At 36.6% G+C, this 144,179-nt stretch overlaps 4 protein-coding genes across 6 annotated transcripts; 2 read left to right on the forward strand and 2 right to left on the reverse strand.

Moving 5' to 3' along the window:
- Positions 1–1,367: 1,367 nt before the first annotated feature.
- Positions 1,368–12,766, reverse strand: CNN3_1 (Calponin-3). 2 transcript variants are annotated; one of them, XM_051210092.1, is made up of 7 exons: positions 12,363–12,766; positions 12,244–12,328; positions 12,072–12,187; positions 8,962–9,092; positions 6,365–6,467; positions 4,524–4,661; positions 1,368–2,561 (listed from the first exon to the last, which is right to left on the reverse strand). In XM_051210092.1, the coding sequence occupies exons 3-7, from the start codon at positions 12,120–12,122 to the stop codon at positions 2,295–2,297; spliced, it is 690 nt and encodes a 229-aa protein (XP_051075586.1). In that variant the 5' UTR covers positions 12,123–12,187; positions 12,244–12,328; positions 12,363–12,766; the 3' UTR covers positions 1,368–2,294. The 2 variants fall into 2 exon arrangements, with proteins under 2 accessions (XP_051075586.1, XP_051075585.1); XM_051210091.1 differs by lacking the exons at positions 4,524–4,661; positions 12,363–12,766 and having other exon boundaries at positions 12,072–12,328.
- A 7,583-nt stretch (positions 12,767–20,349) lies between these two features.
- MS3_00010255 (uncharacterized protein) lies at positions 20,350–42,471 on the forward strand. Its single transcript, XM_051218613.1, has 10 exons — positions 20,350–20,406; positions 20,484–20,814; positions 28,810–29,118; positions 29,722–29,872; positions 31,410–31,462; positions 32,309–32,384; positions 33,888–34,335; positions 37,376–37,469; positions 40,572–40,843; positions 41,918–42,471. Exons 2-10 carry the CDS (start codon positions 20,569–20,571, stop codon positions 42,177–42,179), a joined length of 1,911 nt encoding a protein of 636 aa, XP_051075587.1. The 5' UTR covers positions 20,350–20,406; positions 20,484–20,568; the 3' UTR covers positions 42,180–42,471.
- A 943-nt stretch (positions 42,472–43,414) lies between these two features.
- On the reverse strand, positions 43,415–64,471 carry MS3_00002493 (uncharacterized protein; the record flags this gene model as incomplete). 2 transcript variants are annotated; one of them, XM_035730115.2, is made up of 15 exons in its annotated part: positions 64,284–64,471; positions 64,103–64,240; positions 63,944–64,068; positions 63,835–63,907; positions 63,677–63,802; positions 62,756–62,883; positions 60,371–60,766; positions 58,596–58,807; positions 57,049–57,174; positions 53,678–53,791; positions 52,730–52,824; positions 49,914–50,061; positions 48,539–48,697; positions 46,945–47,091; positions 44,920–45,159 (listed from the first exon to the last, which is right to left on the reverse strand). In XM_035730115.2, the coding sequence occupies exons 1-15, from the start codon at positions 64,421–64,423 to the stop codon at positions 44,920–44,922; spliced, it is 2,367 nt and encodes a 788-aa protein (XP_035588083.1). In that variant the 5' UTR covers positions 64,424–64,471. The 2 variants fall into 2 exon arrangements, with proteins under 2 accessions (XP_051075588.1, XP_035588083.1); XM_051210093.1 differs by having other exon boundaries at positions 43,415–47,091; positions 48,539–50,061; positions 64,103–64,471.
- Positions 64,472–64,641: 170 nt separating this feature from the next.
- Positions 64,642–65,839, forward strand: MS3_00002494 (uncharacterized protein; the record flags this gene model as incomplete). Its single annotated transcript, XM_012945490.3, has 2 exons — positions 64,642–65,567; positions 65,780–65,839. The coding sequence occupies one exon, from the start codon at positions 64,642–64,644 to the stop codon at positions 65,341–65,343; it is 702 nt and encodes a 233-aa protein (XP_012800944.1). The 3' UTR covers positions 65,344–65,567; positions 65,780–65,839.
- Between the last annotated feature and the right edge of the window lie 78,340 nt (positions 65,840–144,179).

Here is a 144,179-nt window from a genome sequence, read left to right on the forward strand (position 1 = left end):
GGTGGTTGGGAATGATATTTACGTTCAAAATATTTCAATCATAGACATTTAATCATTCAGTTTAAATCAGATTTATTGTAATTTAGATCATGAATTTGATAAATTTCACAAGTTAGAACTGACCCAAAATTGAACTAGATAAAAATAATCCTTCATTCACTAATTAATCAGTCTTGATGATTGAAAATTTTAATAAATATACAAAATTTTGAATACAATATACAATAATAATAATAATAACAATAATAATGATAACCATTGCACACATTTTAACAGATATGACGAGCAAAGTTAGAAAAATACATCTGTATCTGTACATCATCATGTTACAACCAATGTTAGGTCTTCTTGGTTTTCAGCACTGAACAAATTCCACCAGTCTAAATATGAATTCAATTCTATTATCAATACTTCGAAACTGTATCATCATTTATTTAGTGTTTAGTCTTTGGAAATAAATTGGGAGAAAGCATAATATCGGGTTAAGTTATTTAAATGTTAGGTGGTCACTTAGCCATAACCAGTATCATATTGTCAGGTTTTTAGTTTTTCTATCGAATTCCAAGTTCAACGTTTATTGCTTATCGAAACTAACCACCCAAAGCCAAATGAATTTCATGTCAATGTTAATTTACTGAGAATAGTTGCCATATTGCCATGCAACTTGTTGAAATCAGTTAACATTAAGAGATAGAGGATTTGAGAATGGTTACTACTAAATAACTTATTAGTGTACTAGTCTCAGTCCAAAATTAGGTTAGTTGTCGTTCATAAATCCTAGTAATATTATCTTTGACTGAGACATTTCGTGATACTTTTTCGAACTACATATGGGCATCTGTTGCAGTAGCAACTATCATGAAACCCAAGTTTTCATCACCATGTTGATTGTCTTTAGCTACTTTAAATCAAATCAAAGTAGCACTGGCAACAAGATATAAGCTGATAGCTTGTAGATTATATAACAGCCAACCTACTGCCAAACCTATGAGATATTAATGTCAAATTGGATTTTTTTGTTAAAATTAGTGAGGTCTTTTTAATTGTTGAAATCACGAGTCGATTGAAGCTGAACCACCATGAAAACCTGGAAGCTCTGGACGGCCGTTTCGTCTTATTGTGGGACTTCTCAGCAGTGCGCAGCCACCATCCCGCCCCGTAAGATCCGAACCCAGGACCTATCAGTCTTGTGCGCGAGCGCCTAACCACTAGATCACTGAGCCGGTCAGCATCCAGCGGTGTAATTGTCTAACTTCAACCAATCCACGAAGTCGTGCCATCGTCCACTATTGTCATCAGTGAGTTGATATCTCATAAATGAGGTTTGCTGAAATTCATTCTAACCAATCAATTTTAATGGAACACTATTTATTACAAACCTTTTATTATTATTATTATTAATAGTGATAGCAGAGAAGCAGTGATAAAACAGATCCATGACAATGTGAATAAATACATTATTAAAAAAGTCATTTTTTGGTCAATTTTATGGATCAAAACTGACCTCAAAAGTAAAAGTAAATCATGAAGAGTGTCATAGCAACAACTTTTTCGAGAGAAAGAGAGAGAGAGAGAGAAAACTTTAATGAAGCGTTACTTTTGAAATAAATAGTAAACAATAAACTTAAATAGTGAAAGGCGGAAAAATTATATTTCTTATTTAATATCGGAATAAAGATTTAATTATACATGAATAACATTTTGATAGTTAAAAAGCAAAAACACCAAAAGAACATTCTATAGTTGTCTCATTCTACAATAAATAGTGTGAAATATTGTTTAAACCTTTAAGATTGCATTAATTCTCTTTGAACATTTTACTTCCTCTTTACTATCATAGTTATCATATTAAGCGTAAATATGATCAATTTTGACGGTCATATGAAAAGGGCTTAATGATAAGCATATTGATAACAGTAATAGGGTAAGATAGGAATGATAATTCTGATGATGTAATTGTAAATAAGCAGAAAGCCTTATGAAATAAATGAAGATTAGACGCAATTGATGATTGTTTTAATGTGAATCAACAATATGACGTTGCGCTCCAAAGCTCATACCAGATTGTGAAGCCACTTGATCTTTACCCGCGCCCATTTGTAAGCTAATGACACCTTGACCTTCTTTTGACATATCACCAACTTTAATATCTGCAATATGTCTCTGACCACCATGACTCATTCCAGCTTGACTAGCACCTTTGTTTGAGCCCATCTGGAGACCGATAACACCTTGACCCTCTTTTGAAGCAGCATCCACTTTAATATCTGTGATATGTCGAGGTCCACCATGACTCATTCCAGCTTGAGTAGCCCCTTTGTTTGAGCCCATCTGGAGACCAATAACACCCTGGCCTTCTTTGAAGCAGCATCCACTTTAATATCTGTAATATGTCGAGGTCCGCCATGACTCATTCCGGCTTGGCTAGCACATTTATTAGTTCCAGCTTGCAAACCAATTATGCCTTCGGATGCTCTAAGTTGTTCTTCAGTGAACTCACGTTTATTTTCATAAGTTGGCTTGGGGCCACATACGGGTCCATTAAAATTGTTACGTTGACACTATTTGAGAAGAAGAAATATTTCCCTCAAGCATTATAGAATATTAAACAGTAATTATTAAAGATCTTATGAACACTGTAACATTCATTTGATATGAAACAGTTTGCATCTGAATACAAAATTACTGATTATGAAAAAAATTTAGTATCCACAATCAAGATTCGAGACAAAATTCCCACCTAATTCTATCTCTCTTACTATCGTTAATAATCAGTAGGAATATAAAACTATGTTAGAATGTATAAAGTATTTGGAGGTAAGAATTCCAAGCAGTTCTCCACAATGACATAGCCAGTAGACTTGTAACGGTTATTCGAACAAAACTGTTTGAAGTGCGACCTTTGATTCATCAAAATCAGACTTGTCTGAATCAAACACCTAATATTCTACGCGTCTAGGCATCCTAAACCATTTAATGCAAATACGGATAGTTACCGACTGAAGATATGGATCTCGGGCCGAAATGGCGTCAACTCCAAACTTTATTTCACATGGTACCTCAACTATCCTTTAAGCACCTTCTCCAGCTCCGCTGATGTAAGGATCCTCACCTGTTATAAATACCAAGTAAGTGTTTTATGACACGCATCTACAGACAGAAAATATCTTATAATAAGACCCATTCTTAAATATGGCTTTATTTTTCATCATGACTTTGTGGTAAATTAAAATATCACTGATTATCCTAAACATGTTTTGTGTTTTCATCGTTTATCTACTTATAGCTAATTAAGTAGTTTAAATATATTCAAAACATTTTGGAATCATATCTCAGTTGCTCGACGGTTGATGTAGATATCTAATGAAAACGATCTTCCAATGTTAGTTTATTTAAGTGCTTTAAAAATGTGGAAAAAATGTTTGCCTTCAATTAGCATCTGTTCAAGAACCGTTGAGTGATTGTAAAACTTAGCCATACAATTTACTATGCTCCTGAATGTTATCAACACATTCATAAAATATATCACAATTAGCGCACGGAAAATAAAATAAACATAACTCCTTTTTGTACACAATTAGGCTAACATTATGTATAACGACCAACGTTGAAGAGACGATGAAATGTGGTGGTTGGTGTGTACTGAGAATTAAAAGATGGTTTGGTTCAAGTCCTTATGCTACTAGTATCGCCTCAAATTAGATGTGAAACTAACATAATTTGATATGGCTTTATCTCTGAATAATATGGGTAGTTTCTATTTTCGGTATACAACTAAATTGAATGAGAGAATTTCTGTGGACCACAAATTGATGACTTTGGTTGAACATAACTTTAGTCAATGAGAACGCGCGTTTCGTCTTATTTGGGACTCGTCAACTGGATGTACATGCATCCCGGTGTTGATGTTCACTCAGGGACTCGAACCCAGTACTGTTCGCTTCAAATGTCATGGCTTTATCCACTTATCTACTGAATCCTGATAGCCACCCACTTGTGCAGTGGGATGAAGTTTAAATTCCCCTGGTGCTGTTTGCTTGTATCTTCCCATTGTTGCTTAGGATTGCAATCGATCTGCAATACTATCGATCGGCCGAATAAGATTTTTGATAAATAGTTTGACTCAATTTATACTTAATTTCATGGTAAATAAATGAGATACAACAAATAATTATAAAAATAAAATATGTATGTTAGCGGGATGTAGATTAGATTAAAGCACATTCCGTGCACGATTGTGTCGGTACACTGACTGGCTATTTCTTATCCAATCAGCGCTAGTGAATACTTGGAGAAGACTCTAGAATTTTCTCGTGTAAAAACTATAAATATACTAACGTTTTTTCTTATTCTGCTCCTTACTTCCATTTATTCTGGTTATTTGGAATGTAATTTCATTCCTGTTTAACCGTATTCTGATTTGGCGACTTATCAAGTGAATTCTTGTCCAAAAATAGTATGCAATAGGAATAACTGAGTCGTAATAAAAAAATTATAACAATGTAATTATTCACTAAACTAACCTCAGTTCCAAGTTGTAGTAATGTATTTAAAACTTGTGGCATATTGCGTAATTCATACAAATCAACGGTTTGAAATAAACTAGCTCGAGGTACTCCATAGGCTACTGCTGCATTAAGAAAAGTTTGAATATTTTCCATCTAAAATAATTGCACAGAAATAACAGTATACATAGTCTACAAAGAATATGAGTTAGGCAACAATTGCTCCTTTATTAACTTTGTTTCTTTCACCAATAACTCAGACAAGTACGAATCTGAGGGAAATAATAGTGGTGACGAAGTCAATCTACAAATCTCAATCTTTTTCATGTCTAATCTTAATTACAACCTAGTTTTCAGTATAATTTGACCTTCAAATATAGTATTCAGTCATAACAGAAATTCTGTTTTTCGTTTCACTAGTTTCATTAGATGACACAGTTACGAATTTAAATACATGATCTTATGCTACAGAAGTAAAATCAGTTCATCAGTTTAATGGAAGCGTTTTTGTTAAATCTCATTTGCCACTTAAGAAACATATACCCAAACAATCAAATTCAAAATTGTACACATAAACCAGAGATATGATGGCAGACAGACCCTTTCAAAGCTGCTCGCAGTTCTGTTTCAACGACCTTGAACGGCCTCACAAGAGGCCGTGATTCCGTATTTCAAGTACTGTGGGTGTTGTTGTGAGCAACAAATACGCCATACTACCAATAAACTGGAATAAAAGCTGTGTAACAAGCACAAACTTTATGCAAATTGAAATGTGACGGAAAACATATTGCTAATAGCTGATAAATAACGATCTCCTAAAATCCTGGACAATATGTAACATGTGCGAGAAAACCCATGGCTTAACGTCCTGACCGTGCCGATATGCTTTATGATGTAAATAAATTTCCCATTGAAATGAAGAATAGTTTTAGGATGAAAGAAGAGACCAACAAAATAAACTCTGGGCAACATTCATACGTTCTATTGTCCTATTCTGCTTATTCTAATGATTCAGTCATGCCAAAGTTGAAAATAAGTTAGCGAAAAATATTTCAAGCTCAATTCAATGGGAAGGTACCATGCAACAATGAACTGGGATCGGACAATGATAAAAATAAGCTCATAGATAGTTTTGAAGCCATCATCAATTCAGATCTAACCACCAAATGTCACCCGAAATTCCCAGAAAGTTTTTTAAATTCAAGTTCATTACTCTCAGTTTTATTCTTATAATATTCAGCTGAGTCTACAATATGTGGCTGCTCCCATTATTACAAATCAGTTCATAAGAGAAGTTTTCAATTTGAGGAGGAGGGAGGAAGTGATATTAAAAATTTATGCTTAATTAGCGATCGGATGATAACAGATAAATATCTGAAATATAACGCTGATAGTGGAGTTTTCTGAGCTGGATGGTTTGATCGTGAACCAAAACAAAACTTCATCAAAATCATCCATCTTAGCTACAAATCTTCTCCACCATCTCAAAATCATATGAACGTAATACGCTTCTCCTTGTTCAAAAATGGGAGAATTTCGCTAAAAGCCAGGCTTCTACTCGAGAACAACTGAATTTTCTCCACGAGTGTCTTCCTCAGCATGTTCTATCAACAAGTGCAAGATACAGACCTCCAATCAACTACCCATTGGAATGGAGAATATCTGAGCGAAGTGGGAGAAAAATGATACACCTAATGATAACGAATCCACATTATAAGATCCTCAAATAAACACGATCAAAACCATCCAGCTCAGAGAATAAAACTCTATCAAAAGTAAAAAAAGTTTCTTTTTATAGGCCACTAGACATTACGTAATTTTAATATTATTATTCGTTCTCAACCTACTATTCTACTTACCTGTTTAAAGGGAGCGGTCATTGTATTAGCTTTGAATGGTCTTTTCATTTTAGCTGCAGCCGATGGAAGAGATGAAGTACCATCAAACACGACATTAATCAACCTATTTATTGGATGACATAGGGATTCATTCAAGTGAAATTTTATTTAACAAATAAACAAAATAATATAATAAAAAGCAACCAATAACGTTAGAAGTAAATTTTTGCAACTGAATCATACTGTTATTACTCAGATCTCTTTAAAATAAGGGTAGTATTCTTATTGTTGTGTATGCTGAAAACTTTATTTACACTGAACTTTACATAGATCATAACATGCTTATCATCTTGATATGACGATTGTTTGTCCGGATGGCATTTCAAACACACTTTCTTGTAAGATGGTGGTTGCAAGTAGTCTACAGGGAAATGTGAACCTAGAAAATCACTACCTTCCATCTTAACATTGTGAACGCAATATTGAGTCACTTGGACTAGTAGGCTGATTGAAAGTTGGTTGATAAAATTCGACCAGCATTAAGAACGACTTGACACGCATGATATTGGTCAATAGCCAGTAATCAATTAATAGTAAACATACTTCTATATCAACTACATATCAAAATACCTCTAAAGTAACAACGGTGTTATTATGTGGTTGGGTTCGACTCGTGGGGGCGGGATCGCGGATGAGCACTGATGGGGAGTCCCATGCAAGTACGAGACGGTCACAAAGTTATTCCACGTTCGCAAGAGTGGTCTTACATTGATCGGCTCATGATCTCAATGAAATAGTGACAAGGAATAACGACTACAATCCCTGTGATCATCGGGAAATTATTACTAAAATGTACTATGAACGTAAACTTCTAATTCAATGGTGAAATGTATCGACAAGCAGAAGGTGTCGCGATGAGTTCACGCCTAAATACCATATTGGTTGAAATTTTCCTCACTAAACCAGAAAATGGTGAACTGGCACGGCAGACTGACAAGTTTTTATTTTACTGCCGATATATGGACGATACGTTCATTCTTTGTGAACTTGAGCGATTTAATGAAGTTCATCCGTCCATAAAATTCACATGTGAGGAAGAAGATAGAGGTAGAATAGCCTTTCTTGATGTTCTACTAGCAAGACGTAAAGATGGGCCATTAAGAAGAAACATAAAAAATCTACTTGGACCATCCAATACACAAGTTTTCTTAGTTTTGTTCCTCTACAATACAAAAGGAACCTGATTAAGACATATAACTATAGGATCAAGACCATATTCTTCCTAGATGCTGTTGAAGACGAAACAAACGCATTGTATACGACCCTGAAAGAAAATCGATATCCGGAGCTATTTAAAAATAAAAATTTAACCAATAAGGAATGCCTAACTACGAGCGAAAAGCCTCTGTATATGCGATTACAATTTTGAGGTAATGCAGCCAATGAAATGCTAAGACCAAAGTTACACAGAGCAATCCAAAGAACATTTATTGCAGAGAAACTACATTCGTTTTTTTCTACACCTCAGATGATCACACCGAGGTTGAAAGATAAATTACCTAAACTAGCCACTACTCCTGAGGAGCAAGTTATATTGGTAGGTGTTCTAAGAATTTGTTTTTTCAGGTTTGCGAGCACCTCTCAGTGTGTTTAGGCAAAGGTGTAGTTAAAACTGTTAACAACTACATTTTAGTTCATTTAGTACAAAAACGCCATACAACCAATACGAAGCAATCTTTCACAATAAAATATCGTGTTAACAGAAGTCTGCCTAAATTCGTCAGATGTAGAATCCTGAAGACTGCTGAAGCAATCGCTATACGTATCAAAAAGCCAAAGCTTTGTATAGAAAGCAAATATGTTCAACAGTTTCTTTTACTTCGAGTCTTATTAGTTAGTAATCAATTTTATCACATGGTAACGTAATTTGACCAATGTTCATTATTACGCTAGCTAACATTTTTTTGGAAAATTTATTCAGCATCCATCTCTATCTACTATATCTGACCTAATTCACATTATTCTGCATATTTCGTAAGTTCTCATTTTTAATTACATTATTCTCTCTCTCACCCCATTTTTACGATATTTGTTCTGATTATTTATCTCACAATTTCATTTCACTTATAAACTGATTCAAGTTAACACTTCATATTAGTCAGCCCCAACATGAACGATTTTTATATGACAAACAACAATCCTTGATTCATATGTAATGATTTTAAGTGACATACTCCACCTGGAGCCCTTCTGGGTCTCAAATTCGGATAAAGGAGGAGGGTTGGGCATAGAGTTAGTGACCTCATCCTGTAGAAAACTGACTCTCTAAAAAACTCTACTTTGCATTAAACCTGGCCAATTTTATAGATTATTCATTTTGATATGGAATTGTAGAAACTGATGAGAACAAAAACAGAATTGCTTAAATGAGCTGAATAGTATTGAGTACAGAGAAACAACTCTTAAAGAAACTAAAATATTCAGCCAACAGTTGATTCCAGTCTTCGGTGAGACTACCAAAGTTTGTAATAAAAATTCTGACAAAGATTCTAATTATTAACAGTACTTTTAACTGATATCTCCTGTTTTAATTTTCTCAAGAAAATGTTCATATTTACTTGATTAATATCTGTCCATTTTTCAAAGCAGCTGCAACATTTTCTCTGCCAAATGGTACATTTTCGTTTGTTAATTGATTTAACCAACTGATGGCTTCAGCTTCACTCTCCGCATCATATTTACTATTCAACTGGTATAGAAAACAAAATGAAATACATGAAAGACTTCAAGTCTTAAAAACAAGGACAATTTCAAGGCATAATTGATAAAGTATCCCAATGTTGAGGAAACTTGATTTATTACACAATTCATCTTACATTTATGGAATTTATTAAGTCATGAACCGATTGATGTTAGACCACCATTGAAAACCTGGAAGTACTGGACGGCCGCTTCGTCCTATTACAGGACTCATCAGCAGTTCGTATCCACGTGGCCAGTGGAGCTAATCCGTGTCGGATAGAGACAGGCATCTACCTCAATACAGTGGGAGATGATCGCGCAATTTCGTGGATTGGTTGAGGTTAAACATTAACACCGTTGGATGCCGGCTCAGTGATCTAGGGATTAAGCATCCACGCGCGAGATTGAAGGCCCTGGGTTCGAATCCCGCGAGGGGGATTGTGGATGTGCGCTGTTGAGGAGTCCCACAACAGGTCAAAACGGCCGTCCAGTTCTTCCAGATTTCCAATGATGGTCTAACATCCATCGGTTCATGATCTCAATCAAAAAGATATATAGAGTTATTGATACCAAAGAATAAAAAAGACACAATAGTTATTGATTGATATTAGCTCTCAAGGAAGTATAGATTGAATTACATCACAGTGTAAGCACATTAATCAATGCCTTATCAACTAGCATCTTACCTTAAGGTTAAAAGTTGGTGTAACATATCCTTTAATTAATATTAGGTATATTATAGCTTCTTAACAAAAAACTTACAGTTGTACTTTCATATTAGGTTACCCGATATTTTTTCACCTAATTTTTTATATAACTTACCTTGGAAAAGCGAATTATTACAATATTGTTCTCTCTGGGAATAGGCTATAGTGTCATCTATACTTGATTGTTTTCTGTCTTATTAAAACAGATTCATTTTGTTTGTGAAAAAAAGAAAAAAGATTTTGTACCGGTATTTGATACTTCAAGCTAGAAAAAATTATTCATAAATTGAATACTTCAAATATTCAATAGACAATAAATCAGGTGTTATCTTAGTAAACCTTTATTCAAACTTTTAGAGAGGTCATTCTATGGTGTGTGTTACTGATGTCTACAGATATAAGTAGTATGTATTATCAATCAAAAGTGAAATGCCTGGCGGAAGAAGGTTAAAATGATCGAAGAGAAGAGAACGAGAACAAAGAATAATTGATGTGGAAACAAAAGAACAATGAAGTCTGATACGATTAACTGATATTTGCAAAAGGAACAGTCACGTTTGAGACAATTGAGAGACATTTTGCAAATGAAGTATTTACTGTATGATTTTCAGATTTTATTAAGATCTTCTGTAATTACGTGTTGAGATACGTTTGAGTGACTCCAACTTGTGTTCTCATTCACCAAAATTCAACCTCTAAAACAATCTGAAATATATTTGGATAAACGTGGCTCACATTTAATTGTAGAAAATTCCCAATAATCATGAATAGTTTCTTCAAACATGACTGTTATATCAAGTCAGTATACTTGAACGATAATTTAAAACAGCTGTTAAGCAAAATTAGCTTTAGGATTACAATGTCCGAATACGTCCATCCATAAAAATGACCATTTTCTTCTAAAACTGGTAATTTTATGCTACCAATACTACTATTACTATTGTTAGGGAAACTAAAATTTTTTGTGGATATTATAGTAATTTTAATAGTTGAAATCATTAGTCAATCGAAACTAGAACACCATAGAAAACTTGGAAGCACTGGACGGCCGTTTCATCTTATTGTGGGGCTCCTCAGTAGTGTGCATCCACGATCCTTATTTCATGAATTAATACGTTTTATCCCATTCAAACGCTTGACATTTTCGAAGAAAAAACTCTCTTAAATAATAACTGAATGTATAGATCTATTAATTATTATTTAACCTTCATAAACCTGAGTACTTTGAATCATTCTTTTTTTATACAGATCGTGTTCATTAACTACCACACAGCTCACAGTTACACTTCTTATATTTTGTTAGTCTGTTAAGTGAACATTTAGGCGAAAATAGAGTGTTTTACTCACTCTACAAATTAGTTATATCTAGCAGGAATAGGTAGTCCATTTACTCTAACAGACAAGTAAATAACTTGATAAACTAAATATTCAAATATCTATGTAATAGTGAAATATAATGATCATCCTACAACTTAATATGTTTGGATCAAAGTCCTTATAATAAAAGTAGATCACAAACTATACCATCAATAACTGTTGAACAATAATGAAATGTTAACAGGTAACTTATAAGTATCATTGATTATACTCTATAACTAAATGTTTAAACTCTCCTGTACATGATGCCTTAGTTGTTTATCAAATAGGAGATTACATTAATAAATAGTTTAGTTTATTAAAAATTTCATTTTTAATTAGTGCCCTGGTACGGTCAAGAATGGGGAGAGTTCGATCTCTCTATCTCTCGAAATGCTCTCACATAACCACGTGCATATAACCACTGACAGGGAAGTCCTACTCACTACCTTTTCGTGGCAATACTGTTGTTTAAGAAATTAAGAGGACGAAAAGCGAATGTCGGACGCTTTAACCGGGTTGGTGGATATAGAGGATCCACGTAGGGAAGTTGAAAAACCCTGATTCCAAACTAATCGTGCACATGCACTCCAGTATCCTGATTAAACAAATGGGGTACGAACCAATTGTTGGTCACCGGCTACCATGAGACTGCATCCCCTGACATTGCTCCACTGCCTTGTTGATCAGACATTTAGGTCGAAGGCTTGGGGTGTGGCTTCATGAGAAAACGACCTGCTTCGGTCTGGACACCCGGTCAATATCCCAGCTTTCACACAAATTGAATGATTTATGTGGCGCATGTCTATCTGGTGCCTTCTTGTACCAATGTTTATGTGTTTAAATACATAAATAAATACGTTTAATGTTTCCTCTATTATCGCATGATATGATAATTGAGAATAATTTGGTACTTAACTTACCCGACGATTGATCTGTACATCCATACCCATATCGCTCATTCGAGTAGCCATTTTTTCCCCTTAGTTACCTTTTCTTGAGAGTTAATACAGAGTTTAGAAAGAAAATCAAATTCAATCTATTTGACGAAAGATTTTATAATGAAAATAGTTCACGATTTCAAATTATAGTCACCTTCAAAATTGTGTAAAGTTTTCTATCAATATTTGCTGTTGTAGCCTTGAAAGGTTTTGTTTTTGTTTCTAAATTATTTATGTGCCTACACATCAAAATAATCGTTCATCCATGTTTACTAGTATGTACTATCCTTTTTTGGCTTAATCGATTATAGATTCATTTTTTATGAAATTTAACCTTCCCTTCATTTATGACCGAAAACCAATCATTATGACAATAACAAAATGTGGGACATATCGAATAGAAATTAACACGCTTCATATAAGATGGGCTTCATTTATTTGCCCTTTTCCTATTCTTGTTACATCATATATATTTATATGTGCAAATTGTAAAGAAAATCATATGCACATCATAAACACACATTATGGATACAAATAGGATAGACATTATGACACAAGACATATATGTATTTTTTCACTAAACTGTTGATATCCAACACTTAGATTGTGGTTTACAGCTATGAACCTTAACGACACTATGAATAAACTAACATGGATAAACTGTTTGGATAAAAATAAATGACTGTTGTGAATAATGTTTTTGTATTAATCTATTTTTAAAAGTCTAGCCTTTAGTGTACATTTACACATTACAGTTATACTGTTGATTAGTATATACGACTTACGTAAAGCAAGGAGTAGTTGTAGCAGTAGATTATTGTTGTTGTTGTGATGATCGTTGAGGTTGTTTCTAAAACCTGTCATTATTTCGAGCTAGGCATTATCCTTTTGCTTAGGAATTCATTTCTAGGACTGATGTATGTTATTTTATCATTATTAAGCTGGCTTTTATACAATAACTTCAACTTTTCGACTTTAAACTTTGTTGAGTACCTATCGTGCTGTTAGTTAGAAATGTGCCATTTTGGATGTATATTTATTTTTATATTTGAATTCATGAGTCAATTAAAGGTAGACTACCATGGAAAACCTGGAAGCACTGGACGGCCGTTTTGTCCTAGCATGGGACTCCCCAGCAGTGCACATCCGCGATCCCACACGTGGATTCAAAACCAGGACCTTCGGTCTCGCGCGCGAGCATTTAACCTCTAGACCAGTGAGTCGGCATCCAACGGTGTTATTGTCTAACTTCATCCAGTCCACGAAATAGAGCCACCACCCATCATTGTCTTCAGTGAGTTATTATATATATAGGAACTAAAATTAACAAATCTATTGCAAACTATGTTTAAATTGTGGTTGTGACTATTTCATTGAACTTTGAAATGTGGATTATCTTGACGCTACAACATTCACTAATTTAACTGTCAACATAGTTTTATTCTTCTGTCTTAAAAATGGAATTGTAATCACCAGAATAATGCTTCACTCGAAATGATGTTAGTTATCGAAACTCACCCTTACTACCATTAATATCTACTACTAAATTAAGTAACTTTGGTACATAATTTAAATCTCCTTCATGTACCGTATACTGATAAGGCACATAACATTGTCGTGTGTTTGTATGTTATAGCACCCACGCATTTAGTTGCCCGCATATAAAATATAACATTTTTTCTTCAACGGTCGATTAATTGTGATTTTCTAATTCTATTAAACATGGTAACAGTGAGGTAGAATAAATAAAAGTGTTAAAACGTTATTTTTATCAGAGAAACTAATAATAGTTTTAATCTCGGTTTCAATGAAAACACTTTATATGAACATTGATTTCAAACGTGAGAAAGTTATAGGAGTTTCGAAGAGGAAAATTTCCTACTCTCTAAAAAGAGCGTTATTAGCGGCAAGTTTTCAAATTATTTTTTCCAACCAATCAATGTTCATCTAAAATCCTACGGATAAATGATTTCACTTGACCAATTTTGTATACTATAGAGACGGTGAAATGTCACTGAGCCCTAGCCAAATCATCCGACAGTTGGGTTACTGATTATTGAACATGTCATCGATCCCTATCAAAGTCAAAGACAAACAACGCACATCGGTTAATCGTATGCCATGGACTGGCCAATGTGGTGGTGGTCTTACTATCTACTCTATACTCATTCTTACTAATATATTTCCATAATAACGTCCTTTGTGTTGTACCATCCATAGTACCTCAATACGACGAAGGGATAATCCACGTTAGGTGCTGACTGTGAGATGTAATTTCTACGTTAGTTGTTGGTTATACCATTCCCGTCTAACTGGAGTAGGCCCCCAGTCATTTGACATAGATCATTTACGTTGGTAATTTACACATTATCATTATTGGTTATTAATCTCCCCAATACAGGATTCATTTGCTTTGCATTCATCCCACCTTAATATGTATTACTAATCATTTTTTACACAAAATATTCTTCCATTAAACATTCGATCGAGTTATAATGGCACCATTATTTCTCTCACCCTATCTGATCCATATTTATTCTAATCATGGGAACTTAACAATTTCACTTAACATATAAGCTGATTCAAATTAACATTCCATATAAGTCATATCAACATGAACAGCTTTATTCTATTTTGTTTGACAATCCTAAAGTTTACATACCATAACTTTAAACGATGTACTTTGCCCTTAATCTGACCATTTTTGGGGGGGATTATTATTATGGATATATTGGATTGTAGAACTTGAAGAGAATTGATCGAAAAGAATATTCTTCATTTATAGATTATTCTTTTAAGGATGATGGGGATCATTCACTTAAAGAATGTGACCTTGTGTCTAGTTTAATTTCCTTACTTCTACTTAATAAACTTTTGTTTATCATAATTAATATATGGTTAACATATTACATATTTGTTAATCTATCTTCTCTATATGATAGTGCAAAAAATAAAACTACCTATGAATAAATCAACTCGATGAAAAATCATCTGTAAAATAGCTTGTTTACCTAATGATGAAATACTGGACAAAAACTACTAGCCCCATACATTTGTTTCCAACTTAGAACATATTTTAAACGACTCTAGTAATACGTTTAAAAACCATGTACTCAGATTTTTTATACAAGTACCACCCTCTCAACGATAAAGATAACACGGATTTAAAGGGGACATACTTTTTTGAGGACGTAATAAAGTGAAGGCAACATGGCTTAATCTAGAAAGTATAAAAAAATTCATGTGCCAAGTGAGATATCAAAAGTAACATTTTTGGCAGTTTACCATCTGGTACATAACTTCGTTAACGAGGTCAGCTTTAACTGCTTAATACCTTCTCAACTACATGTTTCTGAAAGCTGTAAATCTCTTTCAAACGAAAATCCGGACAGATTTTTTGACCAGTTTATTTAGTTAAAGCATAATTTCATTAACCATCTATATATCACTCCTCTGATGAAATTTTAGGTATTTCTAATATGTAAACTTTGTTATTACTAAGAATATCTATCAAACGCACCTTGCTGTCAATATTTTATGGTTTCACTATTTTACTAACTCCACCTGGAGCTCTTCTACAGTTACTGCAGATTCCAAGCCCAGGTACGTAAGGAGCGTTGGGCATGCTGTGGGCAACCCCATTTCGCAGAAAATAATCTCGATAAAAGAACGCTAGCTTGGTTAAACAAAATGGTTATAGGCGACACAATATTCCCATGCAAACGCATAAACAAAGCTACATGGGTTTCATTGGATCACAACACACAGAACCAGATAGATCATATTTGCATTACTAAAATATTCACAAAGTCAGTGGGAGACGTGAGGACAAGAACAGGAGCTGGCATAGCTTCAGATCACCATCTACCTGGTGGTTATCAAGAAGAAAACTGAAGCTAAAGAAACGATGGACGACTGAAGAAACAACATTACAAAGGTTCAATACAGACTTCCTTCAAAATACTGACAAACATAAGTAATTCAAGGTCGTTCTCAGCAACATAGAAGACCTACGTAATCTGAGGGATCCGGATCTTCTCATTTCATCCAAGCTGTCTGTAGAGGTATATACGTTTCAAAACAAACACTTCTTTGAAGTGGACGCTGACCTAGTTAGACACATTAGAGACACGGTCACGCATCCGCACCAGATCACGAGTGGATACGCCTTGCTACTCATCCCTTTCAACTGTTAGACAGCCTAGAACAAGCGTTTCTCGACATATCGATAACTTTTTCAAATATATCCTCAAAATTCTCATTTGACTAGACTGGTATGCTTCAATTCTAATGGTGTTGTGTATAAATGCGTTCTCAAACCCTGAATATGTATGGAATTTTCAGTGGTAAACCCAACGTGATCTAATACACCAAACAGCAAACTGTGAGTCCGTTCATTTTCGTAGCGTTAATTATCAATTTTAATTTTTACTTTTATATATCGTGATGTCATTTTTGTGTTCTAGGCTTTTTTCGCCCATTTTTATATTTTATCCTCATGAGGACAAAACAGACACCCAAACCGTTAAAGATTAAGACTTCTAACAGCTAAGGTTGATTAGATTAGAGTCGAACTCAAACAAATAAGTATATAATCAGAGAAGGGTTTTAGTGGATATCATGGCAAGTTCAATGTTTGAGATCATGGATGAATTGAAGCTAGACCACCATGGAAAACGTGAAAGCACTAGAAGGCCGTTTCGTCCTATTTTGGGACTCCTCAGCAGTGCGCATCCACGATCCCGCTCCCACCAGAGAGATTCGAACGCCGGAGCTATCAGTCTCGTGCGCGAGCGCTTAATTCCTAAACCACTGAACTGGCATCCAACGGTTTTAATATCTAACTTCAACCAATCCAGGAACTTGAGCGACACATCCATCAATGTCTCCAGTGAGTTATTATCTCACAACAGACTCGGTTGAACTACACTGGCCACTGTTCCCACTGGAACTCCAGGAAATACCTCTTGGAGACCGTCATTAGTGAGCATATGATGATTTTAAGTATATGTCAAAACAATTGAGCTCGAGTATCAATTCACCTTCTTATTTCGTATAAACACTAGATTTTTCATTAACTTATATCGAATGTTGAAAAGCTTTGTGTGTTTTGACAGGTAGCCGCCCGCCCCATTCTGACATTCCCACGATCAAAATAAAGACCTATTCACTACTAGTCTGGTTTGTTCTACCAAATGAACGATGGTCACCTACAGGCATGAAAGACTCTTTTAGCTCCTTCCCTTCAGCTCATGCTATTCTGGTCCGGCAATGTCGAATTTCGGTTCTGTTACACAAAATCCGACTTTCTCGAGCATGGTGTTATAGACCCGCGGGCTCACTTCCTCACAGTAGTGAAGGTGTTAACAAGCGTTTTAACAGATAATCTCACTTTTGTTTTTATATTCATCATAACCACAAGCGCTTCATAAATCCTCGAAAAAGTCCTTCACCCGTTTCTTGACCACGACGGGCAGATAAATCTGATTGGTGTTAGTACCAAAACAAGTCTCCTAGAAATGTCGGAATACCGCGCTGTTTCCTAAACCCCTAAACGCCTGTCAAAACTAAACTTTCAGGAAGCTTGTCCACCGGCACGTGCTAACGGATATTGAGGCTGGAGAACATGGCCGTCCTTTATACGTTGGTGATATGATGATAAAGCCTCGTTACCCCGTCCACACGAGCGCAGGAGTAGGCGTTGTTTTCACGAATACTAGCGACCGACTTCACGAACCAGTATAACAACTAACAAGTACCAGATCGAAAACCAATCGCTACATACTATGAGCGATATATTTATCTGAACGTGGGTTATCGCGAACCCACTCACCGGATTTTCATTGGTACAGATATTTCTATGCTAACCATTGGTATAGACCCGCTACAAGTTACGAGTTTGTGGAATCTCATTATGTGGTTGTAGGCTATGTCTAGTCACGCTTAAGCATAAAATCGACCAGTAGATTCGACAGATACTCAGTAACTACCTCGATCTGTACCAAACGCAACCAAAATTACAGTTCAAAACCAGTGACGTTGCATACCACATCACGACTACAGCACCACGTGTATTCTCAAAAGTGCACCGACTAGCTCCTCAAAAGCTGAGGTTGGCTAAAATCGAATTCGACCACACGATCGACTTAGGAATCATTCGGCCATCAAACAGTCAATAGGCATCTCTCCTACACATGGTTCCCGAAACGGACAGCAATGATTGCTATCTAACTGATGACTATCGACGACTAAATGTGAAAACTATTTTTAAAGAAGCCAATGCTAGTCTTACAGTGTGTGTATTCGGGACCAGAATAAGATGGAAAATGTCCTTTTAGAAGAGGGTTGTGAGTGGCGCTTTAACTTTTCTAGAGCTAGTCAATGAGGCAGTGCATGGGGAAGCATCACAAACTCAGTAAGAAGAATTCTACAATCACTACTGTTTCAGAATTTATTGACGGATGAGACTTTGGATAGGTTTTTAATATCGGCTGAAGGGATACTGAACAATCAACTACTCTTAAAGCTAGTTAATGACTGTGATGATCTGAATGTAATTACGCCAAATAAGTTATTGTTAGTTCATAGAGGTGTATCATTCGAAGAAGCACAGATAAGTGAAACGGGCTTATACAATAGGAGATGGAAGGAAGCGCAACAACTACTCAACCTATTCTGGAATGGATGGTTACGAGAGTACCTACCAACCGTTTATGCGAGATCCAAGTGCTTAGACAAGAGGAGCAATCTACAGCCGGGAGATTTAGTGTTAGTAAACAATTCTGGCTCGCCGAGAGATCTGTGGCCGAAAGCTGTAGTTAGACAGGCCAATTATGGTTTAGATGGACGAGACAGAACAGTTCGGCTGAAGATAGCAACCGGAGAGATCAACCAGGATATACGAAAACTATACCTACTGGAAGAATCTGGATAAATGAACGTGACAATGGTAAAGCCTTAGCATGGTGTCCGCTTGTTGGGTAGAAGTTAGTTATGTACACAACTAGCCAGTCAAATCGTTTTTAAGCGCCCACCACATCAATCTGTTCCTATGTGTCTGTAGACTATCCCTCTTGTATATAGCCTGCCACCTGAAGGACATTTTTGTCCTCTTATATCAGTATGAAACATAATTTTTATTCGTTTCGATAAGAAACGCAATACTGGTCGGCAATTTTATGCGTCCCACTTAATGACTATAATTCCTTTATTTATTGTACCAATCAAATTGTTTTTACATTTAGAAAAAAAAATTTGAAGTCCAGTTGTCCTTGTTCAGACTATAGCTTTCACAGAGACTCTAGGAAGGCCAATATCGCGTTTACGGCTCTAGTAGTATATCGGCAGGAGAAATTACATCCTACAATCACTGCCACACTAACGGGGAGACTGTAGCGGTAAATAAATAGTTCCATAGGTCTTCTGCATTTCATCTTGACCTCAATAGTTTTACTGGACATGCCTAGGTGAAGACGCTGGGTCACGAATCCACACCAGACCACCAGTGGATACACCACGCTACGCATCCCTTGCAACCGCTAGCCGGTTTGACAAGACGCTACTCGATATATCGATAATCTTACAAGTATATCTTTGAACCTCCTCACTTCTGATATGACTGGGCTAGCCTACTTAAACTATGAAGGTGTTATGTGTAAAAACGTTGTTAACTTCTGGATACCTTCACGATCTTCAAGCTTTTCAGATTAGAGACAAATTTGTCGATTAGCCCTATCTGATACTGGAGCCCATATTTTCCTACTGACTTTGTGCAGTGATTCCCTACTTGTTTAGACTGTCTATAGGTGTTGTCGTAACTATTTCATTTATATTCCTCTCAACAGTACTTTTTGAGTCCTAGCTTTCGAAGAGTGCGACTCATGACAGAACGCGGCTTATAACTTTTAAAAACTGTTTGTGAGACTGACTGATCATATACAGTAGGAAATACCGGTGAGGATCAGGTTGAGGGTGAACTTCCCAGTCAACATATGTAGACTGTCTTGTAAAGCTAGCACATCCTTATGTTTGAAATTCCAACATCCGTAATTAGTGAGATGCTTCAGCTAAAGATAATATCACACTTAAACGAGTTCAACCTATGGGCAGTAAGTTAATGGTAGGTCTCTTTAAACTGTTTCATTGCATCAGGTTTCCATCCATACACGTATGACGATAGTACTGTTTAAAACAATGAGCTAGGCTCAAGGTCAAGGTCAACAGAACGATGGGAATTTGGTTTGTAAAGTCCGTCCCAAGGTGCTGGTTTGGTCGTATTTGTGGTCATCAGATAACTTCGAATTTCCCTTACTTCCTAGTTAGTTGTTACTTAAAAATTGTGCAATATGCTTACGTGCACTTAGTCTCTGGCTCACTGATCCTCTTCTTTTGTAGGTCCTCACTCACACGTTTCTTCCCTCCCCTTAAATAACACACCAACCTTGACGCCGACTTACCAACGGCTTCAGGCTACGGGAATATGGATGACTATGACCATAGTTGCGAGCGGAAATTACTGAGCAGTCATTCAACGTTTGGATTACCACCTGTGAAGTCAGACAGCTCTCTGGTCGATGATAACACTGGTGTGGAAAGAATTACCAAGGCATTTTCACCTCCAGAAAATAGACTCGCTCCACTTCTTGGCAAAAAGTTGTTCATGCATTATGAATCAGGCACAGCTCGTGACAAACACATTGAACAAGTGTTAAAGAAGCTTAAAGGAGCAAGTTTACCTTTTTTATGCTCAGTATTATTTTTTCCTGAGCGTTTTACGTGTGGTAGAACTTGCGTTAATAAGTTTTGGTTAAAAATAAGCAAGACACTTCATAGCGTCGGCACGTACTATTCAGCGAAATCTGGTAGGATAGTTTTTAGAATGTGACTGAAAACTGGTACAATCTATGCACCAAATGTAGTGTTTGTGGAGTGGTAGTCTTTATCCAATGCGTCCAGTCAATTGGGGGCCGAACAAACAATGTAACGGTCCGAAAACCTAGTTTAGTACAATATATTTTGAAGGATATAGGGGACAGAACGCCAAATCCATTTTACTATTTTCCAGTGTTCTTGTATGTGTTTAGCTTTCTCTGGGGTAATTCAGTCAGTACACAAAGTATTCTTGAAATTAGATTCGAGGAGTTAGTTGCACGGTAGGAAAATCTGTACTCTATGATGTGGTTTGTCCATGGCCTTTGAATTTTCCAACCGTGTCATATGTATTAGTTGGTCTAATTGAGGGAGTGACAGAGGTCCTGTACATCATCGGGATAGTACAATAAGGCTTAAGTTTCTAGTCCACTCGTAAAAGAAGCTAGGCACAGGCAAAAGTTCTTTGCACTTTCCAGGCTATGAGTTACATTTTAATTAAGAGTTTATGACTTGAACGCAGTTTGTTGTTTGGCTTTGCTTCTACACATGTTTTTCTTGATGTAGCATTTCGCGAGTTAAGATTATTGCAACATGATTGGCTATAGCCTCTCCATTGTCCTAGTCGTCTATCATTTGAGATGCAGTTACTTGGCTAACTTGCTCATTTTTTGGCTTTATAATCACTGGTGTGTTGAACAAGTGCCAGTAAGGTTGTGAATCCCAACGACTTCTGGTCAAATGGTTTTAATGATGACTACGTCTCTAAGCCTAGAAATTGGATTGAACTTGCGTACAGTAAGGCCTATGCAGCTATTTGACCGGAAGTACGGTTCGTTTTTCCGTTTTGACAGCTTTCACTTATATATAACCTTTTAATATTATCAGCCAGATTATAAATAGTAATGACAGATTCCAAAACTGAAGATTCGTTTTTAACAGTACTTTTCTACAGAAAACCGCTTGAGTGTAGACTTCTAGAATTTAAATTTTGTTTTACGAAATGATCTGTTTCTGTTTTGGTCTCTAGCTCTTCAGTCTTTTTTTGACTTCGACTTTATAAATGATAATTGACTTGTCTGAGAGACTTGACATAATTCTGCGTCTATTTAGTTTATAGTTACCTTTTTGGTGGCGTTTTAGCGGCAGGTGGTTGAGCTCCTTCTCTGCTTTTCATAATTACTTTCTGATAAGCTACTTAAAGCTGCCCATCGACTTTACTATGAATGAGATGTTTCATTGTATAGTTTTTATCTTCTGTGGGTTACACTGTAGTGTATATTGCAGTGAAGTCTTGAAAACGTGTTTAAAACATCTCGCTTATCGGTGCTCTACAGTTTAATATCAACAACATGATCACCAGCCAAAACAATTAGCTATTTTGTATTACTAAGTAATATGTTTACGTACGGAATCTTGACATGAAAACAATATGGTTACATATAGTAAACGATTGGCCCCCAAATGCCCTGGTATAACCGGGTGTAGAGAGAGTCAGCTCTCTATATCTCTCGAAATGCTCTCACATAACCACGTGCATATAACCACTGACAGGGAAGTCTTACTCACTACCTTTTCGTGGCAATACTGTTGTTTAAGAAATTAAGAGGACGAAAAGCGAATGTCGGACGCTTTAACCGGGTTGGTGGATATAGAGGATCCACGTAGGGAAGTTGAAAAACCCTGATTCCAAACTAATCGTGCACATGCACTCCAGTATCCTGATTAAACAAATGGGGTACGAACCAATTGTTGGTCACCGGCTACCATGAGACTGCATCCCCTGACATTGCTCCACTGCCTTGTTGATCAGACATTTAGGTCGAAGGCTTGGGGTGTGGCTTCATGAGAAAACGACCTGCTTCGGTCTGGACACCCGGTCAATATCCCAGCTTTCACACAAATTGAATGATTTATGTGGCGCATGTCTATCTGGTGCCTTCTTGTACCAATGTTTATGTGTTTAAATAAATAATAAAGGAACAGAAGTGCATATATCCAAATAAATAAACAATATTCAATCTACGTAGAATTTACTAAATTAACAGAATATTTCCAAGATTTTTTCAAAAAAATCATTCCTTTTTCAATACTACTTACAATCTACTTTCATGTGATTGAATAATGTTAAAAATGCAACAATTTTTGTATTATGTAAGAGATTCTAGTTCATAGTTAGTATTAAAATACTGAATGTTAAATTTCATGTAGCATGTGACAATATATGTATTGTATATTCATGACCTTAGAAATATCAGTCCTTGATATAATTAAGATTGAAAAAATATTCTTTTAGTTCATTTGATTGCAGTATTTAGTAGATAGAATAGTGATTTATGGATCCTATTCACTGTTATGCATTGATAATAACTCGCGTACCTTCTAAAAAATATAACCTTAATCTGTTATAGTCAACTCAACCTAGATTTCACCATAAATTGCAAACTAAAGGCTGTACAGCAGCTCACATATGGTGGAAAATCGGTTCTCGAGTCACTGCCTGGTCGAAAACTGTATGCTACCACCGAATACGAATACTGAGGCAGTTTTTCTGAAATCACATGCACCATTCAAACTAGCTGCCTTCAACGTTCGCACACATATGCAGGTCGGACAACAGATAGGGCTGGCTATGTCTTTGGGAAGTTTTAATATCGACGTTTGTTGTCTATGCGAGACCCGTATTCAAGACTGGTGAAGTACTACAAATTCGCTGTCCATCTGTTGCTTCAAAAAGCTTGTTTTACGTGCGTCTATCCGGGGACCCTGTGGCATCTTCGTCTGCTCTTGCTGGTGTTGGTGTCGCACTAAGCGCTAGGGCTGAGGTAGCGCTAATCGATTGAATCCCCATTAACAGTCGGGTATGTGCTGTTAGATTAGAGAGTTCCATCAAAGTGAGAAGAAATCGGTGTGAGAAACGATGTCTGTTCGTCATCTCCGCCTATTCCCCGACAGATTGGAGCCCGGACGCAGTCAAGGATGAATTCTACCACCAGTTAACTGTTGTTCTCCAGAAAGTGCGTCATTATAATACTAGCCGGAGACTTGAATGCTTAGGTCGGGGGTCTAGGCACAGAAGAGAATCGTTTTGGTGGCCGATGGAAACTTGTTGGTTGCAGGACAGATAACGAGGACCGTGTACTGCAACTGTGCACAGACCACAACCTGTTTCTGGCTAGCATTAACTTTCGGCACAGTCATCCGCGATGTGCCACCTGGCGTCCTCCCTCTGCATCTCAAGCCTGGCCTCAGATTGATCATATAGCGACCAGCTACCGCTAACATGGTTGTGTACAAGACTGCCGCTCCTTTTGGAGTACCTATCTGGACTCTGATCATGCCCTGGTCTGCGCTAATCTTACCTTACTTTTCAGTGGCCAACAAAGTGACTACCACCAACGGATTGATGTCAGCAAGTTGGTTGCAACTTCTGTTGCAAGTAAGTATCGAACGGAGCTAGCTACCATTCAACCGAAAAGTATAGATGAGCATTGGTTGCGATTGCATGACGCCATGAAAATGGCGAGTAAAATCGCTTGCAGTTTCATGAAACGTCTCGCACTGGGTTTCTTCAGACTCCTTACAACTCATCGAAGCCCGTCGGTCTACTCCGGGTAACCGTGAGTTTGACCACAAACGAAGGCTGTTGCGTAATGAAATCGGGCAAAGCTTGCGTAAGGACTGGGAAGCTTGGCGGTTGGAGCGTGCTAATGATCTGGGAGCAGCAGCTGCATCTGGTAACTACCGGAAGCTCTTCCAACTCATCCGAGCCACTGACAGCAAGAAGTCTGGTGTGAGCGAAACAATCTACGAGGGTGATGGGATGCCAATCACTAACATCCATTGACGTTTTGGACGATAGGCAGAATTCGTTGAAAGGCAGTTCAACTGGTCTGCTGCTTCGGCAACATCTATCAGACTGCCCTGCCCTCCATGGCCGATGAAGACTGATCCACCAAGTGAGGCGGAAGTCCGCAAGGAACTCCAACTCTTGAAGCGCTACAAATCACCGGGCTCATATGACTTACATCCGGCTATTCTGGCTAAGGAACTGACTATGTTGTTTACAAAGGCCTGGGAACTAGGAGTGTATCAGCATCATGGAACGAGTTGATAGTTGTTCCTATCTTTAAAAAGGGTTCACGTCGTTCCTGTAACAACTATCGAGGGATAATCTACTTCCGATTGCGTCCAGTCTATTGGCTTCCGTCATACATCCTAGGTTGTTCAAAACCCGAGAAAGATTGACTCGTGAGGAGCAGGCTGGTTTTCGTTCTGGTCGAGGATGTATTGATCATATCTTCACCCTCCGCCAAGTGTTAGAACACTGTCATACTTATCAAAGGCCAAAAATTGTAGTGTTTCTTGACATCAGGGCTGCCTTCGATTCGTTGGACAGGGCTGTTCTCTGGGATTGTCTATTGAAGAAGGATGTGCCTGAGAAGTTTATTAACATCTTAAAGGCCCTATATACAAACACCTCAGGTAGAGTGAGGGCATACAACCACCTTTCTCCATTGTTCCATCCGAGTAGTGGGGTTAGACAGGGTTGCCCAATCTCACCATTCCTCTTCAACCTTGCCATCGACGATATTCTGGAAACAGCTCTGATGAATGTAAGTAATGGTGGTGTGGACCTGTTGCCTGGAGAAAAACTTCTCGACCTTGAGTATGTGGACGATGTTGTCTTACTGTGTGATAATGCCCGAGGCATGCGATCCGCACTTAATCAGTTGGCAATCGGTGTCCGTAGATATGGTATGTGCTTTGCACCTTCGAAGTGCAAAGTACTTCTACAAGACTGGCAGGATTCTAATCCTGTACTCACCCTGGATGGTGAGCAGATAGAAGTAGTCGAGAAGTTGGTGTACCTAGGTAGCTGCATAAGTGCTGGTGGGGGCGTGAGTGATGAGATCAATTCACGTATATTGAAAGCCAGAGCGGCTTATACCAATCTGGGCTATCTTTGGCACCTTCGTGATGTCAGTCTGGCTGTAAAAGGTCGGATCTACAACGCGTCGGTGAGAGCAGTTTTGCTCTATGCTTGTGAAACGTGGCCTCTTCGAGTTGAGGACGTTAGACGACTCTGTGTTTGATCACCGTTGTCTCCTAAGGATTGCTGACATTCAGTGGCATCACCATGTCAGTAATGCAGAGGTTTGTCATCGTGTGTTCGTGTGCAGAGACGATAATGCAATTGGTGTCACTATCTTGAAACACCGACTTCGGTGGCTTTGACATATTCTGCGAATATCGTCCCAGAGAATTCATCTTCGTGCATTATTTGCAGGCGCTGGGACTGGTTGGAAAAAGCGGAGAGGTGGTCAGTGTATGACATGGTGTCGTGGTATGAAAGAAAGCTGCTGCAAATGGCTGGCTTGTGTTGGTCCTTCACGACTCCCTGATTGGGGTCTGAGAGATGGTGCAACACAGTGGCTAGAGACGTTATCAGATATGTCTCAGAATAGAAGCCAATGGCGATCCTGCTGTAACCTTCCTTTCTTTCTTCATAAAAAGTGGTTGTTTTTTCCTTAACTGAAAGATTTCTGATTGTAGCTTTCCGTTTCCCTCATTATTATTATTATTATTATTATTATTATTATTATTATTATTATTATTATTATTATTATTATTATTATTATTATTATTATTATTATGATTACACCACCTTACAATAATCTGTTCGTTATTGTTCCTTTTTTTACGCTCCTTACCTTTTTTTCTCTTCAAATTCTCATTCTTTTGTGTGGCGCATATATATTTGGTGCCCTCTTGTACCAATATTTATGTGTTCAACTAAATAAATAATAAATGCTGTACCAATTATAGATTGAATTATCAGAAACTTCCTTTCTGTTAACACCAGTAAATACACAATGCTAATGGTGAACAGTAATGATACATCCATATTGTATATTCTGGGTGATCCCACTATCATACTATAATAAAAATTGTTGGAGTCTCACTAGATAAAACTCTAGGGGTGTTTCTTTCTATTGGGATAATGTAGTCAGTACCCCATACTGTTAGAATTTATTTTCAGAACATTAATTAGCCTGATTCCTTAACTATTAAAAACGTTTTCAGTGTTTACCCAAGATCTCATTTGGTAAAGTCCCCTGCATTATGTCTAATTGTCATAATAAGGATGTTGCTCTCTTGAATGTTCTCAAAGAAAGGAAACCAACAAGTTATTTCGACTAAACAATAAACCATACTTAGCTTGCCTTAACTGCATTAAACTTACAACCTGCGTAGTACACAAGGGTTAGGGATATTTAATCAGAATGTGTTATATAATTCACTTATTTTTGTTCATTTAATCTTTTTTGATTATATTCTCCCTTCGTCTATCCCTATTTGTGGCGCACATTTATTTTGGTGCCCAGTTGTTGTAATATATGTGTGCTTAATAAATCCGCTACAGCGACTTTCTGAAGTTCTGGAACTGAGTTGTTGACGTCACTTACAGTATCATCAGTATCCGTTAACTGTCTTTTATTACTTATATCGTTCATTTTGTCCTCGGGAAGTTTTTAAACGGATTTCATCACTTTTATAGCTTCAATATCTCTAGTCGTTTTGCCCCATTCTCAGTAGAGTTAGCGTGAATGTGGTTTCTAGCACCATCTAATAAAAGTTGGCGTTCGTCCACAACTGCACCAGTTGTTGAAATTATCATAGTACATCCCTATATTGACAACGTGCCTGAGCTACGTATAGTAAAATCGGACTCACAAGAAAGGCTACTAAACCAAATGACTTGTGTGCCCCTTTGTACCGATACTTATATGTTCAAATAAATAAATAACTAGACTAAGAAAAGCAGAAATGTTATATGAAGAAAAAAAGCAAATAAACATTGACTAAAATGCTTTCAGTCAAAGTATATTTGATAGATCTTCACGTGAAATGTGTGATCTTATACTTGCGACCTGCCAGTTGGGGACCGAGTGTTTTTATCACTAGACCATTACTCAATCACTATCCCTAAATGTGTTGCAGAAGTCCAACACAAGGCCTACGTTTTTGTTCAGGAAATAAATAATTATTAGTGAAGTCGTTACTCATCACTTTAGTGTTAATGTTTCTGGATTCTCTGCCTTTATTGCCTCTAATTTTTCCGCTACTGCTGTTATTACTGTTCTAACTATTTTGTTTTACCTTCTGTCGATTCCACCTGTAGCCAGATTTAGTTTGGTGAAAAACATATAAGACTGTTCGAACTAAAAACATACCAATGTTTGATAAGAACCGCTTACCGAACTTAAGGATTTAAACCAATTATTCTTTTTTTATAAACTTTGATAGAACAATACGAAGATGGAGTTGATTTGAAAAGTGTGATTTATTTGCACCATACATTGCATTTTTCATATCTACTCTGTTTTTCATTGTTCCATCAAAAGTTAAGGATTCTGTGTTGAAATTCTTAAAATAGTCAGAGTCGCGACGGTTTGCTATAGAGTTCATAATTCATGGAACTCACGAACGTATGAATCGTCTATCTAGTGAATAACTGATACTTTTTGTTCTTCGTGTGGAATTTTCCTTAACATCTGTTTTCTTTAGTTCCTAGTTGATATTGTATTTAATATTTTTTCTTATTGATTTCTCACTATACTGATGCACAGTATAGCGACTTTGACAAGTATCCCAATACATAAGGTTCAATTTATTTTCATGTCCGGTTACCTTAAATGGTATCAGAATTCAGATAAGTGACCCTGTAATTTAAAGTCAAATATTTAAACCAATCATCATAAATTACTTTCTGCTGAAACAGTAACTCATTCCCCAACTATTATTTTCCTAATAACTATTCTATATCGTTTCCTTTTACAAAACTTAGGAGGTAGTTGAATTCTTTAGTCGGGATGTTGATTACGTCATAACTAATCGGATATCATCTCGATTGGCATCACCTACTATTGATGAATCACCGGTTAGATCGTCGAAACAATCCACTTCGCTTCACAATCAGCTCTCATCTACTTCGCAAACACCAAACAATCTCAAAGTTCCTGTGCTAATAGGAAGCAAACCTGTTAATAGCCCGGTAACACGTGGTAGAGCTATGTTACTTGCCGCACGCAAAATCGCTACTGAAGATTCTAATTCTACTTCATCAGGTATTACAGCCTCATCGATATTAAACCAAGTAAGTTGGTTTTTATTCAATTGATTTAAATTATCACCACAAATGCCTTTTTCTAGTATTGGTGATACTTTTAGACTTGTTTCAAAAAACATATTTTCAGGGTAGGAACCCATGTTAGTAGACAAAACCTAAATGAATAGATTCATGGCAAATGATATGTTGACTAAATCTGACTGACCAATACATGTTACCCCTGTTTGATACTTTGAATGTCTAACAGTTTTAAGACTGTTGGTTCTGAATATGGTGATACTAAGAGGATGTTGTAATGTGGTCTCCATTTCGCAATAATTTTGTCTTTATACTTGCGATGCAATAACATAGCGAAACTAATGTAGTCATGATAACCTCAAAACTTCGAGCTAATGTGTTTCGGCCCCAATCATATCACGGGAGTCTACGTTCAATCTGCCCTCGCTCTTTATCGTGTTTGAAAGCTTAACGAGGTGGGTTTCTGAGTATATGTCAATTCGGTAAATGCTAGAGAAATCCACTGGTCTTTTCCTTAGGTAATGAGAAGTTAACATTGCCTTTATAATGTCCTAATTTCACTTATATCTTTAATTATATTTCGTGATTTTCTTACTTTTATTTGAAATTTAGGCTCAAACATCCAATGATGTATCTGTTGCACCTATACAATCTCAGTCATCATCTATGTCTTGTGTATTGGGATCTAGCCAAAAGTTAAATTCAAATAATGACCTGTTATACAAAGCTCGTCAGCTAGGTATTAAAATTCTCTCTATTGACAGTAAGTTTTACTTACCCTTGTTTGATATTAAAGCAATTACGTGGATGTATGTCAAATTTAAAAAAAAAGATAACTAATGTGTGTTTAGTCAAAGACGGTACATTATATTTATTTGAACTTTTTATGTGGTTGAAAGTAATCGTCTAAGATGATTGGGTCATGTATTATACGTGCCCAACCACCGATTACCATGGAAGAAAGTTAGGGGTGGTCAAACCAAAACATGGCATCAGTCCTTGAAGTCACTAACTTCTGGCCTGAGCCATGTTGGTAGATGCAGACTACTTTGTTGGGGTCCGACTATCGTAACAAACGGTTGGAGACTGTATGATATAACTCAGAATCGATCACAATGGCGTCGGTATATACACTCTTTGTCTTCGCTTAAACCGTGAGATTAAAATTGATTTATACCTTTCTGTCTACGAGCTAGTTCTTTCTTCATGTATCATATCCTTATATGCTATCTTTCTTTTATATATTAGTACCATTGAATTGACTACTTCTATGAATTTGGTGTTCATCTTGTCTAATGAAGTGTGGCAACTTGGTCCGATGCATATATGTCTGGTCCTACGATGTAGATGACTGACTGAATCGATAAGAAACCTTAAACCTCATTTTCATCCTAGTTAGCACACGTCAGCAAGGCGTCCCTGGATATGTCCGTCATAGGATAAAATAACTGCACTGTTTTATGGGATCAAATTTAAGTTTTTTTTATGACTAGTAAATCAGGAATACTGGAAATGACTGGTGAGTTCCAATCTTACATGAAGTTATTATTAGTAAACCTTAAATGGATGGAAATTAGCGGAATCAGAAATAGTTTTCCAAGCTTGGAAATCTAAGAAAGAAATATAACATCTAGAATGTTTGGGATACATCTTTATGTCGGCGTAACTCACTGCTTAAAGTCGATGCTAGCTAGATAACCATACTGTTTGCTTAGGTCACTGGATGTAAGCTTTAGAAAAATGCTTTCTCAGTATTTTAGGGCTGTGATAGATAAGCACTTGTTTCTATTAATACGACTTTCGCAGAGATTGGATTTTCTGAATACAGTTGACTGTAATGTATTTTTCTCAGTGGTTCTTGAAGGGTGTAAGTATGAGTTTATTCTGATCTCAGTAAATATTATTTGGGTTGTAAGAATATTTCTGTACAAGTGTTTATTATAGCTTCTAAAAATATTCGCCTAGGCTTTGTCCTAAAACCGCACAGACATAAATTTATAGCAGTTTTCGGTAAATATCTGAACATCTCACTTCTTGAGATTTGTAAATAAGCACTTCTTACATACTAAAGTTGAAAATGAGTTAATATTAGTTGATAATTTCCGAAGTTTTCACATAACTATCTCTTACTCCTACTTTAGGAACCATACTACATTATTTTGTTTATCACTTGTCAACCATCGGTTTTATTCACGGATCAATTGTAGGTTTATGCTCCTGTACACGTCTATTCGGCATTTTGAATAATTTTATTTCTTGCCGTAATTTATCTCCGTATTTTCTGGGTTTTTTTATTGTAGCTGTAACGAAATGGATAAAAAATCTTCCATCAGACGTTCAGTCATATATTCAGGTAGATATCTTCTTTGTTGTATTAATATTTTTTGCGATGTTTTTTGATGCCTAGCTTTTTTCCATTTTTTCAACCGTATCCGTGATGTTTTGTCTTTTTCATTATCATTGATCCTACTACTATTCTGACCCATGTCTCATCGGTCTTGCTAATTTCATCTCGCCGTGTTGCTAGGGTATATCAGCTTTGGCTTTCAGAATTTTGTACTTGACTTTGAGTTACACATTTTCTATGATGGCTAACAATATTATAAGGCTGTTCAGACTAAAGTAGATTCAGTGGAGTTCAATTTAAATGTTGAATGGTTATTTTGTTTATTTTCGAACCTGCTTATCATACTGCTGTTAGTAATAATTTCTAGTCCTATAACTAGCTATTCCGCTTTTTATCGCAAATCTTACTATCATAATCTCCACTTGCACATGTGACATAACCATTCGATACACTGATACCTGTTAAATATTATTAATGCACAGATGAAAACATCTCAATATTATGCTTACTGGAAATAACTGGGTACCAAGATTCACTTTATAAAAACATTCGTTCTGTAATTGTTTGAATAATTTTTCTTCTGGTTAGCGTTTTTTTGGCGAGTTAGTTTTCTACGGGATGGGGTCGCTAACCCCCATGCCCAACCCTCCTCCTTTATCCGGGCTTGGGACAGGCAGTAGCTCCTAGAGAGACTCCAGGCGGAGTTTTGTGTAATTGTAAATACGTTTAATTGGCTGATGGTCTATGTTACACTTGTAATTAATTTAATTAGGTGTTGTTTTTGTCGTTATTCTAGTGGTTTAATCAACTATTGCGCTGTAGATTAAACTGTTTTATCCTATTATCTTATAGTCTATACAACGAACAGATCATGATGATCATCTCGACAAGTTAACTAATGATCCAGAGCGTGATAGGATTCATGAAGGTAATTCTTCGAATCTTTGTTCCAAGTACTATGTTGTGTAAAATTTCTTGAATGTTTTTCTGATAGCCTCTCGAACTCAATAATTTATCACATTAAAGGTAATAATCAGGTTTTGAGTTGTCTGAATCATCATTATCATCATGACTGTTTATTATATATTGTACTATTTTTAAACTAACTCATTCTACTTGCTTCTGTCAATAACTAGTAATTTTTTATTGATGAAAATGAGGTAGAATGTTGACACTTAACAACTTGACTGTATTTTGTGCTTAAAATTCGATTTTTTTCGTTTAATGTATCTGGTCAATTTGGGCCTAAATTCATATGAATCACATACTAACAAAAATGTTCACAGATAACATACATTAATTCGATCCTAGTGTCTTTACTGTCTATCTTCACTAGATCATCTTTATATAGTTATTCAGTGTTATTGACAAATTTCCAATTGACTTTGTCGTATTTGAGTGTATTTGATCGAGTGAACTTGCTTTACCAATCATTTAGAGCAGAACAATTCCTAAACGTTTAGTTTCATGTACTTCGATAGTTACCTTGATTTGGAGATACTGTTGTTTAATATTTCTAAGTTTTCTTATTTCGGGAGTCGCATATTTAAATGAAAGTTTAGCCTTTACCAAGATTGTTTGCAGGAAACATTTCACTGATATTTTATTATCAGTAAGGAGTTATGGAGATTGTTGACTTTAATCGAAATCATGGACCAATCAATTTCGGACCACCATTAGACAACTGGAAGCACTGGACGGCCGTTTTATCCTAGTTTAAGATTTCTTGGCAGTGCGCATCCACGATCTCGCACATGGGACTCGAAATCATGGCGTTTGGTCTCGCGTGAACGCTCAACCTCTAGACCACTGATCTGGCATCCAATGGTGTTAACATCTAACTGGGTTTGGGTTCCATGTACGGGATCGTGGATGCGCATTACCAAGGAGTCCCGTCTATTGCTTCCAAGTTTTCAATAGTGGTCTAAGATTGATCGGTTCATGATTTCAATATATTTTATTAACTGTCTTCGATGCAATCATAGATTCCGGGCATTATACCATTAAGTGTTAAATCATCAATCATCTTTCCTCAGAGTGCACTTTAGTTTAACAGTTATAATTTCTATAGTAAATCATTTGATAAATAAGCGAGACAGACAGTTACCTGCCTGTTCTTTCCAATATTCTAAGGCACCATTTCGACAATCCTTTTCCATGTAAATAGCATTTTTCTTACAAGTATCTCTTGTCATAAAGCATACATATGAGATGTTTGTCAATGGTCATCAGAAAAAGGCTATTTCATTGTGATTCTAAATATATCCGCAATTTAGTTGTCTTTTTACCTTATGACTAAGCTTTCTATATAGACGTAGTTACAGTTTCTTAATTTTTTATGTTAAACTCGAATCAGTACGAATTTTATTAATAATCCTATTATAATAATATTGCATAACTTAAAGTTTTTATTATGTATTACTAATTTCAGTTCGACATCTAGTGACACCATGTATCAAAGTGATTGATACAAAAAGTCATTACCGACCTATTTATTTAGATAAAACAGACTACTTGCCTGACTTGTGGAATCTAACCAATCGTTATAAATCAAAATCTAAATCCCTTCTTGAAGTGGGCGTACATGATACCCCATCATCTCCGATCCCAATAACTACAACCAATACTACTGTTATGATTACTACTGCTACTATTACAACAACAGTTACTACTGCTAATGGGCCGTGTAGTGGTAGTGTCCCGGGAGCAAGCATTGGTTTTACTCTACAAAATCCAAGTCATTGTATTCCTGGAACAGGCACTCAGTCAGTCTTAACACGCAGAGATAGTCGAAATAAACGTAAACATCGTCTTCAAAAACATAATACTGCTACTCCATTACAACGTACAGCTTCTTTAGTTGCTAAAGGAACGGAAAGGTAGATATTTTTTATTGTTTCTTTTTACAACACCATCTTTGTAGTGACATAAGTAATTGCGTTTTTCAGGCGAATACTGACCAAGTAATTTACACTGAAATTAAGTCAAGAGTGCCAAACAGTGATTGGAAATCGGTCGATAAAGTTCATGACCGAATACACAAGATAAATATCATCAGATTCGTTGGGTATTTGTAGATAACTATAGCGAATACTGAAATTTGATGATTCCTCATCATACTGTTTTCAAAACACACCGAGTGCTTTGTACAAATTGATCATACTTATTTCTACCAACACAGGCATCGGGTCTTACCCGGGATTTCAAACTGTCAGACACCACTCCTAGGCATTCTGGTTTCGGGACTGCTTCGCAAACACTTGCTATATCAGTTGGTTCATCATATCATTGAGTAGGGATTTTACGTAACATATATGTGTGAGAGAGCACCCAACATCTACAATAAAATCTGAAACGTAATCAAACTATAACTCATTTAAAACATATTTCGCACACTGACCAGGACTAAATGTATTGTGAGGATAAATAACATTTGATATAGGACTATCAGAACTACAATTATATTTGAACCCATTTAAAACCACAGTGCTTCATGTTGACTAAGGTTTTCAATAGAAACAAATACATTCTGAGAGCAAGCAACATTAGTTATGATATCACCAGAAAGTCATTCATTTTAAATGTTCGTCATACGATTTGGGATTTCACCCGATGCGACTGGATATAACGGATGGTTTATAGTATTTTGTTCCCTCTCTACACGCATATTGCGATAATACGTTAGTAGGACTAATCATGTTATATTAAAACCAGAATTCGTGGCCCAAAGATAAAGAACCAGATTAACAATAGAGAATACTTTATTCAATACAATCACAAGCAGTCACACACAGTGAATCCGGAATAGAAATCAATGATAAAAAGGTAAATCGCATATTAAACAGTCCGTAGGCTGTGGTTGTTTGTTCACGCTCAACAGCAAATTGTACTTTGCTTTCACTACCACACATCACATATTTCCTTCTCATGCAGCTTTTTCCTTTGTCTTTGCTAGGTCTTCCATGTGTTTCTTCTTATCAGTTCAAATACATCGCTTCACTTGCTTATTTGCTTCTGCGTATTAAGCTTGTGCCTTGACTTTATTTGTTCTTGTTCGACTGTTGTTAATTACTGTCTTATTCTTCTTTTCTTGAATCAAAAACAGGGTTTCGATAGAGCTGCATTCTTTATGTTGATGCTTGTTGTGGTTCAGAATCTCCTGACATGTTGAAGTTAGTTCTTCTTCTTTGAGTGGATCTTGTGAAGCTCGCAACCTGTTGTTGAGAGTTATCTTGAATTCATTGAGTTTGTAAGTATGTCGAAGGAAGTCTGTATTGAACCTTTGTAATGTTGTTTGTCCACTGCTTCTTTAGCATCAGCTTTCCTCTTGAGAACCACCAGGTAGATGGTCATCTAAAGCTATTTTAGTTCCACTCCTTGTTCTCACCTCTTCTATTGACTTTGTGAATTTTTTAGTGATGCAAATATGATCGATTTCATTCTCTGTAGTGCGATCCAGTGACATTCATGTAGCTTTGTCTATGCGTTTGCATGGGAGTATTGTGTCACCTATAACGATTTTGTTGAATGCACATAAATTTGCGAATCTCTCTTTATTATCGTTTCTTTCTCCTAGTCAGTGCATGTCATTGCATGACATCTTGATACTCGGTGTTTTCCACTCCGACTTTGGCGTTTAGATCTATCAGGATTGTCAGATCCTTTTCTAGGCAGTTCTCTGTGATCGATAGCAGCCTCCCATAAAACTGATCTTTATCGTCGTCATTGCTATTGTTGGTGAGTGCATAACACTGGATAACATTCATTGTGATCCCCTCCTTTGTTTTGAAGGATGCTTTGACGATTCCGGATCCATGAGATTCCCATCCTATGAGTGCATTACGTGCTTCTTTGGTTAGCATCAGAGCAACCCTTTGAGTTTGTGGAGCATTTTCTTCCTCGCGACCAGAGTACAACAGCACCTCTTTCGAAGCTAATCTTTTCTGTCTAAATTGGGTCCACTGGGTTTCACTGATTCCGGGTACTTCCAAGTTGTATCTCTATTTCCGTAACCTTTTGATTTGTCCTCCCACTCTCTCACATTCTGGTGTTGCATTAGTCATTTTGATGTTGTGAGTCAGGTGATGGGGTAGGTAAATGATGACGTATTATGTGTCTATATGCATGTGTTAGCTCTATGCCAAGTAGTATGTTAGGGATGTTAACCAAGATATACCATTATTTGGAGCCGTTTATGCACACTGGTAAGGTTAAGACTCATATCTGAGGGACGAATGTATGTACATACCAATAAGTTGTATAGATTATTATTCGGTTTGCCAATTATTTCTTAGTTATTCTTGATCCTCTCGTTTATCAGGTAGGTTGGGCTCGATTGTAAGAAGTGTGTGCATCAATATCTAAATTGGATAACTTCAGAACGTAACACAAAACCACATTTTAAGTTGGTGGGTGGTCTACTTTATGTGAGTCATCCGTTTGACGATAGTCAACCCCCACATATTTCTGTTTAGGTCATTCAGGACACATAAATCTGAACGTGTTGTAAGTATCATTTGTTCCGCTGTTGGCAGAATGTCTCCCACGTAGTCTTCGGGCCCATCTCTTTATATAGTGGGGTGTTTTAAAGTATGGAAATCGTGAATCATCGGTAACTAAATCGGACCTGGGAATGTCACTTAGTGGTTTACTTCCTATCTAATTTAGTGAGTAAACGAAACACCAGTCCTTTTTTATACTGTGCCGTAATCCACGGACTAATAGTTTGAAATATAGCTATTGTTTATTAATGCATAATTAACCCAGTAGTAATGCTTTCATTAAAATCTCTGTTAGTGTCTGAATACAGTGAGCAGTGCAAACAAAAGTACCAGTCTTTAATCATTAGATAGTAATTAAACTATTTTGTGAATAGATCAGTTTTGTGTAATTTTCGTTTTATTATTGTACATTGTATAGTAATCACAAAGCTTCTTCGACTACTGCTGCTGTCAATGATGAACCATCGGGTTATTGTGAATGTTGTTCTACGAATTTTAAAAGTTTGTTTGAGGTAGGTCAGCTAAGTCACATTGTAAATAATGATAATTATAGCGTTTCACTCCAATATAATTTGGTTTAAAAGTAACGGTAGCTTTTCTTCGTACATAGTGCAATTGATAATTTGGTATTGATAACGAGTATCCATCATATATATTTCTTGTCTTTATGTAATAAACTTTTGAAACCTAGTTTACTGAAATTATTAGTGTGCTTCTCTTTACAATGTTGGATGAATGGGACATCCGAAAATAATAATGATCGCATCTGACGAATATGACTTGTATGTATCCTCAAGGTTCAATTTAGAAATTCCCTATTCATCAAGGATAAATCCCATATTCCCAAACAAATTTAGAAATGATCTGATGTTTAAAAATAATGAGAGTTGAGTGAAGTTTTTTTTCTGACGAAATCACTTACTTAAGCTGTACCTTCATGTGGATAGTTGTTTGGTAAGTCTATAAAGAGATAGAAAGAATCTCATCATAAAGTGATTCAAGATTTCAAATCTCAAAAAAACATTGCGTGATAATCAACAGGTTAGAGAAGAATAGAAGGTTGAAAATAATTTGTCCACTTGACAGATAGGAAGGAAAATGAAAAACATAACAGTCCTAATAATAATAATCGAACAATAATCATGAATTATAATAAAAAACAACGATTTAAAATTACAGAATAATAATAAAAACAAAACAAAACCTAAAAATACTACAGAAAAGAATTAAAGTCCAGGAAGGATGAGATTTTGAATGTATCGTTTTTGCACATAGAGCTTGGGCATGAATTGGTGGGTTTTATTTATTTAACCACATAAACATTGGTACAAAGAGGCACCAAACAGATAAGTGCCACATAAGTCATTCGATTTGTGTGAGGACTGGGATACTTCCTCGGTGCTCAAACCGAAGCACGTGATCTTTTAAGGAGGCCACACCCGGAGCCTTTGATCTAAAGGTCTGATCAACAAGGCAGTGGAGCAACGTCAGGAAATGCAGTCCGATAGTAGCCGTTGGCCATTTGTCTAATCAGGATCCTGGAGCTCATGTACACCATTGGTTTGGAATTAGGGTTTTCCAACTCCCCTGGGTAGACCTCCGTATCCACCAACCCGTTTAAAGCGCCGGACATTCGCGTTTCGTCCTCTTAATTTCGTAAACAACACCTCATTGCGAGAAGACAGTGAGTTGGATTTCCCTGTCAGTGGTTGTATGCACGTGTCCACTTGAGAGCCATTTGGAGAAGGAGAGCTGACCCTCCCCACTTTCGGTCGTATTTGGTTCGACTTCTCTCCAATCCAGTTCTTTTAAGTGAATAGGATGTACAGCTTCAGTAAATGGTGTCTAGAAGGATGTTTTCTTCGCTAAGTTCTTTTTATTTCTATTCAATGACATAATGGGTTATTTTAATTATCTAAAATGCTTAGCCTGATCAATCAAGTCAGTTGACTTGTCCACAGGTGATTAACATACAAACACAGAGTAGCGCAAATGATATGTTGTGTTCTGCCAGAAAATAGTAAATACATTGTGGTGTTTCGTGTGGAAATTATCAGTCCTCATTAGAGATTATGGTTGGGATTCGTTGGGTTGTTAAGCTTTCTTAAGGGAGTGTGAGACAGTAGAGAAGTTAAGTAACTTTTAATAGTGGATCATGAGATGAGTGCAATGTTATCGCTTTGAATATAAACTGTTCTATGTTTGTTTTAGTTGATAGCTGTTCGCAGTAAGCCTTACATTGTTCCTATTCATGCCGACATGCATTTACGACCTTAATGATGCACTTTTTAAGGACGTGAAACTAAATCCTCCTGCATCGCGGTAACAGACAAAATCTGTGTTGTTAACTAGGCTTAGATAATTAATGCCTTCACTATAATATTTGGTATGGATTTTAAAAAAATGTTCTCTCACCTCAATTATTGTTATGAGTAAAAACAATGTACATCTTAGTTTTTCAATCGACCTCATGATTACTATCATTTCTGGACAGGTCTAAGTTGTAATATGGAATTATCTAGCTCAAATTTTGGAAATAATCCCAAAAATGTCATATCCGTATATTCATTATTTTTATGTGTACCTTAATAAAATTAACATACCTTGAACATCGGTAACTTGCTTCGGGTTCGTAACAAACGGGAGCATGAAATTTCTTTTCTACTTTGAAAGCCTCTCAGTCAGTAGCAACTTAGAACTTCGTGCGTATGTAGATCAGTTCGGGTTGCCATACCATATTAGCACAAAGATGCGATTGTCGATTCAAATCCCGTAGTGTTAGAGGTAGTAAAAGTCTAAGCAGTAATCGGAGACATTAGGGTTTGAAGATGTTATTCAAGGAGTATAATCCAATGAAAGCCTAATTAATATGATTCATGATTTATGACGTTTCGATTGATTAATAAGCATAAATTTATCACTGATTTATAGTCTTGAACTAAATTGTTTCCTGCACAGAACTGCAAGTTTCTTAATTTAGGCTTTAACTTTCAGTGATTGAGTTCAATATATGTATATCACATATTTCTTTTTCAGACTACTATTCAATTGCAATTTTATAATATAATTTGTGGCCTGAGTGCCTTGATAAGGTATAACGTAATGATACTGCCAATTAGAGAGCAGTGAATTATCGACCGGACCAATGACGCATAAAACACGAGAAGTCTAGAGTCCTTATTGGTCCTGCCTTCCGCCTAGCCCAGCCAGTTAAGTCTAGAACAGCAATCTCATCCTCTGCAATATGAATCATTTATTTCAAACATACTGGGTTTATATACCAACTAAACCGACCACGTCGTACCATAAAATGGAAAATAACATTTGTACAAGATTTAGCCAAATATGGCTGTGAGTGTGGGAGGTAGTAACTAATAGACAGGGCATAATTCAAGAATGGTAATTCGTATAATAACGGTTCATAGGTCAAAATGAAGCTCATAATAATAGGGACATGAATATGAATAGTTTAGTTAATTAACAATTATACGATAAAAATATACGTTTTGTATTGGTCCATCAATAGATTCCAAAGTTACCATTCATTATGCTTATCGGGGCATAACAATATGTAATTTCAATTTTCGTTATTTCATTTTATTTCTTAATTTTAGCATTTACATTGTACAGATCATCAGCAATTTGCTAACAATTCTGAAAATTATCGTCTTCTTGATGATGTTTTAAATAAGCTGCCTACATTTAAAGAATTTCTAACGAAAACTACATCGACTACTTTGCAACTACCATCTTATTTAAATCCTATTTCAATTAGTCCTTGCGCTTCTCAGCATGAAAAAGATTATCTCTTAAATAATTCCAAATGCGAAATGTTAGAAAAAGAAAATATACCTCCCATTCAAACAAAAATTAATGGAAATATTGAGTAAGTTTATTAGTTCACTAATTTTACTCATCTTTAAAACAAACCATACTTTAGTATAGAAACCAGAATAATCAAACAAATAATCATAAACACAATAGAATCCGATGTAGATGTTTATGTTTTACTTCAAATTGTTCGATCGAATCGCACTAACCACATTGATGTGGAATGTCAGTTACTCCATAAATTAACATCTTATGGTCGGGTACAAATCAGTAATTATTCATACGTAAACACTCAGAAAAGCTTTATTTGATAGAGGCATTATCTTTTAGACTATGACTTATTTAAACACATAAACATTGGTGAAAGGAGGCATCAGACAGATATGCGCCATATAAATCATTCGATTTGTGTGAGGACTGGGTTATTTCCCCATGCTCAAACCAAAGCAGGTGATCTTTTAAGGAGGCCACACCCGGAGCCTTTGATCTAAAGGTCTGATCAACAAGGCAGTGGAGCAACGTGAGGAGATGCAGTCCGATAGTAGCTGTTGGCCAACAATTAGTGCATACTCCATTTGTCTAATCAGGATCCTTGAGCTCATGTACACCATTGGTTTGGAATTAGGGTTTTCCAACTCCCCTGGGTAAATCCTCCGTATCCACCAACCCGTTTAAAGCGCCGGACGTTCGCTTTTCGTCCTCTTAATTTCGTAAACAACACCTCATTGCGAGAAGACAGTGAGTTGGATTTCCCTGTCAGTGGTTGTATGCACGTGGCCATGTAAGAGCATTTTGAGAGATAGAGAGAACTGACTCTCTCCACTCTCGTCGTATTAGGGCATTTGGTACTGATGTTTTGTATTCCCATTAATACAATACATCATCATAGGTTAGATATTTAATTGTTTATCTGTCTCAGTTACTTATTTTATCATACATCTATTACATTTAATTTTAAATGTAGACAACTTCATAAACTTTCAGCCGTCAGTAAAATTTTCAACATGGTAAAACTACTGAACAGTTTTTATTGATGCTAATATGTATCCAATGTCTAAATCAATACATTTGAAAAGTACCTGATCAGTACACTAACTAACGGTAAATTTACTTCCGATTTCTATTCCAGACCTGTCTCTGTTTCACAGAAGTCACAATCTACACTAAATGACTATGAAAATATTTCTAAAGAAATCAATGTTCCTCCAACATTAAACTTTTCTGAACCACTTGGACCTAATCAATTTACTGATGGAAATTCAGATATATTCAATAATACTGATTTAGATGTTTGTGAAATATCAAATACCGCTGTTGTTGTACATAATAATAATCTTGAACAAATATCTAAATTAGATCAAGAAGAGGCTGCATTTCTTTTTTTACTTTAATAAAAGAATTTAACATTGAAAAAACAAAGACATTCCTATTTTTCTATTAATTTTTTTTCGCAATTTTTAACTATAAGTGCTTTCATTATAATGTCAAGAGAGACTGTTCGTAGAAATGTAATTTACCCTTACTATATATATAAATGTTCAGTTTGCAAAAGGTTTCTTAGTAAAATATTTGTACGATGATGTATATATACAACATATATGTTTAGCATTTATATTTCAATTTGATAATTTCTAATTTCTCTTGAATGTGTCAAATAAAGTGTATGCGGAAATTCGTTGATAATTACTTTTTTTAAAAGTGTTATTACTCACTAGCTAGATACAGTTTCAGTTACTATGCAACATCTGGGCTACTTGTCTCTGTCTTCTAGATATTTCAACAAGTTATCTGTTTTTGCTTGTTTTAACATATAGTTATGCTTATTAATCGTACAACCCAGTCACAGACATCGTGGTTGCTTGCAATATGCAGCGAAAAGAATGTACATTATTCAGATGTCAATTCCTGGACTGCTAACTTCTAACTGGTGACCATTCAATATTTGTCGTCAGGATTGACCAAGAAGTAAGAGACCGAAACTTGTTGAGATACTTTTGTGCTGAGACTATGTTTTACTGAAAATATAATATTGAATAAAGCTAATAATAATAATAAATAGGTTATTGCTTTATTCGAATTATGTAAGAGTGGGAAGACTACTATCACTTTTATATTTTAAACTTTAGATGAGACGTAGATTCAATAGGAATGTACTGCTTATTAAACAAGAATGTGACAACAGCAAGTTATGATCTACGTAGAGCCTAGCATAAATGTGCGTTAGCTGAAGTTGCCATTAAAAATCAGTATGAGATGAAACTAATAAAAGGGAATAATAATAGTACCAATGATAGTGATTAAAACTATAATTGAATTTGAGATATTCGTAAAAGAATGTATGCTTAAAGACGATGATGCACACCAGTTTTCAAGCAATTGAGGAGCAGAAACATATCCCGTATATTCACCGTCCTCAGAGGAGATTCGGAGTTTCCGGTAAAGCGGGCAACATTAGCAAACACCAGTTGAATCTGACGATTCTAATGACAGGTCATTTTTAAGTTCTGACTCAACTAAGTGTTCATATAAAGAGCCTTCAAAAACCACATCCACTTATTCCGTACACCTATTAATGATGAAAAATACCTCAAAACTCGAACCAACGGATCGGACTATTTCATCACTGTTAAGAAATGCAACTTCGGTCGTGTGTTGGCAATTATGTCTATGTTTCGTAGATATGGTCCAACCGACCTGTATAAGATTTAGGTAACAACATAAAACGTTTCTTTGCAGATGCCATGTATTTTTACTGCTATTTCAACCCCCGATTTGCTGCCTTATTCTCAGAAGAAAAGGGTTCAAGAAATCTGGAAAACAATTAAATTCGGTCGATTAGAAGTAACGGGCGTACGATCGTTTTCCTTATGTTCACAATTTTGCATCATTGATTGTAATTTGTTCAAGTGTAAAGTTGATAAATTCTAACGAACGTGCACTGAAGTATAGTAAATAGACTATCAAAACTACCTCATAGATAAGGCAACCACTATGCAACTTCCGATACATATATAATGGAATAATATCTTGATTGGTTATTTGAGATTTATTTGTGATTTCATTTTAGTCACCTGACTTGACTCTACTCATATTACCTTATTTATTTACATAATCTCTGTGAACAAATTATTTCATTAAATATTTCCAATGATACACTGAAAAGACAAGCTGAACAAAGAAATATTTCTTTCCAACTAGCTCTTCATTAATATAAGTTTTACAAATGAGTTTAATAATCTTGTTATCTAACTTCCACTCCATCCGTCGTACTAATTACTTATCATTAATTTCACAGTGAAAAAAAACCCAGTTTCAATTCCTATTCCTACTCTTATGTAACTACTTATAATAAACAGCTGATTATGAAAAGTCACTTTAGTTTTAATTTTCTAAACGTTGTGTAGCTAACTGATTACTATATTGTTAAGTTGACTGATCACCAACTAATTGGTACTGACTTCCTACTCATTTGAAAAAAAACATAAATATTGGTGTGGAGTCCTGATGAGGAACTAGTTGAAGAGAAATATTTCTTTGTTCAACTTGTCCTTATTATAAACTATTTGTAACTTTCATCATTCTTGGCATAGAACAGAACATATAGATAGACAGTCCAATATTACGGTCCGTAAACATCCCAATTCACTAATGAACAAAACGTAATGAGGAATAGTCATGATAATAATCAAACGGCTCAATTTTCCCAAGGAAACGTTTTCACCGTGACTGTGTTGACTCTAAGGCAAAGTAAATGCATTACGATCTCATATAAATAAGTAGTAATTAATTAATAGAAAGTGAGCAGATTCACCTTTCCTTTTTTAATGATATAACCAACACAAGGTGGAAATCAGACACTAATTCCTATGGAAAAACTTTCTATTTTATTAAAATATGAAAAGTTTGTAAAAAAAAAAGACAATAAGTGTAACTAGAAACAAAATTGAAAGTGAAGAAAAGAAAAAAGAACTAAATTCAAACGAAACCATGATATTGATCACAGACAGCTGAAAGAGGAAATTTCATAAAAGTTCATTATCGTCAAAATCATGACACTGAACACATTTAACAACAGAATTAGCAGCAAGCACTCATAGAACGAGGGTTGTTCAGAAAACTTGTTTGACATGGTTATACCAGTACTTGCTCATGATTTGATTCGCCATTATTCATAACACTATCATTGTCTTCACTAATGTCGTCGTTTTCAGTTGTATTTTGAATGTTTTGAGGAGCAGCCGAGAATAACAATAGCGATTCAGACTTAAAATGTATGCCTGACTGGCGTCGTACAACAGACCAAACGTATGGTATGAAAAATTCATCTGGGGATTCTTCTTCTACATATTTAAATTTCAGATCTGGGAATTTCTGGGGTACAAAAAGTAGAATACAAAGAACATGTGTAAGCTAGGGGAGGAAGACATGAAACTAATTGACATTACTTTATGAGGGTGACTTACACTTTTCTTTATATGTTAATATAAGTCTATGATGTGAGTAGTTAGTGGACAACAATTGATATAACCAAGTTTTATGGCATATGAATCACTAATTATCAAGTGAAACCAATTCCAATTCTCACCTATATGCTGGGGATAAATGATGCGGCGGCACTGAAAAGAAGTCTTCCTGCTGCCTAATTAGTTTCACTATACAATACCAAGTGTTTTTTACACCATTCAAAAATACATCTATATCCTCCCGATGTCATATCCAATTACGTTTATGAATTTACATGTACCTGCCGTAGTAAGTATATAAGAAGGGTAGAGAGAAGGGCCTTTACTAGGTTTTCTGAACACATTCCCAGGAACCTACTGCTGAAAGGGAGTAAAATCTTTACAAGTGAAATAGCCAGACACCTAATGGATATAGTGGACATGACGTGAATGTGGGTAATGGATCTAATATAATAAACGAATAGAAAACAGCCATTTTATTCCGTTTGGCTGAGGCAATCGCTTTCAAACGTTTTTGACCTTATCTATATATACAACAGGAAAGGGTGATTAACCTTTCCCTGCCATTATGATTGGATACTTATCTTATAACTTCTATGAAGTTCGTTTATTCAACCCTGTCCACAAGCTTTTTATCTTTAATATTCCTTCGTCTTCTGAAATTCATCTATCACACAACCTTATTGATATTCACATACTTGTTTATTTTATCGTGTTGTGTAATTATCTAGACACCAACTTCATCACTTTCACAACATATATTATCTTGATTATGATTATTAAGAACTATAACATCTGTTCTACTCTCCATTATTACTTTACAGTATAGTGATACACGTTGATCTTAACTATGTTTCTTCATACACTTTGGGTCAAATGATTTTAGTAACATACCGAACATTTACTTAAATTTCACACACTAAATTATGCTAATAAAGTATGCTAATAATTACATTAATAATCTTAGTTTTAGGTTGCATGTAACTGATGAAAAACCGTGAAAGAGAATGAATTCATTTTATTTTTTAAACCTTGTTATTCTTGCTGTGTATACATTTATTAAGGGATCTGTGTGGATGAAAGGATTTAAAGTTCCACAGAATCAAAAAACGAATATAATCGAGTCTATTTCTGAAACACGAGATTTTATTCTGAACACATACTACAAGTACTTAATGCTAACACGCAAATATATAGTTCATACAAGAAATTCGCTTTAAATACTGTGAATAGAATTCATAAACAAACCACCGTTAATACTATTTTCTATCTTATAACCATTTCCTCATTAAATAAACACACCATCGACGCTCAACTGTAGTTTGAGCTGACATTTTACAAATATGTTCTTTATCCTTAATGTCTTACGTCAACTAAGCGCCTAAATATTGTGAAACTAATCATTTAAATTTGTACGAAAGTTCTTGAAAATGAGATAGTTGTATAGTTACGACAGATTTACAACAGATACTCAATGAATTACGTAGGCAACTACTACTTGTGATCAGAAAAAGCAATTTTCATTGGTAACAGTGGATTGTATAAAAATCCAGAATTTCGTTTATTGTTAACCATCTGTTTCTACTTTTCACTTCCTGTCATTAATTTTGTTATTATTTAAAGTAGACAAAGATTAAAAAACGTGAAAAATTATAAATCTTAACAGAATGATCGATAATATTTGTTAAATTACTTTCAGATTACAACTTCTTTGAGTATTACCAACATGTTTTATAATCACTTGCATAACAGCTTGTGGTTGAGTTGGTTGAGGTCCTAATTCTAATTCAATTTTCTTTGAAAAATGAGTTAAAACAATATCAATGTTTTGTACCACATTCTGAAATTTCAAAATTATGAAATACATAGTATGATGTTATATTGGAATTAAACAACTAGTACAGATACTTGAATCTTTTTATCAATAAGAAACACAGATATAAGCGAGTTTATCATTAGAAAGATGAAAAGTAATTAATATCTAGACCATTATATCAAAGAATAATAATCATTAGTGAAGTTGGAATAGAGGGACTCGATTGGCCATGCTACTACTGATAACGAGGTAGGTGCTTGTTTAGATAAAATGCAATATTCAGATACTAATCATATGAGTTTTAATACAGTGAAAACGTTAGTCAGTCCTATGCAGCATTACCTAATTATTTACGCCCGTTATACCTTGTGTTAGAGTATAGGCCGGCCATCAGTATTTTTCATCCACCTCTGTCCTGGAAAATCCTTCCCAGTTGCTATTCAACTCAATCATTCTTGAAGGAGAAGCTCTGGAACACGTGGAAACTTTCACGTATCTGGTCAGCACCATCGATGAACAGCGCGGATCTGATGCAGACGTAAGGACAAGGTTTGGAGAAGCAGAGGTAGTATTCCTACAATTGAGGAACATATAGAACTCAAAACAACTGCCAACCAATTTTAAAGTCTGAATCTTCAATACGAATGTCAAGACAGTCAGTCCTACTGTACGAAGCTGAAACGTGGAGAACTACTACAGCCATCATCAAACATCTACAAGTATTTATAAAAATTGTCTAAGCAAGATACTCAATATCTGTTGGCCGGATACCATCAGCAACAACCTATTGTGGGAGAGAAGAAACCAGCTCCCATCTGAAGAGGAAATTAGGAAAAGACGATGGAAATGAATATGACATACATCATGGAAATCATCAAACCGTATCACTAGAAATGTGCTAACTTGGAACCCTAAATGGAAACTGAAAAGAGGAAGACCAAAGAACACACTACGTCGAGAATTCGAAACAGACATGAAAAGGATGAATAGCAACTGGGAAGGGTTGCCCAGGACATAGTTGTATGGAGAATGCTGGAGAGCGGCCTATGCTCCTCCATGAGGGATAACAGGCGTAGGTTATTCCTTTTACAACCTACTATCCCAGGCACACTAGTTCCAATTCTATGTTTATAGTTACAAAGAAAAACGGTCTATGCATCTGCTTTTAAATTAATTACATAATTACGTATTGTGAAAAATTGTGTTGCCAGTATTGAAATATCGCAGAAGTAAATCTATCGCTTAATTTCAGCGTCGAAACAAATTTGTTCTAATAAGCAAATTTGATGGTCAGATTATTGAAGAAATTAAAGTTGACTAGAACAGTGAGCATTTGTCACATTTTGATTTTTTGGGATGGGTTTATGTAAGTGTTTTTTGAGTAGTTCTTTCGTAACAATCACTACTATATTACCTGAAAATGATTAAAGATAAAGGTAATGGAAAATTCAATTACATGAACAACTCTAACCTGAAACGATGGATGTGAACGAAGTGATGTGAATGAATCCCTTTTATACAAAAGAGAATAAATTAAATCTGGATTCGACACCATCGTATGTGTAAGAATTGAATTAATAATTTCTAACAGCATTCGAATTACTTCTTCAAGTAAGGCTAATTCTTGAACCTACAATAAAAAACAGATATTGGTCGTAGGTTATCGTAACGAGGGTAACAACTAAAAAAATATTAGAGATAGACAAAACCTGTCTGTGATAGGTAATTTTCAAATGAACGTTAAGTTAATATTAATTGTTTTGCTGTAAAGAATTAAACAAAGACCTTCATTACACACGTTGAACTATAAATACAAGAGGTTAAATGATGAAATTCATTTTAAAACACAAATACGAAATCAGTAATTTTGTAAAGAAATTTGATTAGCTTTATTTGTACTTTAAGAAGATACAAACGTTTATTCTTTGAATTCTAAACGACTTAACAAGGTCAGACCTTCAGTGAAACTGATATTTCAACTTACTACTGATAAGGATATTAGTAGATGATTATTCCTGTTCTGTAACTGAGTAAAACTACGAATATGTTGAATAAAATTATATGTGGGAAATGTTAAAATGTGCATCATCACATAGAAACTAGTATCTTCTACGCACGTTCAGTAACAAAGCGCTATACGAAGCAAAGGTTATAACACTACTACTCGTAAGATAATTACATGAAAATAATGAGTAAACATAGAAAGTGTTATATCCTAGTGAAGATTACATTACGAGTAACGTCTGAGACCTATTAATGGACTAATATTATTTATATATTCTCATGGTATAAATATTCAGTAACTAGATTATGTATATTTATATTCCTCTTATCATAAGCTTTATTTTGTTCTATAAGTTATTTTTGTACGGTTTACTGTTCTTAAGCTATGTTCAGTTTATTGACTACTTCCTCCCACGTTCACAACCACTTTTTGGCCTTATTGTGTACAAATGTTATTTCTTATTTTATGGTGCGTTGCGGTTTGTTTGTTTGATATATAGACCCAGTATGTCTGAAATAAATGATTCGATTCGATTCACATACTAGAAGCTGGTATTGGTGTTCTGGACTCAACTGGACGGGCTAGGCGAACATAGAACCAATAAAGACGCTAGGCTGCTCATACCGGTTGAACGTCATTGCTTTGGCACCGTGCTAAGACTGTATAAGTCGTATTTTCATCAGCGGATAAATCATGTGGTAACTAACCGGACATAAAGTCACAACAGAAAGGATCAATAGTTTATGAAATCAACGAATGTGACATAATATACGGTGCCACGACCACCTGAACAATACTCTCATTAACCATATTTTCATATCATAAAACAACAAAAACGAACCATTTCTTCCTGTGTATCAGATGATATAAGTGATGTATTTGATAGAAGTTTAGTGATTTCGGCAGCCGATTGTGATTGGTTGTCATCAGACATTTTACGCAAAATGTCCACCGTTTTATTATGACGCTTGATCAATAATTGCAGTAAACTGAAAATATACAAACAAGAAGACATCATTGAATTTAGAAGTCAATAGAATAACCATCTACTGATATAGAAGAAATAATGGGTTTAATTTCCAGCGTTGGAAATGATGAAAGTCATACATGTAATGCAACATTCCTTGCAAATTTCACGTAGCACATTATCTTGATTGATTTTGTTAGGTATGCAGAGGAATATACCAATAATTATCGTGTAAAGTCGAATGGTATCCTTGGATGTTAAATGGACATTTCCTATTGGTCGATATTTGTTTCACTTGTTAAATATTGTGTAAATGTTGTTTTCTATTTTGTGGTACGATGTGGTTTGTTTGGTTGGTATATAAACAGAGTATGTCTGAAATACAGTGATTCATATCTGAGAGGCTGTGACTTGCGTTCTGGACTCAACTGGCTGGGCTAGACAGGGAAGCAGGGCCAATCGGGACTCTAGGTCGTTCATTACGTGTTTACATGTCACTAATCCGATCGATATATACGCTGCTTATCAAAACCTGCAGTCCACACGTTACAACAGATTTCCGCAGTAACCCCGATTTACTAACCAGTAAAATCATTATAGCCTAGTAAATTTATTCTTAATGTTAATGTATTTTTCTGAATGCTTTGAAATATGTTAATTTGTGAAGTGATCAAAGTGCTGATAACTATAATAAAAGAATAATGAGCATCTATTAGATATGATTCAAATATAATAAATATTGAATTCTTTTTTCCTCTGACTTCAGCTTATCCAAAAAACAAACATTTCTGTGAATATTTATTGAGAGAGACCAACGAAGAACGGATTAAACAAGGAGCTATTGAGTAATGACGTCCTTAAAAGTACGGCAAAAAACACAAAAAAGATGAGCGAATCCGTATGAAACTTAAAGAGACTTTACCTACGAAAATTACACACTTTCTTCAAAGCACTAATAGGAATTGAAGAGGGAAGTTGATTATGAATACAGTGGTCTTGAGTGCTGTTAGAGGTTTGAGGGCGATTATTACTTCCCGGTTGCCCACACCGTGGAAGGGTTCTTCTGGAGGTACCTGAAAAGGAATTTCGATTAGAGGTGGTCCTAGTGACTTGAGAGCGTTACCATAGTGCCCAAGGGACAAATGTTTGAGGTCGGTCACACACGACCTTTATATGGGTGATTTTTGTGTTAGCTCCGTACTTGTTGAGACGTTACCTTCAGAGACGGATATCCGTGGGATAAGACGAGGTGCGCATTTTCAAAGTCGACCTTTTCTAACCCCACCCCTCCGTGTAGGAAGGCAGCATCGATGTTATGCTGGTTGTCTAAAGGAAACACCTTACTGCCGTCACACCTCTACACAGTCAGCAGTACGACTTCACCTTCGGACCTTAGGTTTGTTGCTTTTAGTCTTAGCACTCTTCAACCGACCTGTCTGACATGGTAGGACCTTGAGGAACGGTTGTTCCAGCCAGTATAGCTTGGTTGCTTCATCACGATAGACAGGCATGACCACCACGTCAAGGTAACAATAACGGTCGCGAGACAGTGATCCACAATACGCAATGGAATTATTTATTTATTTATTTATTTTAACACATAGATATTGGTACAAGGAAGCACCAAATACATATGCGGAACACAAATCTCATTCGATATGTATGGGGGCTGTGATACTGCCCGGGTGCCCAAACTGAAACAGGTGGTTTTCTTAGGGGACCACACCCCGAGCCTTCGACCTGAAAGTCTAACCCACAAGGCAGTGGAGCATCGTAAGGAGATGCAGTACCATGTAAGCCGGTGACTAACGATTGGTTCATACGCCATTTGTTCCCGCAGGATACTGGAGCCCATGTGCGTCATTGGTTTGGAATCCGGTTAAAGCGCCGGACATTCGCTTTTCGTCTTCTTATTTTCGTAAACACCCCCGCCGCGAGAAGGCAGTGAGTAGAACTTTTCTGGCAGAGGCTATATACGTGTGGACATGTGAGGGTATTTCGAGAGAGAGAGAGTGGACTCTCCCCACTCTCGGCCGTACCAGGGCATTTGGGGGCGTGTTTGTGTGTTGGGGGTGTTAAAAGCCTGCGACACCCGGTATTCTCAGCCGGTCACCCATGCAAGTACTGACCGGGCTCAACGTTGCTTAACTGAGGTGATCGGACGAGAAGTGGTGCTTTCAACGTGGTATGGTCGCTGGCATACGCAATGGAAGATGATCACACAATATCGTGAATTGACGAGAGTCTAGTGGTTAAGAGATTAGGCATTCGTGTGTGAAATTGAAGGTCCTGGATTCGATTTTCTAAAGCGGAATCCTGGATCTGCACTGTCGATGAATCCCATATTACGAATAAACGATATCACAATAGTCCCTAATTCTCAATGTTAGTCCAACTAAGATTTTAAACTACGAAAATATTTGGCAATTAATTGTTTAGAGGACACATAAGAAAGTGTAGTGAGTAGTTATATTATATCGTATTATGTATTAATAAACCAATTTATAGTTACGATAATAACGACAGATATTATTTGAGAGAAAAGTGAAATCGTGATAAGATTCAAAGGTACTATTTATGTTTCATGAAAACTAATAATTAGGTAAAAAAAATCTGAATAATTGTAATTTTTTTTAAATTAATAACTACATCCAAGGTGTAAAAAAAAATGATTATGTAAAATTACTTACCCAACTAGTGTATCACATGCATGAGGATGAAGTTTAGTAATTCGGGGGGATAAGTTTGCTAGAGTTGCCAAAATATTAACATGAAGGTATTTGTCCTAATTAATAAAGAATAACATTTACTTATAGTTTACAGTTGTATGTTGAAGTTTTTTAAAATTTTAATTCATATCAAACAGATAAAAATAAATTTTAAAATAACTTCTTGATTACCATCTAAAAAGATAATCATGTACACAAAGAAAAAGGTAGTCAATAAATATCATAACACAATACGAAGTCATGTAAATAGTTTCAACTGCTAATTATGAAAACGATGGATGATGAGACTAGTAAGAAATCGAAGTTATGCCTACAATACGTCAAAAACGTACAATCCTATTATACAATTAAAAATCATAATTGGTACAATACAGACGAAGACATGATGTGACAAGATATTCAGCGAAAATACCAGAGATTATACTCATTTGTTTTGTATTGCTTTTGAATTCGTAGTTTAAAGGTTTAATCTAAAGAGTATCATAGACAATCTACTTATTCATTAATTAAGCACATACTAAGAATGCTCAATATGAAACAAGTACGAGTGTACGGAGTGCACAAATAATATAATGCAACAAAGAACCCAAGGGGAAATAAGGAAGAAATTAAGCCACTTGAAACAAACGTTCTGATGTAGCAGTTTAGTATTGATGAAAGATGCCTATATACCTAAATGTGAAGCTACCTTATTCGACCATAAAAAAACACTAATTCCTGAGAAAATTAATCCAACTGGTGAACTAAACATGATAAATGACACTGAATAAATATTCTACAAATTGAATTTCTATTCAATTATTATATAAAGCTAAGGAAGTAATTATGCATTTTTGACAGCGACGGACTTCAGAAAGCTCATAAATGAAACAGATGTAAAGAAATTCCGAAAAAAATAATGTATCTTACCTTCAATTGGTTCAAATGGTATTGAATGGTACGACAAAGAACTAATACAGTTAAGCTTCCATATGAAACATTCGAAAGTCGACGACTTGTTGACCACTGAACCCATTTAATATCCTTAAAAAGATAAGTTGGATAGTTGACGAAACAGTAGATAACAGCAAGAACAGAAAATAACATTTATTAATTAATACAAAAGTGTACGCATAGAACAGAAAAACATCAGAATATGGGTAGCATTTTGAACAAACAAAAGGAGACCATAGGTACTTAAGTAGGTCATTTAAATAGTCAATGATTGATGAAACATCATGGTTTGACCCCTCCCAGTCATCCTTCAAAAGACCATAATAGTTAATAGGCCGTAACACAATTATGACACGTGGTCACCGTGTATATTTCTAATTTTAGTATTATTAGCTTTATTCAATATTATACTTTTGGTACAATACATAATTATCTGCACAAAGTACTTCAGCAAGTTTTCGTTTCTTACTTCTTGGTCGATCCTGGCGACAAATGTTGAATGGTCACCAGTTGGAAGTTAGCAGAATAATGTAAATTCTTTTCTCTGCAAATCGCCAGCGACCACAATGTAACTTGTACAGTGAAATGTTAAACTTTTCATAAACACACCTGAATAGGTTATGAGACTATTAGGCATAATGACGTGTTAAAATGAACAAAGAAACAGACAACTTGTTTAAATATCTAGATTGCAGGAACAAGTTGTCCAGATACTCAAGCAGGCCGTTGGTCTAGTTTGGAATACTATACAAAAACGAAACACAATTTCTTAGGTGATTTTATTATATGGGAGAATAAGTATACAACTGACCAATTTTATTTCGGTTGTTTGTTTACTTAATCTCTGAAAAAGCAACTTAAACTACGTTGCTAAACGTCAGAAACCCGAATTTTTACTCATAGCGGTACCAAAAATATATCATTATTTTATTATTAATACTCTACCTAGTGTTTAATTTACACCATGGTATTGGTACCTAAAACTAACTAATCACTTGTTTTGAGCACCTACAACAATTTTAACATAAAAATTCCGAATACGGCTTTTGAAGATCTTTTCCACCATAACACACAAAAATAAGTAATTTAGAATGATAAATAATCATGTAGATACAATGGAATTCATTTGTCAAGCACAGATTTATGTGGATTGGTTGAAGATAGACATTAACACCGTGGGATGCAGGCTCAGTGGTTAAGCGTTCACGCGCATGGAGAACGGTCGAACTCACTAACCAATATTTGAAAGCCAAATATTTCAGATGTAGAGCTGCTGAGAAATTAATAAAGGAGTGAAGCTCAGGAGCCTGGGTCCAAAGTGCCTCTAGTTCGAAAAAAAATAACCAAGCAGTTGGGTCACCTTAAAATACGTATTTAGAAAACTTCCTACAGACCTTTTAATATGTTGATTCAGTAGCTTCCAGCACACCTTGGCCGATAATTCAATTATACGAAATAAAAAACGTGAGTCCAATATTTTTGTACATCAAGTGAACAACCAATCAAATTAGAAACGGAAATGGAAAATATTACACGACATTGTAAATACAGTGTATTTTCACTTGAAAGAGGTTTATAATCTCACGTCAAAGAATATTCTACTCAAAAACACTATTTTTCTACGATACCTACAACCTAGGAATTAAGTAAAGGGAATTTTTTCTTATCAATTATATATGACTAAAAAGTTCAACAACATTCAACATCTGATTCTAAGAGGCACTTTTATCGACTTAGTCGACAATTTTTATTAATTTAAAACGTTTGTAATGAAACATGAGTAAAATTTATAAATTACTTAACAATGAGATGGCTAATAAAGTTTTAAAGAGAATAACAGTTAGTAACAATTCCTGATTGAATACTCATTTCTTAATGATGAAATTATCAGTCTAATTACAACAAGAACAGAAGCAGTCAAAAGTTAAATAAGGAATTATTAACTTCAGATATTTAAACATCTCATTACGAAAACCAACTTACCGGGAGTAATTAAATATTACGAACATAAACCTCTTACTATGTTTTCAGTCCAAACTAAACAATCAACGTAATTACTCATCAGAGAGATTCAAAACTATTACGGTAACTGGTCACATAAATAAATTGACCAGGGCCCCCAAATGCCCTGGTATGATCGAGAGTGGAGAGTCAACTGTCCCTCTCCAAATGCTATCACATGACCATGTGCATACGACCACTACCAGGGAAGTCCCACTCACTGCCTTCTCGAGACACTAATGTTCTTTACGAAATTAAGAAGACGAAAAGAGAATGTACGGCGCCTTAACCGGGTTGGCGTTCACGGAGAGTCCGCCTGGGGGAGTTAGAAAACCCTGATTCCAAACCAATCGTGCACATGGGCTCCAGTATCCTGACGGAACAAATAGCGTATGGACCAACTGTTGGTCACCAGCTACCATGGGACTGCATCTCCTGACGTTGCTCCACTGCCTCGTGGATCAGACCTTTAGGTCGAAGGCTTTGGGTGTGTCCCCCTAACAAAACCACCTACTTCAGTTAGGGCACCCGGGCAGTATCTCAGCACTCACATAAATCGAATGATTCATGTGACTCATATCTATTTGGTGCCTCCTTGTACCAGTGTTTATGTGTTTAAATAAATATATAAGTAACGATTTGATTTGATTTTGTATGACAAACAACAATTCTTGATTCACATATTACAATTTTAAATGGTATACGCTGCCTTAAATCTGGCCAATTTAATGGATTATTAATTTGGATTTATAATTGTAGAACTGTTAGGTCCCGATAAGCCTAATAAATGGTAATTTTTGGGATCCATTTGTGAACCGATAAAATGCGTATACTTTTATCGTATAATTGTTAATTAACTAAACTATTCATATTCATGTCTCTCTTATCATAAGCTTTATTTTAACCTATAAACTGTTATTATACGTTTTTCCATTCTTGAATTATGCCCTGTCTATAAGTCACTGCCTCCCACCTTCACAGCCACATTTGGCAAAATATTGTACAAATGTTATTTTCCATTTTATGGTACGATGTGGTCTGTCTGATTGGTATATAAACCCAGTATGTTTGAAATAAACCATTCATATTGCAGAGGCTGAGACTGGTGTTCTGGACATAACTGGCTGGGCTAGGCGGAAAGCAGGACCAATAAGGACTCTAGACTGGTCGCACGGGTCTTACGCGTCATTGGTCCGATCGATAATTTACTGCTGTCTAATTGGCGGTATCGTTACGTTATACATTAACAGGGCACTCAGGCCACAAGTTATAACAAGAACCTGATGAGAAACTATTGAAAAGAATATTCTTCGTCTATATAATTGTGTTTTAAATAAATAACTCACTGATGTGTGAATATCGCGTCCAAATTGTTCATTTTCCGTAAATATCAACAACAGAATTAATGCCATGTAGACAAGATGTGAATTATGTGACTGGGATTTATATAGAATATTTAATAATGGTGGAAGCTGAAAATAAATTAACAAAGGAAATGGTAATGTACATAGAACAAGATTTTATTTTCATAACTGACAAACAAAACACATTCAAATTATTGAGAATATTATTTATTAGTATATCATTTCATTCAGTCAGCTACAACGTAGGACCAGCCACATTTATGCATCGGTCCATGTTGCCTATTCTCCCACTGACTGCAGCACAGATGATGTAAAAGGTGAGTTTTACAGAAAGCTCTCCGACCTCCTCCTAAAAGCTAGGCGCTCGGATGTAGTAATAGTGGCCGGTGACTTTAATGCCCAAGTAGGTAAACTAGGCGATAGGGAAAGACACCTGGGTGGATCTTATAGCAACGTGGCTCAAAGAACAGATAATGGCGACCGTCTGTTGCAGCTATGCTCAGATAACCGCCTGTTCCTTGCAAATAGTAACTTTAAGCATAAGGAAAAACATCTTTTAACATGGCGACCCCCTAATTCGTCCCAATGTTGGACCCAAATAGATCACACGTCAAGGTAGCAACAACGGTCGGGTGTATATCCTTTCGAACCAGTCCATATGCTTACCATCAGTGCTGAAACTTCTTAATTTGAAAGGACAGGTGGTTCGATGGCTAGCTTAATCATACGATATCTGTTCAAATAATAAAACTTGCTAAATTTAATCTTTAGTTGAATAAGGGACATGTTTGCCGGTCAGTAAGTTACCAATAACTAAGGTGTTTGGGATAGAAGAAATAGTACATTAATTGAATCGAGTTACCTGCCGATATGAGCGATAGTATACCGTATCAAAAAGCTAACAAAACTAATGTTAATCCTAGCATTCGTCTAAGCATCAACATATAGGCCATAATGGAACTAAATCATTCACCAAGTACTGGAATATGAGCCAGACTTTAGGTATGAAAACTACTGATATTTCCCGATCAACCAAGCCGAAGTAGGTGAAGAGGGCGTTGGAGCCTGAGACTTAGTGGTAGCAAGTTGAACACCTTAACCACTAAGCCACAACTCCATGGTTGATAAACGACGTATCACTTAATAGTTATTTTAGAAACAGTACTATAGAATTGCGTATGAGTATATGTTTTAAGATGTTTTGTAGTATAAATAATTCCTATAAAAACTTTGGTTCCAACAACATCCAAACTACCATACGGTGGTAGAGTATATGCTATGAGAGTATGAATACTCCACAATTCATCCCAATAACATCTAACCTCATATAGTTGTCTGCTAGATATGATATTTATTATATAATGGTTCCAAATAAACTAATTACATGTAATGTTTTACAAATAATTTTGTTCCACTTACAATCGCAATGATAATGTAAGTCACTTTGAAACTAACAATAGCATATGAAACAGAATTAATCGTTATGTTGGTGTTTTGTAGCACAAACGATATAAAAAATGACTTCTTACCACTTTCTCATAACCCCGCTCTTGCATAATGAACGAATGAAAGTTTGTATTTCGATGAACTAAAAGGTACAATAACAGTGGGCTACTATCCTGAGACAATGTCGAAGCTGCTGTATCACAGATAGCAGTGAAATTTATTTGTGGTGATGATGATTGAGTAACTATGTTTAAATGTCCATTTAATGTAGCACCACCTGGCTGTAATCGAGGGGCTGAAGTACAAATAACATATACAAGACGAATGAAGCCGCTCAACATACTTGGTATGCAATAAATATTTATTCAAATCTACAATCTTATCACGAATTTATATGACAGTAAAACAAGCAGTTGTGTGGACAGATATAAACATGTGACCGTTGCATTTGTAATAGTAACTTTATTGGATAGTATACGTTCATATACAATTGATCGTAACATTTTACCATATGTACGTTTGTCTATATTGTCCTTCGGTTATTTCGTGTATACATACAACCGAGTCAACCATTAATTCTTCTTCCACTACACCTCACGGAAAACTTGCATTGTACAAGTTTGTTTAGTTGAATTTGCTCGCTTGAAATATAATTGGTATCCATTTTCCACTAATTTGTAAAACCCATATATTAGAGCAGAGCCCTAACGAAGAACCAATTGAAAGAAATATTTCTTTCCTCAACTTATCGTTTTAATGTTTCGATGAGAATATTTAATACATTTGAAATTTATTTTCCATACCTTAACTTTTATCTCAATTTCTTAAAGTAATATGAATCATGTGATCAATAGTGACCGGCTTTACGATGGGTTTCCTGCTAGTGAGAAGCCGTGACCAATGGAGTTCAACTGTATGTTTTGAGGCTGTTACTCACTGAAGACAATGATGAACGGTTGCGCGATTTCGTGGATTGGTTGAAGCTAGACATTAACACTGTTGGATGCCGGCTCAATCTAGTGTTCAAGCGTTCATGCTCGAGATCGTGAATGCGCACTGCCGAGGAGTCCAATATGAGAACGAAACGACTGTCCATTGCTTCTAGGTTTTCAATGGTGGTCTAACATTGATCCACACATTATACGAATCTAAACTCAACGATCTGCACAACCTTATACTGATAATTTGAATATATGTCGATAGTAAGTCTAATGAGATATACGAAGTTACTCACTGTGGAATAGACAGTAACATGAACACGTTAATGATCTTCAGTTGCAGAGTAATTGAAACCGCAAAGAGATCAAGAGCTATTCCAGTTGAATTTTGTGATTTCATCAGGGTGCACCAAAGACTGTGACTTCTATTATTGTTATTATTATTATCACCATTCAAGTTGTAATAAGCATTAGTTGTCTGGTTCCTTTCAGCTTGGCTAACACTTTAATTACTTTGAAAAACAATCCAGTAACAATATCTTAAAAACCTCTGATATCACATAAAACTTAAAATAAAATACTTATTCGAACATAAAAATATTCATAATAGTGCAGCTGCATATGCACAGCCTACAGTTTATTATCGAAATCGCTCTCTTTAACTTTAATCAGAACAGCGAATCAGTACTTTAACCTATTCGTATCAGATTACTTTGGCTATATAACCTGAAATCAATACATAAAGTTCTTAACCGAAGGCTTTTATGTTTCTTTTCATCTATCGATTAACATTAAATTCACCTTCGTAGAAGTTAAAGTGTTGATAAATATTAAAATCAAGCATTAGTGTTATTTATAATTATAAAAAGGAATAATAGTGAGTGAACTTGTGCACAAAAGCCTTAATGCTTAAGACTAACTTGACTTTGGCAGCACGTGAGTTGTATCCATTATTGAATCAACCTGGTTTTTTTGAGTAACTTCATCTTGTAAAGAAAAAAGTGTTGTTCGATACGGATTTCGGCCTAAAGAATTCGAATCTTTAATATTATTTTCTGAATAAGTTGATACAGTCTTTTCAATAGATCCAGCCTGAGTAGTAAGTATCAATAAAAGTAGTGAGCTGACATTTGACAATAGATGACACTGTTCGTTTGATTTGATAGTTGATTCTGATGTTAAAAGATCTGTGGAAACATTATTTTTTACTGGTTCAACAACTGCAACATGCGGACTGTTCTGTATATCTGATTTTGTTGAACTATTGGCAGTGCGACTAAAGTAACCACCAAATGTGACGATTGTAACTAAACTACCTAGAATTAAGAAGACAGATTAATTTCAATAATAGCGCAAAATTTACTATGGTACATCATTAAACACAACTACTGCTACTAACTCGATGGGTGAATAAAGTCAGCCGAATATATTTGGGTCCGACAACCATTGCCTAAACATCGCTTATTTCATCAGAAGCTTGTCAGCTTTTATTTATTTATTATTTATTTGAACACATAAATATTGGTACCAGATATATATATGTGCCAGCAATAACAATGAGAATGGGAAGAGAAAGAGGTGTACGGTACGTATAAGAGAGAAGGAAAATAAGAGAACAATAACGACCACGGTTTAGTGTATGGTAGTGTAATAATAATAATAATAATAATAATAATAATAATAATAATAATAATAATAATGAGGGAAACAGTAAGGTACGACCAAAAATAATACTTGTAGTTAAGGAAGTTACAACCACTTTTTATGAAGAAAGTAAAGAAGGTTACAGCAGGATCGTCACTGGCTTCTATTCTGAGACATATCTGATAACGTCTCTAGCCACTGTGTTGCACCATCTCTCAGACCCCAATCAGGGAGTCGTGAAGGACCAACACAAGCCAGCCATTTGCAGCAGCTTTCTTTCATACCACGACACCATGTCATACACTGACCACCTCTCCGCTTTTTCCAACCAGTCCCAGCGCCTGCAAATAATGCACGAAGATGAATTCTCTGGGACGATATTCGTAGAATATGTCAAAGCCACCGAAGTCGGTGTTTCAAGATAGTGACACCAATTGCATTATCGTCTCTGCACACGAACACACGATGACAAACCTCTGCATTGCTGACATGGTGACGCCACTGGATATCAGCAATCCTTAGGAGACAACGGTGATCAAATACAGAGTCGTCTAACGTCCTCAACTCGAAGAGGCCACGTTTCACAAGCATAGAGCGAAACTGCTCTCGCCGACGCGCTGTAGATCCGACCTTTTACAGCCAGACTGACATCACGAAGGTGCCAAAGATAGCCCAGATTGGCATAAGCCGCTCTGGCTTTCAATATACGTGAATTGATCTCATCACTCACGCCCCCACCAGCACTTATGCAGCTACCTAGATACACCAACTTCTCGACTACTTCTATCTGCTCACCGTCCAGGGTGAGTACAGGATTAGAATCCTGCCAGTCTTGTAGAAGTACTTTGCACTTCGAAGGTGCAAAGCACATACCTACGGACACTGATTGCTAACTGATTAAGTGCGGATTGCATGCCTCGGGCATTATCGCACAGTAAGACAACATCGTCCACATACTCAAGGTCGAGAAGTTTTTCTCCACGCAACAGATCCACACCACCATTACTTACATTCATCAGAGCTGTTTTCAGAATATCATCGATGGCAAAGTTGAAGAGGAATGGTGAGACTGGGCAACCCTATCTAGCCACACTGCTCGAATGGAACGATGGAGAGAGAAGGTTGTATGCCCTCACTCTACCTGAAGTGTTTGTATATAGGGCCTTTAAGATGTTAATAAACTTCTCAGGCACATCCTTCTTTAATAGACAATCCCAGAGAACAGCCCTGTCCAACGAATCGAAGGCAGCCCTGATGTCAAGAAACACTATAACTTTTGGCCTTTGATAAGTATGACGGTGTTCTAACATTTGGCGGAGGGTAAAGATATGATCAATACATCCTCGACCAGAACGAAAACCAGCCTGCTCATCGCGAGTCAATATTTCTCGGGTTTTGAACAACCTACGAAGTATGACGGAAGCCAATAGCTTGGACGCAGTCGGACATGGCCAACCCTATCTGCACAAAATCTGTACACAATCGAACTAGGTAAACACAAATCTTAACAACGATTATTCATTACCAAGTGACTATATTGAACAGATTTATGACCCTAAATCCGGAAATACTAAGCATGAAATCTGGTGTACCTGAACAAGTAACTTCGAAAAGATAGTCCACCAGGGAGATATATATGCAGTAAAGTAGATTAGACATACCTGCAATAGACGACGCCGCACGCCATATTAAACTATACTGTTCAAAGCCATGTAAAAGTGTTGGGACAGGACGATTTTCAGAAAAGTTAGACAATAATCGGTAAACTAAAGCAGGAGCAAGAGATGCACTGGAATGCAAAAAAAAGAAGGAAACGACTAACAAACAATCAGGCTCAACAATAAAAAGTAGTTGATCTGATTTTGAGATGCAATACTTGCGTTCCTGTAAAGATACATAATAAAAGAGATAGACACTTAAAGTAACTGCTTCGGGAAAGGAGAGTAAAAATGTTGCTGCAAGGCGGAATCTTAACTCCACCTGGAGCCCCTTTAGAGCTAATGTTGGTCCCGAGCCCGAATAAAGGAGGAGGGTTGGAAATAGCGTTAGCGACCCCATCCCGTTGAAAACTAGCTCGCTAAAAAACGCTAACCAGAAAAAAATAATTCAAACCAATTAAACTCTGCCATGGGAGTCAGAAGGTCTTCATTTAGAAGAGAGGACGCCTCATGATGGAAACCGATTTCCTTCGGAAGTCACGAGGCTGATGCCCCTTCTGGTAACCAGAGGAACCGGTTAGAGCACCAAACAGTCACTTTTCAATCCTACTTTTCTATCTTGAGCTGAACTAAACGCTAATGAGCCGAGTGGAGTTCAACTCATCACGACTGGTGGTATCTTAGGTTACGAGAACTTTCATATGCGACAACGTAATAAATTAAGGTTGGTAATGGTTAGCGCACTAAGGTTATCAAGTAGAATAAGCGAAGTCAGCTTTCTTGCTAGGCGCTTTTCGAAGAAACCGGACCAACTATCCGTGTCGCCGAAGGGAGAGCAGATACGGATAAATGTGGCAAGAGATAACATTTAGTGGTAATGAGATGAATTACAAAAACCATATGAATAGTCTATAATAAACTCACCACTTTCCCCAGACAACAGAAACGTAGACTTGTGGTAGAGGAGCCGATAGTTCTTTATACATTTGTCTAGAGAGTAACACTATACACAACAAATGAGCTTCGCAATGCAACAAGTAAGTATTGTCTCTGAAAACAATGAATGGTAAAACTGAACTTACTGGATAGGCAGATTAGTTATGAGCCTGAAAAGTACAGGGAACAAACATTCAATTACAGACAAACAATGAGGACCTAGGGAAAACACTGTTTGACTGAAGATAATTATACCTTCAGGAGAATTAACAGAGAAGTGAGAGAAAAATCTGGCTTCAGAGCAGTGCTCCATCAAGTACTTCACCGATAAACGTAGAATAAGTAGTCCATTTTGAGTAATTAATACTGTGTCTTCGATTCTAAAAATACAGGATAATTGTTAAATAAATCTACATGTCTGGTGAGGCTATTAATTCTGACATCTTTGATATAAGAAATTGCGTGAGATTGGGAATGTTACGAGAGTGAAGGTTATTTTTCTTCAAATCCTTTAGCAAACTTTTATTTGCTTTTTCAAAGTCTATGAGAGAGCTTGTATCAAGAGTTCGGTGAGCTGAGAATCAAATTCACACACCTGCTTTTTGTTGTTGAGCCAACAGAAGACAAAAATTCCCTCCAATATTCACTGTTAGGTGGTATTCCATCAGTCCCTACAAATCTTTGTAGTGGCTCATCCTTGGGCACATTAGCAAGTGTGCTGTTACTAGATCCCATTTTTTGTAGCGTTGTATAATATTAAGCTACTACGAAATCTGAAGGTCATGATTTAGTATGAATAAAGTTAAGGTCACTTCAGAAAATAAGTGATTAGTCATTTTACAGAATAATATCTTCAAAAAACTTAGAATAGTGAATTTAGTGATGGCTGTAAAATATTGAGTTGAGTTGTATTCATCACTTGCGTCAACTCATATGCTGAATACCCACAAGTTATGTTACTACTTGTTGTGCAGTTTGTTCTTTCCTATAATGCAGCTTATGCTTTGGAAAAAAGTCAAGGCGCTCTTGGACCTCGCATTTTTACATTTGTCCATGGTGATGTAGATGCAAAACTTAATTTCTCTGCAGCGGAACATTACTGTAAATCTGTTGGAGGGCTATCTGATACAAATAACATGGATGATTCAAAAGATAAACAAGACCGTCAGCACCTGTTCTCCAATCCATCACAAAGTTATAAGGATGGAATGGTCCTACGAACGTCTCTGGCATCCGTTCATTCATATCCAGAAAATCTAGCTTTGGTAAAGTGGGTAGCCAAACAAGAAAAGCATTCATTTTGGATAGGAGGTAAAATTACTAAAACAATGAATGAGTTTACAAGACCCATTTATGTTTTGCACTGGGTTGACGGTAGTAAAAGTGATTTCAGTCTTATTCGCTTACCTAATCCAGAAATAACTTCCATGCGAATTGGTGAACAAAGATGCACGTCTGTTGATTATAGTTCTGGACAGTGGGGGGTTCATTTATGTTCTGAAAAGAGATATTTTGTTTGCCTTACAGTTCCAGTCCTCAATACAGAAAATCAGGAAACTACTAAGCAGAAGGAAAAATCATCACCCTCTTTGCAAAAGAAATCTGAAACACACGATGCTTTAATTGATGATGAAATGGGAAGTACGTTATTATGATTAGTGTGATATCTTGAAGATTCAATAAGTAGGTAGAAACAAAAGTCCTGATAATCAGTGTTAAATGTTTAATATTTTTCTTTGTTGTTTGTATATAGAATGAAAAATATACAAATATACTGTTAAAAATAATTTTTTCCCTAAGTATATTCATTTGTTTAAAAGTACCTCTCATAAATGAAAGGAAACAGATGTACCTGATAGCTTTATAGCTTTTAAGATAGGTAAATATGCACTTGAAATTTTCTTCATATGTATTAAATATATAAAAATCTTATTAGGTAGCTGGATATTTTACGTCCATAACTATGTATATTATCGTTAATTTTATGTTATTATGGTTTCACAACTTATAACACTTATTTCAACTTTGTATAAATGCTAAATGATGAATTTTAGTTTGATTTAAGTAAAAGAAATGAACTTTTTCTTCTAGGTCCCGTGTTTATAATTGAGTGGAGTCTTTTATATTAACTAATTCTAGTATTTTAACTGCAACTGAAGAATGTAAGACGATTTGAAATTTGGTCCGATTAATTTCTCCTTACTGTTATCGTCAAAATCATGGTAAATTTACATCTAAAATGAAGCTGACGTGTGTTGAGTAACTGTATTTTTAAAAAAATAGGACTATAACCTTAACAATTCCTCGTACATGACAAGTTTAGAATGCTTAAGAGTTGAGAAGATAAGGATTAACTGATTCATTAATATGGTTCTTACGACATTTTTTACTCACTTTTCACTAAGTGGTTATTTTTATTAAAAGGAGGGAAATATTCATGGTTCTATGTATATAGTTATAATACACCATAAATCAAATATGGAAGTAATTTACTGTAAAGTTGACAATTATCTATGTAATATGTAACTAGTGTTTTGTTCTCTGAGCTAGATGGTTTAACTAGTGTTTTTGTAATTCCTAACAAATGTTTCCACAAAGATTTCTAGTATATTTTTTGAAAAGAAAATAGTAATCCGCCAACCATTTATTGAGGTTTATTTGAATAATATTGATAGAGGAAGATTTAATTAAACTTTCTCCTAGGACTTCATAATAACTAGCCCGAATAATGATTTAATCATTCGTATTTATTGACAGCTAGGTTAAATTAAACGGCTTGAGATATCTATATTAAATCCACATAAAGCGTACGTAAATTCTCCATGAAGTAAGCTGTATGGTATCTAAAGTGTCTTAATATGTAGTTTCAGTGAGTGCATTGATCAATAGATTTCCTACAAGGTTCATTACAATTGTTTAAAATCACTAAACCTTTTGTTCATTCTTAAGTGAATAAAATCTTGAGTATCTTTAAAGTTAGTCGAAAGTCCCCTTGTAATTGTAAAGCTGCGATATGCATTGATCATAAATTCCTGACTGTCATTTGGCGACATTTAGATTACGAAGCTGAATCAGTAGTAAAGCTTTATGCACAGGAAATTGGATTTTCAGTATTGAATATGTGAGGTGCAATAATTAGAGTGATATAAAAATCAATACAATAGTAATTTCGAGATATTTTGAAATTACCATGTAGGCCTTTGGTTTCGATTCTTGACTACATTTCAGCCAATCACCAATGTAAAGAGGTACCATTACTGAAAGCGAGTTGTGCTTTTTTTTCCATATACTGTATCTGTGTATTTAATACCACGTATAATAAAGTTTGTTTGACTGTACATAAGAGGTGCCAATTGAGATCATTTTGACGTAATAAAATGGTTGGTATGTTCTAGCTTATGGAAGTTACTTTTAAATTAACCTTAAATATAAAACAACAGATAAAATGTATAAACACTTTTCAGTTAATTACTCTTTATAAGAACAATTTGTTTTATTGTTGATTAAGCTACCATCTAAATACAATTCACTTTGCATTAAAACGTTCATCATTTTATTATTCTTATTACTACTAATCCACTTGTCTTCTTCTTATTAATTCGCACGTTTTACTTATTATCTGTAGTCCATCTCAGTGTGATCATTGATTCAAATCGCGTTCATTAGTTTAATATTTCTTAGACTGACATAAAGATCCGTGTATGTCAGAGTAAAACCTGATGATGATCTAAATGAAAACAATATTTTTCGTTTATATGTGTTGTTCTACTTTGTATTATATTAATAACCAATGCTTATATTCAGACTGATTAACTAATGCATATACTCTGGAAGTTATTTTACTCGTTAGGTAGGTTCTTCGAGGAAGCATTAGCAAATGTGTTAAAATCAGACGTACTTTAGTTCACTACTTGTTAGAATTAAGGCATAAATCAATTTTTTTAATTTTTCTAGTAAAAGAATCTCATTTGAGATGGATATAACGTTTTACATTGATTGTAGGATTTAATTAGAAAATAATTGACTTCATTTGATGTTATCAAATCATCAATCTACTTGTACTATAACTGGGAAATAAGATTAATGTTTATAATAAAAATACATAGTAGGCAAAGGCGGGTGGTAGCTAACAGAGGAATCCAAGACGCGCGTTTTTATCAGATTTGAGACTCGTCAGCTGGATGTACCTGCATCTCAGACCTGATGTTCACTTCGAGACTCGTACCCAGAGCCGTTCGCTTCAATCGTCACCGCTTTATCCACTTAGCTATTGAGTTCAGATAGCCACCTGCTCGTGCCATGGTGTGAACTCAGTAGCTAAGTGAATAACGCAAAATTAGCGGGTACAACAACGGCAAATAGAATCGAACTAGAATAATGATTAGGAACTGAACTGAGGTGGAGTTAGAATAATATTAAACTGACTCCAGAACTGATCCGATTAGTAAATTTATTAACTTTGTAATAACTCTGGAATGTAGTGTGATAACCCTGAACTCTATTGGACTGATCTAATCTCAACTGAACTATGGTCCTGAACTGGTAGTCTAATATTGATCGGCTGATGATTATAATTACAAAAAAAATGATTATCGATATCTTTTTTAGATTAGGAGTTAAATTAACTTGAAAAGTCAGCTATTGAAATACAAAACATAAGTGAACGGTTTTTATGTATTCTACAGACGATTCCGTTTATTATTTTGAAAGGAGCAAAGTGAGAAAGTTTTCAATTACAAAATAAGAAATCAATAAATTTATCTTATTCATTGATATTTTGTACTTAAAAATATTTAGTAGTTGCTTTTTCATTATAAGACAGAAATATTCTCTTTTTTTAGAAACTAAACTATTAACGTTTAATACAGATAAAACAATCATCATCAATATACAACAACAACAATCCCCCTGCCCCCCCCCATTATCATTTTTTATTATAATCTATATTAGTAAAATTATTTCTTTACATTCTATGTCCAACACAATAGAGGCTTAAGCATTAAAAAAATTTTCATTATTGATTATAATGAATATTTAATACATTTTCTTTTATTGATTTGATATTAGATCTCTTATTATTATAGTTAATCAATAATAAATTACTTAAATGATCTTAAGTTTAAAAAAAGAAAAAAAACTCCTCATTCATTTCATGATAAGGGATTACATTTTAATGATTCAATTAGATGTAAAAGTAACTAATTGATTAGAGATCAGTAAAAGTTTTTTTTAAATTATTTTTTAGACTGATATTCAAGTTGTATGTATAAGTTGAACTAAACTAAACTAATTAAAGTAACATTTTCGATTGGTAAAATGATATTAATGAATGAAAACTATTGATTTTTTTATTAGGTGGCTATTTTCTAGTATTTTCTGATAAATAACGTGTCTATGACGAAATCAACTAAATGAGGTATAGTGGGCAGCCATGACGAACACTACTTGAAGCTGGTTATTCTGATGACAGCAAGCCTTAATCTTTGATCGAACTATTAATGTATGAATAAAGAGCCTTTACAAGATTGATTTACTTTCTTGGTACACCTTTCAGTGACAGACTCTGGCAAAAAAAGTATCAGATCTACGGAGTCAAACGCTGCCTTGTGATAAAGAAACGTAGTTATGATTAGATGTCGGAAAGTATATCTATGTTCCAGAATCTGATAAACGGGAAATATTTGACAGGAAATCAACATCCAGGTCTGAAACCAGCCAGGTTTTCTCGGAGTTGTTCTTTACTATTCTTAGCTAAACATTGAATGATTAAAGAGGAGAGCACTTTAGACACCAACTTGGTAAAATTGACTTGATTATTATTAACTCGAGAGGGTATTTTTCTTTTCTTTTAGTTAATATTTATGGCTGATCACTAATATCACGTGACAAAACCGCTATTCAGAATATAGACTTTTATCGCTTTTTCCCTGAACTAACCAATGACATGAGAACCAATACTAGTAGTCTTGATTCACTGTTAAGTCTTTATAGGTTTTTGATCGGGTAGCTCTTCTTCCTGTCATTACGTCATCGTCTTACTCTTGAGATTATCAATTCATACCTAAGGAAATCAATTATTCTTACCAACAGTTAACGGCGAAAAACTGTTTACAGAAAAGTTATATTCCACAAACTATGAAGGTGGAAGAAAGTTTTATATTGAAGTTAGCAATAACGATGACTTCATCAGGGTAACACGGGTTTATTTTGTATCGTTACGTTTTCACAAACTGCTCATAAGCTGTAATATTTCAGACACAAAGTTATAAGGCAAATGTCACGTATGTTTTTAAAATTTCCAGTCTACAAATAGTAATGGTTTTAATTTGGTTTGGTTTTAAATTAACGTTTCGGTGACACCAATCGAGCTCCGAATATTTTTAACGCTGAATTTCATGAAGCGACACACGAATTTCGTCACTATAGAGTGTATCAAGTAACTATCAACTTTCAAATGTATTTAAGAGGATAATATGAGATGTTAGGACCATCATACATAGACGGTTTCTGGAAAATCAATTAGGTTAGTAGTAAGTCTATCCAGCTTTGAGGCAATTGGTTAGGTAGCCATGTACGTGAACTGAAATTAGTGATTACTGAGAATAAATATCAATGGGTTTAAGCTTTGTTAAGATGAAATCATAATACAAATTTAAAAAGAGGTAAGCTGAGAAGCTGTGTAGTTAGCTAGAGCCAAAGTTTAGAGCTTGATTTAATTGTAGGATATTATTTAATTGGTACGATTATTAACCTTCTGCTAATTGTCCACACAGCATCATAATCGTTAAAACAGAGGTGAATTGGGTTGGTTTCTCTGCAGACTGTCTTTTCCTAATTTCTTTTTGGATGGTAGCTGGTTTGTCCTCTCCCATAGTAGGCTATTGCAGATGGTATCCGGTCATTGGATATTGAGTATCGTGAGTAGATAGTTTTTATAGATATTTGTAGATGTTTGATGATGGCTGTAGTAGTTCTCCAAGTTTCAGCTCCTACAATAAAACTGTCTGGACGTCCGTATTGAAGATTCAAACTTTGATATTGGTTGACGGTTGTTTTGAGTTCCATATTTTCTTCAATTGTACGAAAAAAAGCCGACCAGATTAAACAAATTAAACTCGTGACGTAAGGAACAACAAATTGCTGATTTAAATGTGTACAACCTCTGCAATATACTGATTACTAGATGTCTATAAAATACCGTTGACTCTTCACTTTCTGAACTTATATGTAATATTTAATCATGCGGAAACTAGTCACAAAAACTTTAGGGTCATTCAGTAACTTACACCTAACTTTGTAGACGACATCAACCTAAATAGTTGGGTTCGTGAATACATTTACCATAGTTTTTATTAGAGCTGAATTTTAATACTTGATAACCGTCATGACCTGTAATCATTTAAAAGTCAGATCTCAGTCTTCTAATTACGCCATAGTTTTTAATCATGATTTCGTGTTTTGTACATATGTATCTACTTTATTTTATTTGGAACTAATTCGATCGACTGATCAGTGGTCAACAATTATTTTATTGTTTTATTTCTAACATCATAACGAAACAATATTAACAAAATGTGACTTTCCTATCATATTTTAACTTGATTCATAATCCTCTTACTAATAAACAATTCAGTAGTACTTTTCAGCTAACTTTCATTATTGATTAACACCATCTGTAGTACTAATTGAAGACCGGGAGACTTATATTGTAAGTTCCCATTAGTTTGTGAGGTTTGTACATAAACAATCCAGTACAATGTCCTACCTGATGCCTTAAAGTCTTATGAAGAGCACGATGATTTTAGGCCACTGAGAAAGCAAACGAAACCACGAGCTTTTAGCCTCAGCTAGTCTAGTATATTGCTCAACGGTTATAAACTTTCGTCAGTGGCATTACCAAGACACACGAAGGTCCTGAGATTGAATACGTATCGATTAACTTGTATATATTACTTAATAGTATTTACGTGGTATGAGGAATTTTTCCAGTTCTCTTTCTATGGAATCTATTCGATCTAATTCCTATGCTTTGTATATCATTCATCCTGATGATCGCTATTAAATACCTTCCAATGGTGTATAAATTTCAGAAGACAATATAAAGCGTTGACTACAGTTTGTGCAGAGCAGATCACAAAGCTTACATGCACACGAAACTCCGCCTGTAGCTCTTATAGGGTTGCTGCCGGTCCCAAGCCCGGGTAAAGGAGGAGGTTTGGGCATGGGGTTAGCGTCCCCATCCCGTAGAGAACTAACTCGCTAAAAAACGCTTAGCAGAAAAAATAATTCAAACCATTTTAACTCTGCCCTGGGAGTTAGGAGGTCTTCATTTAGAAGAATTATGACGCTTCATGGTGAAAGCCGAGCTCCTTCAGAAGCCACGAGGCCGATGCTCCTTCTAACAACCAGAGCAAACATTTTTATAGGTACATGGAACGTTCGAACAATGTGGGAAACCGGGAAGACCAGTCAAATATCAATGGAAATGAGGAGATACAACTTAGCAGTACTGGGAATCAGCGAAACCCACTGCACCCAAGCTGGACAGAAAAGGCTAGCTACGGGAGAGATGCTGCTATACTCCGGTCACGAAGAGGAAAATGCTCCACACACTCAGGGAGTCGCTCTTATGTTGTCCAAAGTAGCACGAAATGCACTTGTAGGATGGGAATCTCACGGATCCAGAATCATCAAAGCATCATTCAAAACAAAGAAGGAGGGGATCTTAATGAATATTATCCAATGTTATGCACCCACCAATGATAGCAACGACGACATTAAAGATCAGTTCTACGAGCGGCTGCAGTCAATCATTGAGAAATGCCCAAGAAAGGACCTAACTATTCTGATGGGAGATCTAAATGCCAAAGTCGGAATAGACAACACTGGATATGAAGATATTATGGGACAACATGGACTGGGAGAGAGGAACGAAAATGGAGAAAGATTTGCAAATCTATGTGCATTCAACAAATTGGTCATAGGCAGCACAATATTTCCACACAAGCGTATACACAAGGCTACATGGATCTCACCGGACCACACTACAGAGAACCAAATAGATCATATTTGCATCAACAAAAAATTCCGAAGGACAATGGAAGATGTGAGAACCAGGAGAGGTGTTGACATAGCTTCAGATCACCACCTAGTTGTAACCAACTTAAAACTGAAGCTAAAAAAGAACTGGACAAGTGGACAAACAGCACCACAAAGGTTCAATACAGCCTTCCTTCGAGATACTGACAAAATCAATAAATTCAAGATAGCTCTCAACAACAGGTTCCAAGCCTTTCAAGATCTACTGAAGGAAGAAGAAACTACTATGGAGGACAATTGGAAAGGCATCAAGGAAGCATTAACTTCAACGTGTCATGAGGTTCTCGGTCTAAAGAAATACCATCATGAGGAGTGGATCTCTACAGAAACACTGGACAAGATCAAAGAAAGGAAGAACAAGAAGGCAGCAATAAACAACAGCCGAACACGAGCAGAGAAAGTCCAAGCACAAGCTGAATACATTGAAGCAAACAAACAAGTGAGGAGGAGCATTAGAGCCGACAAGAAGAAATACGTTGAAGAACTAGCAACGACGGCAGAAAAAGCTGCTAGAGAAGGAAATATGAAACAACTATTCGATACAACGAAGAAACTAGCAGGGAAATAAAGTAAACCAGAGGGATCCGTCAAAAACGAAGAAGGCAGGCAAATCACTGAAATTCAACAACAGCGGAACAGATGGGTAGAGTACTTCTAGGAACTCCTAAATAAGCCGGCTACAATTAATTCACACAGATCTCCTTATAAATGTCAATCCACCAACTACGGAAGAAATTAGAATGGCCGTCAGACAAATCAAGAACGGGAAAGCAGCGGGACCCGACAACATACCAGCTGAAGCACTGAAATCAGACATCGAAGCAACCACAAGCATGCTTTATCTTCTATTCAAAAAGATTTGGGAGGAGGAACAAGTGCTGATGGACTGGAAAGAAGGACACCTCGTCAAGATTCCAAAGAAAAGAGATCTGAGCAAATGTGTAAACTACAGAGGCATTACACTACTGTCAATACCAGGGAAAGTCTTCAACAGATTGTTGCTGAACCGGATGAAGGATGCAGTAGACGCCCAACTTTGAGATCAACAAGCTGGATTCCGTAAGGATCGGTCGTGCACTGACCAAATTGCAACACTACGGATTATCGTCGAACAATCGGTTGAGTTGAACTCGTCACTGTATATCAACTTCATTGATTATGAGAAGGCGTCTGACAGTGTAGATAGGAGGACATTATGGAAACTTCTTCGACACTACGGAGTTCCTGAGAAGATTGTCAATATTATCCGGAACTCATACGACGGACTACAGTGCAAAGTAGTGCATGGAGGACAGCTGACAGATGCATTCCAAGTAAGGACCGGAGTCAGATAAGACTGTTTACTCTCTCCCTTCCTCTTTCTTCTGGTGGTCGACTGGATTATGAAGACCTCAACATCTGAAGGAAAACACGGAATACAATGGACAGCTCAGAACCAATTAGACGATTTGGACTTCGCAGATGACCTAGCCCTCCTATCACGTACACACGAACAGATGCAGATAAAGACAGCCAGCGTAGCAGCAGTCTCTGCATCAGTAGGCCTCAGCATACACAAAGGGAAAACCAAGGTCCTCAAATTCAAAACGGAAAACAGCAATCCAATCACTCTTGATGGCGAAACTCTGGAAGATGTAGAGTCCTTCACACACCTAGGAAGCATCATCGATGAACAAGGAGGATCCGATGTAGACGTAAAGGCGAGGATCGGCAAAGCAAGGGTCGCATTCCTACAATTGAAGAACATATGGAACTCAAAACAACTGCCAACCAATATCAAAGTGAGAATCTTCAATACGAACGTCAAGGCAGTTCTACCGTATGGAGCTGAAACTTGGAGAACTACTCCAACCATCATCAAGAAGGTACAAGTATTTATAAATAGCTGTCTACGCAAGATACTCAACATCCATTGGCCGGATACCATCAGCAATAGCCTTCTGTGGGAGAGAACAAACCAACTTCCAGATGAAGAAGAAATTAGGAAAAGACGATGGAAATGGATAGGACATACATTACGCAAATCGTCAAACTGCATCACGAGGCAAGCCCTAACTTGGAATCCTGAAGGGTAGCGAAAAAGAGGAAGGCCAAAGAACACATTGCGTCGGATAATAGAAGCAGATATGAAAACGATGAATTACAACTGGACGGAGCTAGAAAGGATTGCCCAGGAGAGGGTTGGATGGAGAATGCTGGTGAGCGGCCTATGCTCCTTCACGAGGAGTAACAGGCGTAAGTAAGTAAGTAAGTAACATGCACACGAAGCTAATGTTAACAAGTCAGAAGGATAATTATGCACATATAAGAAAATAAATGAGTCATCGAACGGTCTTAGCAACTAACATTTGAACCGGTAAGAAAGATATCCATGAAGTCTGTAATACTAAAAGGATGAAAAATTGTTAATAACCTGATTACAGTCTTTCAAAAAAGTTTATTGAAGGGCTTCAAAAATTAAACGTATTAAACTTAAGTGTAGGTGAGGTATTATGCTCTAAGTAATTCTGGAGCTCAATTTTAATCAGTAAAAGAAACTAAAATCAAATTTAAATGTCCTCATAAACGTCTGTCACAATGGTAATAAATATAAAATACTAGCGTATGAACGTTGCTTTGGAAAAGCACAAACAGTATACTTGCTTATGATGGTAAAGAACTCAAAACTTCTTAACAGAAAAAACCTGGAACTATTAATCAAGGTAATGGGTTTCACTACAATCAGCTTATGACTTAATATCAAATTTCCAACGAGATACTGTGGTGTGTGCTACTGGTGTCTACAGATCTACGCAGTATGTGTTATCACTTGGAAGTGAAATGGCTGGCGACAGAAGGTTGAGAAGATCGAAGAGAAGAGAACGAGAACAGAGAATGATTGGTGTGGAAAAAAGGGAACAATGAAGTCTGAGACCATTGATTGCCATTTAGTAAATGGAGTATTTACTGTATGTTTCTCAGATTTAACTGAGACATTCTGTAATTTTGTGTTCAAATGAATTCGGTTGTCCTACTTGTTTGTTTCCGTTCACTACAATACTTTTTATTCATAATGGACACTCCTTTATTCATCAGCTTGTTCCTAAAACATCAAATGAAATTACCCGAGCATTTTAATAGGAATCTACATAAATCATAGTCTTATAACCCAGTACATATTTGTAAATTTAGCGACCCTTATATGTGAGAGCCATAGTAGCATGGATAGCACTGGTATAAAATTTGTGTAATAATACAAAGCGTACGTCTTTTTTCAGTTTAGTCTGTTGGTTTCCCGTCACAATCATTAATTTGAATGATAAGAACATGGACATCATTTCACTAACATAATTATATTTGGGTTTTATGTAATTTTACAAGCTTGCAACTAGCAGAATAGACTATTTCTTCTTATTTGAGGAGTATACTACATCATTTACTACGTTCCGCTACGTTTTGATAGCCTATGTGAAGGAGGAGGGTTGGACGTGGGGTTGGCAAACCCATCCTACAGAAACCAACCCTGCTAAAAAAACACCAGCCAGAACAAACAAATTCGGAAGTCAAGAAGCCGATGCCTTTCCTAACAACAACAATAATCACTATAACTACATGGGATGTCAGGACAATGTGGGAGACTGGGAGGACCAGTCAAATAGTTATGAGGATGAAGTGATACAGCTTGGTGGTGTTCGTTATAAGGGAAACCCATCGGACCCAATCTACACAGAAAAGAATAGATACGGGAGAGATTCTGCTGTACTCCAGTCACGAAGAGAAAAATTCTCCACACTCAAAGAGTTGCTCCAAAGAAGGACGTGATGCACTCATAGGATGGGAATCTCATGGATCCGGAATCGTCAAACCATCATTCAAAACAAAGAAGGAAGGGATCACAATGAATTTTATCCAATGTTATGCACCCACCAACGGTATCAATGACGACGATAAAGATCGCTTTAATGAGAGGCTGTAATCGATCATAGCGAAGTACCCAGGAACGAACCTGACAATCCTGATGGGAGATCTAAACGCCAAAGTCGGAATGGACAACACCGAGTATCAAGATATCATGCAATGACATGAACTGACTAGGAGAAAGAAACGATAATAATGAGAGATTCGCAAATTTATGTGCATTCAACAAAATGGTTATAGGTGACACAATATTCCCAAACAAACGCATAGACAAAGCTACATGAATGTCACTGGATCGCACTACAGTGAATGAAATCGATCATATTCGCATCACTAAAAAATTCACAAAGTCAATGGAAGAGGTGAGAACAAGGAGTGGAACTAAAATAGCTTCAGATCACCATCTACCTGGTGGTTCTCAAGAGGAAAGCTGATGCTAAAGAAGCAGTGGACAAACAACATTACAAAGGTTCAATACAGACTGGTGATAAAATTAACAAATTGAAGATAACTCTCTACAACAGGTTCCAAGCCGTACAAGATCTACTGAAAGAAGAAGAAACTACTATGGAGAAAGACTGTAAAACGATCAAAGAAACCTAAACTTTGAAGTTCCAAGAGATGTGGGGCTCAAATAAGCATCCGGAGTTTTACAGAAGGAACTGAAGTTAATGAACCAACTACTACCTGTTTATGTAAATATCATTGTTTCCACTGGGTTTTGATTAAATTTATTTTGCTCAAAATTTGAATTTGCTTCTTGGTAATTTTGATCTTAAACATTTCATTTTGACACCTTTGAATATTTATTTTGGAAAGTTTTCTATGAAAACCTAAAAATTAAAAGCTTTTTGTGGAATTTTATTAGAACAATGTAATTGGTTTGATTACTTTCAATCTGATTAAAATTAAAAACATTCAAATCAACGACGATGAGCTGATGATATCCTTTGATGTAACAGCGTTATTCACCTCCATTGGATTGATTACTCTCAATCTACGAATAAATTTTTGGTACCTGAATTTTAACTTTATTTTCTTATAATTTTTATCGTTAGTTGCGTGTGTATCATTCTTGTTAGTAAATGCATTATCAAATATTATATTTTTTATACAGTGTCGAATTCTCAACACAAAGTATTACAACGAGTTTCTTTTGCAAATGGAAAGAAAAAAATCGGAATTAAATTAAACAGCCGACAACTCCACACACATATATACATGAATTAGATAGACAAACTACCTGGAATTAAATGAACTATTCGAGTCTGGACAACGTTTTAAATCAGAAACATTTTTAAGAATACAAATTACTGACTAGGTCAGCTCTAAAAATCAGTTTGTCATATATTATATTTGCTAGATAAGGTATTGTAGAGGTTTTATATATTTACTTGCGTGCATGGATTCTAAGGTATTGACGTCTCGTTCTACCAGAAAATATGCAAGGAGAAAGATAAGAGTGAAGGGAATGGTTATTATCTGATAAAATAACACCTGCCAGGAGTTTGCATGACTTTAGTGTGTCTATCCACAACCATATTAATTATGACCTTGCTAACTGCCTTCAGTACTCTCCGCAATACAGCAAAGCCTTTTCTCAAAAGCACGGGAAAGAATAATGGAGGACAGTAAAGAATAATAGGTAATATGCAAGAATTGACAAATTGTAAGGGTAAATGACGAGTAATCTTAAGAGCATGTAGTCTTTATGTAGTAAGTCAGACGGAAAACCTTCTTCGATAACAATAAAACGTGAGAAGACCGAGACAGATCAGAGGAAAAGGTAACATCAAGGTAATCGACCTTCGACATTGTGTTTATCAAAGAGTCTCCAATGGCACAAGCATTATGGGATCTCAAAATGGTGTTTAGATGCCATCCATGTCTCATGCTAAAGTTAACAGCTTGACATTTAGACGGATTAAGTATGAGACCATTATCAACAGACCAACAATCAATACGGGACAAAAACTCATTCATTCCTATGGGATATAAAGAGGAAGAGATAGGCATACATACAGTGAGATCATCTGCATATTTTACAAAAGTGATTTCTGTGGAAGATAGCAGATTATGCAGAAAAAAAGGGAAAAGAGGAGGTGAAAGAACAGCTCCTTGTGGTACACCTTCATGAGACAGTAGAGACTTTGAACACTTTCCTCCAAATACAGTGTACTGTTACCTTCCAGGGAGGTAGGAACATAGCCAGTTGGTTATCCAGCTGTCAATGTTGACGCTGATTAACTTGTTAAGTAAACTGTCATAACGTGTGACCACCGATTATAGCGCAGAGTATTATCGATCGGACCAAATACGCGCAAACACGTAAGAACGGCCTAGAGTTCTGATTGGTCCCGCTTTCCTGTCTAGCCCAGCCAGTTGAGTCCAGAACGCAAGTCTCAGCCTCTGAGATATGAATCGTCATATTTCAAACATACTCTGTTTATATACCAATCATGCAGACCACATAGTACCATAAAATAGAAAATAACATTTGACACGTGAAATAAATATTGACCAATAGGAAAATGATACCATCTCAAGTCCAAGAATAGCATTAAACTTAAAAGAATAACTTTTGGGATATTTTCCTGAATATCCCAACATAAACGTTGTCTTGGTATAGAATCAAAGGCTTAAGTATAGTCCAGAAAAGCGCATCGAACATACTTCTTACCCTTTTTTAAGTTGAACACTATATTGTGATGAATAGCAACAGCATCTAAGGTGCCTCTTTTGCATCTGTAAGCAAACTGATACGGATCAATATGCTCTTTTATCACGAGCTGAGGTGGAAGTATTAATAATTTTTCCATTGTTTTGAGGAAAGGTGAAGTTATTGCAATAGGTTTAAATTTCTCATCCTTATCACCAGATACTTTCTTGGGTGCAGGGATTATCTTCATCTTTCTCCACATTTTCGGTATGAGATTAGATGAGAAAGATCCGTCAAAGATAGTCGTGAATGGATAACATAAGACGTCAGCACATTTTTTTAAAAAGGAGGTTTGGGATACCATCAGGTCCAAAACATCGGGATGGATAAAGTGACTGAAGACATTTTCGGACATCACTTTCAGTGTAATTAGGAACACAGCTATTATTTAAACCTGTGGATGAATAGAGCATTACATCAGATGACTGACGTACAAAAGACTTAATTAAATCACACACATTCAGCTGGTTATCGCTTCTTATCTGTCGGCCACCTGTAAGTTCTTTAAAGAGTTAACATATACTTGGAGAGTTTTTGAAAGACAAGAGTTCTTGAGTAAACATAGAGTTCAGACGTCTAATCTCTGGGTTTATCAGACCATTTAGCTTACGAACTACATTAGAGTTTTTCTCATTGTACATTTTTTCCTTGCAACCTCCGTAGTCGTTTCAGATGTGAAAATGTAAGTATCAAAACTTACAAAAATGGTTTCAGTGGGACAACAAATATCAAAACAGAATTCAAGGAAACAAGTGATAACATCAGTAGTGATTTCCAGTGAATAAACTGTAAATAATTCCCAGTTAGTTGTATGAAATATGTTTTTCAGATTTCGGATATTTTCTTCTGAGTAACTCCTATATTTGACTTTCTTGCTTTGATGTTAGAGTGTGAGGATTCCGACATAAACCAATAACATTCGGTACTTTGCATCATGTTATAAAGAAAAATTCGAAATAACTCGTCATCCTTATGTAGAAACAAATATGCAAATGTCGTAACAACAGTTGATTAGTGAATTCAACCTGGTCAATTGAAAGTCATAATCATATTTTAATAACATGTATTTGACATAATGATTGTTATCAATGAAAATTCAACAGAGTAATTAAACATATTGATGTGAGTATTAAAGAAAAATACAGTTGAATGTTATTTACTTATGTTATGTTAATCAAGAACACATCAAATTTTTAATTAAAATGAACAAGAGTGTATAAAAGTTTTAATCTATTTGAATGTAGATTGATATAATATCCTTCAAATTGTTGATTTCAGTTATATCTTTACCTGTAAATAAAAGTAACGAAATCATCTTTTAAACATGAGAACCTTTCAACAAAGTTTTTACTTACGTAAGTAACAACATTCGTGTGTTACCCCGAGGGAGCAAAGGCTAGCGACCAGAATTCTCCAACCCACTCTGTCCTGGGCCTTCTTTTCTAATTCCTTCCAATTCTTGTTCATTTTTCTCATGTCTATCTCTATTTCCTGGCTTAATATGTTCTTTGGTCTTCTTCATTTCCTTTGCACTTGAAGATTCCAAGTTAGGGTTTACTTGTGACGCGGTTGATTGCTTTCCTCAATGTGTGTCCTATCCACTTCCAGTGCTTCTTCATAATTTCTTCCTCCGCTTGGAACTGGTTTGTTCTCTCCCATAGTTGGTTGTTGCTAATAGTGTCCGGCCAACGGATACGAAGTATGTTTCGTAAACAACTGTTAATAAACACTTGTATTTTCTGGATGATGGCTTTCGTAGTTCTCCAAGTTTCCGCATCATACAGTAGAACTGTCTTGACATTTGTATTGGAAATCCCGACCTTGGTGTTGGTTAATAGTTGCTTTGAGTTCCAGATGTTCTTCAGTTGTAAATATGCTGCTCTTGCTTTACCGATCCGCGCTTTCACATCTGCATCAGATCTACCCTGTTCATCAATGATGCTGCCCAAATATGTAAAGGTTTTTACATCTTCCAAATCTTCTCCGTCAATTGTGACTGGGTTGTTGCATGCTGTGTTGTATCGGAGAATCTTGCTTTTCTCTTTGTGTATATTGAGACCTACTGCTGCTTCTGAGACTGCTGCCACACTGTTTGTCTTCTCCTGCATTTGTTGTTGCGTTTGGGATAGAAGGGCCAGATCATCTGCGAAGTCCAGACCGTCCAACTGCATCCTAGATGTCCACTGTATCCCCTGCTTCCCTTTAGATGCTGACGTCTTCATGATCCAGTCGATCACCAGGAGAAAGAGAAAGGGTGAGAGTAAGCAACCTTGCTTGACACCGGTCTTTACTTCGAACACGTCTGTGAGCTGTTCTCTATGCACGATTTTGCACTTCAATCCATCTTAGGAATTCCGTACGATATTGTCTATCTTCTCGGACACGCCGCGGAGTCAAAGAAGCTTCCATAGTGTTGTCTTGTTCACGCTATCAAATGCTTTCTCGTAATTATTGAACTTGATATAGAGTGATGAGTTCCATGTAGTTGATTGTTCCACAATGATTCGTAGTGTTGCGATTTGTCTTTACAAGATCTAACCTTACGTAATCCAGTCTGTTGATCTTGAAGTTGGGCTTCTACGGAATCCTTCTTCCTGTTTAACAACACCTTTTTAAAGACTTTTCCTGGTATTGAGAGAATAGTGATGCCTCTGTAATTCACACACTTGCTGAGATCGTCAACATCGATCAGGAGGTCCGTGGTTACAACATAGTACTGGACAATTAATACAATAATTTAAATTGTGTTTAAAATGCTTGAGTTGGTTAAGTTCGTCGTGCTATTCAGAGTTATTTATTTATAATCACAAACAATTAATGGCAATACGTAATTAAAAAACTTTCATAAATGCTCTATCACAAAAGTAATAATTGATATCTGAAGTGCATTGTCCCAGTCAGAGTTGAAACATTAACACTAAACATGGCAATATATTATAATGTTACTCTAACAAAACAGATACGTAAACTAAAATGAAACAGATGGTTATGTATGCTCTCAGACATGTCCCGCTTATTCTTTCTCTCAAAGATCCTGTGTAGGACAGTGAACAAAACGAAATCAACTTCATCCCCAATCGTGCTACGTTGAAATGTCAGATACTGAGAGAGCAATGATGAAAAGTAAAATCTTCAATCCTCATTGCATATAAAAATGTGGAAAGTAGGTGAAAAATTTCATTCACGAAATGATATGTCCGAATTTACGCAGAATGAAAATAATAAAAATCATGATTTTTTGAATTAAACGTGACATGATTGGTATAAAGATGAAATAGATGAACTGAGTGGGAAATTTACCGTTCTTTTTTAGTTTCCGGTCCGTTTAAAACCATTTCTAAAATATAAATTTGAGTAATGAGTCAAACTGAAGAGGCTAAACAAAACTGGCATTCATTGAATAAATCAACAGAAGGCAGTAAAATATTGAAAACCATTCCCTTCAAATAAAATATCGTGGAAACTTTCCGAATGGTCTGGACAAGCAACAAACTATGTGTGATACAGGCTGAATAACTAACTCGTGTTGTTTTAAACTAAGCATGTTTCCAAAAGCTAACAGAATGATAATAAGCACTCTCGGACCTAAAACAACTATTTTCTGTACGTAAACTTTCGTTTAAGGAGTGTGTTTCTAATCGTCACACTAGCTTATCTGTTTAGGATTCGGTTGTTGAATAGTCCTGAGAAACCAGTCAGTAGTTAGAAAGTCATTATCAAGATTACCACCAACGTATGTATCAGTAAAAACCATTTCATTAATGAAGGTTATAAAGCAAAACATAGTGGTGAGCTCAAGGTTAATTTAAATAAAGCAAAAACAAACACTGATGCTGAATAGTATGAATTCACAATATGTCGAGGTTTCTCGTCAGCTGCTTATGAATTCATACTATTCTACATCAATGTTTGTTCTTGCTTTATTTAAATTCAAAAAGGGAACCAATTACAAGGTTAATTGTTTACATCTTACCCATATTTGTGAGTATTTGGCTTATGTTTCTTTCTTCAAGGAAAGCTTAAACAATACGGACAATACATATAAATAAATATGCAACACATACAACGTAATAAAAATATGTTAAAGAATATTCTAAATTCATTTTGATTTAACTGAAACTTTAAGGTTGTTCAAAAATTATTGTTACGAATTAATTGTATGACTACCGGACATTCACTATGATGTTAACAATTGAGATAGAAAATAACAATTCATTTACTTAATTAAAATGTCTCAGAGTAGTGTCGAAGATTTCTGTCATTTTAGAGATCTTGAGTCCAATCAAAATTAAATATAGAAGTTGAGCTAATAGCTTACCAATAACGTGAATATAGTGTAATTATCAGTATACGGTTGTGGAGACTGTTCAGTTAAAATTGACATCATGAGTGGATCAACGTTAGACCATCACTGAAATTACAGTAATTACAAGCCTGAATCAGAAACTGTGCAACCGAATGCTAACTAAATATTCTAATGATTCATATGCTTTTTCGGACGATAGGTGACTCCAGCAACGGCCGTAGAACAGTTTCATAAGAAGTTATAACTCATGCATCTTCATGCAAATTCCGGAATTATGGATTTATCAATGGCAACTTTATGTAGGCGTTAGTTGCATAAACATATGAACTATATATATACAAATACTGTGCAACAGACTTGTTTTGTATATTGGTAAACCAGTAATAAAATGTAAGGTATGAGAAAAGGCTCAAACCAAAAGTTACTGAGATAAATGTAGCGACATATAACAGTCCCTAAAAAGAGTGACTGTTATAAAGATTTATGACGATTTTCTGAGTTTAATAGTTAACATCAATTGTTGATTTGAGTGAAATAAGCATTGATACTTAAAAACACTGAGCAGTTGTTTAATCCTAATATGAATCTTCTTGATAGTGTGCATCATGAAGCGACTAATGTTAAGTCATAAGTAGAAATAAGAAACTACTACTTATAAGCAAATATAAGCAAACTTCTGTATACGTATTTTTATAACTATGTCTTTAAAAAAAATACTAGCTAAATAAGATTTGGTGAAAGGTGAGAATTTGTCAGGCTAATTCAAGAGGTCTAATCTACCCTCAATGTTGACATTAATTATCATAATTATACCACCGAAATACCAGCTATTGAACCTGTATATGTGATTGAGTAACCTGTTCTCCAATTGATCATTAAAATCAAGCCATCGAAACACCGGGTCCCGATAAGTTTCATCGACGATTGCTGTCATCCCTATCAAACACCATTTCAGGACAATACGCATTTCTCTATATTTAAATATGGAAAGAGACATATTGTGTCAGAATACTGACCTGTCAGTAGGGCTAAGTTACTAAGCCACATAGAATCAAACAATCTGTTACATCTCAAAGAACACGGGTATTGCAATAAACGTTCATGCTTAACCAAATTACTAATTGCAAGAAAGCATTGGACAGCAGCACAATATAATGGTCTGTCTCCTGGTGTGTTATTCATAGATTTTAGCAAAGCTTTTCATAAGTTTTCTCACTTAGCTCTTGTACAGAAGACCTCGAGCTTCGATTGGACAGATGCCGTACTGGAATGTATAAGAAACTTCCTATGTGACCGATGACAGAGAGTGAGGGCGAGTGATGTACTATTTGAACGGAGGTCGGTCAAAAGTGATGTCTTCAATTCAACATCTGAGGTCTCCTACTTTTCCTTCTGTACGTCAACGAGTTACATCGATAGCTTAATTCGTCCACATTATTGTTTGCAGATGATGTCAAAATCTGGAGAACAATACGTAGTGAGGGTGATCACTTGTGTCTACAAGCTGATCTAGACGAATTGGTTAGATAGTCTCAATGACGGGGCTGAGAAGTGAGTTGTAGAAAAGTTGTGCTCATGCGAATCGGCATTGTGATAATTGCCAGTATACTATCAACGGTGCATCGTCTCTATGTGTGCAGAAACTCAAAGACTTGAGTGTAATAGTAAGTCATAGTTTGAAAACACCAACGTTTTCAAGCGTTATGGTCGCTTTGCCGAGCATACGAATGCTTTGGCGAGGGAATTTTTCGGATTTAATATCACACCTGGAGTGCTGTATCCAAGCCGCCGGTTCATGTCCCACTAATGATACTAGCTCGCTTGAGTGTGTTCAATGTGTTAAAATAATGTTAGTGAAGAGACTTCAAACTCCCTTATGACTAGCGCTTAAAACATCTGAACCTTTTCTCCTTTACGTATTGTAGAATGCAAGATGACCTTGTATTAGCATTCCGTTTCATTAATAACGATGCAGGTGTTAATGTGTCTTATCTGTTTGCTAACTCTAGCACCAATAATCTTCGAGACCACACCAAATGTTTCGGGAAACTGCGATCTCATAAACTTAAAGTGGGGTTATTTTTTCACAGAGTAGTCGATGAATGAAACGCCTTATGTATATAAGTTGTTTCAGCCTCATCATTCAACGTTTTCAACGAGAAGGTGAACCTTCAATGGAATACAAGGTGAAAGGATAAAACAGGTCCACCAACCTATTATCCTTATTACTGAAAACCGAAGATTACTGTCCACGAAAATATGTCAGAATATGTTTCAAAATATTAAAGCACTTCAAAAGGTATGATTTGCATTCATACTTGTCTTTTGTAATGCGTTTTATCCTGTTAAACTTACTGGTCATTGCTTCCCTCAAATGTTCTAACGGTACAACTGAAATTCAAAGTAAGGTAAGAATAATGGTTCAGTTGTATATTTTATATTTATTATCATATATTTAATATTATTCATTCCGATAAGACACACAATACTGGTCAATAAGTTTGTGCGTTTCATTTTTGACTAGAATTCCTTTAACTGTTGTACTAATGAGGTTGTTTTTGTGTTTAGAAAAAGGAAACGTTTGAAGACAAGTTGTCCTTGTTCTGACTAAAGCTTTCACATAGAGTCTGGGTTGTCAGTATCATGTCTACGGTTTCGGTAGAATATATGTAAGAAAAATTAAATCCTACAACAGGGTAGTACGTATTTTAGAACTGATGATGTTCTTCAGAAATACTGTGTAAATACCTAAAGACTCCACTTAATATATGATGAGTTCATGAACTTTTCATTGATACTTTTAATATTTTCCAAAATATTAAATGACTACTGCAATACGTCTACAATTAAAACGATTACTGATGTCCTTACTCGAGGACTAACAAATCAATGTGACAGTGTACCTGAAAATCATTTACTTTTAAATTGTATATCATTTACTATTTTACATGTATTACTACTTCCGTGAGCGAGGACTTCCATTTCTTGAATTAAAAAGAAACGCGAGAATAGAAAATTTTGGTGACAAATTCTAGCTATTTGAGCAAAGATATATGGTGGCTAGCAGTAGAATCCGGGACGCGCGTTTCGTCCTATTTGGGACTCCTCATCTGGATTGACCTGGATAACAGAGTTCATGTTCACACAAGAATTAAAATTCTAGGATTGTTTTATTGAAAATATAGATACCGAGAATATTAGAGGTGTATGCACACAATATTAACAATGCACACATGTAGTAATAAAGTCTAATCTGGACTTGGTTTCTTAGATTACTCTATCAATTTGCATCAGGAATGTAAAGTAGTTCACTATAAGTGTACCGAGTTGAAAATGCTTAACAGTAAACATTTGATTGTTAAGCACTCTATATTTCTTTCATAATTCTACGCTGAAGACGTCCAGACAGGTTTATCTGGGCGAAACGTAGGAATTATTCAAATTTCAATCGCTGAGATTATTTCACATTTAATTTTCACATGTAATAGTTCGGAAATATTAGTAAACTGAGATGTTGGTCGTATTTATGGATAAATAGGTGACAACTGCATAACTAACTGTAGACTTCTTAAGTGAGTGTTTTAATTAAGATAGTAAAATGCTAAATAATCTCATATTGTTTTATAAAAATTTATCACCTATGCTTTAGCATTCTTTTATAAAAATAAGAATTCAGCATAATCACATGCATAACTGACAACCGAATCTGCCATTTTAATTGAATATGTGATTTACAGAATCTGAGTGATCACTTTGTATTTTCGCTAATGTAGATTACAGATATGGACAGGGTTTCAATCTACATAATATAAGTTAATCGCTGTTTATTGAAATTAACACATGGTTGCACGTTCTCATAGTCTGCGAGGGTATCAGTGGATCGGTAATGGAGAAACACGAAGTCACTTTTAGAGCACTTTGAGTACACTTTGCTCTTGATAACGTTAAAATAATAGAAATGCGTATTTGTGATGGATACTACCATTGAACGGATTTATTTTAACATAGACCAATATTTTTGATATGAATATCTGATTACGGTAAATTTTAGTCTAATAACCTTGACGCTATTACATTTATTCATCTCTAACTGCACAAGAAACAATCCGCGTGAAACAATGAATGTCTTTGTAATCTATCTGTATTCTCACTCTTTGTAGTGATGTCAATCGTAATTTCAGTCTAAACGATATAATTGAATTCCAAATTATTTGTTATTGCGTCATTGTAACGGCTGACTCATTTTATGCAAAGATCATGTTCAGTTTTGGTTATCTTAGTTACTTTGATATTTTTTCTTCTTCTTCTTCTTCTTCTCTGTTGTTGTTGTCTGTTCTTCTAAGCGAAAGAAAAAATAAATGAACCTCGTGTGATTCAATTGCTTCCATTCATTTCTCTTCCTCGAATAAGGAACGTGTGATATAGATTATTAAATTCATAGACCGGAAAGGGGTTTTGTGTATATCATACTAATTTTAGTAGTTGAGATTGTTGAGTCGACTTCCGAGAACTACAGCGGAGCTTCCAGAGGCCCTGAAGAAGCCGAAGTGTTCCAGCCAATCAGAACATGATGAAGATTCCTAGAATATCAATGTGGCATGCTACTATTGGGCAGTAGCACAATGCGTCTCTTAGCGGATTGGACGAAATATAATGTTGATTTAACAAATGTTAATAAGAATAAATGCCCATGATTTTCTGTTCACTTTGATTCTTAGTCAATAAACACTTCTCCAGCTTTTCTTCCGACTTCTGGCTAGCGACGGTAAAGTTCGAGCGCCGTGGTTGTAAGCCGTATTCTGTGTTAATCAAGTGACGATAGTAATAGAACTTATGAGTCAATTGAACCTAAACCACCATATCTAACTCGGAATCACCGGATGGCCGTTTTGTCCAATTGTAGGGCTTTTCAAGAATCCACATCCACGATCTCATCATGAGAGAATCGAACCCAGGATCTAACGGTGTTAGTGCACACTGCTGAGTAGTCCCAGTGTAGGACGAAACAGCCGTTCAGCGCTTCCAGGTTTTTCATGGTGGTCTAGCATCGATTGGCTCATGATCTCAACTAATAAAATTCATATACGTTATACGAGAATATGGATTCTTCGTAAAACATTAGTATGTTATCAGATTTTCAGTGAATTATATGTTTAACTGCGCAGATAATTGTAACGATAACTTAAACTATGTCTAGATGAAAGGTTAATCAAATGACATAAAAATGCATAACTTATTGCGTTAAAAAACTTAATAATTAGCATATTTTTCAATATTTGCTACGAAGAAAAATAGGGGATGAATAATAAAGACTGACGAAGTCAGAGATCCAAATATTTTTGCTGCTACGTAGATGTACCAAAGAAAACAAAATGGCAAAAAACATACAGGTAAGGAAAAATTTTTTTTAAGAAACAAGCAAACTGAGCATATATACAAGATATAAAGGAGAAAAGTCGAATAAATTGAAAGTAAGAGAAAAACAAAGCTTAAAAATTTTAAACAATGACAACAAAAACAAAGAAAAACAAAAAAAGACAGAAAATAGAGAGGAAAACAGAATGCAGAGAAAAAACAAAGAAAATCAACAAAGCACAAAGGCAGGGAAAAAAAAAAACGGCTAACATAAAGTAACACACCGAAGAAAACATCAAAGCCAAATGCAGTAAAGATAAAAGCAAAGACAGAAAATTGGTAATGAGAGTTGAAAAATTAAACGTCGGAGTTGATCAAGCGAAAATGGATGACATGTAAGAATGTGGTTATGGACGACTTGATGAAAGTAGATGATGCATTGCAGAATGTTAGCAATGCATTTTGTCAAGTATGAGTGTGAACCTATTGTGAGTAGACAGTGAATGTATGCTGTTACATTTTGCAATTCATGTGATTGTACTTACCACTTGGATGAGTGGATCTGTCGCTGGTCACTTCTATTAAGGTGGAGGTAATAAACGAGAATAATGATTGAGTGTGAATGCACAAATTTGAAATAGATAAATGGGAAATGTGAGAATACGTGTTATTAGAGAAATGTGCCTGAATGCTTGTGCACATTTGCATGGAGATATTCAGCATAGTGGAGAATGTATTTTGTGGAGTATTCCGAATGAATATCTACTGTGTGGAAGTGTGGTGTATAGTTTTGATTGTTATTCTGAGCTATCGGATTAGTGGATCGGTGGTCTGTGACATGTGTTACGATGAGAGAACTATTGAATGGGTGTTGATAGATTTGACGTTGGAGTTGATCAAGCGAAAATGGATGACATGTAAGAATGTGGTTATGGACGACTTGATGAAAGTAGATGATGCATTGCAGAATGTTAGCAATGCATTTTGTCAAGTATGAGTGTGAACCTATTGTGAGTAGACAGTGAATGTATGCTGTTACATTTTGCAATTCATGTGATTGTACTTACCACTTGGATGAGTGGATCTGTCGCTGGTCACTTCTATTAAGGTGGAGGTAATAAACGAGAATAATGATTGAGTGTGAATGCACAAATTTGAAATAGATAAATGGGAAATGTGAGAATACGTGTTATTAGAGAAATGTGCCTGAATGCTTGTGCACATTTGCATGGAGATATTCAGCATAGTGGAGAATGTATTTTGTGGAGTATTCCGAATGAATATCTACTGTGTGGAAGTGTGGTGTATAGTTTTGATTGTTATTCTGAGCTATCGGATTAGTGGATCGGTGGTCTGTGACATGTGTTACGATGAGAGAACTATTGAATGGGTGTTGATAGATTTGACGTTGGAGTTGATCAAGCGAAAATGGATGACATGTAAGAATGTGGTTATGGACGACTTGATGAAAGTAGATGATGCATTGCAGAATGTTAGCAATGCATTTTGTCAAGTATGAGTGTGAACCTATTGTGAGTAGACAGTGAATGTATGCTGTTACATTTTGCAATTCATGTGATTGTACTTACCACTTGGATGAGTGGATCTGTCGCTGGTCACTTCTATTAAGGTGGAGGTAATAAACGAGAATAATGATTGAGTGTGAATGCACAAATTTGAAATAGATAAATGGGAAATGTGAGAATACGTGTTATTAGAGAAATGTGCCTGAATGCTTGTGCACATTTGCATGGAGATATTCAGCATAGTGGAGAATGTATTTTGTGGAGTATTCCGAATGAATATCTACTGTGTGGAAGTGTGGTGTATAGTTTTGATTGTTATTCTGAGCTATCGGATTAGTGGATCGGTGGTCTGTGACATGTGTTACTATGAGAGAACTATTGAATGGGTGTTGATAGATTTGACGTTGGAGTTGATCAAGCGAAAATGGATGACATGTAAGAATGTGGTTATGGACGACTTGATGAAAGTAGATGATGCATTGCAGAATGTTAGCAATGCATTTTGTCAAGTATGAGTGTGAACCTATTGTGAGTAGACAGTGAATGTATGCTGTTACATTTTGCAATTCATGTGATTGTACTTACCACTTGGATGAGTGGATCTGTCGCTGGTCACTTCTATTAAGGTGGAGGTAATAAACGAGAATAATGATTGAGTGTGAATGCACAAATTTGAAATAGATAAATGGGAAATGTGAGAATACGTGTTATTAGAGAAATGTGCCTGAATGCTTGTGCACATTTGCATGGAGATATTCAGCATAGTGGAGAATGTATTTTGTGGAGTATTCCGAATGAATATCTACTGTGTGGAAGTGTGGTGTATAGTTTTGATTGTTATTCTGAGCTATCGGATTAGTGGATCGGTGGTCTGTGACATGTGTTACGATGAGAGAACTATTGAATGGGTGTTGATAGATTTGACGTTGGAGTTGATCAAGCGAAAATGGATGACATGTAAGAATGTGGTTATGGACGACTTGATGAAAGTAGATGATGCATTGCAGAATGTTAGCAATGCATTTTGTCAAGTATGAGTGTGAACCTATTGTGAGTAGACAGTGAATGTATGCTGTTACATTTTGCAATTCATGTGATTGTACTTACCACTTGGATGAGTGGATCTGTCGCTGGTCACTTCTATTAAGGTGGAGGTAATAAACGAGAATAATGATTGAGTGTGAATGCACAAATTTGAAATAGATAAATGGGAAATGTGAGAATACGTGTTATTAGAGAAATGTGCCTGAATGCTTGTGCACATTTGCATGGAGATATTCAGCATAGTGGAGAATGTATTTTGTGGAGTATTCCGAATGAATATCTACTGTGTGGAAGTGTGGTGTATAGTTTTGATTGTTATTCTGAGCTATCGGATTAGTGGATCGGTGGTCTGTGACATGTGTTACGATGAGAGAACTATTGAATGGGTGTTGATAGATTTGACGTTGGAGTTGATCAAGCGAAAATGGATGACATGTAAGAATGTGGTTATGGACGACTTGATGAAAGTAGATGATGCATTGCAGAATGTTAGCAATGCATTTTGTCAAGTATGAGTGTGAACCTATTGTGAGTAGACAGTGAATGTATGCTGTTACATTTTGCAATTCATGTGATTGTACTTACCACTTGGATGAGTGGATCTGTCGCTGGTCACTTCTATTAAGGTGGAGGTAATAAACGAGAATAATGATTGAGTGTGAATGCACAAATTTGAAATAGATAAATGGGAAATGTGAGAATACGTGTTATTAGAGAAATGTGCCTGAATGCTTGTGCACATTTGCATGGAGATATTCAGCATAGTGGAGAATGTATTTTGTGGAGTATTCCGAATGAATATCTACTGTGTGGAAGTGTGGTGTATAGTTTTGATTGTTATTCTGAGCTATCGGATTAGTGGATCGGTGGTCTGTGACATGTGTTACGATGAGAGAACTATTGAATGGGTGTTGATAGATTTGACGTTGGAGTTGATCAAGCGAAAATGGATGACATGTAAGAATGTGGTTATGGACGACTTGATGAAAGTAGATGATGCATTGCAGAATGTTAGCAATGCATTTTGTCAAGTATGAGTGTGAACCTATTGTGAGTAGACAGTGAATGTATGCTGTTACATTTTGCAATTCATGTGATTGTACTTACCACTTGGATGAGTGGATCTGTCGCTGGTCACTTCTATTAAGGTGGAGGTAATAAACGAGAATAATGATTGAGTGTGAATGCACAAATTTGAAATAGATAAATGGGAAATGTGAGAATACGTGTTATTAGAGAAATGTGCCTGAATGCTTGTGCACATTTGCATGGAGATATTCAGCATAGTGGAGAATGTATTTTGTGGAGTATTCCGAATGAATATCTACTGTGTGGAAGTGTGGTGTATAGTTTTGATTGTTATTCTGAGCTATCGGATTAGTGGATCGGTGGTCTGTGACATGTGTTACGATGAGAGAACTATTGAATGGGTGTTGATAGATTTGACGTTGGAGTTGATCAAGCGAAAATGGATGACATGTAAGAATGTGGTTATGGACGACTTGATGAAAGTAGATGATGCATTGCAGAATGTTAGCAATGCATTTTGTCAAGTATGAGTGTGAACCTATTGTGAGTAGACAGTGAATGTATGCTGTTACATTTTGCAATTCATGTGATTGTACTTACCACTTGGATGAGTGGATCTGTCGCTGGTCACTTCTATTAAGGTGGAGGTAATAAACGAGAATAATGATTGAGTGTGAATGCACAAATTTGAAATAGATAAATGGGAAATGTGAGAATACGTGTTATTAGAGAAATGTGCCTGAATGCTTGTGCACATTTGCATGGAGATATTCAGCATAGTGGAGAATGTATTTTGTGGAGTATTCCGAATGAATATCTACTGTGTGGAAGTGTGGTGTATAGTTTTGATTGTTATTCTGAGCTATCGGATTAGTGGATCGGTGGTCTGTGACATGTGTTACGATGAGAGAACTATTGAATGGGTGTTGATAGATTTGACGTTGGAGTTGATCAAGCGAAAATGGATGACATGTAAGAATGTGGTTATGGACGACTTGATGAAAGTAGATGATGCATTGCAGAATGTTAGCAATGCATTTTGTCAAGTATGAGTGTGAACCTATTGTGAGTAGACAGTGAATGTATGCTGTTACATTTTGCAATTCATGTGATTGTACTTACCACTTGGATGAGTGGATCTGTCGCTGGTCACTTCTATTAAGGTGGAGGTAATAAACGAGAATAATGATTGAGTGTGAATGCACAAATTTGAAATAGATAAATGGGAAATGTGAGAATACGTGTTATTAGAGAAATGTGCCTGAATGCTTGTGCACATTTGCATGGAGATATTCAGCATAGTGGAGAATGTATTTTGTGGAGTATTCCGAATGAATATCTACTGTGTGGAAGTGTGGTGTATAGTTTTGATTGTTATTCTGAGCTATCGGATTAGTGGATCGGTGGTCTGTGACATGTGTTACGATGAGAGAACTATTGAATGGGTGTTGATAGATTTGACGTTGGAGTTGATCAAGCGAAAATGGATGACATGTAAGAATGTGGTTATGGACGACTTGATGAAAGTAGATGATGCATTGCAGAATGTTAGCAATGCATTTTGTCAAGTATGAGTGTGAACCTATTGTGAGTAGACAGTGAATGTATGCTGTTACATTTTGCAATTCATGTGATTGTACTTACCACTTGGATGAGTGGATCTGTCGCTGGTCACTTCTATTAAGGTGGAGGTAATAAACGAGAATAATGATTGAGTGTGAATGCACAAATTTGAAATAGATAAATGGGAAATGTGAGAATACGTGTTATTAGAGAAATGTGCCTGAATGCTTGTGCACATTTGCATGGAGATATTCAGCATAGTGGAGAATGTATTTTGTGGAGTATTCCGAATGAATATCTACTGTGTGGAAGTGTGGTGTATAGTTTTGATTGTTATTCTGAGCTATCGGATTAGTGGATCGGTGGTCTGTGACATGTGTTACGATGAGAGAACTATTGAATGGGTGTTGATAGATTTGACGTTGGAGTTGATCAAGCGAAAATGGATGACATGTAAGAATGTGGTTATGGACGACTTGATGAAAGTAGATGATGCATTGCAGAATGTTAGCAATGCATTTTGTCAAGTATGAGTGTGAACCTATTGTGAGTAGACAGTGAATGTATGCTGTTACATTTTGCAATTCATGTGATTGTACTTACCACTTGGATGAGTGGATCTGTCGCTGGTCACTTCTATTAAGGTGGAGGTAATAAACGAGAATAATGATTGAGTGTGAATGCACAAATTTGAAATAGATAAATGGGAAATGTGAGAATACGTGTTATTAGAGAAATGTGCCTGAATGCTTGTGCACATTTGCATGGAGATATTCAGCATAGTGGAGAATGTATTTTGTGGAGTATTCCGAATGAATATCTACTGTGTGGAAGTGTGGTGTATAGTTTTGATTGTTATTCTGAGCTATCGGATTAGTGGATCGGTGGTCTGTGACATGTGTTACGATGAGAGAACTATTGAATGGGTGTTGATAGATTTGACGTTGGAGTTGATCAAGCGAAAATGGATGACATGTAAGAATGTGGTTATGGACGACTTGATGAAAGTAGATGATGCATTGCAGAATGTTAGCAATGCATTTTGTCAAGTATGAGTGTGAACCTATTGTGAGTAGACAGTGAATGTATGCTGTTACATTTTGCAATTCATGTGATTGTACTTACCACTTGGATGAGTGGATCTGTCGCTGGTCACTTCTATTAAGGTGGAGGTAATAAACGAGAATAATGATTGAGTGTGAATGCACAAATTTGAAATAGATAAATGGGAAATGTGAGAATACGTGTTATTAGAGAAATGTGCCTGAATGCTTGTGCACATTTGCATGGAGATATTCAGCATAGTGGAGAATGTATTTTGTGGAGTATTCCGAATGAATATCTACTGTGTGGAAGTGTGGTGTATAGTTTTGATTGTTATTCTGAGCTATCGGATTAGTGGATCGGTGGTCTGTGACATGTGTTACGATGAGAGAACTATTGAATGGGTGTTGATAGATTTGACGTTGGAGTTGATCAAGCGAAAATGGATGACATGTAAGAATGTGGTTATGGACGACTTGATGAAAGTAGATGATGCATTGCAGAATGTTAGCAATGCATTTTGTCAAGTATGAGTGTGAACCTATTGTGAGTAGACAGTGAATGTATGCTGTTACATTTTGCAATTCATGTGATTGTACTTACCACTTGGATGAGTGGATCTGTCGCTGGTCACTTCTATTAAGGTGGAGGTAATAAACGAGAATAATGATTGAGTGTGAATGCACAAATTTGAAATAGATAAATGGGAAATGTGAGAATACGTGTTATTAGAGAAATGTGCCTGAATGCTTGTGCACATTTGCATGGAGATATTCAGCATAGTGGAGAATGTATTTTGTGGAGTATTCCGAATGAATATCTACTGTGTGGAAGTGTGGTGTATAGTTTTGATTGTTATTCTGAGCTATCGGATTAGTGGATCGGTGGTCTGTGACATGTGTTACGATGAGAGAACTATTGAATGGGTGTTGATAGATTTGACGTTGGAGTTGATCAAGCGAAAATGGATGACATGTAAGAATGTGGTTATGGACGACTTGATGAAAGTAGATGATGCATTGCAGAATGTTAGCAATGCATTTTGTCAAGTATGAGTGTGAACCTATTGTGAGTAGACAGTGAATGTATGCTGTTACATTTTGCAATTCATGTGATTGTACTTACCACTTGGATGAGTGGATCTGTCGCTGGTCACTTCTATTAAGGTGGAGGTAATAAACGAGAATAATGATTGAGTGTGAATGCACAAATTTGAAATAGATAAATGGGAAATGTGAGAATACGTGTTATTAGAGAAATGTGCCTGAATGCTTGTGCACATTTGCATGGAGATATTCAGCATAGTGGAGAATGTATTTTGTGGAGTATTCCGAATGAATATCTACTGTGTGGAAGTGTGGTGTATAGTTTTGATTGTTATTCTGAGCTATCGGATTAGTGGATCGGTGGTCTGTGACATGTGTTACGATGAGAGAACTATTGAATGGGTGTTGATAGATTTGACGTTGGAGTTGATCAAGCGAAAATGGATGACATGTAAGAATGTGGTTATGGACGACTTGATGAAAGTAGATGATGCATTGCAGAATGTTAGCAATGCATTTTGTCAAGTATGAGTGTGAACCTATTGTGAGTAGACAGTGAATGTATGCTGTTACATTTTGCAATTCATGTGATTGTACTTACCACTTGGATGAGTGGATCTGTCGCTGGTCACTTCTATTAAGGTGGAGGTAATAAACGAGAATAATGATTGAGTGTGAATGCACAAATTTGAAATAGATAAATGGGAAATGTGAGAATACGTGTTATTAGAGAAATGTGCCTGAATGCTTGTGCACATTTGCATGGAGATATTCAGCATAGTGGAGAATGTATTTTGTGGAGTATTCCGAATGAATATCTACTGTGTGGAAGTGTGGTGTATAGTTTTGATTGTTATTCTGAGCTATCGGATTAGTGGATCGGTGGTCTGTGACATGTGTTACGATGAGAGAACTATTGAATGGGTGTTGATAGATTTGACGTTGGAGTTGATCAAGCGAAAATGGATGACATGTAAGAATGTGGTTATGGACGACTTGATGAAAGTAGATGATGCATTGCAGAATGTTAGCAATGCATTTTGTCAAGTATGAGTGTGAACCTATTGTGAGTAGACAGTGAATGTATGCTGTTACATTTTGCAATTCATGTGATTGTACTTACCACTTGGATGAGTGGATCTGTCGCTGGTCACTTCTATTAAGGTGGAGGTAATAAACGAGAATAATGATTGAGTGTGAATGCACAAATTTGAAATAGATAAATGGGAAATGTGAGAATACGTGTTATTAGAGAAATGTGCCTGAATGCTTGTGCACATTTGCATGGAGATATTCAGCATAGTGGAGAATGTATTTTGTGGAGTATTCCGAATGAATATCTACTGTGTGGAAGTGTGGTGTATAGTTTTGATTGTTATTCTGAGCTATCGGATTAGTGGATCGGTGGTCTGTGACATGTGTTACGATGAGAGAACTATTGAATGGGTGTTGATAGATTTGACGTTGGAGTTGATCAAGCGAAAATGGATGACATGTAAGAATGTGGTTATGGACGACTTGATGAAAGTAGATGATGCATTGCAGAATGTTAGCAATGCATTTTGTCAAGTATGAGTGTGAACCTATTGTGAGTAGACAGTGAATGTATGCTGTTACATTTTGCAATTCATGTGATTGTACTTACCACTTGGATGAGTGGATCTGTCGCTGGTCACTTCTATTAAGGTGGAGGTAATAAACGAGAATAATGATTGAGTGTGAATGCACAAATTTGAAATAGATAAATGGGAAATGTGAGAATACGTGTTATTAGAGAAATGTGCCTGAATGCTTGTGCACATTTGCATGGAGATATTCAGCATAGTGGAGAATGTATTTTGTGGAGTATTCCGAATGAATATCTACTGTGTGGAAGTGTGGTGTATAGTTTTGATTGTTATTCTGAGCTATCGGATTAGTGGATCGGTGGTCTGTGACATGTGTTACGATGAGAGAACTATTGAATGGGTGTTGATAGATTTGACGTTGGAGTTGATCAAGCGAAAATGGATGACATGTAAGAATGTGGTTATGGACGACTTGATGAAAGTAGATGATGCATTGCAGAATGTTAGCAATGCATTTTGTCAAGTATGAGTGTGAACCTATTGTGAGTAGACAGTGAATGTATGCTGTTACATTTTGCAATTCATGTGATTGTACTTACCACTTGGATGAGTGGATCTGTCGCTGGTCACTTCTATTAAGGTGGAGGTAATAAACGAGAATAATGATTGAGTGTGAATGCACAAATTTGAAATAGATAAATGGGAAATGTGAGAATACGTGTTATTAGAGAAATGTGCCTGAATGCTTGTGCACATTTGCATGGAGATATTCAGCATAGTGGAGAATGTATTTTGTGGAGTATTCCGAATGAATATCTACTGTGTGGAAGTGTGGTGTATAGTTTTGATTGTTATTCTGAGCTATCGGATTAGTGGATCGGTGGTCTGTGACATGTGTTACGATGAGAGAACTATTGAATGGGTGTTGATAGATTTGACGTTGGAGTTGATCAAGCGAAAATGGATGACATGTAAGAATGTGGTTATGGACGACTTGATGAAAGTAGATGATGCATTGCAGAATGTTAGCAATGCATTTTGTCAAGTATGAGTGTGAACCTATTGTGAGTAGACAGTGAATGTATGCTGTTACATTTTGCAATTCATGTGATTGTACTTACCACTTGGATGAGTGGATCTGTCGCTGGTCACTTCTATTAAGGTGGAGGTAATAAACGAGAATAATGATTGAGTGTGAATGCACAAATTTGAAATAGATAAATGGGAAATGTGAGAATACGTGTTATTAGAGAAATGTGCCTGAATGCTTGTGCACATTTGCATGGAGATATTCAGCATAGTGGAGAATGTATTTTGTGGAGTATTCCGAATGAATATCTACTGTGTGGAAGTGTGGTGTATAGTTTTGATTGTTATTCTGAGCTATCGGATTAGTGGATCGGTGGTCTGTGACATGTGTTACGATGAGAGAACTATTGAATGGGTGTTGATAGATTTGACGTTGGAGTTGATCAAGCGAAAATGGATGACATGTAAGAATGTGGTTATGGACGACTTGATGAAAGTAGATGATGCATTGCAGAATGTTAGCAATGCATTTTGTCAAGTATGAGTGTGAACCTATTGTGAGTAGACAGTGAATGTATGCTGTTACATTTTGCAATTCATGTGATTGTACTTACCACTTGGATGAGTGGATCTGTCGCTGGTCACTTCTATTAAGGTGGAGGTAATAAACGAGAATAATGATTGAGTGTGAATGCACAAATTTGAAATAGATAAATGGGAAATGTGAGAATACGTGTTATTAGAGAAATGTGCCTGAATGCTTGTGCACATTTGCATGGAGATATTCAGCATAGTGGAGAATGTATTTTGTGGAGTATTCCGAATGAATATCTACTGTGTGGAAGTGTGGTGTATAGTTTTGATTGTTATTCTGAGCTATCGGATTAGTGGATCGGTGGTCTGTGACATGTGTTACGATGAGAGAACTATTGAATGGGTGTTGATAGATTTGACGTTGGAGTTGATCAAGCGAAAATGGATGACATGTAAGAATGTGGTTATGGACGACTTGATGAAAGTAGATGATGCATTGCAGAATGTTAGCAATGCATTTTGTCAAGTATGAGTGTGAACCTATTGTGAGTAGACAGTGAATGTATGCTGTTACATTTTGCAATTCATGTGATTGTACTTACCACTTGGATGAGTGGATCTGTCGCTGGTCACTTCTATTAAGGTGGAGGTAATAAACGAGAATAATGATTGAGTGTGAATGCACAAATTTGAAATAGATAAATGGGAAATGTGAGAATACGTGTTATTAGAGAAATGTGCCTGAATGCTTGTGCACATTTGCATGGAGATATTCAGCATAGTGGAGAATGTATTTTGTGGAGTATTCCGAATGAATATCTACTGTGTGGAAGTGTGGTGTATAGTTTTGATTGTTATTCTGAGCTATCGGATTAGTGGATCGGTGGTCTGTGACATGTGTTACGATGAGAGAACTATTGAATGGGTGTTGATAGATTTGACGTTGGAGTTGATCAAGCGAAAATGGATGACATGTAAGAATGTGGTTATGGACGACTTGATGAAAGTAGATGATGCATTGCAGAATGTTAGCAATGCATTTTGTCAAGTATGAGTGTGAACCTATTGTGAGTAGACAGTGAATGTATGCTGTTACATTTTGCAATTCATGTGATTGTACTTACCACTTGGATGAGTGGATCTGTCGCTGGTCACTTCTATTAAGGTGGAGGTAATAAACGAGAATAATGATTGAGTGTGAATGCACAAATTTGAAATAGATAAATGGGAAATGTGAGAATACGTGTTATTAGAGAAATGTGCCTGAATGCTTGTGCACATTTGCATGGAGATATTCAGCATAGTGGAGAATGTATTTTGTGGAGTATTCCGAATGAATATCTACTGTGTGGAAGTGTGGTGTATAGTTTTGATTGTTATTCTGAGCTATCGGATTAGTGGATCGGTGGTCTGTGACATGTGTTACGATGAGAGAACTATTGAATGGGTGTTGATAGATTTGACGTTGGAGTTGATCAAGCGAAAATGGATGACATGTAAGAATGTGGTTATGGACGACTTGATGAAAGTAGATGATGCATTGCAGAATGTTAGCAATGCATTTTGTCAAGTATGAGTGTGAACCTATTGTGAGTAGACAGTGAATGTATGCTGTTACATTTTGCAATTCATGTGATTGTACTTACCACTTGGATGAGTGGATCTGTCGCTGGTCACTTCTATTAAGGTGGAGGTAATAAACGAGAATAATGATTGAGTGTGAATGCACAAATTTGAAATAGATAAATGGGAAATGTGAGAATACGTGTTATTAGAGAAATGTGCCTGAATGCTTGTGCACATTTGCATGGAGATATTCAGCATAGTGGAGAATGTATTTTGTGGAGTATTCCGAATGAATATCTACTGTGTGGAAGTGTGGTGTATAGTTTTGATTGTTATTCTGAGCTATCGGATTAGTGGATCGGTGGTCTGTGACATGTGTTACGATGAGAGAACTATTGAATGGGTGTTGATAGATTTGACGTTGGAGTTGATCAAGCGAAAATGGATGACATGTAAGAATGTGGTTATGGACGACTTGATGAAAGTAGATGATGCATTGCAGAATGTTAGCAATGCATTTTGTCAAGTATGAGTGTGAACCTATTGTGAGTAGACAGTGAATGTATGCTGTTACATTTTGCAATTCATGTGATTGTACTTACCACTTGGATGAGTGGATCTGTCGCTGGTCACTTCTATTAAGGTGGAGGTAATAAACGAGAATAATGATTGAGTGTGAATGCACAAATTTGAAATAGATAAATGGGAAATGTGAGAATACGTGTTATTAGAGAAATGTGCCTGAATGCTTGTGCACATTTGCATGGAGATATTCAGCATAGTGGAGAATGTATTTTGTGGAGTATTCCGAATGAATATCTACTGTGTGGAAGTGTGGTGTATAGTTTTGATTGTTATTCTGAGCTATCGGATTAGTGGATCGGTGGTCTGTGACATGTGTTACGATGAGAGAACTATTGAATGGGTGTTGATAGATTTGACGTTGGAGTTGATCAAGCGAAAATGGATGACATGTAAGAATGTGGTTATGGACGACTTGATGAAAGTAGATGATGCATTGCAGAATGTTAGCAATGCATTTTGTCAAGTATGAGTGTGAACCTATTGTGAGTAGACAGTGAATGTATGCTGTTACATTTTGCAATTCATGTGATTGTACTTACCACTTGGATGAGTGGATCTGTCGCTGGTCACTTCTATTAAGGTGGAGGTAATAAACGAGAATAATGATTGAGTGTGAATGCACAAATTTGAAATAGATAAATGGGAAATGTGAGAATACGTGTTATTAGAGAAATGTGCCTGAATGCTTGTGCACATTTGCATGGAGATATTCAGCATAGTGGAGAATGTATTTTGTGGAGTATTCCGAATGAATATCTACTGTGTGGAAGTGTGGTGTATAGTTTTGATTGTTATTCTGAGCTATCGGATTAGTGGATCGGTGGTCTGTGACATGTGTTACGATGAGAGAACTATTGAATGGGTGTTGATAGATTTGACGTTGGAGTTGATCAAGCGAAAATGGATGACATGTAAGAATGTGGTTATGGACGACTTGATGAAAGTAGATGATGCATTGCAGAATGTTAGCAATGCATTTTGTCAAGTATGAGTGTGAACCTATTGTGAGTAGACAGTGAATGTATGCTGTTACATTTTGCAATTCATGTGATTGTACTTACCACTTGGATGAGTGGATCTGTCGCTGGTCACTTCTATTAAGGTGGAGGTAATAAACGAGAATAATGATTGAGTGTGAATGCACAAATTTGAAATAGATAAATGGGAAATGTGAGAATACGTGTTATTAGAGAAATGTGCCTGAATGCTTGTGCACATTTGCATGGAGATATTCAGCATAGTGGAGAATGTATTTTGTGGAGTATTCCGAATGAATATCTACTGTGTGGAAGTGTGGTGTATAGTTTTGATTGTTATTCTGAGCTATCGGATTAGTGGATCGGTGGTCTGTGACATGTGTTACGATGAGAGAACTATTGAATGGGTGTTGATAGATTTGACGTTGGAGTTGATCAAGCGAAAATGGATGACATGTAAGAATGTGGTTATGGACGACTTGATGAAAGTAGATGATGCATTGCAGAATGTTAGCAATGCATTTTGTCAAGTATGAGTGTGAACCTATTGTGAGTAGACAGTGAATGTATGCTGTTACATTTTGCAATTCATGTGATTGTACTTACCACTTGGATGAGTGGATCTGTCGCTGGTCACTTCTATTAAGGTGGAGGTAATAAACGAGAATAATGATTGAGTGTGAATGCACAAATTTGAAATAGATAAATGGGAAATGTGAGAATACGTGTTATTAGAGAAATGTGCCTGAATGCTTGTGCACATTTGCATGGAGATATTCAGCATAGTGGAGAATGTATTTTGTGGAGTATTCCGAATGAATATCTACTGTGTGGAAGTGTGGTGTATAGTTTTGATTGTTATTCTGAGCTATCGGATTAGTGGATCGGTGGTCTGTGACATGTGTTACGATGAGAGAACTATTGAATGGGTGTTGATAGATTTGACGTTGGAGTTGATCAAGCGAAAATGGATGACATGTAAGAATGTGGTTATGGACGACTTGATGAAAGTAGATGATGCATTGCAGAATGTTAGCAATGCATTTTGTCAAGTATGAGTGTGAACCTATTGTGAGTAGACAGTGAATGTATGCTGTTACATTTTGCAATTCATGTGATTGTACTTACCACTTGGATGAGTGGATCTGTCGCTGGTCACTTCTATTAAGGTGGAGGTAATAAACGAGAATAATGATTGAGTGTGAATGCACAAATTTGAAATAGATAAATGGGAAATGTGAGAATACGTGTTATTAGAGAAATGTGCCTGAATGCTTGTGCACATTTGCATGGAGATATTCAGCATAGTGGAGAATGTATTTTGTGGAGTATTCCGAATGAATATCTACTGTGTGGAAGTGTGGTGTATAGTTTTGATTGTTATTCTGAGCTATCGGATTAGTGGATCGGTGGTCTGTGACATGTGTTACGATGAGAGAACTATTGAATGGGTGTTGATAGATTTGACGTTGGAGTTGATCAAGCGAAAATGGATGACATGTAAGAATGTGGTTATGGACGACTTGATGAAAGTAGATGATGCATTGCAGAATGTTAGCAATGCATTTTGTCAAGTATGAGTGTGAACCTATTGTGAGTAGACAGTGAATGTATGCTGTTACATTTTGCAATTCATGTGATTGTACTTACCACTTGGATGAGTGGATCTGTCGCTGGTCACTTCTATTAAGGTGGAGGTAATAAACGAGAATAATGATTGAGTGTGAATGCACAAATTTGAAATAGATAAATGGGAAATGTGAGAATACGTGTTATTAGAGAAATGTGCCTGAATGCTTGTGCACATTTGCATGGAGATATTCAGCATAGTGGAGAATGTATTTTGTGGAGTATTCCGAATGAATATCTACTGTGTGGAAGTGTGGTGTATAGTTTTGATTGTTATTCTGAGCTATCGGATTAGTGGATCGGTGGTCTGTGACATGTGTTACGATGAGAGAACTATTGAATGGGTGTTGATAGATTTGACGTTGGAGTTGATCAAGCGAAAATGGATGACATGTAAGAATGTGGTTATGGACGACTTGATGAAAGTAGATGATGCATTGCAGAATGTTAGCAATGCATTTTGTCAAGTATGAGTGTGAACCTATTGTGAGTAGACAGTGAATGTATGCTGTTACATTTTGCAATTCATGTGATTGTACTTACCACTTGGATGAGTGGATCTGTCGCTGGTCACTTCTATTAAGGTGGAGGTAATAAACGAGAATAATGATTGAGTGTGAATGCACAAATTTGAAATAGATAAATGGGAAATGTGAGAATACGTGTTATTAGAGAAATGTGCCTGAATGCTTGTGCACATTTGCATGGAGATATTCAGCATAGTGGAGAATGTATTTTGTGGAGTATTCCGAATGAATATCTACTGTGTGGAAGTGTGGTGTATAGTTTTGATTGTTATTCTGAGCTATCGGATTAGTGGATCGGTGGTCTGTGACATGTGTTACGATGAGAGAACTATTGAATGGGTGTTGATAGATTTGACGTTGGAGTTGATCAAGCGAAAATGGATGACATGTAAGAATGTGGTTATGGACGACTTGATGAAAGTAGATGATGCATTGCAGAATGTTAGCAATGCATTTTGTCAAGTATGAGTGTGAACCTATTGTGAGTAGACAGTGAATGTATGCTGTTACATTTTGCAATTCATGTGATTGTACTTACCACTTGGATGAGTGGATCTGTCGCTGGTCACTTCTATTAAGGTGGAGGTAATAAACGAGAATAATGATTGAGTGTGAATGCACAAATTTGAAATAGATAAATGGGAAATGTGAGAATACGTGTTATTAGAGAAATGTGCCTGAATGCTTGTGCACATTTGCATGGAGATATTCAGCATAGTGGAGAATGTATTTTGTGGAGTATTCCGAATGAATATCTACTGTGTGGAAGTGTGGTGTATAGTTTTGATTGTTATTCTGAGCTATCGGATTAGTGGATCGGTGGTCTGTGACATGTGTTACGATGAGAGAACTATTGAATGGGTGTTGATAGATTTGACGTTGGAGTTGATCAAGCGAAAATGGATGACATGTAAGAATGTGGTTATGGACGACTTGATGAAAGTAGATGATGCATTGCAGAATGTTAGCAATGCATTTTGTCAAGTATGAGTGTGAACCTATTGTGAGTAGACAGTGAATGTATGCTGTTACATTTTGCAATTCATGTGATTGTACTTACCACTTGGATGAGTGGATCTGTCGCTGGTCACTTCTATTAAGGTGGAGGTAATAAACGAGAATAATGATTGAGTGTGAATGCACAAATTTGAAATAGATAAATGGGAAATGTGAGAATACGTGTTATTAGAGAAATGTGCCTGAATGCTTGTGCACATTTGCATGGAGATATTCAGCATAGTGGAGAATGTATTTTGTGGAGTATTCCGAATGAATATCTACTGTGTGGAAGTGTGGTGTATAGTTTTGATTGTTATTCTGAGCTATCGGATTAGTGGATCGGTGGTCTGTGACATGTGTTACGATGAGAGAACTATTGAATGGGTGTTGATAGATTTGACGTTGGAGTTGATCAAGCGAAAATGGATGACATGTAAGAATGTGGTTATGGACGACTTGATGAAAGTAGATGATGCATTGCAGAATGTTAGCAATGCATTTTGTCAAGTATGAGTGTGAACCTATTGTGAGTAGACAGTGAATGTATGCTGTTACATTTTGCAATTCATGTGATTGTACTTACCACTTGGATGAGTGGATCTGTCGCTGGTCACTTCTATTAAGGTGGAGGTAATAAACGAGAATAATGATTGAGTGTGAATGCACAAATTTGAAATAGATAAATGGGAAATGTGAGAATACGTGTTATTAGAGAAATGTGCCTGAATGCTTGTGCACATTTGCATGGAGATATTCAGCATAGTGGAGAATGTATTTTGTGGAGTATTCCGAATGAATATCTACTGTGTGGAAGTGTGGTGTATAGTTTTGATTGTTATTCTGAGCTATCGGATTAGTGGATCGGTGGTCTGTGACATGTGTTACGATGAGAGAACTATTGAATGGGTGTTGATAGATTTGACGTTGGAGTTGATCAAGCGAAAATGGATGACATGTAAGAATGTGGTTATGGACGACTTGATGAAAGTAGATGATGCATTGCAGAATGTTAGCAATGCATTTTGTCAAGTATGAGTGTGAACCTATTGTGAGTAGACAGTGAATGTATGCTGTTACATTTTGCAATTCATGTGATTGTACTTACCACTTGGATGAGTGGATCTGTCGCTGGTCACTTCTATTAAGGTGGAGGTAATAAACGAGAATAATGATTGAGTGTGAATGCACAAATTTGAAATAGATAAATGGGAAATGTGAGAATACGTGTTATTAGAGAAATGTGCCTGAATGCTTGTGCACATTTGCATGGAGATATTCAGCATAGTGGAGAATGTATTTTGTGGAGTATTCCGAATGAATATCTACTGTGTGGAAGTGTGGTGTATAGTTTTGATTGTTATTCTGAGCTATCGGATTAGTGGATCGGTGGTCTGTGACATGTGTTACGATGAGAGAACTATTGAATGGGTGTTGATAGATTTGACGTTGGAGTTGATCAAGCGAAAATGGATGACATGTAAGAATGTGGTTATGGACGACTTGATGAAAGTAGATGATGCATTGCAGAATGTTAGCAATGCATTTTGTCAAGTATGAGTGTGAACCTATTGTGAGTAGACAGTGAATGTATGCTGTTACATTTTGCAATTCATGTGATTGTACTTACCACTTGGATGAGTGGATCTGTCGCTGGTCACTTCTATTAAGGTGGAGGTAATAAACGAGAATAATGATTGAGTGTGAATGCACAAATTTGAAATAGATAAATGGGAAATGTGAGAATACGTGTTATTAGAGAAATGTGCCTGAATGCTTGTGCACATTTGCATGGAGATATTCAGCATAGTGGAGAATGTATTTTGTGGAGTATTCCGAATGAATATCTACTGTGTGGAAGTGTGGTGTATAGTTTTGATTGTTATTCTGAGCTATCGGATTAGTGGATCGGTGGTCTGTGACATGTGTTACGATGAGAGAACTATTGAATGGGTGTTGATAGATTTGACGTTGGAGTTGATCAAGCGAAAATGGATGACATGTAAGAATGTGGTTATGGACGACTTGATGAAAGTAGATGATGCATTGCAGAATGTTAGCAATGCATTTTGTCAAGTATGAGTGTGAACCTATTGTGAGTAGACAGTGAATGTATGCTGTTACATTTTGCAATTCATGTGATTGTACTTACCACTTGGATGAGTGGATCTGTCGCTGGTCACTTCTATTAAGGTGGAGGTAATAAACGAGAATAATGATTGAGTGTGAATGCACAAATTTGAAATAGATAAATGGGAAATGTGAGAATACGTGTTATTAGAGAAATGTGCCTGAATGCTTGTGCACATTTGCATGGAGATATTCAGCATAGTGGAGAATGTATTTTGTGGAGTATTCCGAATGAATATCTACTGTGTGGAAGTGTGGTGTATAGTTTTGATTGTTATTCTGAGCTATCGGATTAGTGGATCGGTGGTCTGTGACATGTGTTACGATGAGAGAACTATTGAATGGGTGTTGATAGATTTGACGTTGGAGTTGATCAAGCGAAAATGGATGACATGTAAGAATGTGGTTATGGACGACTTGATGAAAGTAGATGATGCATTGCAGAATGTTAGCAATGCATTTTGTCAAGTATGAGTGTGAACCTATTGTGAGTAGACAGTGAATGTATGCTGTTACATTTTGCAATTCATGTGATTGTACTTACCACTTGGATGAGTGGATCTGTCGCTGGTCACTTCTATTAAGGTGGAGGTAATAAACGAGAATAATGATTGAGTGTGAATGCACAAATTTGAAATAGATAAATGGGAAATGTGAGAATACGTGTTATTAGAGAAATGTGCCTGAATGCTTGTGCACATTTGCATGGAGATATTCAGCATAGTGGAGAATGTATTTTGTGGAGTATTCCGAATGAATATCTACTGTGTGGAAGTGTGGTGTATAGTTTTGATTGTTATTCTGAGCTATCGGATTAGTGGATCGGTGGTCTGTGACATGTGTTACGATGAGAGAACTATTGAATGGGTGTTGATAGATTTGACGTTGGAGTTGATCAAGCGAAAATGGATGACATGTAAGAATGTGGTTATGGACGACTTGATGAAAGTAGATGATGCATTGCAGAATGTTAGCAATGCATTTTGTCAAGTATGAGTGTGAACCTATTGTGAGTAGACAGTGAATGTATGCTGTTACATTTTGCAATTCATGTGATTGTACTTACCACTTGGATGAGTGGATCTGTCGCTGGTCACTTCTATTAAGGTGGAGGTAATAAACGAGAATAATGATTGAGTGTGAATGCACAAATTTGAAATAGATAAATGGGAAATGTGAGAATACGTGTTATTAGAGAAATGTGCCTGAATGCTTGTGCACATTTGCATGGAGATATTCAGCATAGTGGAGAATGTATTTTGTGGAGTATTCCGAATGAATATCTACCGTGTGGAAGTGTGGTGTATAGTTTTGATTGTTATTCTGAGCTATCGGATTAGTGGATCGGTGGTCTGTGACATGTGTTACGATGAGAGAACTATTGAATGGGTGTTGATAGATTTGACGTTGGAGTTGATCAAGCGAAAATGGATGACATGTAAGAATGTGGTTATGGACGACTTGATGAAAGTAGATGATGCATTGCAGAATGTTAGCAATGCATTTTGTCAAGTATGAGTGTGAACCTATTGTGAGTAGACAGTGAATGTATGCTGTTACATTTTGCAATTCATGTGATTGTACTTACCACTTGGATGAGTGGATCTGTCGCTGGTCACTTCTATTAAGGTGGAGGTAATAAACGAGAATAATGATTGAGTGTGAATGCACAAATTTGAAATAGATAAATGGGAAATGTGAGAATACGTGTTATTAGAGAAATGTGCCTGAATGCTTGTGCACATTTGCATGGAGATATTCAGCATAGTGGAGAATGTATTTTGTGGAGTATTCCGAATGAATATCTACTGTGTGGAAGTGTGGTGTATAGTTTTGATTGTTATTCTGAGCTATCGGATTAGTGGATCGGTGGTCTGTGACATGTGTTACGATGAGAGAACTATTGAATGGGTGTTGATAGATTTGACGTTGGAGTTGATCAAGCGAAAATGGATGACATGTAAGAATGTGGTTATGGACGACTTGATGAAAGTAGATGATGCATTGCAGAATGTTAGCAATGCATTTTGTCAAGTATGAGTGTGAACCTATTGTGAGTAGACAGTGAATGTATGCTGTTACATTTTGCAATTCATGTGATTGTACTTACCACTTGGATGAGTGGATCTGTCGCTGGTCACTTCTATTAAGGTGGAGGTAATAAACGAGAATAATGATTGAGTGTGAATGCACAAATTTGAAATAGATAAATGGGAAATGTGAGAATACGTGTTATTAGAGAAATGTGCCTGAATGCTTGTGCACATTTGCATGGAGATATTCAGCATAGTGGAGAATGTATTTTGTGGAGTATTCCGAATGAATATCTACTGTGTGGAAGTGTGGTGTATAGTTTTGATTGTTATTCTGAGCTATCGGATTAGTGGATCGGTGGTCTGTGACATGTGTTACGATGAGAGAACTATTGAATGGGTGTTGATAGATTTGACGTTGGAGTTGATCAAGCGAAAATGGATGACATGTAAGAATGTGGTTATGGACGACTTGATGAAAGTAGATGATGCATTGCAGAATGTTAGCAATGCATTTTGTCAAGTATGAGTGTGAACCTATTGTGAGTAGACAGTGAATGTATGCTGTTACATTTTGCAATTCATGTGATTGTACTTACCACTTGGATGAGTGGATCTGTCGCTGGTCACTTCTATTAAGGTGGAGGTAATAAACGAGAATAATGATTGAGTGTGAATGCACAAATTTGAAATAGATAAATGGGAAATGTGAGAATACGTGTTATTAGAGAAATGTGCCTGAATGCTTGTGCACATTTGCATGGAGATATTCAGCATAGTGGAGAATGTATTTTGTGGAGTATTCCGAATGAATATCTACTGTGTGGAAGTGTGGTGTATAGTTTTGATTGTTATTCTGAGCTATCGGATTAGTGGATCGGTGGTCTGTGACATGTGTTACGATGAGAGAACTATTGAATGGGTGTTGATAGATTTGACGTTGGAGTTGATCAAGCGAAAATGGATGACATGTAAGAATGTGGTTATGGACGACTTGATGAAAGTAGATGATGCATTGCAGAATGTTAGCAATGCATTTTGTCAAGTATGAGTGTGAACCTATTGTGAGTAGACAGTGAATGTATGCTGTTACATTTTGCAATTCATGTGATTGTACTTACCACTTGGATGAGTGGATCTGTCGCTGGTCACTTCTATTAAGGTGGAGGTAATAAACGAGAATAATGATTGAGTGTGAATGCACAAATTTGAAATAGATAAATGGGAAATGTGAGAATACGTGTTATTAGAGAAATGTGCCTGAATGCTTGTGCACATTTGCATGGAGATATTCAGCATAGTGGAGAATGTATTTTGTGGAGTATTCCGAATGAATATCTACTGTGTGGAAGTGTGGTGTATAGTTTTGATTGTTATTCTGAGCTATCGGATTAGTGGATCGGTGGTCTGTGACATGTGTTACGATGAGAGAACTATTGAATGGGTGTTGATAGATTTGACGTTGGAGTTGATCAAGCGAAAATGGATGACATGTAAGAATGTGGTTATGGACGACTTGATGAAAGTAGATGATGCATTGCAGAATGTTAGCAATGCATTTTGTCAAGTATGAGTGTGAACCTATTGTGAGTAGACAGTGAATGTATGCTGTTACATTTTGCAATTCATGTGATTGTACTTACCACTTGGATGAGTGGATCTGTCGCTGGTCACTTCTATTAAGGTGGAGGTAATAAACGAGAATAATGATTGAGTGTGAATGCACAAATTTGAAATAGATAAATGGGAAATGTGAGAATACGTGTTATTAGAGAAATGTGCCTGAATGCTTGTGCACATTTGCATGGAGATATTCAGCATAGTGGAGAATGTATTTTGTGGAGTATTCCGAATGAATATCTACTGTGTGGAAGTGTGGTGTATAGTTTTGATTGTTATTCTGAGCTATCGGATTAGTGGATCGGTGGTCTGTGACATGTGTTACGATGAGAGAACTATTGAATGGGTGTTGATAGATTTGACGTTGGAGTTGATCAAGCGAAAATGGATGACATGTAAGAATGTGGTTATGGACGACTTGATGAAAGTAGATGATGCATTGCAGAATGTTAGCAATGCATTTTGTCAAGTATGAGTGTGAACCTATTGTGAGTAGACAGTGAATGTATGCTGTTACATTTTGCAATTCATGTGATTGTACTTACCACTTGGATGAGTGGATCTGTCGCTGGTCACTTCTATTAAGGTGGAGGTAATAAACGAGAATAATGATTGAGTGTGAATGCACAAATTTGAAATAGATAAATGGGAAATGTGAGAATACGTGTTATTAGAGAAATGTGCCTGAATGCTTGTGCACATTTGCATGGAGATATTCAGCATAGTGGAGAATGTATTTTGTGGAGTATTCCGAATGAATATCTACTGTGTGGAAGTGTGGTGTATAGTTTTGATTGTTATTCTGAGCTATCGGATTAGTGGATCGGTGGTCTGTGACATGTGTTACGATGAGAGAACTATTGAATGGGTGTTGATAGATTTGACGTTGGAGTTGATCAAGCGAAAATGGATGACATGTAAGAATGTGGTTATGGACGACTTGATGAAAGTAGATGATGCATTGCAGAATGTTAGCAATGCATTTTGTCAAGTATGAGTGTGAACCTATTGTGAGTAGACAGTGAATGTATGCTGTTACATTTTGCAATTCATGTGATTGTACTTACCACTTGGATGAGTGGATCTGTCGCTGGTCACTTCTATTAAGGTGGAGGTAATAAACGAGAATAATGATTGAGTGTGAATGCACAAATTTGAAATAGATAAATGGGAAATGTGAGAATACGTGTTATTAGAGAAATGTGCCTGAATGCTTGTGCACATTTGCATGGAGATATTCAGCATAGTGGAGAATGTATTTTGTGGAGTATTCCGAATGAATATCTACTGTGTGGAAGTGTGGTGTATAGTTTTGATTGTTATTCTGAGCTATCGGATTAGTGGATCGGTGGTCTGTGACATGTGTTACGATGAGAGAACTATTGAATGGGTGTTGATAGATTTGACGTTGGAGTTGATCAAGCGAAAATGGATGACATGTAAGAATGTGGTTATGGACGACTTGATGAAAGTAGATGATGCATTGCAGAATGTTAGCAATGCATTTTGTCAAGTATGAGTGTGAACCTATTGTGAGTAGACAGTGAATGTATGCTGTTACATTTTGCAATTCATGTGATTGTACTTACCACTTGGATGAGTGGATCTGTCGCTGGTCACTTCTATTAAGGTGGAGGTAATAAACGAGAATAATGATTGAGTGTGAATGCACAAATTTGAAATAGATAAATGGGAAATGTGAGAATACGTGTTATTAGAGAAATGTGCCTGAATGCTTGTGCACATTTGCATGGAGATATTCAGCATAGTGGAGAATGTATTTTGTGGAGTATTCCGAATGAATATCTACTGTGTGGAAGTGTGGTGTATAGTTTTGATTGTTATTCTGAGCTATCGGATTAGTGGATCGGTGGTCTGTGACATGTGTTACGATGAGAGAACTATTGAATGGGTGTTGATAGATTTGACGTTGGAGTTGATCAAGCGAAAATGGATGACATGTAAGAATGTGGTTATGGACGACTTGATGAAAGTAGATGATGCATTGCAGAATGTTAGCAATGCATTTTGTCAAGTATGAGTGTGAACCTATTGTGAGTAGACAGTGAATGTATGCTGTTACATTTTGCAATTCATGTGATTGTACTTACCACTTGGATGAGTGGATCTGTCGCTGGTCACTTCTATTAAGGTGGAGGTAATAAACGAGAATAATGATTGAGTGTGAATGCACAAATTTGAAATAGATAAATGGGAAATGTGAGAATACGTGTTATTAGAGAAATGTGCCTGAATGCTTGTGCACATTTGCATGGAGATATTCAGCATAGTGGAGAATGTATTTTGTGGAGTATTCCGAATGAATATCTACTGTGTGGAAGTGTGGTGTATAGTTTTGATTGTTATTCTGAGCTATCGGATTAGTGGATCGGTGGTCTGTGACATGTGTTACGATGAGAGAACTATTGAATGGGTGTTGATAGATTTGACGTTGGAGTTGATCAAGCGAAAATGGATGACATGTAAGAATGTGGTTATGGACGACTTGATGAAAGTAGATGATGCATTGCAGAATGTTAGCAATGCATTTTGTCAAGTATGAGTGTGAACCTATTGTGAGTAGACAGTGAATGTATGCTGTTACATTTTGCAATTCATGTGATTGTACTTACCACTTGGATGAGTGGATCTGTCGCTGGTCACTTCTATTAAGGTGGAGGTAATAAACGAGAATAATGATTGAGTGTGAATGCACAAATTTGAAATAGATAAATGGGAAATGTGAGAATACGTGTTATTAGAGAAATGTGCCTGAATGCTTGTGCACATTTGCATGGAGATATTCAGCATAGTGGAGAATGTATTTTGTGGAGTATTCCGAATGAATATCTACTGTGTGGAAGTGTGGTGTATAGTTTTGATTGTTATTCTGAGCTATCGGATTAGTGGATCGGTGGTCTGTGACATGTGTTACGATGAGAGAACTATTGAATGGGTGTTGATAGATTTGACGTTGGAGTTGATCAAGCGAAAATGGATGACATGTAAGAATGTGGTTATGGACGACTTGATGAAAGTAGATGATGCATTGCAGAATGTTAGCAATGCATTTTGTCAAGTATGAGTGTGAACCTATTGTGAGTAGACAGTGAATGTATGCTGTTACATTTTGCAATTCATGTGATTGTACTTACCACTTGGATGAGTGGATCTGTCGCTGGTCACTTCTATTAAGGTGGAGGTAATAAACGAGAATAATGATTGAGTGTGAATGCACAAATTTGAAATAGATAAATGGGAAATGTGAGAATACGTGTTATTAGAGAAATGTGCCTGAATGCTTGTGCACATTTGCATGGAGATATTCAGCATAGTGGAGAATGTATTTTGTGGAGTATTCCGAATGAATATCTACTGTGTGGAAGTGTGGTGTATAGTTTTGATTGTTATTCTGAGCTATCGGATTAGTGGATCGGTGGTCTGTGACATGTGTTACGATGAGAGAACTATTGAATGGGTGTTGATAGATTTGACGTTGGAGTTGATCAAGCGAAAATGGATGACATGTAAGAATGTGGTTATGGACGACTTGATGAAAGTAGATGATGCATTGCAGAATGTTAGCAATGCATTTTGTCAAGTATGAGTGTGAACCTATTGTGAGTAGACAGTGAATGTATGCTGTTACATTTTGCAATTCATGTGATTGTACTTACCACTTGGATGAGTGGATCTGTCGCTGGTCACTTCTATTAAGGTGGAGGTAATAAACGAGAATAATGATTGAGTGTGAATGCACAAATTTGAAATAGATAAATGGGAAATGTGAGAATACGTGTTATTAGAGAAATGTGCCTGAATGCTTGTGCACATTTGCATGGAGATATTCAGCATAGTGGAGAATGTATTTTGTGGAGTATTCCGAATGAATATCTACTGTGTGGAAGTGTGGTGTATAGTTTTGATTGTTATTCTGAGCTATCGGATTAGTGGATCGGTGGTCTGTGACATGTGTTACGATGAGAGAACTATTGAATGGGTGTTGATAGATTTGACGTTGGAGTTGATCAAGCGAAAATGGATGACATGTAAGAATGTGGTTATGGACGACTTGATGAAAGTAGATGATGCATTGCAGAATGTTAGCAATGCATTTTGTCAAGTATGAGTGTGAACCTATTGTGAGTAGACAGTGAATGTATGCTGTTACATTTTGCAATTCATGTGATTGTACTTACCACTTGGATGAGTGGATCTGTCGCTGGTCACTTCTATTAAGGTGGAGGTAATAAACGAGAATAATGATTGAGTGTGAATGCACAAATTTGAAATAGATAAATGGGAAATGTGAGAATACGTGTTATTAGAGAAATGTGCCTGAATGCTTGTGCACATTTGCATGGAGATATTCAGCATAGTGGAGAATGTATTTTGTGGAGTATTCCGAATGAATATCTACTGTGTGGAAGTGTGGTGTATAGTTTTGATTGTTATTCTGAGCTATCGGATTAGTGGATCGGTGGTCTGTGACATGTGTTACGATGAGAGAACTATTGAATGGGTGTTGATAGATTTGACGTTGGAGTTGATCAAGCGAAAATGGATGACATGTAAGAATGTGGTTATGGACGACTTGATGAAAGTAGATGATGCATTGCAGAATGTTAGCAATGCATTTTGTCAAGTATGAGTGTGAACCTATTGTGAGTAGACAGTGAATGTATGCTGTTACATTTTGCAATTCATGTGATTGTACTTACCACTTGGATGAGTGGATCTGTCGCTGGTCACTTCTATTAAGGTGGAGGTAATAAACGAGAATAATGATTGAGTGTGAATGCACAAATTTGAAATAGATAAATGGGAAATGTGAGAATACGTGTTATTAGAGAAATGTGCCTGAATGCTTGTGCACATTTGCATGGAGATATTCAGCATAGTGGAGAATGTATTTTGTGGAGTATTCCGAATGAATATCTACTGTGTGGAAGTGTGGTGTATAGTTTTGATTGTTATTCTGAGCTATCGGATTAGTGGATCGGTGGTCTGTGACATGTGTTACGATGAGAGAACTATTGAATGGGTGTTGATAGATTTGACGTTGGAGTTGATCAAGCGAAAATGGATGACATGTAAGAATGTGGTTATGGACGACTTGATGAAAGTAGATGATGCATTGCAGAATGTTAGCAATGCATTTTGTCAAGTATGAATGTGAACCTGTTGTGTGTATACATTGGTTGTATGGTTTTACATGGATGTCATTTATGAATGATTTTATAGACGACTTGACGAATATATATACTCTTGTGCAATACTGTTCATGTCTTCACATCTGGTCGTTACTCATCGAACACATGTTTACTTTTTGACGGTTTCTGGAACATAGACATACTTATCGCGTACCTGATATGGTGATCTTTCTTCACTTAATGCAATATATCACCGTTTTCCGCGAGATTCTGTGCCAGTGTCTGTCATCGAAATACATATCTCATTATAAAACAGACCTTGTGAATTCTCTTTACTCGAACACTACCATTCGAGCCAGAGCTTATGGCGAGCTTTCATCTGCTTTTACATCCTCAAGTGGTGTCCGTCAATGTTGTCCACTTTCTCCATTTTTGCTTAACTTCATCATAGATCCACTGCTGGAATAACATTCTCGTCGACTGAATTTTCTGGCACTGATTTCCTACTATAAGGTCCACTTATCGACCTAGATGACATAGTCCTGTTTGTTGAAGATGATGATGAAATGCAGAGTCTGTTGGTAGCACTAAGCAACAATGCCAGAATGTTTGGGATGAGCTTCTCTCGCTCTAAATGCAAGTTTTTGCTTCAGGACTTGGCTGTGTCAACACCTGAATTAAGGATAGGGAGTGAAGTAGTTGAACGCGTTGACAACTTCACTTATCTCGGTAGTCTGATCTTCCCTAATGGGTTGGTGTCTGACAACATCTCAGCGCAGATTCGAAAAGCTCGTTTGGCTTTTGTCAACGTATGTCACCTATGGCGAAGGCGAGATATCCGTCTATTAATTAAGGGACTGTTGTTCGTGCTACATATATTGATATAAGTAGTATATGACGCGAGTTAAAAACGTAATATCTGGCAGCAGAAGATGGGAGAACATCAAGAAATGAAGAGCGGAAACACAATGCAGTTTGTATGAAACCGCATGAACAATGAAATATGAGACAGTGGATTGATGTTTGCAACAGTAATAGTCCAGTTTCATGTGATTTATTGATATTTTGGAAATTGATGATTTACTATATGAATTTTATTTTTTATTGAGATATTCTGGAATTTTGTGCTAAACACATTCGGTTGTCGCCACTGGTGTTCTTGTTCACTATAGGACTGCGCGGCGGTTTTATTCTACGGCAGCGAAACATGGCCATTAAGAGTCGAAGATACTCGTGAGCTGTTGGTATTTGACCACAGACACCTAAGAAATATTGCCAGCGTCTGCCTGGATCACCGGGTAAGTAATAGTGAGGTTAGACGCAAGGTATTAGGGAATGATGGTAAATCAGTTGATGAGTTTGTAGATCTTCATCGACTGAGATGGTTGGGTCACGTGTTGCTTATGCCTGAACACTGATTACCACGACGTGCAATGCTAACGGGTGTTGAAGATGGTTGAAAGAAAGTTAGGAGTGGCTAAACCAAAACGTGGCATCAGTCCTTGAAGACACTAACTTCTAGTCTGAGCTATGTTGATAGATGCAGACTACTTGGTTGGGGTCCGCGTGACTATCGTAAACAATGGTTGGAGACTCTTGGTGACATGTCTCAGGATCCATCTCAATGGCGTAGGTGTATACACCCACTGTCTTCCATTAAACTAAGAGAATAAAATCACTTCAAATCTTTGTTTCTACGATCTAATTCTTTCTTCCTGTACTATATCCATATACACTATCTTTCTTTTAGATATTACCATCATCGACTTAACCACTCCTATGAATCCGGTGTTCATCTTGTTGTGCTAATGCGGTATGGCAACTTAAACTGATGCATATAAGTGCCTGGTTCTACGTTGTAACAGACTGACTCATTATGGTAACTGGCTGGAAAGTGTCTAACATTATTTGCTATGATTCTATGTCACATTTGTGTTTTAGACTTACCTGGATTCGTATCGATAGTTTGTTTACATTCACTGTCTAAATTTAGAAATGTAGCAAACAATATTTCAGTTAGGTTTTATTTTGTTATCATACAACAATAATATTTATCTTACTGTAATCAGAGGGAACTATTAAATTTTGTGCAACTAACTACAGGTATTTAAACTAATGTCAGAAGACTTCTCTATAATTCTGAGCATGATAATATTCTAAGTCATTATGATTAAAGGCGATAATCGCAAATGTTTATATAGAAGAGTGATAATACCATGTGATAAATGGAATGTGATCTATGTTTTAGCTTGCCATATCATATGAGACTTCCAGCGAACTATGACTATGTTTGTTATAAATTGCATCAAGTGTATTGTTTTCAGTACATTAATTTTGTTTAAAACTCAGTATATTATGAAGTAACTTATTATAAGCTAGAATACATAAGACGGCTTATGATATAAAAGAAGACTACAATATATGACTTACAGCTGAATATGAAAGCAGAAAAGAAACATAAGTACCAAAGTTTCATTTTTTGAAAATGATAAAAGTCGAAAGTGACAACGTTAATATACCTTCAGCCAATGTACTAATTAAAATGTAACCAATAGTAAGTGGTGCGATGTGCATTTTTGTTACACGTTTGTTTGCATTTTTTGTAACTTGAGAAATAAAGTTATTTACACTGTTGTAATGAAAACTGTTTCAAAACGGAAGATATTCAAATTCGTAAACGTAAAATTTAAACATTCCTTCATTTTTTTTATTAAACTGTCAACTATGTCAACCTCATACTTCTAGAACCATATTGTGTATATGCGCATTTAATAATTTATCTATATGAATTAGTGTATTTTTACTCAGGTTAACTGTGATTTTCAGTCTAGTGAATAAAGATGTTAAATCCGATGCCAAAGTGTGTGTAGAAGCATCAATTCTTGACTTCATGGGAACCTGAGAATCATTAATTATCCATTCAACGTCAGATATTCAGCCTGAATGAATCTATTTTTTATTTAAACCTAAACAATAGTCTTCATTATCAATGGTTGATTTTGCTAACGAGTAGTTTAGGCGCGAAAACTTTCAAAGTCTTAGTAATGTTATATGAAACTGGTCTCGTTTTTTGCACGACAAAATACGTATTTTAAAAAGTAAAATCATTATTGAGTAATTTTCTGAAGATTCTCGAAAATTAAATGTCAAATTTTTATGTAAAGGAAGAAAAAAATACGAGGACCATATGTTTTACAGTTTTATCAAGCAATTATATTTGAAATATCGCAGAATGACAATTCATTGTGCAGCTGTTTTGTTATTTTACTGAACTCAAACATAGTGAAGTACGATGACGTGGGCTTGGTACTAATTTAAGATATTCTGGTCTAATATTGTTTCCATAAAATCCAAATCAACCCAGTCACGTACAACTTTAGTCGTTTCTCAATATACAAAGTGATTTTGTATTATCAATAATGATGACTATTGCTCTTATGAGACGGTTAAACATAAAAGTCATAACAAATCTTAAAAACAGTCTTGAAGAAATTATAACTCTGGACAACCATACAAATAGCACTACAAATGTTCAATTCAGTCTTCCTTTGAGATGATAAAAATTTCAACGAATTAAAAATAGCCTTACAGGATCTACTGAAAGAAGAAGAAACTACTATGGAGGATAACTGGAAAGGTGTCAAAGAAGCACTAATTTCAACGTGTCAGGATGTTCTGGGCCTGAACAAGCATAATCATAAGGAATAGATCTCTATAGAAACACTGGACAAGATCAAAGAAAGGAAGAACAAGGAGACAGCAATTAACAGCAGCCGAGCACGAACTGATAAAGTCAAAGCACAAGCTGAAGACATAGAAACAAACAAGAAAGTGAAGAAGGGCATGAGAGCCAAACAGAAGAAATACGTGGAAGAACTAGCAACGACGGAGGAAAAAGCTGCAAGGGAAGGAAATATGAAACAGCCTTAGGATACAACGAAGAAACTAGCAGCGTTATGTAGTAAACCAGAGAGACCGGTCAAGGACGAAGAAGGCAGGCCAATCACTGAAATTCAACAAAAGCGGAACAGATGGGTAGAGTAATTAGAGGAACTCCTGAATAGACCGACTCCAATGAATCCACCGGACATCGAGGCAGCACACACTGATCTTCCTATAGACGTCAACCCACCATCACGATGGCCATCAGACAAATCAGGAGCGCGAGCGCATTAGGATCTGCCAATATACCAGCTGATGAACAGAAGCATCAACACACACACAATCGGTTAACCAACTTGCTCAAATACAACATTGAAAACACCAAATCATCACTTCTTGAAGACGAAACTCTGGAAGATGTAGAATCCTTCACATAACTGGGAAGCATCATTGATGAACAAGGAGGTTCAGATGCACAAGTAAACACGAGGGTCGGCAAAGCAAGGGCCGCATTCCTACAATTGAAGAACATATGGAACTCAAAACAACCTTTAGCTAATAACAGCGTTGCAATATTCAATATAAACGTCGATGCCGTTCTACTGTACGGAGCTGAAACTTGAAGAACTACAACAACTAACATAAAGCAGATACAGGAATTTATGGAGAGCTCTTCACGCAGAATACTCAAAATTCATTGGCCGTAAAATATCAGCAACAGCATTAAGTCGACGAGATCAAATCAGCATCTAGCTGAAGAGGAAATTAGGAAAAGACGATGGAAATGGATAGGAAATACATTACGCAAATCATCAAACTGCATCACGAGGCAGGTCCTAACCTGGAACCCTGAAGGGAAGCGGTAAAGTGGAAGGCCAAAGAACACATTACGTCGGAAAATAGAGGCAGATATGAAAAGGATGAGTAAGAACTGGCAAGAGCTGGAAAGGTTTGGTCGGTACAGAGATGGATGAAGAGAGTTGCTGGGCAGCATATGCTCCTCCACGAGGAGTGACAGGTGTAAGTAAGTAAGTAATATCATCTTACTGAAGTCTTTTTATACAAACATTGGTAATCTCACCAAAGACTGAAATCAACTATCATCTGAATTGGCTGAGTATTGTAGTTTCTGTAACAGTTGTTTCTCTGTGCTCAATACCATTCAGGAATATTCAGCAATACATTTTTGTTTGGCTGCTTAGGAACCGGGCAGTTAGTGAGAAGTCTCATAGATTTTGAATGGACGTTGGAAATCATAGTATTTGCTGAGCTATTGGATAAATTGAGAAGCATTGAATGAATATTTGACAGATCTAAGAACTATCTATACGCATTATCTCGCCATTATTTTGTATCTGCCTTCGTGTCACATACATTTTTATGTCTGATAACAATTTGAAATCATAATTAGATTCTGTCTTAATAAACAACATCAATGAATAACAACTAGTTTTCTTTAAGGTTAACAAAAACCATATCATAAGATGGTGCAAGTTTGAGAAAAATATGTGTGAATTCGTAAAATAAGAACTATTCTTTGTCCTTTCTTCATAACTTTGATGAAATATATTAATAACAGTGTTATGTCTGCTCTTGATAATGATGATAATAATAATAATAATGGTATAAGATTGAATAAAGTGATCTTTATCTAAATGTTATTAGAAAATCTACATTGTAATTGCATTACTTTGTTAATCAGTGACCCTTGTAAACGCTGTAATATAAGTCTCAACGGTGTTTAACATCAGAAGACAATGAGAAACGGCAACCACAGTTTAGTAGCCGATAGCGTAGATCACAAAGTTATAAGAAATTTGAGCGTATTTGAGGTGGAGAGGCAAATAAGTATATAGTAAAAATTCCCATTTCGACATTTGATAAAGAATGAAGGAACGAATTGAGCGAAGAAATTTCTTTTCAATTCATTTCAAATAAGTATATGTGTGCAAATACATAGGCAAATTTATAGTCAGATTGCATGTGGGCGCAGCCAGGTAAAGTAAGCACTAATAATAGGATTTTTAAACATAAATACATGGGGAGGAGAATGAATCATCTAGTGATATTTAGGCCATCTACATATTACCCAGAGTCCGTCACGTGCTCTGGTGATCACAACGATACAAAGAAATATGTTAATTGTTACTGTCCAAAAACATTATCTGTTAAGAAAGTTAATAGAAGAGTGTAACCAAAATTAACCATGATGGAAATAGGTTGTTGGATAGTTGCTATAATGTGAGTTATCTCATATTCTCATGGATGCTCACTGCTCTGGTGTTTTATCCTAGGACAAAACGGCCGTCTAGTGCCTCAATTTGTGTAATAGTGTTTTAGATTAGATAGACTCATTTATTAAAAGCACTGCAACCTCCATCGATCCCCATTCTGCTGATAAGCATATGCTGACTAGTGATTAGTTTGAAGATGTTTTCCCTGGAGTTCAAGTGAGAACTTATTGAAGAGAATGTTCTTCGTACATATATGTTTGACCACCATTCTTTTGTCTATTTTTGCTCTGTTCAAGTTTACAAAAATTTGCATTTTTTTAGTAGTTTACTAATAAGTTTGTTCCTTTCAACCTTAAAACCGATTGTTTGCACTTATTTATTTCAAGAATATTCAAGTGTAATAAAAGCTTATTCATTTATAATTCCATCTTTAACTATTCTAATTGAAGTGGACCTGGTTGGTTTCGTCCACATTAGTAATACAAACTCCACACATTAGCGATCCAGAACTAAAAACACAATACTAACATAGTGTTATCTTAAGCTACAAATCTTCCTTGACAAGGTGTGACAAGTGTATGAAATATGCTACAAGTCCATCAGGTATATTATTTAAATGAGAAATATTCAAAATTAATATCTACAAAAAAAGTTGTTTTTTTTAGAAAAAACATACTTAAAGTTTGCTGCATGATTGCTTCAGACTTGACGATTATAAATTAATATCAAAAAAAGGGGTTATGTGGATATTATAATAATCTAAATAGTTGAGATCATGAATCAATTGAAGCTAGGTCACCATGAAACACCTAAATGCACTGAATATGTGGTCTAGCTTCAATTGAATCATTATCTTAACTATTAAGATTATAAATTAATAACTGTATTATTTAATGTAAATATTATATTTAAAATAAGTTTAACAATTAAATTTGACATAATTATGATGTTTTCTTCAAATTAATGGTTAATGGTTATTAATGAAACATATCACATTAAATATTACGTAATTCTTTTTATCATACAAAAATCAACAATTCAATATGATTGATTGTTTAAGCATTGAAATAGACTGTAATTATTTGCTTATTATATGCACTTGTTGAGTATTTTTATTTGATTGTTTTTTTAGCATTTGATCAATATTCATTAATTAATGCTAAATGAATTTTTAATTATAGTGAATATAGTTAAGAATAAATAAGAACTGTGTGAACTCAAACAAACAGAATATCCCCCTTTAAGAATGACGTGTCAACATTTGGCTACAGTGAATATTGAAAGCTTTACAAATAACTATCTTATATTAAATAATGTTATGTAAAAATAGTTCATCTTAACAGTATATTGATAAATCATTAAATGTTTTGTAGGATCGAGCAAATGCTAACGTTTTTCTAGTTACTATTACCTTCTTTTACTTGGATTTATTTGTTTATTATACTTTGAAAAAGTATTGTGTTTTTGTGGGAAATCACTTGGACTAATTTACCAATCTCCTCACAAATATTTATAGATTCGTTTAAAAGTTTCTTACAATTATGGCTTCTTGAAACTTGAATTGTGAAATAAAGAAACTAAGAAAAATTTTATTGTCGATAGCACATTTGGATGTTTTAAAATGTCCAGTTAGTGTTTTTATTTAAAAACCAAATATGTTATCACAAGTGATAAAGAAATAATAATTGGAAAATTAATATGACATTAAAACACAGATATATATACGAAGAATATTCTCTTCAATAAGTCCTCACTTGAATTTCAGAGAAAACATCTTCAAACAAATCATTAGTCGGTGCATTCAGGTTTTTCATGGTGATCTAGCTTCAATTGATTCATGATCTCAACTATTAAGATTACTATAATATTCACAAAACCCCTTCTAAAGCAGACATGCAGCAAACTTTGAGTATGTTTTTTCTAAAAAAAACAACTTTTTTTGTAGATATTAATTTTGAATATTTCTCATTTAAATAATATACCTGATGGACTTGTAGCATATTTCATACACTTGTCACACCTTGTCAAGGAAGATTTGTAGCTTAAGATAACACTATGTTAGTATTGTGTTTTTAGTTCTGGATCGCTAATGTGTGGAGTTTGTATTACTAATGTGGACGAAACCAACCAGGTCCACTTCAATTAGAATAGTTAAAGATGGAATTATAAATGAATAAGCTTTTATTACACTTGAATATTCTTGAAATAAATAAGTGCAAACAATCGGTTTTAAGGTTGAAAGGAACAAACTTATTAGTAAACTACTAAAAAAAATGCAAATTTTTGTAAACTTGAACAGAGCAAAAATAGACAAAAGAATGGTGGTCAAACATATATGTACGAAGAACATTCTCTTCAATAAGTTCTCACTTGAACTCCAGGAAAACATCTTCAAACTAATCACTAGTCAGCATATGCTTATCAGCAGAATGGGGATCGATGGAGGTTGCAGTGCTTTTAATAAATGAGTCTATCTAATCTAAAACACTATTACACAAATTGAGGCACTAGACGGCCGTTTTGTCCTAGGATAAAACACCAGAGCAGTGAGCATCCATGAGAATATGAGATAACTCACATTATAGCAACTATCCAACAACCTATTTCCATCATGGTTAATTTTGGTTACACTCTTCTATTAACTTTCTTAACAGATAATGTTTTTGGACAGTAACAATTAACATATTTCTTTGTATCGTTGTGATCACCAGAGCACGTGACGGACTCTGGGTAATATGTAGATGGCCTAAATATCACTAGATGATTCATTCTCCTCCCCATGTATTTATGTTTAAAAATCCTATTATTAGTGCTTACTTTACCTGGCTGCGCCCACATGCAATCTGACTATAAATTTGCCTATGTATTTGCACACATATACTTATTTGAAATGAATTGAAAAGAAATTTCTTCGCTCAATTCGTTCCTTCATTCTTTATCAAATGTCGAAATGGGAATTTTTACTATATACTTATTTGCCTCTCCACCTCAAATACGCTCAAATTTCTTATAACTTTGTGATCTACGCTATCGGCTACTAAACTGTGGTTGCCGTTTCTCATTGTCTTCTGATGTTAAACACCGTTGAGACTTATATTACAGCGTTTACAAGGGTCACTGATTAACAAAGTAATGCAATTACAATGTAGATTTTCTAATAACATTTAGATAAAGATCACTTTATTCAATCTTATACCATTATTATTATTATTATCATCATTATCAAGAGCAGACATAACACTGTTATTAATATATTTCATCAAAGTTATGAAGAAAGGACAAAGAATAGTTCTTATTTTACGAATTCACACATATTTTTCTCAAACTTGCACCATCTTATGATATGGTTTTTGTTAACCTTAAAGAAAACTAGTTGTTATTCATTGATGTTGTTTATTAAGACAGAATCTAATTATGATTTCAAATTGTTATCAGACATAAAAATGTATGTGACACGAAGGCAGATACAAAATAATGGCGAGATAATGCGTATAGATAGTTCTTAGATCTGTCAAATATTCATTCAATGCTTCTCAATTTATCCAATAGCTCAGCAAATACTATGATTTCCAACGTCCATTCAAAATCTATGAGACTTCTCACTAACTGCCCGGTTCCTAAGCAGCCAAACAAAAATGTATTGCTGAATATTCCTGAATGGTATTGAGCACAGAGAAACAACTGTTACAGAAACTACAATACTCAGCCAATTCAGATGATAGTTGATTTCAGTCTTTGGTGAGATTACCAATGTTTGTATAAAAAGACTTCAGTAAGATGATATTACTTACTTACTTACACCTGTCACTCCTCGTGGAGGAGCATATGCTGCCCAGCAACTCTCTTCATCCATCTCTGTACCGACCAAACCTTTCCAGCTCTTGCCAGTTCTTACTCATCCTTTTCATATCTGCCTCTATTTTCCGACGTAATGTGTTCTTTGGCCTTCCACTTTACCGCTTCCCTTCAGGGTTCCAGGTTAGGACCTGCCTCGTGATGCAGTTTGATGATTTGCGTAATGTATTTCCTATCCATTTCCATCGTCTTTTCCTAATTTCCTCTTCAGCTAGAAGCTGTTTTGACGTCGTCCACAGAAGGCTATTGCTATTGACTTTCGACCAGTCGACGTTGAGTATTTGGTAACATTTTATTAGGAAAACGCAATTTTTTAATGAAAACAATTATTTTTGTAACCAATTGTAAACGGGTTTGTATTGCTGTACTTTTTTTTATCTGTGTCTAAATACATATATTCTCCCGTTGCATGTGTCCTTGCACGATTTCGGTTACGCTCAGTGATCATACTTGTATCCTGGCATGATCTCTATATTCTTTCGATACCATGAGATCGCCAACAAATACATCTCGACTACAGCTATCAACTGACTTCTGATATTCGGCCTGTAGTGGTGACCATAGTCAACAGCGACTCGGCCCCACACTACAACAGGTGAGCCGAATCTGGGAACATATTTCAACCTCTGGCAAATCTCCCGAAGAATTCGACTTCAGTGAGTCTATTATCTATCGCTCCACTTTTATTGCATATTTTCGTATCGATATCTTTCAATATATGATATTCTGGCATCAACTTGAGATGATGGATAACGATAAGAATAATAATAATACAATAGACTCCGATGTACGCTTACCGAATCTTAGGCGTATTTCATTCGCGTGACGATATATTCCACGCTTTGTTCGAGAAATTTCTCCAATTCAATATTCTCCTCGATGACCCGGTCGCTTGATATAGAATGCATACGCACTACTGTCTACCACCTAGCATCAAATGGTTTAGTCGAACGGTTTAATCGTCCACTTAAAAGAGCTCTTGTAGCACACGAAAACAATTCGTACGAAACCTTACCGCTCGTCCTCTTAGGCATCAGAACGAGCCTCAAGGCAGATATTCAATGTTCCGCCGCCGAACTTGTATACGCCACGACATTGCGTCTGCCTGGAGAATTTTTCACACCATCAAGCAGTGACGATTTCGGTCAATTAGACTACATCCAACGACTGTCTGAATTTATGGGAACACTGCCTCCGGTGTCAACTCGAATACAACATCGACAGGTTGCTCTCCCTCGAGAGTTATCTACCTGTTCACATGTTTTCATTCGAGTAGATTCTGTAAGCAAACCCTTGCAACAGCCTTGAGAAGGATCTTTTCACGTGATTTCACGTCACGAAACGACATTCAAGGTTGATCGACATTGCCGCGTCGAGATCTTCAGCATTGATCGTCTCAAATCAGCACGCGTCTATGACAGTGCCTTACCTGATAAGTTGAGACTCAATGCCAGACCCATCAAACCTACTAGCAGGATCTCTAAATCTACTTTGGGTCCCACGCTAGATACATCAGAGACCTCATTCATACGTCCCGGTCAACAGCACGTGTCATATGCACCATCTACGGACGAGACTTCAGTCTCACGTCCAGTAAAACTGTCCTGACGTTCGTATTGAATATTCAGACTTTGATATTGATTGACAGTTGTTTTGGGTTCCATATGTTCTTCAGTTGTACGGATGAGGCCCTTGCTTCGCCGATCCGCACCTTCACATCCGCATCAGATCCACCGCGTTCATCGATGATGTTGCCCGAATATGTGGAGGTTTTTACATCTTCCATATCTTACTGCAATAATAAGTTGTTTTTTCTTTGTTATCCTCTATTTTATTTTTTTTACCAGTTTGACGATACATATATAGTCGTTTATTCTCGTTCTGTGTTCATAAAAACGCCTATTAAACTATTCGCGTATTTCACGCCTCCTTTATTTCTATTCTCTTATTTTCTTCCTTTCCTTCTTTAGACTCAATTCAATATTCTTCTCAATTACACAGAACTTGATTTATTATTTTTTTATTGTTACTCTCTTTCTCGAATATGGCAAATTGTTGGGGTGATCCAGAAAACTTCTCGCAAAAGACAAGAAAGGATCAGGAAACACTATGTAGCATTTTATTCAATCAGCGTCCAACTGAAGTTTAGCCAGAAACATCAGGAAAGTGAAAAGTCACAGGTAGAGTTTCTCATTGGCTGATTACTATACTGCTGCTATGTTTAGTAGCATTTTAAAATCTACAGGAAACCCAAGGACATCTAAAATACTATAAAAACCCTATACTTTCTGTACTAAAACGAACTTTCGAAGTAAAGCGCTTCTCGCATATTTCGCGACTTTCCTCTCGTGTACAGGTCTCTGTATAGTTCTAGCTTGAAGCTTACGAGAATCGCTTAGGAACCGAGTATAGCGTTCAATTGGCAATACTCATCAGTGGCGATAGGAATGCTACCATGAATATTTCTTCGGAGCAACTAGAAGCTTATATGGAGCGTCAAGAGAAGAGGTTTGAACAGTCTCAAATCAGAATCATGGAAGCCCTGATGCAGAGATAATGCCTGTTCCCAGCAAAACCCTGCGTCTGGTGAATCAAAAGTCTCTCATACTGATTCAGTCAATAATAACATCCATGAATTTAATTTTGATGGTGTAGCAGGTATAACTTTTGATTCTTGATCTTTGCAAACTTGATGACTCCTCAAAAGTAAGAATGCTTGGGACGCTGAAACATGAACGCTAAAGTAACTTCATTCTCCCGAAGAATCCACGAGACTTTGGTTTTGATGAAACGATTGAAACCCTATCTCAAATCTTTGGAGAAAAATAATCTCTATTTAATATCCGTTACCAATGCTTGAAGGTGACGAAGAAACCAGGAGATGACTGGGTGAAACATGCAGGAGTTGTGAACCGAGAATTTGAGTGATTCATATCGTCTTCCATGACTGGGGACCAGTTTAAATGCCTAGTATTTATCTGTAGCCTGCATTCACCCGAGGATGCTGACATCCGAACAATAATCCTGAGCAAGCTCGAACATTGTCCCAACATGACCCTACAGGAAGTAGCTACTGAATGCCGAAGGTTACTGAATTTGAAGCATGATACCTCGATGGTAGAGAACAGTAACCGATTCCCTCACGTCAATGCAGTCAAAAGAAAAGTCTCACAAGGTTTCAGCGTGCAGAATTATCGTAATGGCAGCGACACACCATCATCCTCATGCTGGTTATGTGGCGGATGGCACTTCAAAAGGCTTTTTCCGTTTAAAAATCATCGCCGTACTGTGCGTTCTAGAAAAGAGCACAAAAACGTCGTTGCAAAACCCGAAAACGCCGTCAACAGAAAGTGTATTCTAAAAGATTCAAGCCGCAAACAGCTAAAGTAACGGTAGCTCTTCCCAAAGCTGACTCCCATAACCGTAGAAAGTATATTTCTTTGAAGATTAATGGGTATGATGCCCGAATATATATATATATTCTTATTGTATAAATTTTGAGTAACTAGATTATATATATTTACATTTCTCAGATTATAATCTTTCATTCATCCTGCTGGCTACTAATACATGATCTACTATTCTTAAGTTATCGCCAGTATATTGGTTACAGTATATCACATTCACAATCACTTTCGGCTTGACCTTGTATAATTGCTAATTTCTGTTTTATGGTAAGATGCGGTCTGATTTGGTTGTATATAAACTGCGTATGTCTGAAATACATGATTCATACGGCGGAATCTGAGATTGTGTTCCGGGCTCTCACAAAAAGGGCTAGGCAGGAAGGCTCTATGTTGACACAGGGCTGCTCATAGTGGTAAAATTGTTTGGTACAATGCTGACGTCACAAAAGTCGACAATCCGATTGGTGACCTAATCAGGTAATAATAAACAGGTCAAGAGGCATAACAAGATGTTTAGAAATGAATCATAGAGAACACCAATGCAGTCATCACACTTGATTAAGAGACTCTGGAACAGGTGGAGACTTCACATGGTCGGCATCATCGACGAACAAGGAGGATCCGATGAATATAGATAAACATTACAGTAGGTGTTGTTTGCTAATCTTGGAGGATATTGCGCCGAAACTCCATGGGGGGCTTGATAATTGTGTGCATAATGTAACTAGCCCAATGGTTGGCTTTGATCTGATGAAAATGGGATGAAGTAAAGTCATTCCTAGTTATTTCTGAGTGGTAGAATTGTTTAGATCTGAGCACAAACCTAGAGTGTCAATCCTTTGAGCATATCTAAATCTGTTGCTCTTAGTTTATGAAGTAAGGTTAGAAATGGATGGAAGATAACAGATATGAATAATAGAGAAAACTTATGTTGCCCAATGATCGAAGCAGTTATTCATTACAGTGTAGTGTCAGTTATTATGCCAAGCCCATATACCTTATTCTAACTTTCGGACGTCCCATCTATTCATTCTACTTGAGCCATACTTTGACCTTGTTATTTATTCGCTTATCAATCTAGACTGTTTTTTATATGTGCGTATATGTGCGTGCCCTTCTTATCCCATTAATCACATGTCTGTAGCTTTATTTTGTCTGACTATAAATATTGGGTAACGCTTGACTAAAATGGAGTTGGCTTCCCAGCCATTTTCCCTGCGTGTCATTTTGCTTGGCTCTGTTTCATTCACTTCATATACAAAATATATGTATTCACAAATCAATTCTCGTTATTCGACTTATTTATTCCGTTATTGGCTAACGCGATTAAGTCGACGATTATATACAAGAATAGGCGATAGCAAACATCCATACGATCTAATTGGAGTCAGATCTATGGGCCACTAAAATGGTGAGCCCTTCAACGAATATCGTCGATCTAAATGAGGACAAAATCAAACTACGGGCCTCCACCAAAACAGACACAAGTAAATATTGTTGCTCTCTATTTTTACGTTCAGGGATGATTTGTATATTCTTGTGACTTTATTATTTATGTTCGAAAATTATACATAAAAAAGGGAAAGAAGACGACGAAAGGTGTTAGACTTCGTCATGTGCTTGTCAAACAAAAAACACGAAAATAATCAGTCTGCAATTGAGCAAAACGCTACTGCGCTTAACGATGGCAAATGTCACAGAAACGACTTAGTTACCTGAAAAACTAAACATCGACTAGTGTGCCGAATTCCATGGAACATCTTGGCCGAACCAATATATACTTAAATTTCGATTTGAACATTCTCAGTTTTTCCTGGTGTTCACACAAAAATCTGCCAAAGATTAGTGCGTTAGCGACAGAAATGGAGCTTCTAAATGGGTTATCATCAGCTACTATTTCGCATTAGCAAACCTGTGTTCTCGCTCACAACATTTGGTGTCTTTGCTAACGGAGAGCAGGAGAGAGTGCAATTCCGCGCATGTTGCCTAGCTGCTGGGAGAGGAGGAGTTAGTTGGGACGGTCATGTGAGAGAACTTTTTGTCGAGTGGGATTGTCTGACGTGGCAGTGTCGGATATAGCGGTTTCTGTCGACGGAGAGAGACAATGGGTCGTGCGTCTGCTGGGAGGATATCAGACGTAGATGGCTCATATGGTCTCTGGAGTGTGTGCGTTTAGCGTTTCAGGTGCTGGATGGAAATCGGTTTTTGATGACTCGATAGGTTGACGGTACGGTTGTTTTCTAGTGGTTCTCATAATTATCAATAATCCTGGATTTTTCGGTCAGAATAGATATCCCAGAAGTGAACATAGGTCTTTTCCTGTGCTTACTTACTTACTTACTTACGCCTGTTACTCCCAATGGAGCATAGGCCGCTGACCAGCATTCTCCAACACACTCTGTCCTGGGCCTTCTTTTCTAGTTCCATCCGATGCTTGTTTATTTTTCTCGTGTCTATTTCCATTTCTCAAAGTAATGTGTTCTTTGGTCTTCCTCTTTTCCTTTGACCTGCAGGATTCCATGTGAGGGCTTGACTTGTGACGCAGTTGGGTGCTTTCCTCAATGTGTGTCCTATCCACTTCCAGCGCTTCTTCCTGATTTCTTCCTCCGCTGGGATCTGGTTTGTCCCCTCCTACAGTAGGTTGTTGCTAATAGTGTCCGGCCAACGGATACGAAGTATGTTTCGTAAACAACTGTTAATAAACACCTGTATTTTCTGGATGATGGCTTTCGTAGTTGTCCAGGTTTCCGCCCCATACAGTAGAACTCTCTTGACATTTGTATTGAAAATCCTGACCTTGGTGTTGGTTGACAGTTGCTTTGAGTTCCAGATGTTCTTCAGTTGTAAATATGCTGCTCTTGCTTTGCCGATCCGCGCCTTCACATCTGCATCAGATCCACTCTGTTCATCAATGATGCTGCCCAAATATGTAAAGGTTTTTACATCTTCCAAATCTTCTCCGTCAAGTGTGATTGGATTGGTGCATTCTGTGTTGTATCGGAGAATCCTGCTTTTCCCTTTGTGTATATTGAGACCTATTGCTGCTGAGACTGCTGCCACACTGTTTGTCTTCTCCTGCATCTGTTGTTGCGTTTGGGATAGAAGGGCCAGATCATCTGCGAAGTCTAGATCATCCAACTGCATCTTAGATGTCCATTGTGTCCCGCGCTTCCCTTCAGACGTTGACGTCTTCATGATCCAGTCGATCACCAGGAGAAAGAGAAAGGGTGAGAGTAAGCAACCTTGCCTAACACCGGTCTTCACTTTGAACGACTTTGTCAACTGTCCTGCATGCACGATTTTGCAGTTTAATCCATTATACGAACTCTGTATGATATTGACTATCTTCTGAGGCACGCCGTAGTGTCGAAGAAGTTTCCATAGTGTTGTTCTGTCTACACTATCAAATGCCTTTTCGTAGTCAATGAAGTTGATGTAGAGTGATGAATTCCATTCAATTGATTGTTCCACAATGATCCGTAGAGTTGTGATTTGGTATGTACACGATCTATCCTTACGGAATCCTGCCTGTTGGTCACGAAGTTGGGCGTCTACGGAGTCCTTCGTTCTGTTTAACAATACCCTGTTGAAGACTTTTCCCGGTATTGAGAGAAGAGTGATGCCTCTGTAGTTATCACAGTTGCTGAGATCGCCTTTCTTCGGTATTTTCATCAGAAGTCCTTCTTTCCAGTCTGTTGGTACTTGTTCCTCATCCCAAATCTTATTGAAGAGAATGTGGAGTATCCTTGCAGTTGCCGCTACGTCTGCTTTCAGTGCCTCTGCTAGGGTGTTGTCCGGTTCTGCTGCTTTGCCACTCTTGATTTGTCTGATGGCCATGCTGATTTCTTCAATTGTTGGTGGGCCAACATTAATTGGGAGGTCTGTGGGTGCTGCTTCGATGTTGGGTGGGTTCAGTGGAGCTGGTCGATTCAAGAGTTCTTTGAAGTGTTCTACCCACCTGTTTTGTTGCTCTTCAATGTTGGTGATTACCTTGCCTTCCTTGCTTTTCACTGGTCGTTCTGGTTTGCGGCGATTTCCAGAGAGTTTCTTTGTCGTGTCATACAGTTGTCTCATGTTTCCTTCTCTTGCAGCCTTTTCCGCCGTCCTTGCTAAATCCTCCACATATTTACGTTTGTCGGTTCTGATGCTCCTCATCACTTGTTTGTTTATTTCCGTGTATTCAGCTTGTGCCTTGGCTTTTTCTGCTCTTGTTCGGCTGGTATTGATCGCTGCCTTCTTGTTCCTTCTTTCTTGAATCTTATCCAGTGTACCAACAGTGATCCATTCCTTGTGGTGGTGCTTCTTGTGACCCAGGACCTCATGACATGTTGAAGTGATTGCCTCTTTGATCCCCTTCCAGTTGCTCTCCACAGTAGTTCCTTCTCAATTGAGTAGATCATGAAAGGCCTGGAACTTGTTGCTGAGGACTATCTTGAATTCGTTGAGTTTGTTAGTATCCTGAAGAAAGGCCGTACTGAACTTTTGTGATGTCCGCCCCATTATCCAGTGCTTCTTGAGTTTCAATTTCATCTTGGCGACCAGCAAGTGATGATCTGATGCTATATCAGCTCCTCTCTTGGTTTTCACGTCCTCCATCGTCCTCCTGAACGTTTTTTTGATAGAAATATGGTCGATTTGGTTTTGCGTAGAGTGATCCAGTGAAGTCCATGTGGTTTTGTGTATGCGTTTATGTGGGAATATGGTGCCGCCTATGGCCAGCTTATTGAAGGCACATAAATTTGCAAATCTCTCACCATTTTCGTTTCTTTCTCCCAGTCCATGTCGTCCCATGATGTCTTCATATCCAGTGTTGTCCGTTGCAACCTTGGCGTTGAAATCTCCCATCAGAATGGTCAGGTCTTTTGTTGGGCACTTCTCGATGATTGACTGCAGCTTATTGTAGAATTGATCTTTAGCGTCTTCATTGTAGTCGTTGGTAGGCGCATAGCATTGGATGATGTTCATTGAAATGCCCTCTTTCTTTGTTTTGAAGGAAGCTTTGATGATCCTTGGTCCATGAGATTCCCATCCCATAAGTGCCTTTTGTGCTCTTTTGGACAGCATCAATGCAACTCCTCGTGTATGTGGTGCATTTTCTTCTTCATGGCCGGAGTATAACAGGAGCTCTCCTGTAGTTAGTCGTTGTTGTCCAACTTGTGTCCAATGTGTTTCACTGATCCCAAGTACCTCTAGGTTGCATCTTCTCATTTCTGCAGCAATCTGGAAGGCTCTTCCGGTGTCCCACATTGTATTAACATTCCATGTACCTAAATAGATGGTTTCTCTGGTTGTCAGAAGGGGCATCGGCCTCGTAACTTCCGAAGGGATTCAGCTTTCATCATGAGGCGTCATAATTCTTCTAAATGAGGATCTTCTGACTCCCAGGGCAGAGTTTAAAAGGTTTGAATAATTTTTTCTGGTTAGCGTTTTTTAGCGAGTTAGTTTTCTACGGGATGGGGACGCTAACCCCATGCCCAACCCTCCTCCTTTATCCGGGCTTGGGACCGGCAGTAGCCCCCGGAGGGACTCCAGGCGGAGTTCTTTTCCTGTGCTAGGTGATTATTATTTATGGATAATGTAAAAAAATTGTCTGGAGCCCTCACATGTTGCGGAGTAATTTGGTTAGTACCAAAGTACATTTAATTTACTTTCTGAAAAATGGTAATTTGCTCACTGTCATTCCAGGGTTTAACCTTAACCTTATTTCATAGGGTAAAATAAATGTACTGATGTTTGAAATTCTTTTATTTGGATAAACTGAATACATTTGCCGATCAGCTATTTCACTTTCGCCATCTGTTTAAAAGTTAATTAAAACTTACTTTGATAACAATGAGACTGTTTTATGAATTGTTTGCATGAACATATTTTCAGTTTACCGTGATGCTTCTCACTGTGTTTAGTCAGGCCTGATTTGAATTTCATTCAGAGAATGGAATCCAAAATTGTCATGGCATTATTTTAGTGTTTCCATTGTCATCATAATTTGAATTACCGGTACCATTAGAATTCTAACCAGTAGATTTTGATGTACGTTGAACAAAGATTTTGTGTGGTATTTTATCACAAATGCTTTATTATATTATGTTGTGTACTACTGATATAAGTATTATGCATCATCAATCGAAAGTAAAATGCCTGGAGGCAGAAGAATAAGTAGAACAAATGGAGGAGAACGAGAACAAACAATGATTGATGTGGAAACAAAAAAACAATGAAGTTTGAGATCATTGATTGACATTTGCAAAAGAAACAGTCAAGTTACACAGACTGACCCAAACAAAGTCCTGAATTTATGAACAAACACTTAACGTGAGATTCTGTCTTACGAAATGAGTATTGATAAACGGAGATTATAGATGTTAAACGTAATTGTTTTCAAACCTAATATTATGTAGGTTCGAGCTCTTATGAAGCACGTGAAATTCCTAAATTTCTTTACTAACTTTTGATTTTAGGGTTATATGAAAGCAATCAATGTTTACGTAACGAGATATATTGTGATGATTGTAGTTTGCACATTTTTGTTTGCATTATTACAAATTGTGAGTTTTATGTTCACAGTTTGTTTGTGTAATGCCGTTTTAACAAATCGCGTAGTTTTTTACCCAATTGTTGAGTGCAAAAACTTGTTCCTTCTTTCATCTTTTATTTTGAATTTTGGTTTTTCATGATAAAGAAAATTAAAAATACAACCTTTCTCTGAGTTTAAGGCTCATGGTGTAAATAAAAATATATACAGTTTTAAACAACTGCACATGTTTTTATTCTCGAATTGTTTTTAATGGTCGGTCTTTATAGTTTTATTCTCAGATTTTTGTATTCAGATTATTTTATTTATTTTCTCCCCACTATTATAATGTTAAATTATCGTGTTGTCACAATGCGTATAATTGATTAATTGTACAATTTTAAACGACCAACTATCTATTTCACCGTTTTACACACATTTCTCAAAAGAATATAGATCAAACTATTCAGACCCTATTTCATTTAATTTTGTTGTCATGTGTATCACATGAACAAAAGATTTGCTGAGTTAATTTTACAAATGGTCAATAGTTACGATCAAATAGGTAAATTCAAGGTGTTAGTTATGTGTCAAACGTGATTCTGTATTCAACGTTAACTCGTGGTCTCAGATATATTTCCAAAAGAAAAATTATAAATGAATCTGTTGCACTATTACATAATTAACACTGATAACTGCAACTACACATAATGCATTGAATAATGCGCAAATCACTATTATCATTATGGCAAAAATTAATACCACTGTTATCAGCCAAACTCCGCCTGTAGCTCTTCTAGAGTTACTGCCGGTCCCAAGCCCGGATAAAGGAGAAGGGTTTGGCATGGGGTTAGCGACCCCATCCCGCAGAAAATTAACTCGCTAAAAAACGATAACCAGAAAGAATAATTCAAACCATTTAAGATCTGCCCTGGGAGTTAGAAGGTCTGTAGAACTATGGTCTACTATGATATTAGTACTGCTCTAATAATAGACCTAATCCTAAAACTGTAGATTTGTCATGATACAACTGCCTAATCTATAAGATCTTACGTGGAAGTCACATCATCGTCTACACCAACTCACTGTATCGTAACAACTACCAATACATGATGAAGAACAAGCTTAGGCTAGAGAAAGAACAATATATTTAATATGAATAAAAGATATAAGATAATATTCAGCAGGGACCACGCCTGCATGGCTGAGCCATGCCATTCGATCAACTCCAATTCATTCAATACATTCTTCCTGCCATCTCCATCGTTAAGTATTTCTCCGCGTTAAATATTGAATATCTATTTTCCGAGTAGTCTCGTGTTCAGCTTTGAGGATTGTGTGGTTATGGTTCAATGCCACTACAGGTCTTCATTTAGAAGAAATATGACGCCTCAAGGTGAAAGCCGAGTTCCTTCGAATGTTACGAGGCCGATGCCCCTTCTAACAACAAGAACAATAATTTTTATAGGTACATGGAACGTCAGGACAATGTGGGAGACCAGGATGACCAGTCGAATAGCAACTAAGATGAAGAGATACGACTTGACAGCATTGGAAATCAGCGAAACTCATTGAACCCAAGCTCGACAACAAAGGCTAAATACGGGAAAGATGCCGCTATACACCGGTCACGAAGAGGAAAATGCTCCACACACTCAGAGAGTTGCTCTACTGCTGTAGGATGGGAATCTCACGGGTCCAGAATCATCAAAGCATCATTCAAAACAAAGAAGGAGGGGGTCACAATGTATATTATACAATGTTATGCACCCACCAATGATAGCAACGACGACGTTAAAGATCAATTCTAAGAACGGCTGCAGTCAATCATAGAGAAGTGCCCAAGAAACAACCTTACCATTCTGATGATAGATCTAAACGCTAAAGTCGGAATGGGCAACACCCGATATGAAGATATCATGATACAACATGGATTGACTGGGAGAGAGAAACGAAAATGGGGAAAGATTTGCAAATCTGTGTGCATTCAACAAATCGGTCATAGGGGGCACAATATTTCCACACAAGCGTATATACAAGGCTACATGGATCTCACCAGACCACACTACAGAGAACCAGATAGATCATATTTGCATCAATAAAAAGTTCCAAAGGACAATGGAAGATGTGAGAACCAAGAGAGGAGCTGACATAGCTTCAGATCACCACCTGGTTGTGGCCAATTTAAAACTGAAGCCAAAGAAGCACGGGAAAACTGGACAAATAGCACTACAGAGGTTGAATACAGCCTTCCTTTGAGATACTGACAAACTCAATGAAACCAAGATAACTATCAACAACAGGTTTCAAGCCCTACACGATCTACAGCTGTTTTGTTATTTTACTGAACTCAAACATAGTGAAGTACGATGACGTGGGCTTGGTACTAATTTAAGATATTCTGGTCTAATATTGTTTCCATAAAATCCAAATCAACCCAGTCACGTACAACTTTAGTCGTTTCTCAATATACAAAGTGATTTTGTATTATCAATAATGATGACTATTGCTCTTATGAGACGGTTAAACATAAAAGTCATAACAAATCTTAAAAACAGTCTTGAAGAAATTATAACTCTGGACAACCATACAAATAGCACTACAAATGTTCAATTCAGTCTTCCTTTGAGATGATAAAAATTTCAACGAATTAAAAATAGCCTTACAGGATCTACTGAAAGAAGAAGAAACTACTATGGAGGATAACTGGAAAGGTGTCAAAGAAGCACTAATTTCAACGTGTCAGGATGTTCTGGGCCTGAACAAGCATAATCATAAGGAATAGATCTCTATAGAAACACTGGACAAGATCAAAGAAAGGAAGAACAAGGAGACAGCAATTAACAGCAGCCGAGCACGAACTGATAAAGTCAAAGCACAAGCTGAAGACATAGAAACAAACAAGAAAGTGAAGAAGGGCATGAGAGCCAAACAGAAGAAATACGTGGAAGAACTAGCAACGACGGAGGAAAAAGCTGCAAGGGAAGGAAATATGAAACAGCCTTAGGATACAACGAAGAAACTAGCAGCGTTATGTAGTAAACCAGAGAGACCGGTCAAGGACGAAGAAGGCAGGCCAATCACTGAAATTCAACAAAAGCGGAACAGATGGGTAGAGTAATTAGAGGAACTCCTGAATAGACCGACTCCAATGAATCCACCGGACATCGAGGCAGCACACACTGATCTTCCTATAGACGTCAATCCACCAATGACGGGAAAATCAGGATGGCCTTCAGACAAATCAAGAGAAGGAAAGCAGCAAGACCCGACAACATACCAGCTGAAACACCGAAGTCAGACATTGACAAAACTACAAACATGCTTTACCTTCTAGTCAAAAAGATTTGTTAGAGGGAACAAGTGCCGATGGACTGGAAAGAAGGACATCTCATCAAGATTTCAAAGAAAGGAGATCTGAGCAAGTGCGAAAACTATAGAGGCATTACACTACTGTCAATACCAGGGCAAGTCTTTAACAGAGTGTTTCTGAACCGGATAAAAGACAGTCTTCAGTCTTCAGTAATAAAGCTAGTAGTTTGGTGAACCTGTATTAATCCTGACACATTGCTTTCCAGTGAAGGTCCAGCTTCTCCTTGAAAGTATTCAATGATGGAGCTGATACCACTTGTTCGGGTGAGGCGTTCCAATCATTGACTACTCGATGAGAAAAACGAGACCCCACTTTAAGTTTATTAGATCGTGGTTTATGAACCTTCTTGCTATGACCTCGGAGATTATTAATGCCGGAGGGAGCAAAACGATAAGACATATTAACACCCAAATCATAATTAAAGATACGAAATGCCAGTATAAGGTCACCTCGTGTCCTACGATACGACAAGGGGAAAAGATTTAGGCGTTTTAAACGCTCATCGTAAGGAAGTCTAGAAAGACCCTTCACTAATTTCGTTCCCACACGCTGGACACGCTCAAGGGAGTTAGTATCCTTTACTAGCCACGGGCTAGCTGCTTGGATACAGTACTCTATATGTGGTCTAACATATATGGGATATGAAATTCGAAACGTTTCCTCGTCAAAAGATTTGAACGCTCGGCGAAGTGACCATAACGCACGAAAACCTTTGACAGCGGCTGCTTTGCAATGCGCAGTTGTTTTTAAGTCATGACTTAATATTACTCCTAAGTCCTTATGCTCTTGAACGCATGGAAGAGGTTTACCCTCAATAGTGTAACGGTAACTATTACCGTGACCGACGTGCATTAGTACACTCTTCCTAGCATTGATTTCTAAGCCCCACTCTCGAACCAATCTAACTAAATCGTCTAAGTCAGCTTGAAGATCCAGATGATCATCCGCACTTTTTATTGTTTTCCAGATTCTTACATCATTCGCAAACCATAATGTCGACGACCTAAGTAACAGCGGTAACTCATTAACGTAGAGAAGGGAGAACAGAGTGCCTAAGATGGTACCTTGGGGTACACCACTTTTGACCGGCTTCCAATCGGATAGCGTTCCATTGACCCTCACTCTTTATCTGCGGTCACATAAGAAATTTCCTATCCACTCCTGTACAGTACCTATTATTCCGAAGCTCGTGAGCTTCTGCATAAGACCTACGTGTGAAAATTTGAAAATGCTTTGCTAAAATCTATGAATATCACATCGACAGACAGACGTTTATTTAAGGCTGCTGTCCAATCCTTCCTCGCAATAAGTAAGTTAGTCAAGCATGAACGCTTGTTACGAAATCCATGTTCTGGAGCTAACACTTTGTGTGGATCTATGTAGCTCAGCAACCTAACACGAATCATCTTTTCAAGTAACTTGACGACAATGCTCGTTAGACCGACAGGCCGGTAGTTAGATACGATCTGTCTTTGTCCGTAGTTGAATATAGGACTGACTATAGCGTCTTTCCAATCTGAACGGGGTTGAGCGGGTGAAAGGGACATGTTGAAAGGTGTCACGAGCGGTCTTGAAATAATGTCCGCAAGAGATGACAGCAACCGTGGATGTAACCCGTTCAGGGCCCGGTATCTTACCAGGTTTGAGGTTAGTTATCAACGGAAGGACAGTTTCCTCAGTCACCTGTATAGAGTCAATGGCTGGTATCTCGGTGTGAGTGCGACAAGTACTTGGTACAATAAACGTAGAGAAGACTTCGCTAAAATAGTCTGAAAAAGCCTCAGCTTTTGCTCGATCTGATTCAGCTAGTAATTCTGAATTTTTGTGTAACAGTACCATCACTACGTTTCGTTCGCCGTTTAACATACGAAAACAATCGTTTCGGACAAGTACGGCTATCATATACTAACTGTCGTTCGTAAGTGGTACGGGATTTGGCTATGGTTTTCATACAAATATTCCAGAATTTCGGTACTCACCTGGAGCTGCAAGCTCTATCCAGTTGATATGTGGTGCGTTGAAGTCCCCAATGATGAGACAACATTCTGCCATACTCCAAGAACAGATGTGTATTAAGATAAAGTCGTCAGCAAGACAACACGGACTACGGTATATTCCCCCTATAGTTACTAACCCATTTCTAGATTTAATCTTACAACATGCTACCTCACATGTGCCACTGATATGAGCCTCCGATATGGTTGATTGTGTACGAAAGTGATCCCTAACGTAAAATATTATACCTCCCCCTTTGAGACTTGAAACTCTATCACTTCTAATACAGATATAGCCTGCAATGAGAGGAGAACAGTCTATATCTACGATGAACCAAGTTTCTGTAACAACGATTATATCGCGACATAGTTCTTCCACCATCAGACTTAGCTCGGATGTTTTATTTCTACGACTACGAGCGTTCGTGTAGCACACACTTAAGGTGTTTTGGCAATCAAGCGTTCTACCCATACAGGCCTCGGAAGCATTGGCTTCCAAGACCCGACTACCCAAAAACCCTTAATGGTGTCGTCTTTCGACCCCTCTAGATTCCAAATAATTAAACTAGGAAGGGGTTTAGATTCTTTTGAAACTGTGTTCACAGCTTTCGATCATGACGTTAGATCCTGTATTTTAACTACTGGTACCTTACGATTAGTTTTTATTGTAACAGAGTCCTGGGAGTCGAGCGAGTGACTCACAACAATGTTAGACGAAGCTTTACTTTGGAGCTTTGGCGGATTGGCCTGAGAGTCCACCAACGACTTATCAAGTAAACAGTCATTAGTTTTAGCTGTTTTTCCTACTCTTCTGCGTTTTCGCGTAATCCATTTTCCATCAGTCGACACATCTACATTAGAACAACTCGAGACAGTAATTGTTTTATCTGGATCACTAGTCGCAGCTGTAGTAATATGGCCACCAACGTCTAATGAGGTGTCACTCACTGATCGTTTTGGGGGAGAACGTTTAACTGCGCGTTGCACAGGCAGATGTCTAGCTTGCGCCGCGACAGCACCTACGACACTAACGCAATCTTCGCCATCAGTACCTATATTACCAGTACAGCCCTCATCAACCTTCTTATTAGCCAACATCAGGAGGCTAACTGTTTACTGGATGAGTAATGTTTTGCTCGAGCAACAAAAACTACAAAGCCGATGGGAGTTGAGCTTTGAGCACCTTTTATATTCAGTGGGGCTTAATCGGGTGCACATCTTATGGAACCACTTATTACACTCATCACATTGCATCCCTTCACCCACGGGAAATAAGCAGTATGGTTGTCCACATTTATGAGTAGACCTAGCCATCTTGAAAATCAACTAGAACGGTGACAAAAACAGGATATGTAAAAGGATTTTCAAACCTTAACTAAATAAACCAAGTAAAAGTCGACCAAGTATGCCTCAATGCAATAAATACAGAAAAGCAAAATCGAAACACTCAATACAATATCACTTTAACTGGGGTAGATGCAATTAAAGTGTAAACAGTAGTTCTGATGCGTAATTGACGATCAAAACAGTTAATTAACTCAACGGGAAACAATACCACTGTCCTTTTAAATGGAGCGCGGGAGAAGGATAATCCAGTAGACACTCAACTTCAAGATCAACAAGCTGGATTCCGTAAGGATCGATCGTGCACAGACCAAATTGCGACGCTACGGATCATCGTCGAACAATCAGTTGAGTGTAACTCGTCACTGTACATCAACTTCATTGATTATGAAAGGGCATTTGACAATATAGATAGGAGGACTTTATGGAAACTTCTTCTACACTACGGAGTTCCCGAGAAGATTGTCAACATTATCCGGAACTCATAAGACGGATAACTGTGTAAGGTTGCGCATGAAGGACAGCTGGCGGGCGCATTCCAAGTAAGGACCGGAGTCAGACAACGCTGTTTACTCTCTCCCTTCCTCTTTCTTCTGGTGGTCGACTGGATTATGAAGAACTCGGCATCTGACTGGAAACACGCCATACAGTGGACAGCTCAGAACCTATGAGACGATTTGGACTTCACAGATAACCTAGCCCTCCTATCGCATACACAGGAACAAATGCAGATGAAGACAACTCGTGTTGCAGCAGTCTCTGCATCAATAGGCCTCAACATACACAAGTGGATAACCAAGGAGCTCAAATTCAAAACGTAGAACAGCAATTCAATCATACTTGATGGCGTAACTCTGAAAGATGTAGAATCCTTCTGTAACGGGAAGAGAACAGTGAAAATCCCTCTGCAGCTTCT

This window comes from Schistosoma haematobium, chromosome 1 (assembly GCF_000699445.3).
Source record: "Schistosoma haematobium chromosome 1, whole genome shotgun sequence".
Lineage (NCBI taxonomy): Eukaryota > Metazoa > Platyhelminthes > Trematoda > Strigeidida > Schistosomatidae > Schistosoma > Schistosoma haematobium.

Excerpts from the sequence above, each read along its gene's own strand:
- CNN3_1 (XM_051210092.1), bottom strand. The coding sequence starts at position 12,122 with ATGGCTACTCGAATGAGCGATATGGGTATGGATGTACAGATCAATCGT. Across the intron at positions 9,093-12,071 it reads ATGTACAGATCAATCGTCGG|TTGAATAGTAAATATGATGC; the intron begins GTAAGTTAAGTA and ends TTTCTATACCAG. Across the intron at positions 6,468-8,961 it reads AATGGACAGATATTAATCAA|GTTGATTAATGTCGTGTTTG; the intron begins GTAAATATGAAC and ends TCCAATAAATAG.
- MS3_00010255 (XM_051218613.1), top strand. The coding sequence starts at position 20,569 with ATGGATGACTATGACCATAGTTGCGAGCGGAAATTACTGAGCAGTCAT. Across the intron at positions 32,385-33,887 it reads GCGTGATAGGATTCATGAAG|TTCGACATCTAGTGACACCA; the intron begins GTAATTCTTCGA and ends TACTAATTTCAG. Across the intron at positions 40,844-41,917 it reads AAAATTAATGGAAATATTGA|ACCTGTCTCTGTTTCACAGA; the intron begins GTAAGTTTATTA and ends TTTCTATTCCAG.